This window comes from Gadus chalcogrammus, chromosome 10 (genome assembly GCF_026213295.1).
Source record: "Gadus chalcogrammus isolate NIFS_2021 chromosome 10, NIFS_Gcha_1.0, whole genome shotgun sequence".
NCBI classification, from domain to species: domain Eukaryota; kingdom Metazoa; phylum Chordata; class Actinopteri; order Gadiformes; family Gadidae; genus Gadus; species Gadus chalcogrammus.
This window is the reverse complement of record NC_079421.1, coordinates 14,362,369-14,506,547: the sequence shown is the minus strand read 5'-3', so window position 1 is coordinate 14,506,547 and position 144,179 is coordinate 14,362,369. Positions and strand designations below refer to the sequence as shown.

Below are 144,179 nucleotides of genomic sequence, written 5' to 3'. Positions count from 1 at the left end.
TGCGCAAATGCTTTACTGATAGACAAATATGGGCATTGTTGCTGGATTAACAGTGTGGCTTCAGGTTCTCCAACATGAGAGTCCTTCATTAAGTTTTATGTTGTTTTTCCTTACACTACAGGCCGTCTGGGGTTAGGCCTTTCTCACAAAATTGTTATGTCTTCAGACTTTCATACAAAACCTTTCACTATATCCACAAGATACACATTCCATACATGCAGACAAAATAAGACCACTTCTATGTACGCCTTTCAAATGTTTTGTGTGAATATCAAGGGAGATCACTTCACAGAGGTACATCATTCAGGGTAGGACATCTTACATAATACTATTAATCAAAAACAAAATGTTATGAGTCTAGACTGAAACAACGATCCCCAGGTGTGCTTTAGTGGATGGCAGCAATAAGCAGCATCTCCAGGGGATTTCAGATGTTTCTTTCCTTTGTCTGCATGTGCTTTCTGATATACACCCTCATTGTCGTCTATGTTGTTCTAACCTGTAGTGGTATATCACTGATCAGGTGGCAATGGTAGATTACCGATTAGATTACTGAGCATTTCCCCGAGATCATTATATATCTTTCTGAAATTGGCAATAAACACATATGCACGTTTTTCATTCTTGGACGTTTATCATATACATAGTTCATAAAAACGTTAAACCCTGCAAGGTAAGTGCTACTTTTAACAAGCTATGTGGCAGCGTATGGCTTCAATGCAGCAGATTGAGTGTAATGTTATAGGATAAAGATGGACAGCACGGGTCACATGCAAATGCAGGAAACAACCGGTGGAAATCAACACAAAACCTTTTTCTGTAAGAAGATTTACATTTCAGAGTAAAGCCTCTAAAGTTATAAGTGGATGTTTTGGTGAATCGTTGATACAGATCAATGGTACAGAAAATGTCTTCCGTGTTCGTCATAGAACAGCTCAGTCGTAGAACGCATAACGCACGTAGAACGCATGACATGCAATTAAAAAAGGAAACGAAAATCCCATTGGTTCAGACACACATTATGTACAACATAAACAAACACCAAATCAAGACGTGATCCCATTGAATACATTCCACTCCATTTAAATGTCATTCCTATCATCAAGTTTAATTAAAATGAATAGTAATATCAGTTTGACAACATGTTGATCCTCTAAGTGAAGCAACACTAAACAGCTTTTGGTTTTTTCCTGAGCTGGGAGTGTAGTTTCCGGGACCAAAACACCTATTGTAAATGGGTCAACGGTGGAGTCGTGAAACCTCACCCGATCTGACCCAGACAAAACAAGGCAAAAGAGCCGAACCGTATAAAAGATCAAGGGAGAGAAGGCGGGAGAGTGTGACAGAGAGGAAGAGAAGAGAGCCAGAGTGATCAATGGGGTTGGGAGAAATTGACAGGTCTCGCCGGAATACAGCTCTAACATCAATCCCCACCTCCCGATATCGAGTCCACAACACACCCCCACAGCCCTGGAGTAAAAGCGACGACCACATTGCATTTTGGCACAAAACCTTGTCTCGAATCAACTGAACACTCACTGCTACTCACTACAACAAAGCCCTTTTATTGAAGCACCCTCACACACAGCGGCAGCATCATCGTCCACGCAGGCCCCCCCCCCCCCCTGCGTCGCGCTCAGATGGGGGTGCAGCGGTAGCTGGGCTCGGTGGCCAGGCTGGACCCGTCGGGCCTCACCGACGTGGTCTTCGACGAGTGCTGGGAGCTGAGCAGCGCGTTGCGCCGGCACAGGCGCTCCCGGTAGTTCTGCGCGAAGATGAGCAGCATGAGCGGGTTGATGCAGCTGTGGGAGTAGCTCAGGCAGATGCTGATGTTGTAGGCGTAGATGAAGGCGGTGGTGGGCGTGTTGTTGCTCAGGTTCACCACCTGGATGACGTGGTAGGGCGACCAACACACCAGGAAGAGGGCGATGACCATCAGCACCGTCTTGGTGGCCCGCTTGGCCCACACGGACTGCTTGCGCTTCACCCTCCGGATGGAGCTGAACACGTGGTAGAGCGTCAGGGAGTAGAAGGTGCTGATGATGACCAGGGGGATGATGAAGCCCAGGATGGACTGGTAGAGGGTGTACCAGTACATGTCCTGGGGGCCGTCCAGGTACATCATGCACATCTCCAGGTCCCGCTTGCCCACCACCTTGGCGTACATCATGACGGGCACGGTGAGCAGGAAGCTGCCCAGCCACACCAGCAGGTTGATGATGATGGTCCACTGGATGGTGCGCTTGTCTGAGGTGGGGTGCACGATGGCGATGTACCTGGGGAGGAAGACAGGAGGGAAGGCGTCATGACGAGGGCGGCCTCGAGGGGCACTTTGAAGACACCTCAGCCGCGGGGGGAGGGGGAAACAATCGTGGTCTCAAGGGTGAAGAGTGGGGAAAAACTGTTTAGGGGCGGTTTTTATACATGAAGGTGTGAGAACGCAATGAAAACTTTGAGTGTGGTTTGAATGAACATCGGGCTAGCCAAGGTGAAGGGTAAAGGCGAATGCTTATGCAAAAAAACCTCTGCCAGTCATCTCTTGTTCTCTATCGCTCTCTCTCTTTCTCGCTCTAACACTCTGCCTCTGTCTGTTTCTCTCTATATCTATTAACAAATGAGCAAATAGTGCAACAGTAATGCAGAGTATTAGAAATACAAGATGACTCATTGAAGAGCCAGAGTTTTATATTTATTTGTTGACATTGAAGGGGGAACAAAACAACTCTTAATTGGTATGTAAGTTGTGGTCCAACCACTTAATTCATAACATTTATGACATGTTGGTCCTGACATGTTTGCTTTGTGCCAGCTCAAAGGGAACACTCATATTTTGCAGCCGTATATCATAGAAAGCAAAATGCCTAGAAACATACCAATAAAGCCGTGCAGTATAAAGTTATCTGGTTTAAATGGCTGCAAGTTATTACAAAGAAACAACTATCTAGCATTGCCAGGCTTCATGCCGTCTGGATTAAAAGGCTTTTTGTGGGTAATCAACCCCTATAACCTGCATTTAAGCCGCCTAATTTGATTGATGTGGAAAACAACTTGGCAAGCGGTCAAATTGTCTGTCCACATGTTTGTGTTTGTCAAAGTGTAAAGATCCAATTTGGTCTCCGTGGGCTGTTGCCTTTGCGTTATTCTCATCTGTAATTGGCAGGGAAAAGGAAAAAAAAGGTCCCAAGAGCATGAATCTCTTCTTCTTCCTCAACCTACCGCATCATACAGAAAACCCCCGGAGAGATAGACATCAGTGGATATAGTGTGACCGTTCTTTGCATTAGGATGTTCAGCCTTCCCGATATGCTAATCGGTTATTTAGCGTTCCCCCTTGGGGTTCACCTTAGGAGACAGAAACTGGGGCATTCGATTGGTTCAAGGCTTATCGTGGACCTGATCAGGATAACCTATGGTAGCCCACTGTGTGTGTGTGTGTGTGTGTGTGTGTGTGTGTGTGTGTGTGTGTGTGTGTGTGTGTGTGTGTGTGTGTGTGTGTGTGTGTGTGTGTGTGTGTGTGTGTGTGTGTGTGTGTGTGTGTGTGTGTGTGTCTTTGTCTTTGTCTTTGTCTTTGTGTCTGTGTCTGTGTCTGTGTCTGTGTGTCTGTGTGTGTGATAAACACACAAGTTCCTGCCTAGAGCTAGACACAAACCTAAACACTACTGTACACTTCCCTTTGTGATTTATACACTTGGCCAAATGATGTGATAAAACGAATAACACAATAAGCAGACATGGCTTTACAGTAGATGGCCCTGTCATTAAAATGGTTACACACCGCGACTTCCTGACATACAGCCACATATCTCCTTTAAATTCACTTGGATTCATTTTGACTACCAACAGAGCATCCACTTGTCCATCCCAGTTACACAAACACACTGAGAGGTTACCAGGGACATGGAGCATCTGTGTCTGATCTCTGGAATCTGCAGCACGAGATCCAGAGTCGAGGATAAATACCATCCCAAACATTGGCATTCGGTTTGGAGTGTATCATCAGAGTGGATTGTCATTCTTCCATGTATGACTAACACCTCTCTTGTTTTTGTATTATTGTGTATGCTTATATTGAGGATGACCACGGCTAGCAAAAACAAAAGAGGATATTTGTCGAACTCATATGTCATATGTGCATAGACCTTCTCTTTCTACTAATACTGTTGAATTAATCGATAGAATAGCTGAGGCAATGAAACAAAATAAAAAGCATACATAATGTTTGTCTTATCACTGCTATCACACATGACGTTCCTGTGTATTTAATCACATTTGTTTAAATGAGCATCACGGTCCGACATCCCATTTTCAAGGTAGCAGTGAAGGTTAACATTAACCAGATTTAAGTTGTATCAGCGTGTGCTCATCTTCCTTTAAAGACACATTTTCCTAATAAAAATAGTTTTCACAAGTAGTCTATTGTGTATGACATGGCGGTTTTACTCAATGGACGTGCCCCGTGATTTCTTGTGATTCCTTTTTTTTTTCACAGTTAATTGTTGTTTGTCTAGTCTACGATCCCTTGCGTTCTGGTTTGCCGAGATCTGAAAAGGGGTCACGCATCGGCCCAGCATCCTCTGCCAAGGTGTTATTATAATTTGTTAACATATATGCAATTATTAAAAAATACCAATAAGAGTGTTGTTGTCAAACATTCAACCAGGCTTACACTGAACTTCCAATGTTACAGATTAATTCGAAATAACTGTTATTGCGTTGAAGACATTGATTCTACTGAGAAGTCTGGGAAGGAACCTACCTGTCAATACACAGGACTGTCACCACTCCAACTGTGGTGAACTGATTGCTGACATCCACCACCACCACTGCTTTGCACATGAAGTTCCCAAAAACCCACTGTCTGTCCCGTACCAGCTGATGTATATTGAAGGGCATCACAAGCAAGAAAAGCAAATCAGCAATGGCTAAATTCAACACGTAGATGTCTGACACCATTTTCTTTTTACATGTAGCCACGGCAAAGATAACCAGTCCGTTTGCTATGACGCCAACTGTACAGAGGATCCCATAAATGGATGGAAATATGTGCATAAAAGTAGTGATGTCGATATAGCTGTCGGGGGGATTGGTGGCGTCCGTACTGGAATTGTTCGTAGACTTGCACGTTTCATTATTATTGCAAAAAATGTCCGTTGCATTCATCTTTGGCTTGTTGTTTTTTCCTCCAAAAGTTGTCTTGCGTAGTTAAAGTCTAATTAAAAGCGCAGAGGGTGGAAATGTTCACCAAACAAAGTATAGGCACCTCCAATGCCTAAAAAGAGACGCACGAACAGTGCGGGTGCAGGTTTCCACTCAAACAAAGGCCAGGTAAACTTGTCCTCAACTTCGTTACCACGTTGAAGAATTTCGACCCGGAAAATCTCCAACTGAAATAAGAGCAGGAGGTAACATGCGGCTTATATCAGACGCACGGACCCAGGGACGGCTCTGGGCTCAGAAAGATCCGCGCGTAATGATGCGCTCCTGCTGCTGCTCCGATAACAAGAGCCAGTCCCGGGCAGTGTCGACGGTACAATAGTTTCCTCCTTGGTAGGAATGGGCATGTAGGTCACTTGATTTCCCTTTTCCCACTGAACTTCCATGACATTCTTACTGCACTACGAGTGGGTCGTAAATGTATGAGAAGAAGCACGTGCGCTGTGGTAATTAATATGTCATTATGCATTTTCAAAGGTTGTGTTTATTTTTCTCTTTTTGCAGGTTGATTGTTTCCGTTTATATGGATTGCTCTTTTAATTGGTCAAATTTGATCAATGCTGCTGTGCTCAAACCTTTATTTCGCGGGGCATAATGGAAAATACCACTCATAATTAACAGATAATCAGGATTATCATATTTTATTGTACGACCAGAGGCCAACTTTAAGAGTGGTATTTCTTTATATTATATATTTTCTAACTTTAAATTTCAAATCGCATCATTTATTGTAGGACCACACGTGGTCTTCTCCTTCTTTCCTTCTTAATTCCCATTACAATAAGCAGCCATATTCTAAGACCGTACGTGTAGTGTGGTATTTGGTTTCGTTTTTGATTACTTTATTTCCAATGAGAACAACCTGGTCTCACAGGAATCCGTGAAATGACCATGGACGCTTAACTCAAAATCCTCAGGTTGCAATCCTTATCAGCCTACCATGGTTTTACCATAAGTGAATCCTGCCTCCGCTGGGCATTAATTAACTGCTTTAGTCACATGTTTCCAACCACCTCCGGGCGTTTCTTCTAAGAAAGTTACATAAGGAGCTGCAAGTCAATGGCTTTGGTTTTAATGAGCCTCGCGTCCAGCCGTGCAACAATGTCAACTGAAGAGGCTCCCTATGAAAGGCAGTATATCATACTGGCCTCCAGTGGAGTCCTGTATCAAAGGACTATAGTTTGAGAACATGATTGGTCTTATCCCGAAGATCAATGTGGGAGGGAACTGTGAAACCACAGATATATCTTACACACCCACATCACATAGGCTGCCTATATGTCCAATATTAGGCTATTAATCTGTTTACTACAATCTTTTCAATGGAAATGTCTTCCATGTTGACAGGATATGAACTGTCACATGGTTTCTCATAACGCGTGTTTTATGATGAGGCCACACACACACACACACACACACACACACACACACACACACACACACACACACACACACACACACACACACACACACACACACACACACTCACATACGCACACGCACGCAGGATGCAACGCTGTTGCACGCAGGATGGCTCACAATGGCGGCAAACAAAATGCTTACTTTGAGCCACACAACTAAATGATCCAATTCAGAGTGGGAGAGAACAAACAGATCAACAATGGCTCGCTCTATCTGCCTCAGAGTTAATAATATCACATGTCTCTGATCTCATATGAATGTTTCTGTTCATGAAAGATATAAATCGGTGCTGGGGGGCCATGCCAATGTCAATCGCTCTGGGTCCACTCAGTGTACAGTTCCTACCCATCAGGGAGTCCAGACACTCACTGAGATAGTTAATAATCATATTTTAAAAACAGAGCCTGTTATTTTATGGTCGATGGTGTACATGATGTACATGAATATTATTATAATTATTGGTAACGCTTTAGATTCAATGTACAGCATAGGCCAAAGCTACAGGGCAATTTTATAAATACAGTTGGCCTGTGTAGCAATGCTACTGGGGTACAAAATGTGAAGTTATGGAAAAAGGGGTAATTATTCAAAATCCCAATTAGAGAATCGTGTTTTTTTTTAACCAAACTTCTTTATTAACTTTTTCTCCAAACTACATACATTCAATTTAAAAAAAGCTAGGTGTTTATTTATTTCTCACAATTCAAAAAAATGGAAAAAAGAGTGTGTAACATGAATGTTACTAGGATGGGCTCCTGGAACGAAACTGTAACGAGACTATAACGAGACTGTGACGAAACTGTAACGAGAGTGTAACGGGACAGTTATTAGAGTGTAACAAGAGTGCAACGAGACAGTAATGAGACTGTAACGAGACAGGAATGAAAGTGTAACGGGGCGTGCCTCCGAGATATGCTGCAAGAAAGCATGGAGTTTTCCCGACTTCCGACTTGGAAGGCTAGCGTCCGAGGATTCAGGAACACACATTTAGCTACATTAGCCTCTTGAGAAAACCAGCTCGAAAACAAACAACACAACTTTACATTGTATTGCACGCATAGCAAGTCTGTGCAATGCATAAAATGGAATACTGGAATAAAGTAGCAATGTAATCAAGTGAGTAAGAGCATTTAAAATCGACATAAAAATGACCAACGTGGTACAAATACAAAGAAATTAAATCTCTTTACGGACGCAGCCATTTTTGTTGAGATTGTCGTCTCTGAACTCGGTTTACTGGTGTGTTCCTCAATCCTCGGACGCCAGACTTCCGAGTCGAAAGTTGAAGATTTCCCAGCTCTCTTGTAGCATTTCTCAGGGGCACGCCGCCTTTTTGTCTTCAACTTTTGGAAATCTGACAGTAAACCAAGAGCAGTGATGACGCTTTCAACAAAATGGGCCCCTGAGCCAATAAGAGTGCAGTTTTAAAGGACAGGGCATCCAAAGGGGCCTGAGACAGAGGCTCGAAGGGTCCCTGGACAACCCGCGCAACACGGTGGAGAGATCCCAGCGTGGTGTAAGCACCCGCGAAACAGGCGTAATCCGTCTAGGCCCACGCAAGAACCTCTTGACCAGTGGTTGGCTGAAGATCGGTCCACCATCACAGCCCGCATGGCCAGCCGAAACAGCTGCCGCATAGACCTTGATAGTGGAGAAAGCCAAACCCTTCTCCAATAAGTGCTGTAGAAACGCAAGCACGCTTCCCAACTCGCAATGGGATGGGACAGCGTGGTTCCTGACACACCAATCAGAGAAAGCGCACCACTTCGCCGCATAGAGGGAAGAAGTAGAAGGCGCACGAGCACCCTGAATAGTGTTGATAACCGCTTCAGGCACACCTTTGCCCTGCAGGATCAACCTCTCAGGAGCCAGACCAACAGCCGTCCCGCAACATCGGGCGGGTGGTGCACCGTCCCATGGGCCTGTGAAAGCGGTACCGGCCACGGCGCCGTCCGTGAGAGCGCCGCCAGCTCTGGAAACCACAGAGCAGAGCGGTTCTTCGGAGCCAATATAATCAGGGACTATCTCTCCCGTCTGACCCGTTCCAGAAGAGGAAGGATCAGCTGGAGCGGAGGAAACGCATACAAGAGAACCCGCGGCCAAGGTGTGTGCGCCAACGCATCCACCCCCAAAGGGGGAAGATCCCGAGGGTCGAAAGAGAACCACCACCTGCAGTGTGTGTTCTTCCTGCACGCGAACAGGTCCACCTGAGCCGTCCTGAACCTCTGCCAGATCAGTCTGACAATGTCGGGATGCAAACGCCACTCGTCGCGGCGGGGACCGCCGCGAGACATGAGGTCCGCCCCGAAGTTCTGCGCGCCCGCGATATGCAGGGCTCTCAGACTGAGGAAATACTGATGAGCCCAAAGCCAGAGCTCGACCGCCTTTTGGTGGAGAGCAGAGGAGCGCCCTCCCCCCTGTTTGTTTATGTACGCCGCCGCCGACACACTGTCTGTCCTGATCAACGTGGCAACCAAGCACCAGGTGAAAGAAATGCAACAGCACTTTCCTCACAGCGACGAGTTCCAGCACATTTATGTGGACTGTAGGGGGCGTGCGCCACTCGCCTCCCACCGAGTGAGAGAGGCACGTTCCTCCCCAACCCGTCAACGAGGCGTCCGTTAAGACCACTACGTAGGACTTTGCTCGCACAGGGTCCAACTGTTAGCGAGCAACCCACCGCTAGAGTCTGTGCATAAAGAGCAGACCCAGGGGAACCACAGGATAGGCGGCTGCCATAAGCCCTAACAGGCACATGGTGGACAGCGCGGTCACGTTTCTGAGAACACGAAAGCGGGGGAGCGCCAACAGGATGGCGTCTCGCCGAGGAGGCGAGAGCATCGCCATCATGGCGGCTGAGTCTAGGCAAAGCCCCAAGTAGACTATCTGCCGGCCGGGGAGCGGGAAGCTCTTCTCCCAGTTGATGGCAAAACCCAGGAAAGAGAGATGGTTTATCACCGTCATGGTGTCCCTTCTCGCAGCTTCCTCTGAGTTGCTCAGAATAAGTAGGTCGTCGAGGTAGAAGAGAACCCTCTTTCCCTGACGCCTGAGCGGTCCCAACGCCGTCTCCACACACTTCGAGAAGCTGCGCGGGGCCAGGGAGTAGCCGAATGGAAGGCACTGGTACTCGTACGCCACCCCCATAAAGGCAAAATGGAGAAACTTCCTGTGCGCCTGCCGAACAGGGACGTGGAAGTAAGCATCCTTGAGATCCAGGGATGTGAACCAGTCGCCCTCTCTCACACATCGGACCAGTGCTCTGATAGTGAGCATTCTGAATTTCCTCGCGGCAACAAATCTGTTGAACACGCGAAGATCCAGAATTGGTCTCATCTCCCCTGACTTCTTGGAAACCAGGAAGTAGCGGGAGTAAAACCCTCGACGTGACTCGTGGGGGGGAACGACAGTGATGGCCCCCTTCTCCAAGAGACGTGCCACCTCTGCTGCCAAAGCCGTGCTTGCCGCTGGGTCCCGTAGCCTGGTCTCCACCAACCCCATAAAGGGTGGGGGACGGCGCTTGAACTGTATGGGATGACCCCATCTCAACGTGTTGTCCAACCACGATGGTAGAACGCACCGCTCTAGCCAACACGCATAGCGGTCTGAGAGAGGGCGAGCTGACAGCTGAGGAACGCTGTCAAGGAATAACCCGTATTCCTCGGCCACTACCGCCGCCACACAGTGTGTGGACCAAGGGGGGCATCCCATGAAAGGGAGGAGGTCCACCGACGGGGAGAAAAAGAGGTGCCTGGAGAGGAGCCCCTCTTCAGGCGGCGTCCGGCAGGCGGTGCAGGAGGTGGGGGCAACCAAGGCAGCCGCGGCGTGATCAGCACCGAGGCACCTGAAACACGCCCGGTGTCCGTCACCCGGCGCCAGGGAAGCGGGACAGGAGGCGCACTGAGGCCCTGAAAAATGCCCGCCCGCTCTTACAGGAGTGCTCTCTAGTGGCCCTGAAAGGGCCGTTGGTCCGTGGCCTCGCCCACGCCGCTGCCACCGGTCATCTTAAGGTTGGAAGTCATATCTTCGTTTTCCGTTGATCAGGACAAATTACTGAAAGAAAAGGGAGGATGGGCGGCGGTTTGCGCCGCCTTATATACACGGTGTTGTGGGAAATGTGGGCGGTGCCCATGTTGATTGGTGCATAGTTGAAATGATTCAGTGCGCGCGAGCATGCGCACGGGAGAAGCCCATAAGGCGAAGCCTAGACGGCGTAACCTACATGAAATAGAACAACGGCTTGCAAATTTCATGACACTATCACAAAGACGAACAGGAACGCAATAAATGCTCCGAGACCGGAAATTACGTTGAAAGTGCAACTCGGAAGGCTGGCGTCTAAGGATTCAGGAACACACCACAAGGTGCGTTCATGGTCCTGGTGATAATGAGACGGCTCGCCAGTGATGACGCTCACACTTACGCGTGTTCCCGACCGTTCATGTGCACTGCGTTGGGAATCTAAAAGTTCTTCATAGCAGGTTTTTTTTATCCGATGAAAAAAATGTCTGAACTACATCGTTGAAGCAACATCGTTGCTTCCAGTCATCCCGATTCTCCAAACTTAGTATGGATCTTAGTAGGATCCGTTTCAAGTTCGAACACATTCATTTCCTTGTAGCCTATCTCCTACTATCCTTTTGCTTTTATCTATGAGAAGCATTGTCACTGTATGGAAGACTAAACGCGATGTGAACGCGCCAATAGTCTCAGAACTCAACCAAAAGGGGGCGTGCCTCCGTGAAATGCCGCAAGAAAGCTGGGAGATTTCCCCACTTCCAACTCGGAAGGCTGGCGTCCAAGGCATCTGGATAACATCATCATTATCATAATGATCATAATAATGATACAAAGTTTCTTATATAGCACCTTCCAAGATTCAGAGCAATAGACACACAATAACAAAAAGGAAGCAAAACAATTGAAATAAGAGCAAGTCCAAACATAAGGGACTTCAGCTGCTTTCTGAAAATCGGAGATGTCAGGATTGTCTTGCTCAGAGACAGGTGAAAAGGAGAATTAGAGTAATCAACATGGGAAGAAAAAGAAACATGAATATGAATATATGAAATATTAAATAAATCCCATGAGATAAACCAGTGATCTTTTAATGCATCTCAAAACATAGGCTACTTTCGCTGTTTATTGGACATTATTTTGGAATGAAAGTTGATCACAATCACAAAGGTTTTGCGTCATCACAGACAGTCAGACATTCCAGCCACGGATTATGAGAAGATAGGATTCTTGAGGATATCAATTACCATAAGTAATTGAATCTACAACCATAATATAGGTTCACACAATAAGATGGATATCAATGACGGTACAACACATGGATGAATAGCCCTGTTTCATGCAATGTCATGCAGCACTTCAACATGACTTTGTTATCTATTTCTTCAATCTTCAGTTATTTATTTAAATAATGTCCTTCTGTGGCATGAAAAGACACCGAGATCGGCAGATGTCCTCGATTTCTCAATAGGCCTCGTCAAACACATTTATTTTGGTTTACGGAATAATCTGAATCAAAACAGCTGTTCTATCGGCTTGGTGAAAAATGTACATCATCAATCTTGAATTTTTCCAGAAATAATCCAAGATCGAAACCGCCGTTGAGCCTCTTTGGGTTGTTGCGAGTAGTGTGATGATACAGATCTTGTGCCAGTCATTTGATTTCACAGTATCCTTAGTTCCAGGAAACCAAAGCAGACAGCAGAAGGAGCCCTTCATCAAACTTCATAGCACCAAGCCTCCAGCCCACCCAGTTTTCTAAATTAAACTAAAATTCATGAGCTGTCAAAAGAGGGGCTTCTCAATACATTCTAAGAAGCAGCATGACGTGAAATAATTTTTGAGGGACATTATTATTGTAAACCCTCCAGAAAAATATATGAACGTACAAAGAATATTATAGAGTATTGGATTTGTGTCACCCTCTATTCCATTGAAACATTACCTTGGCTCTCTCTGATCTCCTCTTTCCAAATCAAATAGCAGTTTTAATATTGTCGTTGTGATTTCTCCCTTTGTAAAGCACTATGAAGTGCTTTGTGTTTCAATGGTGCTATACGAATACACTGGCCTTGCCTTGCCTTGTGTTGTCTTTTTTGGTGGTTAATTGTGCAATATTTATCTGGACATGTATGTAACTCATAGATGACATTGTAAGAATGAACCAAAAACACAAAAGCAATGTTTTGCATTAGCCATGCAATGGCAAAACAAGTTCACTGAATAAAATATAACAATTCTTATTTCTGGGAATATGGAAGTCGACTACACTTGCCTTAAAGCATCAGTAGGCCTAATGAAATTGATTGTGTAGATAAGAAAGAAATTGTCTGGAGGCATAATATCTGCGTTAAAATTAGGCAGCTGACTTCTATGCAATTCATGAAATATTTAAATGATCAAATTCTTAACGTTACCATGATGACACTTGAATGCCAGGTTAATATGTTACTTTAGAAACTTTTTGTATATATAATAGCATATAATATAATATTTGTATATATAATATCACGGCCAAAAGCTCTGTGCGCCTCCGGGTGGCCGTAGCGCGGGGAGCTCTCAGGGATTGGGTCACGGTACCCGGGCCGAGACGGGAGACATCGCGGCCGGAAGTGGCGGGAGTGCCCACGCCGCGGTCACGGTGAATGAATGTTCAATCCAACCATTTCTTCCTCAACTCTTCTTTCTTGGCCAATCTCTCTCTCTCTCTCTCTCTCTCTCTCTCTCTCTCTCTCTCTCTCTCTCTCTCTCTCTCTCTCTCTCTCTCTCTCTCTCTCTTCCCCCCCCTGTGTCGCTCTGGAAGTTTAATGGGTTTATTACAGCGATGGACAGTGCTGTTAGCCAATCAGAGGTGAGACATTTGCATGTCATGAATATTCATGATTATTTTTTAGTTTTTTTTCAACAAAACCGACTCAGAGGGCATTCATTGCTATTAGTGACCACCGCAAAAAAAAAATATTGCCATGAGGATCAGGGTAAGGTACGTTTGCTCAAAAAAGGTTGAGAACCACTGGGCTAAATGTAAGCATGGAGCTACGCTCGGATTTTGACGTCACACACCGACATAGTGGTGCGTGTTCAAGGATTTATTTAAAAAAAACAAACTCATCGGAGGTCAGAGAGGCCGGCCGTGCAATCGCTCCACCACCCAGTAGGAGAATCCGTCTTCGGAGGCATGCGTCAACAAACCATAATCCCCCCAAAAAACGAACGTCGACAGCATCTTATTTCCTCCCGGCGGTTGCCACCGTGCCTCTCCGTGGGATTCCTCAGCGAGATATCACAGCTCTCAGTGGCCGATGACGGTTCACACCGAGTGTACAGCACTTGACTGCACCATCGCTATTTGACCGCCTGCTGGCATCCTATCTCCCCCCCCCCCCCAACCACTTATGAACACCCTTCACCCCCTGGGCTCCTTAATACTAACCTCATAAAAATGACTGAAAAAAAGGTTCTAGAATTCAGGAAAAGGCCACATAGTCATTGGCACTGTTTCATCTTTTAGAGCAGACGTGTCTTTCTTGTTTTCTGGTTTTGAATACGTGTCCTTGTTATATTACGTTGGTGCGTCATGATTATAGGGGAAGTAATCGACATGAGTGGCGAGCTACCGTGACCGAATGCAAGGCAATCATCTTTGGATTTGAAGAACAGCAACTGAGTCTCGCAATTTACCTCAACGTATGACTTAGATACTCTGTCTCTGTGTACACACACAAACACACACACACACACACACACACACACACACACACACACACACACACACACACACACACACACACACACACACACATAGAGATATAGTTGAGTAGTATTATGGTCTGGTGGGTCTGAGGGCATCAATAACACACCATCTCTGATCTATCTCCAATATGCAACATATGGGTGTCCTTTATTTCTCCATACACAAACGTCACTTAGCGTCAATGTTTGTGTTGTTGTTGATCCCCTCTTTTCCATGGTTATTATGGTCTCCCTGTTGAACCACAAGCTAAGCCACGGATGATTGGACCCCAGCCCCAGGTCCCTCCAAGACAATTCTTTTTCTGTTTTTTACAAGCTGAGCCAGAATTGGACAGAGCAATAAAGTCCTGTTCCTTTTGAAATACATTCCATGAATCTTTTTACAACAAAATGGAGGGCAGATTCATGTATGCTTTCACGAACACGCTTGTATGATATCAGAGACAACCTTTATGGCTGCAGACTTATAACGGGAGTGTTACACTGTTCAAGCCTTGATAATGAGTGCGGATGTCTTGTTGGCACTGACCCAACATCTGAAGATGCATTTGTTTCCCCCTACTGGTGAAATGTCATTACTACAGATCCTACTCACCTCGCGCATTTCATCCGGCTTTACTGCTCTGATGACTGCAGCAGAATGTACCTTAAGCCAGATAGAACTCAAGACTGTATACATTTTTGATGTTTTAAATCTCCTCCCATATTTGTGTAATAGATGGCGATGAAACGTTTCTTAGGCTGCCTCAGGCTTCACTGATTTATGCGTGTGTGTGTGTGTGTGTGTGTGTGTGTGTGTGTGTGTGTGTGTGTGTGTGTGTGTGTGTGTGTGTGTGTGTGTGTGTGTGTGTGTGTGTGTGTGTGTGTTTCAGATCCAAACCATTTTCAGTGTGTGATAAAAATTCGCATAATGCAAAAAAAGTGTTCCAGATATAACCAACTTCAGATTCAACCTCTCTGCCCAACCTTTGGTATTTCAGTAGCAGGGTCAAAAAAGGTTATGTTTCCCCCTCTTGTGGATTAATGGAATATTACATTGGAATGTTCATGCAGAGCAGTCGCCCTCGCACTTTAAGTTCACCTCCGTCCGTGCAATAATCTTTCCGTGTTTAAGGAGACAATACGAGAACTGAGAGATAAATCGATGCTTGCATTCACGTGGCTGCATATTACTCTGGGATTGCAGTGTATTGCTGATTGAGCGTTCAGGTCCATCCAGTCACAACCGAGATTGCCTCAGCCATTTATAGGCAGCCCGGGCCACTGATTGACTACCAGTCTCGTCTCGTGATGCGGGTAAAAATAACCGCGTTCTCAACAGAGTAGATCTAATTTAGCAGGCCAGAATCTCCCAAAAGATGCTTGATGAGTGAATGTGAGTCCCTGATTGAGGACTCAGCTGTCCTCTGGAATCATTAATCCAGATTTTTAAATATAGAAAAGTGGAACTGGTAGTTCATGCTGACTAGAGATACATTATTATTGGGTTAGTTAGTTGGTCTTTCCATCACTCAATAAATCAATCAAGCAAATGATCTATCTATCTATCTATCTATCTATCTATCTATCTATCTATCTATCTATCTATCTATCTATCTATCTATCTATCTATCTATCTATCTATCTATCTATCTATCTATCTATCTATCTATCTATCTATCTATCTATCTCTCTCTCTCTCTCTCTCTCTCTCTCTCTCTCTCTCTCTCTCTCTCTCTCTCTCTCTCTCTCTCTCTCTCTCTCTCTCTCTCTCTCTCTCTCTCTCTCTCTCTCTCTCTCTCTCTCTCTCTTTTTATCTGTCCGTCTGTAGTGGGATATACAGTGTGCATGTTTTTTAGTGTGTTGTATTGTGTGGTACTAGCTCGGTTCTGGAGTTGGCATGTGGCACAGTGCGTACCTTAGCCAGTAGTCCTAGCCACTAGTCCTCCTAGTCACTAGTCCTAGCCACTAGTTATCACCCCTAGCACCTAGCTGCTAGCGACCAGCCACTAGCCACCTGCCATTAGCTAATAGCCCCTAGCCAGAGCGCGACATGGCTGACTCTATGAGTAATGGTTCCCCGGTCCCTTGGAGAGGCATGAGAAGAAATAGAAAAATAGAAGATTTCATTTACAACTAGTGGCAGTGCTTCCAGAGAAACACTCCTCTCAGATACTGATCACACACTATAAAATGATAGCATAGAGTAGCAGTGAGTCAAGCACAGGGGAGTGCTGAGGCTTGGCCTGGCTGTAATGCGAACATGGCCCTGCCAGGCTGGGCGGGGGGGGGGGGGGGGGGGGGGGGTTAGAGGTGCTCAAGGATCTTTGCCAAACACTGAATGCAGCTGTATTTCATTGAGCTAATTGCTAAGCTGATATATTGCAAAAGAACGAGGAGGGGGGCCAACTGCAAAGGTTTTGTTACCTGGACCTAAGGTTAGAGTTGAATAGATTTGAATTATAGGGGGCCAGAGCAGGGTGTGTGTATGTGTGGTCCTCCTATGCTAGGTCACTTGACTGGTCTTGGGCAGACAGTGCGGTCCAAGTGCAAGCCTATCTGTGGAACCTTGGAATTTAATTTCCATTGCTATGAAGTGCTGGGCAGCGGTGTTGAATGCAATGATTTAATGCCTCTATCACTTTTTCCTTCCCACCCATACTCTATTTCAACATAGCAGTGTGTGTGTGTGTGTGTGTGTGTGTGTGTGTGTGTGTGTGTGTGTGTGTGTGTGTGTGTGTGTGTGTGTGTGTGTGTGTGTGTGTGTGTGTGTGTGTGTTTTTGTGTGTGTGCAAACACGTATTTAGTTGTCCTGTGCATGTTGATATCAGTGTGTGTGTGCGTGTGTGTGTGTGTGTGTGTGTGTGTTTGTGTGTGTGTGTGTGTGTGTGTGTGTGTGTGTGTGTGTGTGTGTGTGTGTGTGTGTGTGTGTGTGTGTGTGTGTGTGTGTGTGTGTGTGTGTGTGTGTGTGTGTGTGTGCGTGTGTGTGAGTGTAGCTGTGTGTAGCGGGGTTATCTTGTGTGGCATCGCATGGGTCCTTTCATACGACATAATATTTATCAAAGTCAGTGAAGCATTGTGGTGAAAAGCTTAGCTTAGCACCAGAACAGTGTCTATGCAAACCACATTTTAAAGAAGTAAGAAAGAGGAATATGTCTTTACAAATTTTTGTTACGGATTGTTTTATTGTCGGCTACTTGTTTCTCTGAAAAACCGAAACTAGCCGGTATTGTTTAGCATGCTGAGCGGTTGACCGGGCACACTCTCAGCAAACTGTCCTGTATTTCGTCCCACTTTGACGTTTTTGAAGCAACCATTTTCGTTTATTTTTCATTTATCCAATGAGGAAACTGATCGAGCCAGCGCTTTCCACAAACAAGCGCCAGATAATTCACCCCGTTGCCATCCACAGCTAATGAAGGAGAAAATGAGCCAAAGTTGCATCTACAGCACATCTTAATCGAACTCAACTGCTCTAGATGGAAAAATATAATACATAACTGAACAGGGAATATACAAAATAAAGGGAAAACAGGATTTTATTTCTGCATTTGGGAATATTGTTGAGTCCATCCTTGACTCAGCTGTTTTGAAATGTATTCATTCGATATATTTATTAGCCACAGAAAAATATGCTACCCCAGACAGCTTGTCTGACACTATAGCTATGTCCTGTGTTACCTCGCCCTGACCCGCAGAATGCATGCAGCTCATTGCCTATGCATTACCACCTGCAGGTATGAGCGCACACAGTAGAATTTGCAGCCACCCTGCAAATGGACCGCTGTGCACACATTCACTACTGCGGCAGCACAATAGTCAATGCTTCAGAATAGCATCAATGTTCCTTTTGATGTGTAAGAATTGCTTTCTTAGGCTCTGGAATCCTTTAGTGTTGTAATTGTTGAGAGGTTGGACTTATGTTAATTTCAAATTACCCATCTGCGGACAAAAAACGAAAAGCAAAGGCACACACGCACACAGACACCCGCACCCACACACACACACACACACACACACACACACACACACACACACACACACACACACACACACACACACACACACACACACACACACACACACACACACACACACACACACACACACACACACACACACACAGACTCTCGCTCTCCCTCTGTTTCTTTCAAACCATGCCAGGTTTTTCGGTACTTGTAATTGTCCTAAATATAAGCATGCAGAGAGGCAGAGAGAGAGAGGGTTGATTTTGTTGTTTATATTGAGTCAGTGAGCATTGCTTTTATATTTATTACTTCAATCTTCTCTGTTGTTCTACTAGTCCACGTCCAAAGAATGTCTCATAAAGGTAGCCTATAGCATCACAGCTCAGCTACTATTGTCATTACTCCCTTGAGCAAGACGACTAATTAAATCCCTTATACCATGCACCATAAGAACTGCTGCACAATAGCAACCGGCTAAAAGCCCTAAGTGTAAAATGTCAGACAACGTAAATGAATAATCAATTGGAGCTTACCTCATGGCTCCATCTGACTGCATTGCAGTGCGTCTAATGACAGCTCCTTTCGGTGCTCTGGCTTCCATCTATTACAGCCTAACACAAACGTTTTCGTGGTGCAACAGATCACAAAGTGCTCTAATCCCTAATTTGAATCCTCCCTAGCCTCTAATGTATCACATCATGCATGGCCACATGAGATGTATTCCATTTGAAGTGACTAAACACGCTGCATTAATAGTCATCAGCACCACCTTGTAACAAACCAAGTGATGGTTTGTTACAAAATAGTACCTTGTTTTTTGAATTTTAAATTCAATACATTACCCTAAGGATTTCCCCCCGATGGATGTTCTCTGTTATTTATGGTGTTATGAATAACATACACAAGACAAAAATACACAAAACATCTATTCATCCGGTCCCTGCCCTCCCTCGTGAGGGTACCTGATCAGATAAATACGCAACGCAATCATAGAGAGAGGAGGCGTCGCAATCAGAGCACCGGGTTCAAGACATCCACTGTCTGCGCAGCAGGTGTGAACATGAACATGCAGCCAAAGCGCTGGGTCAACGTGTGTGTACCATCCGGAAGTCCTGTGCTGAAATTCCCCGAGTTCACAGAAGAGAGATTGAACGGCGGATTGGGGTCAGAGGTTGGGTTTGCTTATGTCTAAGCATTTTCTCTCTGCAGTCAAAGCTCTCGCATTGTTTGGACTTTGGACTCAGGCGCCCTCGCCATCAACGCCTCCGTCCGTCCTTCTCTCTGACTCCCTTTCATTCTCTAGCCCTGCAATACTCCTGTTAATACTGCACACAGCAGACCCCTGTTGATTCGTGTTACAACAACAGCGAAAGTTACTCCCTTTTCAGCCAATGGATAAATTGAAGGTGTCTTATAGCATGAAACATGGAGTTATTACATCGATTGCCCGCAAAGATCATTTTAATCAGACATGAGTCATGACTTGGTATTTCTTTTTACATTTCTTTTAAGGGAAATTATGGTTTGTCAGAGGGAACACACAGGTCTTTCATGGATGGAATTGTGCTGTCTGACATCATTGTAGTGGCATTGTTCGCACTTTTGTCGGTTTCATAAGGAAATGTCAGCGGTTCAGCCAGCTCAGCCCTGTGATTAGTTTCCTGCCACCATGTAGTGTCGTCTACTCCGAACATAGGCACCTAGTGAATGCACCCGACAGGGTTGAATCCATTTCTCCTGGACAGGCAGCTCTGTCTTTCATTCGAGGCAATTTGAGCAATTTATAATGTTATTAAATCACTTTTAAATTGAAGAGGACTAAATGAAAGCATGTCATTTGCATCACACCTCATTATTGAACTGATTATGCCACCGTGCAGCTGTCAAAGTTATTGTTTGGCATTTCCGCTAAAATACTCACCTCAATTATATGTGAGCTTCGAATTTGCAAACTTTCCAAACTAATCTTGCCGCAATGCCATACCAATATCTATTGCACTTGTCTCGTGGAGGACTGTGGTTCGTTTTCTTCTTATTGCTTTAACTAGTAATCATATCAAACCAAGCCAATTTGATTAATATTGTTTTGCTCATCTTCCCCTGTGTTCCTTGGTAATATACATCTGCGTCAGAGCCACTTACTCATCACCCCACAACCAGGACAGGCCTACTACGCCTACTCATATCAGGGCTGTCAAGTTAATTATGAAACATGCTTAAACATTGTGACATTTCAACATTTCTTATGTAAAATGTCATCAAACTAAATGTCATGAGATGTGAAAAGAACTGAACAGATACTTGCGGTTGATTTGATCAGTATATAGGTTAAATCCTTTTTCATGGGATTCATTCAGACATTGGCCGAGGGAGTTTGCTGGTTTACGTAAACAAGTGTTGGTGCTATAAGCGGGAAACCATGACTGCAGCGCTGCGCTATATTTGTCCAATCACATTCACAGTCATCAGATTCCCCTGTCAGAGGAAAGCCAACAGTGTTCTGAGATGTCTAAGATTGGTTTACATCCAGCATTCTCCTTCATCCTGCTCTGCCTGGAATGTGGAAATTTAGATTTTCTTCCCCCACTAGGATACTTGGTTGGTTTCCAAGACTGAGCCAGGGGAGAAGAGAGAAGGTAAAAAACACATGGGATTCAAACTCTGAAACAGATGACCTAGGTAATTTTGATGATAGACATTAGTGAATCCCAGGTGGTTGTTACTTTGACAGTTTTATATCAGATCCATAAATCTCTATTGACAGCGCCTTTTAAGCGGATTCATCCCGGTGATTGAGGAGAGGTTCTTTTGGCAGATGCCGCACGGCTCTTTACACCCGTAGACTAAGCGATGGAGGGCACTTAATGCGGCCTAATCCCACAATATTCACCATTTCATGTCACTCCTGGAAGCTGTTATCAAACTGATCTTCCAACAGCCAGACCCACCACAGCTATTGAGGCTCAGTTGTTTTGCAGACAGCTATGTTTTAGCCTTGTTGATTATAACAACCCTTCAAATATTATGTTTGGTTGTTTACGCTAACAGACATTTATAAAAGACTTGACATTGTTTTTGCTGTATTTAATGGAAAATTGCACTTTGACTGTCAGGATTTCCGTCAATTACCCACAGTCTCTGTGGTATGGAAAGTTATGCAGTGCATTTTTTTGCCTGCATGAAACTGCAAGAAATACATAATCAACCCATAAACACATATGTGGATCGTCTATTTTGAGTGTCTGTCAACTGCTACATGTGACAGCTCAATGTTTTCATGCAATCCTCCAAGAGCAGAGATGCTGTTACCACTATCAGCTGATGCTGAACATGTACACGGTGCCTCAATCTCTTTTCCGATTATTTTCTGTCCTGGGGAAGAAAGCGGATCAGGTGAAAGAGCTGACAAGCTCTCAAGATGGAAACCAATAATAAACCATGAGCACGATACTGGTGACTTTCCTTTCTACCAGGAGTTTCTACTTCGGAAAGAATCAATGTCAGCCCAATGGAGCATTGCTTCTCCTCACTGCGCTCTCTGTGATGTGTTGGAGTTTTATGCCCTCAATGACCAGTGCGTTGCACTGTATCAAAGATACGGAAATGGTTGGCTTCACCGATGGAAAACTTTACCTCTTCCTTTACTGCTTCTTTTGGAGGGTGTTTTTTTTTTATTCCCCTCCTAACTCCTCATCCCAAAAACCCTTCTGGCGATGGGACTTCTATTTTTTTCATTCAGTACATGCAGAGAATTTAGTGTGTGGATTATTCAGGAAACTAGTAGACAGACAGACACATTTATAAAAGGAGGCAGGGATTTGGGTGTGTTACTTGGGCTCGGGAGGAGAATCAGTGAAAAGCCCTTGTCCTGCATAACAAGACATAATTTGCCTTACTGTTAGCAGTGTGTGTGGGAGGATGAATTGCCATACTTCTGCTGTTGTATGCAGTAGAAAGTGACTCAAGCTCACATTGCAGAAGTTGGTCTGACGAATTCTTCAACATTTTCATTATTTCATTTGTGGGGGTTGGCATGTGACTGTGGTATATTGTATGACCTTCATATCATTTGAAGAAGATGGCACTGGCAAAATTGGAAATTAAAGGAAAATAACATTGTCCTGTCTTGTTAAATGGTAAACTGTTTTTATTGGGTTTTACAATCAAATGAACAGGTACACTCAAAGGGGAAACATGTATGCATTAAACAAACAGTGTTTACAAATGGCATTGTGATTATTGAAAGCAAAACTAGTTGAGGGCAACTATTGTCCAGTCTTGATCAAATGGTAGAGCATGGCATTAACACGGCCGAGTTTAGGCTTAGACACCCTCTGGGCCCTCTCCTGCTAACAATGCACTCATGGTATTGTGGCTCAGCATGAATAAATGCCACGGCTTTTATTTAGATACAGTTTTTCTGTATCCGTATATGAAAGGTAGAAACAAAATGAGGTGCAAAATAGAATAGTGCAGAGAGGAATTGGTGGAACATCAATAAAGAATATCGGCCACCTTTTAGTAAAAACCTTTGTTGTTTCAAAGTTCACTTTAAGAAATGTCAAACAGCTCTGTGTCTCCGACCGTGTTTGCCGAAATTCCCAGAGATCAGAGACCATCTTCAGTTCCTTTCAGTTAATGAAACTAACAGAAGATTTCAACATTTGTGGAAAAGTTACGGGAGGGGCATTCCGTAATTGTACGCGTCTCTCCCATGGATTACACAGACCTAATCATTGCCTGATGACATCACAGGGTCATTAATTTTGAAAGGTCATTTCCGTGTCTTGTCTATCACATGCCGTTTTCAATTTCCTATTTCTCACAAGAATGGTGATCATTCTCACTATTTATCTAGAAACAGACTGCCTATCAGTGGGAGAAAATTGTTCTGAAAATTAGCCCATTCCTTTTCTTCACGTTCTCCTCTATTATCCTCGTTCCTAGAGAGGCAGTCCACACTGCACATGTTGGAAACTGTGGCTATTTTGGCTATCAAAACGGTCACAGTAAGCCACATCAAGAAAGCTTTTGACTGTGAGAAATTGTTAGAGCAGCACAGTTTGGACATTACTTATTTAGCAGTAATCGAGGTTCAGAGAGATTTCAATCTCAATGAAACAAAAAAAGAGAACATACTGAATAATAATATTTTGCCGCATTTCATTTTCTGGGCATTTGGGTGTCAGCTTTACTTACTCAAAATACTGATTTCCCTTTACTGTTTAGTAGCATGCTTTTGCTAAAAGGGTTAGCCACAACATGTTATTCTGACAGGTTTAATAATTTTAAAGGGCTTGGCATCCAACACGCAATCAACTGTATGAATAAAATCGCCCATCCCTTTATTTTCGTCAAGGCTTTCTTGGTGAATTGTAAATGCGAACCCTTGACTGTGGATGCTACCAATTGCCTTAATTAGTCAAAGTAACCTTCATCATGTTTTTCAGCATTTATTTCCATACTAATGGTCATGCAGTGACATTAATGCTCACTGAGCTATACTCAATTCTGGGCTTTCTTATGATAGCATTTCTGAAGACATTGCTTAGGTTAATCGATACCTTGTATATAATCAAAGTCCTTTGTTCCAAATCCCAATCATTAAGTGAAATGCAGTGAATGCATTTAAGAACTGGCAAGCTTAAAACACGTTAATTAATATTTTTTATTCTCACAAATTAATAACAAAAAAAGAGATCCACAAGGTCTGAAAAGTAGATAATGAAATGCCCAAAGATATATAGAAGGTACTAAAACCACGCATGACTAAATAATATTGAAGGGTTCCTTCGCAATCGTCAACATTTTCATAGCAAGGAAGAAATTGGGGCATCAGTTCCCTGGAGAAGATTGAGGAAAGAGGAATAGGGAGTGAGCGTGCACTTTGAATGTTTAGTTGCTTGGAAATGACAGCCAGTCAGTCAGTCCTTGCTCTTAACAATTACTATTATTGTGTGCAATGCATGCTTATGTATGTCCGCCCTAAAACATGTAAAGCAGATATAGTCTGAAACGATATAAATGTATTGCTGGAAATGTGCTAATACAAAAGTGTGAAAAAAAAAAGTCATCCAGTCATCCATCCTATTCAGCAGAGACTCAAGTGAAATTCTGCTGAAATACTGAGTTAAAGATGACTCACAGGGTCTGTGTAACTCTGTCTCCTCTGGCTGTACAGACTGTGTAAATGGAATAAGGTGAGCAAACCATCTCACAGGAAAGCCGCCACTTCCCATTCTCACAAAGCCCCCCTTCTTGTGTTCATTCCTGCATGTGTAACACAGATAAGGGCAGCACAACATGAGATCCTGTGAATGCACTCACATCCTGCCCTTCAAGCCAGTAGGTGGAGCTCAGCAGACTTGTTAACAAGTGGTGTCCAGCCGCAGTCCTGGAGTCTAGAGAGAAACTAGATGGACTAGTCGGGTGGTCCAACCATAAAGCATACCGAGGCTGTGACATGGTGGAGAAAAGTGACATCAGCCTGTGTCAACTCTCCTCCCTGCGTCTTACAATTTGTACATTCGATCTTAGAGTGGGAGTAGCCACCACAGTTGGAGCTTCTGTTCCTCCTGTTAAGAATGACAGGTCAAGAAACCACCACTCTTTTCTTCCCTTTCACATGTCATTCAACCGCTGTTTAAAAATGAATACATATTATGAATTTGAGTTCATATGTGTTGAGCCCTATACATGTGTGTTGTTTCTAAATCGCAGAGAACAAAGAATGTTTATGAGCACAAATGGAAAAACAGGAACTGTCACTGTTTCCTTGTTCCTTACTTTAACAAACCCCATTTAACTCTTACATTATGTTGTCATATTATAATATGTTACATTGTATTGGGTTGTATTCTGCTCTATTGTGCTCCATTATTCTCTACTCTATCCTATTCTATCCTTCTGCTCTATTATATTCTTTCCTATGTCATTGTTTTTCATGTTGAACCATAATGAGGAGAGAGCGGTTGCACTTGAGGTTAATAACCAGGGTCGGCATTCAGATTTCTGTTATGTACACCGCTGTGGAAGGGTGGCCTGGTGGGCTAACAGGTAAAAGAAAAATAGCCAATAGAATGTAGAGGAAGCCCTATTAAATGTGGTGTACACAGCACTGTAGACAAGGGTGGTTGTGTGTGTTTGTGAGCGTGGTTGTATGTGTGTGTGTGTGTGTGTGTGTGTGTGTGTGTGTGTGTGTGTGTGAGTGTGTGTGTGTGTGTGTGTGTGTGTGTGTGTGTGTGTGTGTGTGTGTGTGTGTGTGTGTGTGTGTGTGTGTGTGTTTGTTTTCATTGGGACTGCAGTGTTTCTTATTGCCCTGGAGAAAGAATGGTGAGACTGCAGCATCTTGTTTTTACTGTTACTTTACTATTGAGTCATTTCACCATAAAGTCCCTGATTGTATTCCTATAAATTCACTGTCACTCCATATTCAGCATCGCGTTGTATATAAGAGTGTCTAGTGAACATATGAACACCTCAGTTCTAAAAAACACTATGCATGTTATAAACCACAAATATGTATTACCCTTTGTTTCATTTTCTAATAATAGCTGTCAAAATTAAAAACAGAAAGATTTGTGTGCACTGAATAAACTGTTTATTGAATTTAAAGGTCAATGTTTTTTGTGTTTCTTTTTGTAAAAAGATGCTTTGATTAATTTAACCTTGTGATTACAAAGACGAAGCTGGAACACCGCCAATGGCTTTTCATTGACGTGATTCGCTGCGATTCCCCAACCACAGCCAATTTACATGTGCTCAATTATACATTCAGTGTGTGATAAACATGTGCATTTCCTCATTATGAAAAGGAATTATTTATGGCACGCTGTCCTCCTATCATTTGCAGGTCCAACAGGTACAAGTGATGGCGCTCAAGGACACCTGAACATGTCCTCTCCACAAGCTGTCTTCTGGAAGAGTTGCTCTACGACAAAGCATTGATAACACACAACCCATTTTGACTCTAAAATTAACATCACAAACAAGGTTGAGGACTAATATAGCCGATAGGCTATGCAAAATATATTTTTAAACTTGCATAATCCTTTTCTTATTTTCCTTTACTTATTTCCCTTCTGGGATTAAGCAGCACATCTTATCTTATCTTAAGTCGGCACTAAGCTGATTTGAGCAACTATTTGCCCAAAGGACTAAGGAACAAGAATAGTGGCCAGGCAGGAATCTCAGAGCCAAGTCCTCCGCAATTATTTCCTTTCAGAATTAAATTTGAGACTCAATAAGTTTATGTTTACTGTGATGTGTATTGTGTTCCATTTCCTCCAGAACTATGCCTTCACCCACACCAATTGGTGAACCATTTTATCACCAGCATCCAGAAATACCACCAGCGCATACATTCCTATCATTGTTGGCCCCGTTAGGAGTTCCTGAATCACAAACCCTGGCAGTGATAATGCCTTGCTATACCAGTTGCGCCAGACAGGGATTCAAACCCCTCACCTTGGCAGTGATAATGCTTTGCTATACCAGTTGCGTCCAGACAGGGATTCAAAACCTTAACCTTGGCAGTGTTATTGCCTTGCTCTACCAGTTGAGCTATACAGTATGAGTCATTGTGTTTACTGTTCTCCCGTAGAATGTATGGGATCACAACCCCGCTAGGCCGATGGCCAACATTAGCCTATTTGCGGGGACTATGCATCTTTAGAACCTGGCTGGTGATTAGAAAATGGTTTGTTCAAAAGGTTCAGGAGTTTCCGCCACACCCACTTGCACCCTGTGCGGTACATCCACCATTGCTGTAATAAAAGGAATCATCTCCCCTGTCCACACAGCTCCACTTTCTGATGTGTGCCTCCGCTCTCTCTGTGATTCCCATTGTGTATGCAATGTAATTGGTATTACAACTGCTCTGCCTGTACTGCTTTGTCACATTTCACTATTTATTAGAGCTGTGAATAGACTGATCATTTGCCAGCGGATGGGTTTATTGAGCAGACATAATGATGGGAATATGCAAAAGGTTCTGCCTCTGAAAAATCACCCAAACACCAGTAACTGTTCACATCACGTTGCATGGAGATGAAGGAAAAGTGTCTGAATGTCCATGCTGTAGAAAAAAATATGATGTATTTGCAACAAAACAAAAAGAGAATCAAAGCCATTTCTTTTTTGCCTCATGATTATAAGGCCTACGTGTATACGTAGATACATGTGAGTGTTTGTATGTCTGTCTGTGTGTTTATATCTGTGTTCAAACTTTTGCATGACTGCCCTCGTTTAAACGTTTATGACTCTTCCTTCGTTAGCCTCAGACAAAAACACTTTGCTCTAGGGCATGTTCATCACATTTCCATTTTTTATTCATTGCTCACACAGCTGCAACAAAAGATTGAAAAAAGTTATATTACAGCATATTGATAAGGTTGCAGTTTATATTGCTCAATCATAAAGTTCGCCCTGACCTTTTAAACAGGTGACCCATGTACTGATGACAGCAATTAATGTGGCTCCATTATTATTATAGCCAAAATTGACACACAGAACACACTCCTGACTATATATAGAATATCTGCAGAGGCTTGGATTGATAGCCGTCTAGCTGGGACACATAAAATCACACTTTTTTCTTTCATGAGGAACCTACACAGGAAAACCCATGGTTTTATGGCCTGTTTATTGTTGAACATGTTCCTTCATTTGGATCTATTTTATCAATTAAACCAAGAGATAAACCTAAACGGTGGTTTAAGTTAACATTGCCTTCAGTGGTAGAGAAGCATTTATCCATCTAAACTGAATTAATGAGATTCCCTTTTGGATTAATAGCTCACAATTACCTAATTTATATTTTGACCAAGGGACGAATGTTAATATCAGGGAAGGAACACTTTGGGTAAGTGTGCTTTAGCTTAGGTTTATGGCCTAATCTGGTAATGTAACCTTTTATCTCTTCCACAGATCATACAACCATTTATATCTTTCAACAGTAATTGAATCACACAGTCTACAAATCGGCTTAAACCCCCTACCAGTGAGAAATAAACAAATAGCCCTTATTTGGGCAGGACTTGTATCGCACTGTGGGAGTACCACGCCCAAAACACCTACAATTTCCCATGTTACAAACTGGCCTGGCTCTCAATCCAGGAAACCGCTCATCGCCCCCACCTCTTCTCGTCCATTGTTGAGTTGGGACATCGAAACTGAATTGACCGAAACTCTTCAGAGGATTTGTACTCGACCAAAAAGTGTGTGCTGTTGGTTTTTTGGCTACTTTTAAACTCGGTTACTTCTTGTAAAACGAGAAGCGAGGACGCGGAGCGAAGCAGGGGAATAAAGAAAGGGAGGAAAAGTTTGAGGCCAGGGAGGAATTCTCGCATTCCCACTCCACCATTTTGAACTTTTAAACTCGTCCTCCAGTGGGTTGTTTGGGGTGAGTTTTTACCAAGTTGTCTCTGTTGTGGTGAACTACGCAGTTTGTATTTCGTCTAATGTTCTAATCATCATTGTGTGTGGCGAATAGTGTCTGTTGTAACCTTAATCCCGTTATATTCAAGAGGAAACTGTCCCGCTGTCCGACGCTGTCGTTAGCCTTGTTAGCACCTGGATGCTACAACAGCTAGCCGTGAAGCCACTCCTAACCAATATGGATTAACCCCACGTTTCTCTGTTAACATGATTAATGTCCATGGTGTACATTCGCCCTAATGGAGTTGGTTATGTAACCGTGTGAACTGTTGGTTGTCTCCGGTTTGACTTGGGTCAAGTTGGTAAAAGTTGGGATGGTTTGGGCTTCAGACACCCACCGCTCGCCCAAACGTTACTCTAGCTCAGGTGTTGCGGAAGAGACCCCAGGCTGTCTGGATCTGGATTATATCTAGATTAAGACATGCAGATCATCTGATGATGATAATAATAGTAATCTGCACTATCATGTCAAAATTGGATTGACTGCGACATTTTATAATACATTTAATGTGGAAAATACGATGGGATTATGAACGTCTGTCCGTTAACGTTGCACATTCGGTTTTAATATACGCAGTTAAACGCTTCCAGTTAGTTTGAGCTGGACTATATTAAGACGTGGTTGGAAGTCCTAAATGTTAGGTTATGGCTGTGTAAGTATAAAGCTCGGGGCTGGTGGTTTATGCCCTACGCAACAGTTGGCACACCCTCTTTACCCATTTTTAAACTAGGCTGTATTTCGACTCATGTTTTCCTTTGAGCGTGACAATTGTAGTTTGTATCTCGATATCTTCCTATAAAACTGTAGATGGAGATATGCATTTCTTCAACATATCGAAAAATTGTATAATTGTGTGTGTGTGTGTGTATAGGCAATACTAGGCAGTGTACGGAAACTTAAGGGCAACATTCAGGTATATTCTTGCAATAAACATGTAGGTGTGTTGTTATGGTAGGTTATTCTCCAGCAACACCATTGTTAACAATTCAGCTGACAGTTAGCCAAATATGCCCGAACCTCAGGGACTGCTGATCATCCTGTCTTATCAATCTTTATCGATAATCGATTAAGCTGCAGTCATTGCGAGAAAGGGACAATCGAGCATGGACCGTGGTTAAGCAAGGTCCACTATCAGTCATTCAATCAATCAGATACTAAGAACGATTATAATCTCTGACCCTTCACAGAGTAGGTTAATGCTTAAAATAACCCGATTTGGAAGTGGTGAGTTTTTTTTCTTTCTTCTGACACCGCTAGTTTTGGAAGGAACATTTTCGACCCAAGTGCAGCTCCCCATCTTAGTGTAGATTCACAATCTTGATTTGTTGTGACAGGGATGCTTCTTTGTTGTGTCGTTCCAAGACATTTGTGTTGGCTTCTGTCCTTTCCGTGCTCTGGTTTCTGAACTTAAGGCTGGGCAACAATCAACTGTTGTATCTTGTCTTGACTGTTTGCATTTGTTTTTTATCAATTCCAGCATCTGTGAGAAAATGTCTACTATTGACACTGCCAACATCAAATTTAAATGGGACCCAAAGAGCCTAGAGATCCGTACTCTGGCCGTGGAGAGGCTGTTGGAGCCACTTGTGACCCAGGTAAACATGATTGTCCAACAGCATGATTCTGTGTTACATCACGTATAATGCATTTTTTTCTCAGGGTTGTCATTATTCATCATTACCCATATCAATACCATGAGATGAGTAAGCAAACTATTGAGATACATTTATTTTCTTTCTCATATAATATATTTGATATATATGTTGGCCCAAATATATAAATATTTGGGCCAACATCTTGCTCTCCATCTTGACAATTTCCACTTTTCTGCTTGGCATCAATAAACAAGACTACTCACCACATAAACCAAACGCCATGGACAACACTGTTATTATCACAACAATGTATAAATGGGACCGCTGGCCTGTGAACTCGCACTAAATCCCAAGTGGCAAACAAATTGTGGTGTTCACAGTGCATTTGAACTTGGTCACAATAAAACCCCCATAAAATAATGAAGTCATCAATGGGTAAACAAATCAAGACAATTGTCTTTGTGCAGCCCATTATCGCATTTATAATGGCTGTGCTCCTTTGTGTTTCACCCAATAAATCTGTATGAATGCGGAGTCAGGGTTCTATAAAAATAGGATGGCCTGTAAGTCACGGGACATGGACTTGATGTTTGCACAGAACTTGCTTCAGCTGCAGGCAATACTGCGCGAACCAGGTTTCCCACTAGTCAACATTCATTTGACATTAGCCTTTTTTTCCTCAAGTGTTTGTATCTGCTTTTCTCGCTGGCCACAGGTGACCACGCTGGTGAACTCCAGCAACAAAGGTCCCTCCAACAAGAAGAAGGGGCGCTCTAAGAAGGCCCATGTGCTGGCAGCCTCGGTGGAGACGGCTACCCTCAATTTCCTGGAGAAGGGAGAGAAAATCGCCAAGGAAAGCCAGTTCCTCAAGGAAGAGCTGACGGCGGCTGTAGAGGATGTCCGCAAGCAAGGCAAGTAGAAGAGAAGAGCGTTTGGTTGGTTGGTTTCTAGCCCGTGCAGAACGTCTGCTGTGATATGGAGGTGTTTAATAATGCACTATGTACATGCTGTTCGCCCCGGTAGGAACTGTCTTAAATAAGAACACTTCAAAGGTCTGTAGATTAACTCTAGATGTGACGCTGTGCTGTGAAGGGACAGGGGGACGTTTTTAATAGGAAGCTTTGCACTAACACTACCCTACAAGCCAGCACGAGCCCATCTTAACTCGGTTCCCCTCTAGGATGCGTGTGCCCCCTCTCTAAGCCCAATCGTGTTTGCCCACAGGCATCTTGCTCTTGTGCATCAGTAATCATATTATTTAAGTCCTGGCTAATCCTCTAACCCCTATACAGTCTTGGAATGTTATGTTTCTCCCTATACGTTTGAAGAAAGGAAAGCGGCAGGTTAATTGAAGGAGGTAACCCTTTTTAAGTGGTGGAGCACCTCATTTCGCTTTTTTGCTTTTTGTCTTGATGAATCTTTAAGAGCCTGTATATAGGTGCGCACTGAATGAGCCGTTCTTCCTGGGATACTTATTGTGTGTGTGGGCCTTTCAACATCTTGGTTTTTAGTTGCGCCAGAGTGATGGGTGGTTTAATTGTTTGTAGTACATTGCTGGATTAGCAAATCCCTTTTCAAATGCTAATTCGTTTTTTAAACGGTGAAATGCTTATTGCCATACACATTGAAGTGCATATTTATAGTGGTTGCATTTTTCCACGTCTATATTTGTGACCATTACTGCATTAAGGGAGGCGTAAAGACATTGTGCAGATTTCAGATTATTTCCGTGTAGTGTAGTTGAATGGATACACCCACCCGTCTAGTGCGACTGACTAGGCATGTATTCCATGCTACATTTAATTGTATACCTTCCACTAGTTGAGAGTCAGGAATCTGCCATTAAATCACCGTCCAGTGAATTCCCCATTGCCCTTCAGTGTTTCCCACAGCCAGAAAGTAATGTGTGGTGCTGGAGTGGGAGAGGAAGGGTGGGCAAGGGGGCAATAGTATAATGTAACAATATAATAATAATACAAATAGTAATAGTCCTTCAACCAATCAGACCAACGATCGCTTCGATCGCAACAATCGATTCCCTGTCGTCATTGTGTTAAGCCAGCTTGGTGATTGGCTCCAGTAAAAGCGGATTGGAAAATGGAAATAAATGTATTGCTCTCCAGCACATGCTGCAGAGCGAATTCAAATTGCCGGCAGAACGGGCTGGGGGTACCCAGTCTAACACCGAATCAACTAGAACCACATTTTATATTTATCGCATAGTTTGCTGTGTTACGTTATCTATGCTGACTTGGGGTGCACAGGATAGTCAATGTCAATAACGTTTAGTTCATAAGGGTTACATAACATTATCTTTTCTGAGTTAACAATCATTTTGGGCAGGTGTTTTTGAGCACAGTATATCATGCCAAACTTTGGTAAAATGGTTGCAGACCGTCTTCTCTGTGCCAAATATCCCGCTGCTTCGGGTTTTCCTTTTGATAGGCGCGTTAAGAGGAGGAGCGGGCGAATCAGCTGTTTATAAGTGTACCCGTGCACCACTGGCATGAATGCGCGCTTGTCTCTATGTGTACGTGTGTGCACGAGAATGTCAGGGAGAAGGAGTGCTATGAGGAGATGAATGAACGGAACGATATTTAGATTTAAAAATCGCAGAAAAAAGAAGTGGAACCAATTTTCGGCGCTCAGTGACGTTTCTGGGCGCTGCGCCACACATTGGTCTATGTATGGGAAACACTGCCCTTGCATCAGCAGCTCTTCTTGTCGATCTCCCCCAACTTTTGCCCCGGTTGTTCAATCTTAGGCCCGGGTTCTCATGTTGTCTTCTGACATGCGTGTCGTGCCCTGCGTATCTGGAACAGGGTTGTTGGCGGGCCACGATGCGAGCGTCTGAACCTGGTCTCCAGACCCAGACGCGACATCTGGGTCTAGGGTGATGTGTTGGGCCGAGGTGATGTCAGGAAGGACCAGACGTGCACTCAATGCCAGTTATCGAACTGTAGTTTCAGTATGTCGTCTGTGGGCACCTATTCTGCCCCCATTGCAAGCCAGTGGCTTGGACTGGCTGTCCGTTATGCCATGCTGCTCAGTGGACCGTGCTCAGACTGATAATGTGGCCATTGAGCTGGGCTAAAACCCTCTCCTGGAATCTGAAAAGCATTTTTCTATCCAGCTGTGGCATACCAGCTGTTTTAGATGGCAGATAAACTGCCTGAAACAATCATTTGTGGAAGCCTGTGTATGCCATGCATTCTAATATATAATTCAGTTGTGCAAGACAGTAATTCATGTTGTGATTGCTAAGAAGGTGTAGTTGGAATGGGAGAGACCCAATTGAAAACCGAATACTACTTTATGTTGAACAATGGAATGTTCTATATATATTTTCTTGCATAAATGTGTTTTGTTTGGGCCATAAAAGAAAATAGCCCGGCGGAAAGGCTTTTTGCAGGTCTAAAAATAATGTAGGCGTAGCCTTAATGATTTTGATGGGGAGATTAATTTGTTACATGCACTGGCTAACACGACTGTGTTTGGGGATTTTAGCACCGCTTAAATATTTTTGAAGACCAGACACTTCAGTGCTACTGGTTCGTGCCGTGCCATGCATTCTTTTGTCACTTGAGATGGTGGTGTAAGTGTTGCCGATCTGGCCGCTTAGGAAAATCCACCAAAGAGCAGCTGCTGCAAGAAAGCATAGGGCCCATTTAGGCAAGAAGATGATGCTCCCATGTGAAAAAGCATTTAGATATAGATATGGTTTGTTGTATGGATGGAATGATGGATATAGGTCCATTTGAGTCGGTCTCTTCCTTCCCTGGCGGGGACTTCCTCCTATGTGCTATACATTTTAATATTTTCATCCTTCACTCAATGGTATTCAGGTAAGCGCTAGATGGATGGGGGTTTATTAAAGGAGCACTGATCGCTATCTGCCCCCTGGAAATAGCCTTATTGATCTTGCTCACTGGGGGGAATAACACCCTGAAGAAGAGGACGGCGTCAGATCCATCTGTGATCATTTGCACCAGCTGTTTTTGTTCTCCGTCTGGGAGCCAAGTGGTGGTCAAACGCTCTTAAGATCTATAGTCGTCCGATTTTTAAATATATATTTCTTCACTCTTTTTATAGTGATTGCTTGCTTCCACAAGCGTTCAGTGTGAACTTTCTTTTCATTTTATTGGGACGTCGCTTGGTTCCCTGAGTGCTTTTCAAACATTCAGTACTGTGCACTTATTGCTATTCTTAGAAGGCTTGTATTCAGGAAGAACGGACAGGCAGAAGATCATCAGTACCAGTCAAAAGTTGCACCTTTTAAAATTGTGAATGTTTTTGTCACATTTGAACAGAACAAACCTAGGATACTATACTAAACATTGTAATGACCTAGTTTCAAAGTAAAGTTCTGTATTTCACTTCTTTAGTTGCAATGTAGAACTTTAGCATATGAAACCCGGTGAACTAAACGGTGACCTTGTAGGAGCACAATGGTGGTTTTCTCGGCTCAGATCTCTGTGTGTGCTCTTCAAATCTGTAGAGCTAGAATCGATGCACAGAAGTAGACAGTGTGCTTAGTCCTCCCCTATCCTCGATAATATGAAGAATGAATATACCCAAGCAACATGATTCAGATGTCACTTGTTGCTTATCGCTTGATTGCCATTGGTCACCGTTTTTATTTTTCCTCCTTTGGTTCTAGGCAGTAGTGAACGTCCATCGGGGACCGAGCTGTCGAAGGACACACATGGATTGATGCATGTAGAAGTTGGGGCAGTTTTCTCCAATGGTCATTGTTTGGGGGAGGGGGGTCAGTGTGGAGTTCATAATGGAAGGATATAAACTCAATTTGTGGGGCCAGTCAACTGTGAAAGCCCATCCAAAGTAGGACAAAGTGTAGACTGGACGAACCAGACAGCCTTTGTCATCGGGTCGACCCCCTCTCAACCTCACAACATGGCTGTGTGTCAATATTTGTGACCACACCGGGCATCTGTGCGCTTTGTGCTGGTGTCCTCTCTGCATGCGAGACCCACAGTGAACCCATCAGGGCAGCGTGAATGAGTCAGCCTACCTTTTCCTCCTCCTCATCCTTGACTCCATATACCGGAGACTTTCTAATGCAATTAACTTGGAAGCCTCTGTTGAGCTCTTGGGCATTTGGCTATTAGTTCCTGTGGCGCTTTCAGAGTTACAAGAGTCGAGAAGAGGAATCCGGAGATAAAGGGGGACATTGCATTTTCTCCCTCGCTCTCTCAATGTAGTTGAGATGCACTTCTGGGTCTGGCTTGTAAGACACAACGTGGCTAAATTCTTCGTGTTGCTTCTCGCCTTGGAGTGGAGTGTCATGGGAAATTATTTGTCATTTGCAGATGGCTGAATGAGTGGAAGGACACTTGTTGGGTGTTCAGACAACACTAGGGAAAAGTGATTGCCAGCCAAGTCGGGTTCACATCCATTTAAACTTGTGCATAGATGTAAATCTTGCACGGTGTTGGTAGCTCGGGTCATGAGTGGTGATGATGGGTAACGGTACTACGGTGACCACGTTTAGTATGCTGCTGTCGTTAAAATATTTTTTTTGACAAATCAATTTTTTTCCCCTTGAATGTATTCATTTAACTTGTAAAAGATGGCGGTTTCTACAATGCACATTCAGTTATAACCAGGTAAACGCCACCTGGCTTTGATGTATTGCCTCACGGCCATGACGGCTCTTGAGGTAAATGCCTCTTTACTTGGTACAACGTCAGCTTTGTTAGTTTAATTATGCTCTGTGGCAGATGGAGGAGCCTGGGGGATGTGGATGATGCAGCAAATTAACAATAACGGGGTGTCTATATATATATATATATATATGTATTGACTACCGCAAAAAAAAAAGTAATACAAACGCATTGATTGCGGTTTAACGCTGCTATTGAGCCACACATTGCACTGCTTTGAGCCAATGCATGCAAATCAGCATGTAATCTGCATGCATGAACGCTGTGCACCGCAAGCTTGCCATAATATTGTGGCACTATCACCCCACCCCCCATATAAGTGAATCACTTTTTGACCCATTGCAACAATATTTTGGTTTTGAGCACTAAATATCTCCAGGAAAAAATAAATTCATTAGTAATGCATATACTGTTATGGTCACCCAGAAGGCATTCATTATTCATTACTTCCAGCTTGAACTGTTTCACTTTATTACGATTTGGAGAATTGGATCACTTTAATGTAATGCAGTTTTATAAGATTGGAATTGTGATCACTTTAATGCTCCCTTTAAGTCTAACAAGACGCCAAATAAAATATTCTTTGACCAATATCAGTACTACTTAATAAAACAGTGTTATGTGAATATGTGAGATAGCTGACTGACCAATTATAAAAGGGAGGCAAATTTTACCCCTGCATATTTTAAAAAGTAGAAAGAAAATTAATTTCCCAGCTGGTAATTTACAATTGTGAATTAGGTTTAGCGAATAGGTTATGTACAGAAACTCTTATAGACAACTAACATAAATTGGCACTTAATCTCGGGTGTATTCTTACTTATTTAAGAAACTGGATATGGTTTGGGGCAGCATGTAAGCGGATGGTTATTCAATCCTTCTTCATTCCATGAGAATGTGTCAATGTGTGCGTAAAAGGCTTTTTATGAGGCAGAGTTAAAACGTGTTATAGGTTGAAACGTTGAACCTTCCACAGCTTACAAGTGGTGGAATCAACATTTCCTCATTTGGAGTGACGAAAACATCAAGGCATATTTTATTCTTCCGGCGTTTATTTGAAGTGTTCTGGGGTTAAAATAGATTGCTGTATTTTCGAGTAGAACAATGTCAGCTCAATGATATTGTGACTGCTTTTCAATGGATACGTTCTCTCCGCTAGATAGCCATTTCCTTCCCACACCGCACAGTGGGCTAAATAGAGACTCTCACTCTAGCACACACAGAATTGTTATGGCTGAGACTGCAGGGCACCTGCGGATATTTGACTGGATGCAGGCCTCTTTGATGGTATTGGGTAATTTTTCCTCGAGCGAGACAAACCTGGTGGAGGGCACTATGCAAGGAGAATGAGTAATTTGTAACGAGCTCCAGCATCCTTTTCTGAATGATTCCTTTTCTTTCTGTCTCCAATGTCGCCGTTCAACAGAGCTCTGCGTCTCCCACCCGAGACTCTCGCAGGGTTCCGGCCTCCGGGTCATCATAGTGATTCTAGTCTTGGCAACTCTCACATAATGTTCTGTGTGAAGAAGCGGGAAACACCCTTTTCCAATGCATTCAAATAGGAGTAAAGAAAGTATCACGTTTTGGTTCAATATGTAATTTATTTATTTTACCGGTGAAATGAATTTCGTATTTATTAATACAATCTGTGTGCTGAATCACGTAATTCTGTGCCAATATTCCAGCTCCGAACCGTTGACCTGGGAACAGCATTCCTCCTGAACAAACCGAATCTAAGATGTGTTTTCCTGTTTGTCCTCACCAGGGGAGTCGATGAAGTTGGCCTCTGGGGAGTTCGCTGAGGACCCCTGCTCTTCAATGAAGAGGGGCAACATGGTCCGTGCCGCACGGGCCCTCCTCTCAGCCGTCACTCACCTGCTGGTGCTGGCCGACATGTCTGACGTCTACAAACTGCTAATGCAACTCAAGCTGGTAAACCATCCATACTTCTGGTACTACAGGCCTCCACTTTGCTGCACGACTCGATCTGCCTCTCTCCATGGTCGTGGTCTGTCCTCGTCGAAATGGCACAATATACGATAATGATGTATTTTTATATGCAACAGTAGTTATTTTCTTGCCCGTGTGGGGGCTTGGGTAAAGAGGGGTGTAATGAATATTTGGCCTGTTAAGCCCTTTGAGACTTTAATGGTGATTAAGGGCTATACAAATAAAATTGAATTGAATAGTATATATGAGTATTACCCAGCTGTGGCAGTATTGACGTATTTAAAGTATGAGCTACATTGAAAAGCGGGTTTCGAGGGGGCACTAATACATCCAGTCCATGTCGATCCTCAGCACGAGTAGTAGACGTTTGAAAAGAATTGTATAGGTGTCTGAAAGAACCTTGAAGCATGATAAACTGCTGTACTCTAAAGGGAGGAATACGGGCTGACGCATTTTAATCTATACATTCTGTGTTTTTCGTCTGCTTCCTGAAATGTATTTTGATGGCCCCTACTCTAAATCATGCTAGGCGTTGGTTTAGAAGATGATGCATGACAAGAGATGAGATGTCTTTGGAATTCAAAAGGATATTTGTAAACTGACATCTTAATCCAATGTTCATTTTAGGGAACTTTTCTTTTGATTGAGGGTTGATTATTGTGGCGCATTGCTTAAAGCTTGCACACAAAGCTGTTATTAATTGTTCTAATCAGAAACGGGTGCTTTCAAAAACAAAGATTTTCTAAGAACAGAACAGCAGGATTTGGTTATTTTGTCATGCATTAAGAACGACATGGAAGACTATCATGTTAATTACCTTTTATCTTAAATGTTTTGCATATAACTTAATGTATCATTCAGTCATTACTTGCTTCAGATCAGTTGCTAGCAATGCAAATGAATGATTCACAGATGACTAATTTATTTTATTAATAAATACAAGGAAACAGTATCCCCAAAATATATACAGTTGATTGATTATGAATCAAGAAAAGCTATATAAATAAAGTTGCCTTGCCTACATCTCTGTATATTCGGTGAAAACAACATTACTGTGTTTGGTTGGTTCTCCAGTTGCTCACGTAGCTGAATTTAAGCACTTCCTTGTATGCCCAAGTTTTAGCACAGAGCACAGCCCTTTATCTTATCATAATTCTTTTTATAAAGCGGCCTACTTCATTATCTTCCATCTGTCAGCAAGTGGAACAAGAACACATGCCACCGGTCCTGATCTGGCTTATGTCCAGACGACTTTCACATCGTCAAAATGAAGTGGCAAGGAGACTGAGTCCATCACCCTGTGGAGTAGTGGAATATTTTATGAAAACGTATTTTAACTGCAAAAATGCTAACACTTTGACTCTTTGATTTTGTGTGAAAGATGATCATATTTTAGCGGACAAAGAAGACTTGTTCAATAAACTTGTGGTTCTGGTTCTAGGTTGAGGAGAACCTGATGAAGGTGCGTAATGCCGGAACCGAGCAGGACCTGGGAATCCAGTACAAGGCCCTGAAACCGGAGGTGGACAAGCTCAACATCATGGCTGCCAAGAGACAGCAGGTAACGTTGGGAAGGGTGGAATCAAAATGCTTGTATTATAATTCATAATTTATGCTCTGAGGCGCACACAGGGGCGCCTTTGGATGGCTGGGACTCATCAGGTAGCCCCCTCGCATAATCACCTGCCGTTTGTATTGCACGCAACCAGGCAGTGCCCTGGGGGAAACGGCAAGCTATGGATAGTGTGCCCATGCTTTGGTTAAAAGATTAGATGTTGTAAGCATGAACAATCTCTTTTATTACCCGTCTCAAGGTAGGGAGGAGGGGCGAGGGAAATGGCGCAGGGAGGGGGGACACAGGCTGAATGAGCATGGCTGACGGAACCCATTGTCGTAGAGATCAAAACCGATTGCACTTTTCTTTTTTCTGTGAGTGTTAGTCATGAGTGAAGTATATTTCATGATTATATTTCCAGGTGAAGCAACTGCATAATGGGATAAGCATCGCCTCCCTGTACAGATGCAGATTTTCAACTCTCTGTGTTTTAACTGTCTAATATAAAAGAGAGGGGGTAATTAGTGCTGAGACTTAATTAGATTTACTGTTTACCTTTCTCATTATTGGGAGGATTGAAACAGAATCATGGTGTTCAAGATGATACAATATTTTTAGTCTGGTTCCCTGGTTCAGTATAAGAGCTTTGTATAAGCTCAAGTCTCCTCGCTGGGGTACTGGCAACTAAGTGAAAAATATATACGGCTAATTAATGTTGACTTCTCGTTTGTTTATTTTTTTAAGGAATTGTTCAAAAGCTTTGTTTTCTGGCAGATTGTAATAGAGTTTCAGAGTTTACCAATATAATGCATTCAACCCTTACTCTTATGCATTGTTTTCCCCCTCCTAATTGCCATTTTTACTGCTCATCAGCAGTATGGTGTCATGAATAAAGACCTGCATGTTCTTTGTCCTCCTTTCCGCATAATTTAGAAGTGTTTTTAATTCAAACAATAAGTGGAATGATTTTAATGTGAGAATAGAACTACCATGTACAAGTTGGGACTGCACCCATTTGTAGAGAATGCATTAGAGCTATTGTATAGTTGGGCCTCTAAGGGCCTTGCATAAAATATTAAACGGTAGTTTAATATTAAATATTGGATAAAGGGAATGTATATCACAATTTGTCTGGGCTTTGGAAATGCCTGCACTTAGTAAATGATGTACATAAAGTAGTGCCAGAGACAGGAGGGTAGCATATAAACGGGCATTGTGCATAGTAAGGTTTATAAAATGAACACGGTCTAACATTTTAAAAGTTTTAATTGCTGTAGAAATACTATGGTCCTTTCAAAAGCAAGCCTTTATCAAAAGCCGCTCTGGAACATGGCCCACTCTGCTGTTTGTATAAAATGCATACACAAATGGCTAATTTGTGACTGCAATGTTTAAGACTGGTTGCTAATGGGATTGTTAATGGGTGGTGTTTGTTATAAACAAGACATTTATATTGGTTTACTCTTAATCTTATTTTCTCAGCACAAAGTGGATAATAGGAAATTGTAAACTCATCTGTTTTCTAAAGACATTTCACCGAGGCACTGTTGACACCGGAAAGAACAAGCTCTTGAAATTGAATAGCTAAACTGTGCCCTGTTTTCTTGTTCCACTGAACTGTAGCCTGCTATATCCATTCTTCTCCTTTTATATCATGTCCTACTTTCGATATTGTGTTCAAACAGAATGTGTTGGTTCACCCTCAAAATCAACATCGTTTTCATTTAATTTCTTGCCTGTGTATTTAGTCTACTTTGGGTGGCGTTTTGGTTGTAGCTTGTCTGATTACATAAGGATTTAATGGTTTTGAAGTTTATTCACAAAAAGGTGTTATTGTTAATACATTGTTGATAGTGGATAAAAACGTGCAGCGAATAACCATTGAACTGCAACTGTCAAAATGTACATTTGCATTTTAGGTCATAGATGTGATGGTGAGGATGTTTCAAGTAACATCTGTCCTCATTCAGTTTCTGATGGGTTCATCCCTATTAAGATATATTTGAATTTGATATCTAGAAAGGATGTCATGTTTTCCCAACACAAATGTATTCAGTATAGTTTCAATGTGTATTCTGCATGTTCATGTCAATATAACCGTACAAAATAATATTTGACTGTTTACAAATTGAATTTGCTTCAAAATTTTAATTTGTCATTATGACAAATGTTTCACACTAGCGTCATGCGAGTGTATGAAGTGAAGGATATAAAATATATTTTTCAGCAGATGCAGGATGAAGAATAGAAAGGGTGTTTGCAAAGTGGCAACTCTTTAATTTTGTCTGTGCAGTTTCCTGGTAATAACATTGCCTGTGCATGTGGATAAAAAAAAAAGTGTACAATACAAAAAATGTGTCCTGAATAGCAATCCATTAAATCGCAAAGGCACAATGTAATGACCTGATTATGACTGTTGCGTTACCGCAGGGGACAGAAACAAATCTGGGTCACCCAGAGCAAGCTTTGTCACACTTAAGTGTCTCCACGAGGGCGTAACAGGCCTATTTACAATCCAAAGAATTATATTCCTCCACTGTACACCCATTGGGGATCTCGACGCACCGGGCCTTACTTCCATCTGCCCTCTTCCCTTCAAAAGCTTCAAATCGTTTTAGTGTCTCCTCCTGACCCCGGTGACCCCGTCTGTCCCCGGCCTCCCCTCACACCTTCTATTTCTTCCCTCGCCGACAGGAGCTAAAGGACGTTCATCACAAGGACCAAATGGCGGCTGCCCGCGGCGTGCTGCAGAGGAACATCCCCATGCTGTACACGGCGTCCCGCGCCTGCCTGCAGCACCCTGACGTGGCGGCCTACAAGGCCAACCGTGACCTCATCTACAAGCAGCTGCAGTCGGCGGTGTCCGGCATCTCCAACGCGGCCCAGGCCACGGCCACTGAGGACTCTGCCCTCCACCCAGCGGGGGGAGGAGAGCTCGCCTACGCCCTCAACAACTTTGACGTAAGGCCACGGTTAATGTCTTGTTTGGCCATCTCTGAAAAAAATACCTTCCTTCGGACTGCATTTCCACCTTGATAATGAAATGATTCCCCTAAAACTTGCACAGCCAGAGCCCCTTTTGGGATAAGGTTCTTGTAATAAATGTTATATTTTTTTCACCAGGTTAACAAAAGCAAACAATATGTACTCGTATTGTTACTCCAGGGCACCTCTTGTGAATTTTAAATACAAGAGATTCACCATAACCTTTGGTCTCTTCTCAGGCTTTCTTATTAAAATTGTATGTTTCATAAAATATGTTCAGCGTACGAGTTAGCGTTTAAGTTTTGAGCCGGTAAGCAGCATCATATGGGTTAGCAGCATCATATGGGTTGCCCATTTCAGCTATGGTTGCCCATAGCTGAATTGCTATGGGCAAAGTATCATTGTAGGCAGCTGCCCTGACATGACCTGAACTAGGAAGGGTCGATCCTGAACTTCTCCTGCTTCTTGTGAGAACTCTAGTTGGATCATACTATATCAAGTTTGTATTATTATTATTTAAATTGTTATAATAATTCTCATAAGACAAAGACAAAGTTCTACGTTTGGCCGTATAGGACATTCTGTGGGATGAAGCTGGATTCAGATGACTAGGTAATTGTTCATGTAACCATCTAAAAAAGCTAACTTAATTTCACTTAATCCTCAAATATATAGTCTCACAATTCAGACTGTAGCTAATGTCGTGAATGTCTGATGACAGACATGCTCTATTCTGGGTGAATGCGTTGTTTCACTTTCTTTCGCTTCTCAACCAATCATTTTGCTGGAGGCAGGGATCTGTTGGCGCCTAATTGGTGAAAACATACTCGACCAGCGGTAGAAAACTGTAAGAAAGTTTCTCTAAAGGTTACAAATCAACACTGTGCAGACTGTCCTCTGTAGAAAAACCCTTAAATCCCCTTCTGAAAGCTTCATCCACTCACACAAATTAGTTTTCCTCTCCACCAGGAAGTTCTGCTACAGCGTAGATCTGAGATTTCTCTTGTACATTGATTTACTAACATTAATCTATGTACAAGTCAAAGATTCTGACATGGCTCAATGTTAGTATTTAGTAGTTAGTATTTACATCAAATGCCAAAATAAGTCCCAAACGGATTAATCAAAAATATTTGAAACTTATTTATGCATAATTCTTCTATTTTATCTTTATTCCAAATCATAGAACTAAGTATGCTTGGCAAACACTCTGGGGTATGCGAGTAGTTTAGTTTGAAACTGTTAAGTTTGAGCTGCTGGGCTTAAACTCATAAAAGGATGCAATGAAATGAAATTCCATTGACATTTGAGCAATGGAATCTCAGATCTAACCCTATCACTTTTAAAGTATAATACATACATGATATTTATAAGTTGAGGGAAATATCTTCAGCTGCCTTTTTTAATATCAGTCATTTGAACTTGGATCATCATTTCCAAAACAATGTGGGCATGCTCATAAAATAATATCTTGAAGGATGTTTGGAAGTTGATTTTGTAAAATGATGATTGCGCCAAACATCCCACCTTCTGTTCAAAGTCCACTTTATTCTTTGACAACTAGCTTTGGGAATGACCATACATTACCATGTAATGGAAAGGTCCTTTTCTCTGTAATAATGGTCCCCTTCCCTGTAATGGAACGGTCCTCTTCCCTGTAATGGAACGGTCCTCTTCCCTGTAATGGAACATTCCTTTTCCTGTGGTCCTTCCCAACCAAAAGAATGGCCATTCCCAACTAGCTTTAGGAATGACCATGGGAAGAGGACCGTTCCAAGTTCCTCTTCCGATGGTCATTCACAATGCTAGTTCCACCATTCCATGTAATGGAACCTTACCTGCGCAATAAATTAACCAAGGCTAACAAAAGGCCACTGATTCACTCCTTTTCCCCTACTACACATTGGTCTCTACCTCGCCCCCACATCTTCAGAAATGGTTTAGGAGGATGAGGCATTTCCAGGCGGTTTCCTCCTCCAATGATGAGATAGGGCTTGAGATTAAACAGCTCTCTATCTAATCCTCCATACTCCTCTTGACTATTGTCTTCTCTAATGCTATAAGAGCGTGTCTCTGATGTTGTGAAACGTAAGGGGACTCCTTCCTCACAGGGTAGTCCTGGTCCTAATTGTGAAAATAAATGTATCGAGTTATCGAGTTATCCCCTTCTAGTTTGCAATTGAGTAGGTTAAACACGATCACAATTACCCTATTAATTTGAGATCTCTAAAAGTAACTTTACATGTAGACTCAAATCCTCATTACATTTATATTTGCATGCTGAACTATGCAAGGGAGGGTTTGTAGAATGTCCTGTGAATCATTAAGGAAGGAACCATGTAGTGAATCAGCTTGTGCCTTAAAGATTTATAAATTCAACTGCTCTAAAAATATTTAATCAAGTACATTACCAATGTGCGCAACTCTTTTAGAAAGCTTTACAAAGACATGACCCATGAATCTGAAAACAAATGTACCCCCCGGCCTATGGTTCCCAAGGCTTGAGTAAGTGATGCTTGTCTATAATTTCCTGTTTTTTTATGAAAACAAGATATGTGTGATAGAACCCAGGTATTTGCTTTACCAGCCTTCATTATAATTTGCATAAATAGAGCTTACCTAAAAGTTCCCACTTTGCGCATTCGCTCTTTAGAAAGACAGCGGAAAGGTACTTGTGTGTTTAGGGATAAGGCTCAAGGAGTAAATGTCAGGTAAGCAAGGCATTCCTGAGTGTCCATTAAGCATCGAAATGTGTTGAAAAAGGTTTTTGAGGTCACGAGTTGCCGAAGATAATGTGTGCCGCGACAAAAGATTTCTTCAACATTGGCATTACATTTTTCAAAAGTGGAGGGGGGAATTGGAAGACTGATGGCTGTGCATCTCCCATGCCTGGGAGACACCATTCAATAACTATAGCGTCACTGTGACACAGGTCTGCCTAGGCACAAAATTAATGACAAGAATCTGCATTCGTTATGCAAGGTATGAAGTGAACGTAGCTCCATCTTTATTAGGGGCCGTAGTTTCTTGTCACGCGGCAAGTTTTTAATTCACTAGCAGGCATTTTAAATACAAGCACTTTTCAGATGCCCAAATTCAAGTGTAAGGCAAAAATTAACCAATGAGTCACACACACGCATGCATGCGCGCGCACGCATTCCTTTTTTCTCTCCCTCTCCTCTCCCTAGTGCCTGTTGCCATGGCAATATGACACGCAAGCAGAGGAGGTCAGATTAGATAAAATAGAGGGGGCTGGTAGTGGGTTGTGATGGAAGGTGGGCTGCCTAATAAAGCGGATTTCTAAAAACTGAATTGTTGAATATCTTGGCGGCAAAAAATGTTTTTTTTGTGTCCTAGTGGAAGATTGCTTTCCTCCTCTTCACGCCGCCAGCGTTGTTTTTGATACCGTACCCCATCGCAATTCTTCTGCAGCGCGTCATTCAGGGCCCACCCGTGGCACCCCTGCCCCCATGAAATTGGACATGAACAAGTGTTCTTTCTGCGTGTCATCTAGAAAAGTAGCCTTCTCTTTAAGTTTCAGCTCATCTCTGAGGCTCCGAGGTAGATGTATTATCTTGCCATGTATTCTTGGGCTCATCTGTCGAGGGATACTGCTCCCTCACCATACGACACTTCATTATTTATCAGCTCTGGCACTTGAATATATATTTCAGTGGTGTTCCCCATTAGGAAAGCTTCATATACATTTCAAATAATAACTTCTATATAAACTACTTGTGTAGAACAGTGCTTGCATCTTTTCAAGGCCAATTATTCTTCAAAAAAGTTCTTTATTCCTAACAAAGCTCATTATATTTTATTTTTAGCCCACGATTCTTTAAGAGACTGCTGGTGATTGTGCAGGATATAGTTCTCTTTAATGTTAGATATACATTTTATTAAAATGATTTTCTATTAATTTTAGACTACAGAATACAGCCAGTGACGGCATGTTTTCATCACATGCACTTTGTGGTAATATATTTTTAATCGCCATGCTTTACTTTAATTGTGCGAGTACAAATTAAGAGGGCGCTTTACTTAAAACAAGGAACCTTGTGAAACGTTCCCCTCATATTATTAGAAGTTTGCCAGCACGGTCCCTGGAAAGCAAGGACATGCCTCAACCCTGTGTTCACATGTTGAGAGTGTATTACATTGGCTGACGGTGCCCTCATTTGACAGATCCAAGAGCCCCCTGATCAAACTATAAACCAAGGTATCGTGTTTGGGGCTCGAGGCTCATAAAGTGAATGCAGTAAAGCTGTCAAAACTTCTCCCCTTAGGTTTTACAGCTGTCCTGTCATATTCGGTCAGATCAACTCGTGCTCCCTGTGCTTGGAGAGGGGAAAGATGTGTGGTGTCTCAAGCTTCCCCCCCTCAACCCCCATGAGTAAATTCACCTCCTCTTGTATCTTTATAGAAACAAATCATCGTGGACCCCCTGGCCTTCAGCGAGGAACGCTTCCGCCCCTCCCTGGAGGAACGTCTGGAGAGCATAATCAGTGGGGCCGCTCTCATGGCCGACTCCTCATGCACGCGCGATGACCGCAGGGAGCGCATCGTGGCAGAGTGCAACTCGGTCCGCCAAGCTCTCCAGGACCTTCTGTCCGAATATATGGGCAATGTAAGTACCCCTATTTTCTTTACCCTTCACACACACCAAGGCGGAGAGGAACTCTGTGCCTGGCTCCAGCACTCGCCCCGCTTAACAGGATTTTAAACCGATGCTGGTTTTAAAATTGGCAGGTTTGTTATTCCTCATAAAGTTGCGACGCATGGATCTATCGCCGAGGTATATATGTATGCATGTACATCCTATGAATTTACGGTTGTTTCTACTAGTCGTAAATCACACAGACATACCACCTTCATTTATACTATCAATCGTTGATAGTGGGCTATTTTTTTCAAAGGACGCCTTGGAAGTGGGTGTCTAGTATGGGATCAATTCCAATTGTATTTACTAACTTGTTTCAAGATAACTTGGCTTGCTGTCCTCGGGAAATCTGCCTTTTCTCAATCGATGGCATCGGAAAAGTGCCAACACCTCACTATGCTTGTAAGGGGGAACACTTTACCTCAAGAAATCATGATGTCTGGGTGTGCATGTCGCACATTAAGACGGCATTAATTCCATTTCATCCCATGTCAGCAACGCAAACTAAAAAGCCATTAAGGGTTTCATATAGGTTTCAGAATAAATATTTGGTACACAGCAAGTTTACTTTGCTGAGTTTGTTGTGCTTGATCTGTAATTGATTTGTGGCCCCACAAGCACAAGTGTACATGTAATCGCCGTGACAAAATGAAGATTAATGTTTTCAAATGAGCAGCTGGAATCATTGAGGCTGTCGGAGGACAATTAGTCCCACAAATCAGACATCAGATTCATATCTAAAGTCTGACGGCTGCAAGCTCAAATCTCGTGGAACGTGATGTTTCTCAAACTCAGTCAGCAGTAGTAATATGAAAAAAAAATTAAGTGGCTGGAAAGGTTTCAAGTTAACACCATGTAGAAGGGAAACTGTAGAAATACATTATTAGAATCCTGTCCTCAAAGTTTCATCCACTCGGGCGAATAAGTTGTCTTCAGGAGAATATCTCCATAACGAGGGCTTCTGGATCTGATATTAGGGGGCAGGAAATGTAATGAGTCCCACATTAGAAGGCATTTCTAAAATGAGACGTCAGAATGTACCATCTCAGAAACATGGTGACGGATGCCCTCATGAAATCGTTTTTTCACTGACGTTTGTGATGACGTTGGCTCCGGATCCTATCTAAGGCGGTATAATTCTTGATTACTGCTTGTTAGCAGCATGGAAGGGAATTACAGTTATAAAATAAAGTACGCTACACTAATCTTTAGCACCATTTTAGGGGACTAGTGTAAATAGTAAATAGTGAGATTAAGAGGGCAAAACAGTTTTGCCCTCTTAATCTCACTATTTATTTAATTCATATTTTTTACTTTTCATTTCGTGTTTTCCCAGACGTTTCTTTCTCTCCCTCTGACAAAATCTGTGTTTTTAACCACCATCTGAATCCCGTCCTGGTAATTTAACCCAGGAATTTATTTTCCCTTTTGATATTGACAATGAGAGGGCCTTTCAGGCAGAGAATTAGTTAGTCTTTCACAAATAAATGCATTTGTAATGTTTTATTTTGCTTTTGCAAGGTAGTAGCTTTGACATCTGACCCAGTAAATGCCATGGCGTGTTAGAAATGGTCAGGGGACCTTATAGTTTATCATGCCTTAGAATCGTGTGTGCTGAATGGCTATGTGTCTTAAAAGTAGATGCATGGATCCCAGTGCAACCATTTCCTTGTCATATGTTTTAGACATTACAAATGGAAAGGAATAAAAAATGACACTTCTGGTTACAATTAACCATTTTATAGCCTTAAATATAGGGAAGTGCAGTGCCATCTGTGACAACGGATTGTATTTTCATGTAGTCATTGATTGACTGGCCCGTTTAACATATTACCCCCTAGAAGAGCCTCTGGGGGAAATGGCTGTCAGGTAGAGAGTCGGTGGTTGGTCTGGCCTGCCACCGAAAGTGGCAAGTGCGCTTTAGATGCCTGTTCACTGCCATGACCTTCAATGTTTGCCGATGCACCTTCCCCTTTTAAGGCGCATTTAAATGGTAGATTGTAACAAGTCCTCTTAATCCAGAGATGATGGAGAGTAGAGAGTGCATGGTGTGCTTCCATAGGGCCACATAGCGTGCCCTTCATTATTCCATATTGCCGTGACAGCCTTGCACGGCACTTCCTGAGCCTCACCATTTCTGCCACGATTAATAATGCATATCCGGTTTCCAGCATCTGTCAAGATTTTGTACAGAATAGACCGATGCCATGGCGCTTTGACATTAATATGATGCCATTCAAAAAGCCCTCAGCAGGTGTCCTGCATTATCTGTTGGATCATAATTGAAAGTTCTTGCTAGATCAGTAAGACCTCTTTAATGAAATACTATTATAGGCGTCTGCATTTTCGCCGTGTATTTGCATGCTGCCCGCCCCCACACAACCACACTTCCCTACTCAAACTTTTCTTTCTCTTACCTTACAGTCTTCAGTCTTCTATTATGATTCTCTCTACACGGCTCACTCCTCCGCTCGGCCTTCTTGCCTCAGGCAACTGTACTGAGTGGAAGTGTTCTGTTTTATCCCCATTGCACTATGCTCCCACTGTTTGCGCTCATTGGAAGAATGTCTGAGTGACTCACCTAACTTGCCATCCTCATAGTAATCAGATTTAACTCTAAATGGAAGACAACAATTGAATAATGGCTTTTAAGTGTAGGTAACCATGGCTAGAAACGGGACATGGGTTTAAAGAATGGTTTGCATTTTTCCTTGAGCTTTGTCAAGCTACATTTCAGAAGGGAGGTTGCAGATAATAAGATGTCATGTCATTTCACCTTGAAACTAAAGTGCAAAGGCATCATTGGTTCAAATAACCATCAACAAAGTTTTGTCAAAGAAACATTCTCCATAAAGCCTTTTACCATATTCAAAATCATTATCGCACTGCTGTTCTAGTAGGGTTTCAGAAGTATTCTCTTTTGAGACTCGAGCAGTGATTCATTGCTTGTTGTCTGGTCTGCTCACTTTCTAGTAGCTACGGTCTTATTTTCTGTGCTGCAACACTTTGGTCTCTGCATGGAAAATTGAGCTCATACAAGATCACATTTGATCATATAGGGCTTCACACGAATATCAATAACATGAATCAATGTCTTGTAATTTGGTTCCCTCTTATTGTGTGCTCCTCAGGCACAATGTGTCACTGGGGGTCAGACACAATAATTATTAGCCACATATGAAATTTGCCTTTAAACCAAACAGCCCTTTGTTTTTGCCCTGGCTTTTCTTGTGATCACTATAGCGCACACAGGGCAGATGTGATGCTGTAGTAGTTCTCTCATTAGTCTGGCAATCCTTTCTAGGGGTTGTTAATTCTAAAGAGTTCAGATGAATTTTGCAATGATTTTACAAAGAAATACAATAATTTATTAAACAGATCATTAATATGCACTCTTGATAGGTGCATATTGAGTGACATTGCAAAGCCTTGTCGTATAATCTTAAAATTGGCTTGGCCTGAAAGGTACTGATTTTTTTATAGGTTTAGGTTTGTTTGCGGTCCAACAAAGACTATTTGTATTGTTTGTTTGAAATACCATCTGCTGATTCTGATTCTTAAGTGCTTTAAACTAGCAAACATTTTTGCGTACGAATCATGTCATAGCTTATCTTTCAATTGATTTCTTTACACCGTTTCCAGTCATCCACTTATAACACTAATCCTATCAAATTGTCTTGGCTGCTTGTCGGATGAATATAAAAGTAATCAATCTAGCTCTGGTAACTAAACCAAACCAAAATAATAATATAAACAATAATACATATAATCATTTGTTGCCACCTTAGTTTACAGAATTATAAGAATGTGTAAATCAATAAATGTCCAACTTGAATTCATGCCTGGACATTGGTACCTTTTCAAAATAACATGGTAAACATAAATTGTTTATAAATGAAATATATTATGGTTTGAATACGAGTTTTCAAAGTTGCCCCTTTCGTGATATCTCACCATGATTCACCTATAGACTACCTTGTCATGCACCTGAAATCACAGTTGATTTCAAGATTCCTAGCAACATCTAGGATCTTTTCCATTGCAGCCAACAGAAGCTATTTATAACTACAGGGTAATCTGTTCAAGTAATTAATTGTTCACTACTGCTGATCAATGCATGATTCAAATCATGTGATGAGAGTACAGTGGATAAGTGCAATCAATTAATTGTGATTGGAAAAATACATATTTAATGTATCTTCATCCCTGAAATTATTTTATTCCAAGTGGTAGGGCTATCAATAAATCAAAAGCAAAGCGTGTCGAAATGAGGTGGTGCTCTATTTGCTTTCCTTCTGTGGCCATTATGTTCTCCTGACGAGGACAATAGCATGATTTAACTGCTGCCATAAAGATGTTGCGTGGGATATTGTGTTCAACCTCTGAACCCTTTCCCAGTCCATTTCCTGTGTCTTGAAATAAAATACTGACATTTCACCAAGCTCAGTTTAGCAAAGAAATCAGACATTAATTTGAAATATTGAAGACCGGAAAATGACAAACAACAAATGAGACATGGCTGTCATGAAAGCACCAGTCACGAATAAATTCACTCATTCAAAGAGAGTGGGTTGATGAACTCCATAATGGTTCAAGACAATTGCCTTTTATTGTCTTGGAAAACGTATATATCGCTGTACAAATGGCCTAAAGAATAGCATTGCAAAAATATTCCTTGCACTCTCTAGAATATAAATGATTTGGTAGGAATACAGCTACTTAAGCCATATATGTTGACTTTGTCTCTACTGAATCTTCAACTGCATTAAAATAATAGTATAATATCTGTTTCAGTAAACTGGCATCGAGATGTCTAGTTACAATAACAACATTGTAACTTAACTTGCAACATTCTATCATTTGGATGTGTACAACTGAACAATCCTTCCCCAGTATCGTTCTGGTCTCGACAATGGGTGTCGGATATTGTGTTCCTAATCCCTTTAGCAGGGCTGGTCAGGGAGACTTGTAACAAATTTGAAGGTCAATGATCGCTGCACATTCGGGCCGTGCCCGGTTTATATATGAAGCACAGCAACAAAGGTTATATGAAAAAAAATGGCAGTGTTCACTATTGATCGAAGGGAAAAATGAAAGTAACTTTATATTCATTTATGTGGTAATTCTCTTCTTCCAGAGCTTGGCAGATCCCTTGTTGCTAGTGCTCAGTACAAATGTCACCTCAGGTCTCTTGATGTGAACTAATAGGATTTCAGCTTTGTTTTCTGTTTGGCTCATTGCTTCCAGAATTGATGTCTGCAATACTGGCTGGTTTGGCATCAAAACGCCTACACTCGGTAGCTGGTTCCATTGTAGTTTTGTTCTTCAGCACATGCTTATATTTAACCATATCTAACTTGGAAAGAAAGAAGTGACATAGCGATACCCCATTCTAGTTTGTGTGTGTACGTGTCTTGCAGGTGAGGTAGACATTTTATAAATAAAAACATGTCTGAGTTCATGGTTTTTAATTAATTTGCCACAGTGTCACTATTTGACTTCAAGACCAGCAGATGTTCCTAAATATGTGTTGGACCATCGTGTATTTCTTTTCAATACTGTTTTTTCCTTATTTAAAATTCATGTCTAAGATCTGACCTTTGTGTTCTTTGTTAGTGCACAATGACACAAGTATGCAATATATTTGGAAGTCTAGTAAACCGCAAATCAGTTTGCGTCTATTCCCATATACTGTGTATCAGAATGACGAGGTTAAATGGATTTTGTGACTTGGTTTGTGATGAAGAGTCGTTTACTGCTTAGGACATGATGTCTCAATCTGACATATTGGAAACCGACATGCTTGCGCACCTAAAGCATCATGTATGTGGGGGTCTAAACATGCTGACCTTGAGAAGCAGGGGTTAAACGATGGAAAGGACAACACGCATTAAGTGACCTTCATTATCATGCAAACCCAGCCGTCACACTGATAAATCATATTAATGTCTGCCCTCTTACAAATAATGCACAATTTCTCCTCTGAAGGACGGTGTCTTATTGTTTTTTTCCTTCCTTTTTTGTCTCAGCACTCTAAGGTTGTGTGATATTAACTGTGCAAATATGCATGAACACATTTACCTTATGTGCCTTCTCTTTTGCTCAAATTAACACTGTTCGAAACTAGACAAAAGGTGATAAAGCTATGACCCTGACAGTCAGCTTTTGGTGAGCTGTTGCTCATGCTCAGCACTTGGCTTACAAACAGTTAATATTTTGACGTAAATATTAGGCTACTATGCTTGCAGGGAAAGCAAATGAGAAATTAATAGCAATTTTACATTTTGCTTACTCACTGTTTAAATGACTAGAGGCACCACATTAGAGAATTCAATGCAGTGTTTCTTAAACCAGAGGGGGTCGTTATTGGGAATGTTCAAATGTGCAGATTTTTTATGATTGACTGAGTTTTTGTGTCAGGTTTGAAGGAAACTATGAAGGGAATAAAATGTATCCTCATCATTGGTGTTTTTGATGCAATTTTGTAACCTCCTGTGAAATGTCAATGAAAAAGCGTTTTTTCAACCCTGAGCTCAGACTCAGGGTTGCCAGAGACAAGATATCAGCAATGTATGCATTGGTTAAATATGAATATATTTGATGCTCAGTGCTGATGCTTCATCATGCTCACGATTTCTTTAACATCCAATATTTTGTCTCTGTAAACTAAACAGGACATTTAGTTTGAACAGATTGTCTTTTATTGTCCAAACACACATTATTTCAAATTGTATTTAGATCATTTCAGATTTTTACCTTTCAATACATTTTCTTGGCTATTAAAATACAAACGAATGAAAAGCATTGTCACATTTCAAGGTTTGATTTGGGAAAAAAATGATTTATTGTTTGTAACCGTACACTGGCATCTGCAAAAGGATCCTTTTTTCCCCCTGCAAATTCAGTGCTTTGAGTACCTAATTATGTCAATGCACACTAGGGAAGCAGCACGCATTATCAGATGGATGCTAGAAAATTCACACAAAAAGCCTGGAACGCACTGGTCAATTTAGAGAACCAGAGAGCACACACCTTACTATAGAAGTTATATTTGTTTGCTCCTTACACCGCACACTAACCAATTCCATTCCACATTAATCCAGTCCTTATTCTCTATCTGAAATCCTTTCAATCTTGTGATCAAAAACATGTCTTTAGCTTAAGCAAACATGGCGGACATCCTAATGAACTACTGAAGAACAAAAGATAAAGACATGGAGACGGAGCGCAAAAAATATTTTAGCCACTTCCCCGACTGTTTGGGGAAGTAAATCCAATGTTACCAATACCCCACATAACACTGGATAATAAGGATGGGCACGAGTAGTAAATTCCAAACTCGAGTGATCGAAGGAATTCCTCGAGGATCAATCGAGTAATCAAATCTATTTTTAGAATGCAACGCATCTGCAGCAGGAATAGGCCTAATGCTGAACGGCAATATTACCAACCAAACATGTAATATATTCTCCATCAAAACAGTCAGATTTATCTGAGTATTTATTTTTGCAAACGTTCAAAACACATTTTCCTTACAAAAATAAATATGCGTCTCACAATTTAAATCATGTCGAACCAAGGCCTGTAACGCTTTAAAAAAAAAAAAAACGAAACAAGTAGCCTAACCATTGCAAATAATTTAAAGCTGCAAATAAAACGGTAGCAAATGGACTATGGAAATACTGATCTTCTCTACACGGCCGGGATTACAGCTGCGTCTTGCGGGGGTGAAAATAGCCGACACACTTGGTTGCTGCGGGTCTGCTTTCCCGAACTCACCGTTGTGTTTCAGGAGCATATGTTGCCGCATAGTACTTGTAGTACTCTGGTAGCTCGATTTCGCTTGGCATATTTTACATTTCACCTTATGAAATAAAGTATTTCAATTCTTCGCTGCGCTTTGCTTTAACAGCCTCATCTCTTAACTTTTTGAATTCTGGCGTGCCTGCACAAGGCACGTGCCACACAGAAATTTGATACATTTAATTTGCTTTGTGCCCACGGCATGCGTTAGTGGCGCCGCACAGAAAGTTGACTAATTTGCTTCAGAAAACGTTGTTTGTGTGTGGATATGCAAACTCGAGTTTGCCTGTCCACCAACCAAGTTCATTTGTAACGAGGAGTACTCGGATAACCGATTCCTCACGCCCATCCCTACTGGATAATCTTGCAAAATAAATCCTCAGTAAATTCATTGCTGACCAGAGTCGGAAAGGGCAAATCGGGCTCAAAATCTGGCTTCTTATCCTGTAGTGCATACCCAGCATTAGGTTCAAATGAATTACTCTGCTCTGCCTTGGCCTTATTAGGCACTAATTGTTCAATTTAACTTTCCTAAAATGGATACAATTATGGGCTTTCTGAGACTACCCTCTCCAGAGTTTAATTTATATTTCCAGTTTGTAATTGGAAATTTCAATTGCAAATGATTATGACAATCATTCTTTTGGGGGGGTTTCTTCATGTGTAGATTATTCTTGGATTTGAAGCAAATGATGCCATATGGGTAGGTAGATGGATGGGTCTGTCTGTCCCTCACTCACCGTTTTATTTTTTCACTTAATGGCCACAGTATATTCATTGAAGGGTATATCCAGTCTACTTAATTTACCTTAACGGCATAATTTATATCCAAAATGTTTATGGTGAGATTGTCATGACAAATTACCATTTATATAGTAAATTATGCAGAATGAAGTTAGTCATTATAATTTATTGACATTAATTCAAAGTTTATCTCCTTTCCTTGTGTTTTATGGGCCTTTTATTGTGGAGAAACAAAACACGGTTGCCTGTTTATTTATTTTTAACAATTTATTGACATGTGTATGTCCCCCACTATATGGGCCAGGTACATGTTTATAGAAGAAAATTATCTAACCAAACAAAATAAGCAATGACCTTAATCTCGAGGCTAATTAGCTGTTGGGAAACCCCTTTTCCAGGTCAAAAACATTATTTTCTCTGTTCATAGTGAGTGACACAGTAACCCTTGTCATGATACCCTTTGTCACATTGCATTGAAAGGCAATGGATGCAACAGCTATGCTATCAATGTTTTTTTGTGGTCAGGAGGGGTGTTTTGGAATATAATGTTGTGGTTCTTGTGTCGGGGTTGTGTTATTACATGGCCTAAAAGTCCAAAGTTAAATCCATGGTTATATATGCCCATTTCTTGCCGTAAGGGGAAAATGACAAATGCACAAAATGCAATGCCAACCTGAAATGCCAAAATGACCTTTGCATGATTCTTTGATATTCATACTGTCAAATCAACCTTTTTCCATCTGCAATTGGTGGCCTTCCCCATGATGCTGTCTTTTGTTTAGATATTAATTCTAAATATATGGAAACTTCCTTGTCCAAATCAACTGGAGAAAATGGCAATCCACCCTGAAGTTTTACTACCCTATTCAACAGTTAATCATTTGGAATTCTTAAGCACAATCAGGCAAACCAAGCATTGATTGGTTCAACCAAAATGCTTAAGAGCAACATACATTTTTTTTTTCTATTGTAAATAAATTCTCCTGCATTGATATTGTGTATTGATTACATCGCCACCACAACCCTGTGTTGCAGACATGTTTTCCCTGCTTTAGATAATCTGAGAGGGCCTACATTTCAGAGTATGTTCACAAGCCTCAAAACTTTTTATAAAATAAAAAAGGTTTGCCTTAAAAAGGGAGTTTTAATGGGCTACAATTTCAAATCTATAACACTCCAGTGGCTTCTTACAGTAACAGTTGAGCCATCTGGAGCACTTGGGAGCAACCTCTGTATTTGAATTGGGCCAACCTTGTATGCACATTCTGAAAGGTCTTCAGTCCCAGCATCAAGAAAAATACACTTTAATAGGATGAGTTGGCCTCCAGCAAAATTCTGAGGTAATTCCTCTCATTGCTATTTTGTTTATATCATGAGTCAGTGGTTTAGATAATCATTTTCAACCACTGTCAATCATTTCTCATGGTTCCTGCAGCACCATTAAAGCCTTGGGGCTTGGGATGGCTCGCGCAAATGTCCCTCCATTTGATGAGAATAATTCAGGCAGCATGTTATTTTAGTTTGTCTGTGCAGGACTGGGCTTAAACTGTATTGGTATTTGATTTTTGCTTCTCAGTATTGAAGGGAAATAGAACATAGCCTGAATCTACTTCCCAATCGTTTCCTGCTTGGTCTATTGTTTCCATCTTTCAACGAAAGATTTGGACGTTTCTGCATGTAATGGTCATTTCTGCAGTTTTAGAAACTAAGAGTGATAAACATTTGGCTCAATGGGACATGTATTAAATAGAAATAATACTTCAAACTGCCCCAATTGAAAGTCCTTTCAATCGTTGCTCTGATTAGAACTAATTTGTTTAACCTTAGACCCCTACTTGTACGCATCCATCAGGAAGCAAACACTCAGTAAGTTGTAGTCATTTTATTTAAAAAATATATGTTTTGAAGGGATGGGGGAGGGGTAAGACTTTTTTTTTGTTTGCCACATCTTATCCACTTTACAGATATGAAATTTTACATATTACAATACAAAAGGAACAGGGAGGAGAAAAGCATTCATTTTGCACAAAGAGGTTGGGGGAGAGAAAGGGGGTGGTTTTTTCTTTTCTATTTAGGCAGGAAAGGGAACAGGGCAAGAGTATGACAAGAACCGAAAACAGTTGACAAAGAGCCAGAGTGCAAAGGGATGCATATTTCTACAAATTGTGTGGATTTTTTCTTTTGTCACTTGGTACAAGCTTCATCTTAAACAGTGAAATGTCAAGTGATTTGACAGAACATTAAAAATCCACGCATCCCCATTCCTCCCCACTATCAAAAACAAGGCTTCTCAACAGTGTTTGCTGAATTACATTAAGATAAAAATAACTCTGTGCTGACTTTGAACATGCAAGACTGATTTGAAGGGCAATTGTGAGCAACTGCGATTGAGAAGGAAGTAGAAAACAAATGGGATCATAGCATTTGGTGAATAATGTAGTCGGTGTCCCTTGGGTTTTAAGAAAGTAATACAATTGATTTTGGTATACACTGACAGTTGGCCTTTTACAGTATGGTGTTATTGTCAGGATCTAAATTGCTACAGTTATTAAAGATGGATGTGTATATTCTTTCAGTTCACCCTCTGATTCATTTGCTAGGTACTTACTAGCCTTCTAGATGACAAGATGAAATGAATTGATAATATTGTTTTGAAAAGGCAAGTCTAAATAATGCAATTCTGTAGAAAGTCATGCTTCCTACAGATGACATCTTGCAGAGCCATCAATGGAGCACCTGCCAATGTTTGCTTTATGATTGCTTACAGACAGAAATGTTGCACCAACTCCTCAAGTTGCTTTTATTTATTATGATATAAATCGGTTGTAGAAATGAATCCAAAAGCTAAACTTGGTGATGGAACGATTTCATACTCTTAAAATAGGACATCACAACAATGCTACCGGCACCTCTTTTTTCTTTTTTACATGAACTGGTAGCAAAACGAAAGACCCAATGTCGCATTCTCAATCCTATTTCTGAATCATCTTTGCTGTACTGTCAGGACAATGTTTCACATTTAATCCCCCCTTTTTCAAACTACAGTTGGCTTGTATGGAATACCATTACTTGTCAGGAAGGGCATTCATTGGCTCAGATAAACCTTAGTTACTAGCCTGTTAGTCGGCCCTCTTCGCCATCCCATCACCTCTGCCTGCTTCCTCTGGTCCACCCTGCCCCCACAGCCCAGTCGAACACAAAGAGCTGCGGAGCTGCTGCAGCGGCTTTAGTCTGATGCTAATGCACGTCCTCGCCCTGCTGCATACAAATGTCTCCTGACCCAGGCTCCCCTGTTTGCGTATCACGAGAGCTAATTTTGCTCCATCAACCCAAGTTTAGACTGCACTGTCGACTGGCTCTTTCTCTGCTGTGTTTTTTTATTTTAGAGCCAAAACCCTCTTTGATGAATTGGTTAGGTTTTTGAAGCGAATGTTTTTAAGCAATGTTCTTGACTGATGAACACTGTGTGTGTGTGTGTGTGTGTGTGTGTGTGTGTGTCTACAACAACTTTTGAGTGATCCAATAACATAACTCATCACTGGGGTGGGTGACATGTTGGGACGCATCTTTTTTTTTTTTTGCTTTTGCTTGGCCGTAATTGATTAAATCTTGAGCTTGTCAGGCCCGATTAATGAAGAGGATGTTCCACTGGGCCCTAGGGAAACTCAATCTTAAGTTTGAAACCGTTTAACCTCTTCTTCTTAGTAATTGAATAGTAAAAAATATAATATATATATATATATTGGATTGCAAGTAAACAATGGTTTGTGGGTTAATTTGTTGGAAATTATATTCACAGTGAGTGTCTGGAGCCAATAAAACATTTAACAGTAATTTTGATAAATTATCCATCAACCTTTGTACAAATGGTACATGGAAATGTTTTGTACTTAAACATATGAAAACAAATCAATTAAGGATAAAACTGAACATGTAAAATAAAATACAATTTGAAGGAATCCAAATTGAGAGGGAACCTGACGGTGACTTACCATTTATCATTTTTTATTCATAACGAGGGAAGGAAACGTATACTAATTTGATTTATCAATCAAATTCTTGTGTCTGGTGCATTATATAAACTTCATCAAAGAGTCTATTTGGTAACTTTGTATATGAAAACACGTTTGTTTGTATATTAATCTTTCCCCACTAAATCTTCGTTTAGCAGAGGGCCTTCTGGCTAATTATCCACTCTGTGCTGCAGAATATATTGACAATGAGGAGACAAATCTCACAGTTTAGTTTCCCATTCAAAGTGATTGCCCCTGCCTGATATGAACAACTCTGCATCCATAGAAAAATAAATTTGTGAACATTTCTACATCGTCCTATAACTGTCAAAGCCAACCCTCCTCATTTCCCCATTCAACAGCTCTCATAATCTCAAAACGTAGAAATTATGTTTGTATATATATATATATATATATATATTTATAGAAACTGGAAATAAAAACAAACAAACCCTGTATCATCTGAAATGGTCAAATGGCAAACCATATGCTCTAGGAATAAATAAGAGTTCATACTTCACACTCTTTATAAGGCAGTTGCTGACACTTGCACTGCCCATAACCGTTGATGATGACAAGGGCTCCTTCTTCATGGCTGGGCTCGTATTCATTATAGGGTACCTGTGTGGCAAGGTCTGCCATAGGCTGGCGCTGCTGCGTTCTCATCTGTCTGCGGTTCTGAATAGCCGAGCAGTGGCGTATCCGGCGCAAGGTGGGAGGGCAGCACTTACGTGAGATGAACACAATGAAAATAATGAAGAAGAATGAAAACAGGAGGGCCATAGTTCCAATGATAACCCGATCGGTCAGGACAGTATTGTCTGTTTCAAAGACATCTGTGACCGCTGCCTCCTCCATCGTGGTAGTGGTGGCCGGAGCAGTGCGTGGTGGTTTAGTAGTGGTCGTCGTGGTGGTGGTAAACGTGGTAAAGCTCCCAAAATCCTCTGCATAGTCCTGTGTGGCTGTCTGCTGCATTATTCCGAAAAGCGAGCTTGTGACCTCTGGGGTTGTAGTGGCCTCCGTGGTGGTGCTAATGGTTTGTACAACTGGTGCTGAAAAGTTATGGCAGAGCTGGAATCCATACACTGCATCTAGTATCTCCTCACCCTGGGCATATTCTGGACTATGGCAAAGGATTGAATGTTCCCACCTCCCCTTGAAGGTACTCAGCCATGTGGCCAGAGAGCAGATCCTTTTGGTACATTCCCAAAGGTTACTAGACAGGCCAATGGTGCCCAGTGACTTCCACATATCCATGACCAGTGGATCCAGACTGCTCAGTTTGTTGTTATCCAGAAGCAAAATCTTTAAGTTTGGCAATGTTTCAAACACGTCAGGTGTCAGGACCCGGATCTCATTCCCGGTTAAGTCAAGCTTTTCTAAGGTGGTCCAGGTCCACTCCATGCCACAGGTCAGATTGTTGATCTTATTCCATTGTATATGGAGAGATTGAAGGGCCACCAGGCGAGGGAAATGGGCTAGGTTGATCTTGGTTAGCTGATTGTGTTCCAAATGCAGCTCTCGGAGCTTAATGAGCCCAGCAAAGCCGTTCCTGGCCAAGCTCCGCAGACGGTTGTTGCTCAGGCCCAGATACTCCAGGCTGCGGCAGTCCCAGAAGGCCCGTACAGGTGTGGTACGGAGGGAGTTGGAGCGCAGATGGAGAATCTGGAGCTTCCTCAGTCCATGAAATAGTTCTGGTTCCAATGCAGTCATCTGATTAAAGGATAGGTCCAATATTTGTAGGTTGATGAGGTGAATGAAGGTTGTGTTGGGCAACTTGGTGATGCGATTGGAGCTCAGGTTGAGGTCCTTGAGTTTGTAGAGGCCCTGAAAGGCGTCCTCTTGAACGGTGGTGATCTGATTGTGGTCTAGGTGGAGCCAGGTGAGCTGGCTGAAGCCATAGAATTGGTCGGGGCTGAGCTCGCTGATGCTGTTGTGGCGTAGGGACAGCCCCAAGGCCCCCTTGTCCACGCCATCTGGGGGCGCTTGGAGCCCCTGCGTGTCGCAGTAGAACTGCAGGTCCTCACAGCGGCATTTCTGAGGGCAGGTTGTGCACGACGCAGGAGGCAGCAGACACAGTAGCAGCATGCTGATCAGACATAGACAGAGTGCCGTTGGTGCGGGTCCCACCAATGGCCACCTTGAATGGAAACCTGGGTGGGTTCAAAGATAAAAATGAACTGAGGTGGGAAAGCAAATCTCTGCAGAGCTCTTATTGCTGATGCATGGCAACATGCTCTTGTCTCCCTGCGTTGTTTTTTTCTCTTCAATGCGTTGTGAACTACAGACTTTCTTAATCAAATTGAATGAGGATTTTCAGTCGCTATGCATGTTTTTTTCTGTGAGGAAGGTTTTTGTATCTTAATGAGCTCAAAGAAAACCACTTAACATGACCCGTTTAGTTAGCTCACCCTTAATGACGTCTTAGTTGGTATTGTGACATATTGTGTGCTTTTTTTTCTTTTCTTGCTCAATAATTCCTTTTTGCTTCAATACAACTATTACATTTTTTACAAGTTCCACATTTTATTTGTTAAAAGTATGAATCCTCATCGTAGATATATCTGTTAGTAATGAAGCGCATATCGTTCATTAGAAATGTATATGTTTTAAAATGAAGGCTAATGAATAGGGAAGATGAAGGACAAATGCCGTACACGGGCAGGGCTCAATAGCCTTTTAGTCTTCAGCCTCGCTCTCTTTTACTCTTGCTCCCTATTCAGCTCTAGATTTGACGGATAAAAGGACTAACTTACCCATTCTTTTGTGCACATTGGAGGCTGCATTCAACTGTCTTTATCCGCAGACTCTTGGAGCAGCCAGATGGAACACAATTCCATAGGGAGAAAACCCTTTTGAGTAAACACAAAATAATTCAGCCTCTTCAATAAAGCAGTAGAGAGCCCGTCCAGTAAGAACAAAATCGGAAATTCCATTTCCTCAAAATGTTTTTATTCCAATGGATTTAGTTTTTCCTGTGTTTTAGTTACGATCCGATCTCTGCCTCATCTTTTCCATTTCTACAAGGAATCCTTTTTCTCCGTCTTCAAGTTGGTCGTTTGCGTCCAAAAATACCCCGGGTGAAAAGAACGACCTCTTCCTTTTCTTCTTTTTAAATCCTTCCACTCAATTCCACGGCAACAATGTCAAATCAGTTGCCTAATTGACGATCAAGTGTTCCCCTTTCATGGCTTCAGGTCCCCTAAACCCTAACTTGTTGATGCCAGAGACCCCCGATTCTCTCGCCAGCTCAGTCTCGGCACCGCCTCTGCAGCGCAATGTGCGGAGTGTTCGTCGGCAAGCAGAGACGCAGGAGAAGAGGGGGAAAAAAGCAGAGCACAGTCGTGGATGTTATTCTGTGCTTTTTGTTGCAGCCACTCAATGCTACAGAGTGGTGGCAGCCTGGCGTCGATCATCAGTGCCGTTTCTCTCTCTCTCCCTCTCTCTCTCTCTCCCCTCCTCTCTCATACACACAGACACACTCCCCTGCTCAGTAACTTGCTCTCTACCTCGTACGCGCTGCATGTGCGCACCTCGATCTGCCCCCTCCCCCTCGCGTCCATTCCTCCTCCCACTGGCTCGTCATAGTCAGAATATTGATATCTCAACGTGTTGCGGCAGCTCACTGTTGAAATTAACCATGGCTGTAAATCTGAGGCTCTCCTCGGTGTTAGTCGTATACATTTGAGAACTATAAGCAAAATGGATTTATCAAAGAAAACTGATTTCATAGTGAAACATTATAGATTGCAAAGGGTGACCCAAGATGGTTCTCAACCCCATATGTCTACAGAACAGAAAGTGTGTCTAGTTGTAATCTATAATTCAGACCTCCAGAGTGTGGTTCTTTAATTTTTGAGCATGGCCATATGAAGTGCTGCCAGCTTATCTGAAGTTTAATCAAAGCAGCAGTAACATAACAATGCTTGGACGAAATGCCTATTGGGGTAAAACACAAGGCCATCAGAGTGATCTTAAAGCTGACTCATTTTCATTATTGGCTGAAAGAATCACATTTTGTTTTTAGATTTGTTGGTCTTTTTATTTTTTGCACAGGGTTTTAATAAAGCATTTTCCAACCCAAATAATTCCCCCACAGGCCTAGCAAAATAAAATGATAATAATTTAAAGATTTATGTATAAATGTATGTATATTTATAGCATTTTGTCGTTTTAATCCCCAAACATTATTTCAACATGTACGCATTTCATATTTAATTTAATTTCCAGACTCGGAATATGCACTTTAATTGATGTAAGGCTTTTTAGAAAGTAAACCAGGCTCTGTAGGATAGTTCATGCTCAAGTTCATTGGTCATTAAATTTGGCATTTCGAGGAGTACATTTAAGTAACTCATATTCACAAAGGGCATTGGTTTTAAATAATTGACAAAGACAGATTCTGAATAGACGCATCAGGAATATGTAACTCCACTAGATGGATGCACTCAAGTTAAAATAGTGTATTGTAAATGATGCATTTCCAATACTATATCCAGCATCAAGATATTTGGATCATGGGTATTAATATAATACTATGTGGCAATTAGCATAGCATCTGAATGGTACAGTGCATAAAGAAATCCTCTGTCCCATTCCAACTCCAAAGTAGGTCAATGCTGTTGGGTTTATATGAAATAGGATTGGGATATCCTATTTTTCAGTAGGTACCTTAGGCTCAGTGATCAGCAGTGAGTGACCTTGGTGCTCCCTAATTGTTAAACCAATCAACCAAAAAAATGGCCATAAAGGCTAATGTTGATGTGATGCAGGAAATTCAATGAGGCTACATGCCACATATTTGGCTGAGGTTATGCATGGAAATGTAGCTGCAATCCAATGTGTCTGACTAAATATTTTTTAGGAATATATTACGACAATTATGGAAATCTTTTAATGGTTATAAAACATCATAGCCGCAGTTATGCCTATTCTGACTGGCAACCTTCACAAAATGCAACCATCCTTGCTCTGAGATTTTCTTATTATAATTTATAAATAGTTTTCTATAGCGCGTTTACTCTCCTTTCCCCTTATTATTCTGTACTACACTTGCGACTGGCAACTGCTAGCAAAATAATCACAAGATAACATTCTGAAACTGGACTGTGCACATCCCTGAAGTGACGTGAAGCCGTGTGTGGCTATGGCAGTGGTGAATACCGCGTGCTTACACCGTGGTTATGCCAGGAGTTGAACATGACGGTGTTGGGGCTCATCCACATACAAAACTCCAGGGACTTTTTTTTTCCCCTGCAGAGAGACTAAAATTAATGATAACACTGTGCGTCTTGGCTGTTGGTGGGAAACCAAATATTTACGCAGTGATTTTTACCACTAGTAACATTGTGCTCATTCCCCCTTTCGATGTACCTGTATTGTCCAAAACATAGGTTCACATTCTAAGCAGGAATGCCGGGACCTGACAAAAGCTTACAACATGTTTACACCTGAACATAAGCTGCAGTGGCAGTAGCAAACACGTTTCCCTATTTGTCTGTTTGTGTTAAGCCTAAGAATGCACACATAATCGCATTAAGAATTCAGGCTTTGTTGGGAAATTGATATCCAGCAAACGGTCCAGGCGTCCAAAGTACAAAAGCTCCCGCACCAAAGAAATGGTTGTGATCTGCGGTTCTGTGTTAACATCTGTTGGAGAATTATGATGAGCACTGGTACAGAGTGTTACTCTTTGTTTTTTGTCCATCTATTGTTCATGCATCACTTAAATATTAATCGAAGCAGCCAAATATAACCTTTTCTTTATTGTCTTTTTGACTCCAAACTCGGTGTATAGAGTCCTGAATCTGTCTGCTATTTTCTTTCCCCTTTTTTTTGTATTCTTTTTTGGGTCACTTGGCATACTCGCTGCCATCCTTGTCCACTAAAGTATGATCGCCTCGATCTCCTATTGGGACTCTGTTGAATGTGTGAGGGAGGGAGTGGGAAAAATGGAACCGTTTATGTCTCGCAGTTGAAATGATCTATACTCCGTGGATATGGCTGGCTCCAGCCTCAAATCTTGATCTCAGAATGCTGTTTAAATTGAGTGCAATGCAGTGTTCTTATTGGAGGCCCAATTAAGGCGACTTGCTGGTGTGGGATCAATATCGCAGACTCTGTGATCATTATGCCCACAAAGAACCCCTTTATTTTCATTTAAACGATTTCTGCACAGCCCCTGTGACTGCTGATGTGGCCGACAAAGAATGTCCCTAAATCTGTCCTATGGGAGAGAAAATGGAGGTAGCCTCGACTTTAGTATTGTGAATTATGCCGCAATCTCTAACTGCCCTTGCATCAGCTACTGGGGGAAGAACCGCGTAACCTCTAATGTCTGGGAATACAACGCATAGACTAGGTATGACTAAAGTGGGATTGATTTAGTGTAGGCAGAGCAGTGCAGACCTCTGCCACAGCACTGCGTTTTGTCTTCACAAAGCCACGGTGGATTAACACCGATGAGGCTCCCTGGCTGGTAACCATGTACATGACCCCCTGATGGGCAAAGGGCACTGCGTGTGTGGAGTGGGGGTGGATAGATCAGTGCTACAACCATTCATGCTGTTGTGGGTGAATGCTTTGGCAGCGTGTGTTTTATGCTGCGATGGCAAGGCTGTGAATCAAAACGTTTTTATGTTTTTAAGTGTTGAAGGTTTCAAATGTTTTATTCTAATCTGGAAAATTGAAAAAAAAGCATTGATAGCTTTTTGAGTTTATTGGACCCAATAAGTAAAAGCAGAATATATACCAATCAAATTATTTAATTTAATATATCATGTGTATTTATTGCGCTGTGGATGCCCAATAGGCTATTCTCGCAAAATTCAAAGGTTCCATACCCATTCCCTTGACTCTTTCGAGCGTTTGGGGGGGAAAAAAAGGTGTCAATCAGTAACTCACCCCTTGTGTCCCTCTCTAATGTATGTTTCAGGCGGGCAGGAAAGACAGGAGTGATGCCCTGAACACCGCCATCGACAGGATGACCAAGAAGACCAGGGACCTGCGTCGCCAGGTCTGTTATTTTCCCTTCCCCTCTTAGCCCTGCATTTATCCATTTAACTTCATTGATTTGTGCAAAGTGAGCATAAAATATATGCATTTCCCTCTTACTTAAAAGTTTTATTTTACAGATAGTGTATGTTGAATGGTTATCTACCCTGTTCTCGTATTATTATTGAATGTGCTATGCACAGTATCTCGATGGTGTGGGCCTTCATGTATATCTAAGGAACGGGAACCTCACGGTTTTATGCAGTAATGTAAAATGTAAGATTCTGATTTCAATTTTCGGTTTTTAATTTCCCTCAGCTGCGTAAAGCTGTCATGGACCATGTCTCTGACTCCTTCCTGGAGACCAACGTTCCTCTGCTGGTCCTGATCGAGGCAGCCAAGAATGGCAATGAGAAGGAGGTCAAGGAGTACGCACAGGTCTTCCGCGAACATGCCAACAAGCTGATTGAGGTACTTACTCTGAAATATAAATGCTACAGATTTTTGGTTTAATTAAGCTCTATTTTAGATTTCAATTTATCAAATGGAATTGTCTGTTTAGATGTCTGCGAACGCTGGTGACTTTGAAAATACTTTTAATTATATTTTTCTCATAGTTTCACCAAATCCTTAACTTGTAGCTCTTACACACACACTCGAAAAAAAGCACAAGCACGCACAATATTAGTCTATTTTCAAGGCTGTGTAGAGCTCACAGATGCAACAGTGGCCGAGATCATCCCAACCCTGGAATCAAGAATAAGATAGCCAGGGTCAACTTTATCCCTAAAGGAATGATAACTGTATTTCATAGTTGTTGGATATTTTACACATTGAAATACTTGCTAATGAGTCTGCTGCTCTCTTTTACATGTTGATGGGTTATGTAAAGTGCTAAGATTGTTTCTCTTCTCCCTGCCCAATGCAAATCACCCTTGTAGGCACTCGGTTTTACCACTGAGTGGGTGGAGAATTTAGATGGCAACGGTTTTAATGTTTTGTGTAATCAATGAATCTGCAGTTTCTATGGCTAGTTCAGAACTTTAACCAGCTCCTCTATAAAATCCCAGAAGTCTGGCAAGACAAAGGCTATTTGTCACATTAACGTGCACTTTGGCCATCCTCTTAATTCCTTGTACCAGGCAGAGTACAAGTCACAGAAATACAACTTATGCACAAAAATGGTGACGCTGAGGCTTTGCAATACTTTTGATAAGATTGTAAAATATGGTCCCTTTTTTATTTTAGCATCCCTAAGTCTCTAACCGTTCATTATAAATTCAGAAAAAAAAAGCTCTAAATATAGACCTGGCCATGGAATCTGCGTTGCCGTAGCCCCAGAGCCGAATGCAGGAAGTGGAAAGACGTCGAGGGCGAGGCACGAGTCAGAAGTGAAAGGAGCTGACGGAAACATTAACTGTCCTCATTAGTGGCCGTTCAATCCCCACCGCCGGTGTCGTGTCATAGGCTGGCATTTGGAAGTGACCTCTTCCCATGGGCCACTGCCCGGGCCTTGTTGTCGCCGGGTGGCCTTCCGGGTAGGAGGGGAGCTTGGTGTGGGAATTCCGGGAGAAGGCGCCGAGGCGTCCTTGATAGGTAGCCCCTAGAGTGGCTCCTTGGGGTGGCCCAAATGTCAGCCGTGGCAATATAGGCTGACATGATTCGACTCCCCTTACGCTCCGGTACTTAATATGATTGGCATTGACGCGACTTGACGAGGACTGAGAAACATGCAACAACTTGTGTGTGCGTGTGTCTGTGTGCGGATAAGCTATTCTCTCCTTTTAGTCTTCCCTGTTAATTTAAAAAACGACGGAATAAGAAAGCTTTCAACTCATTTCATACTTATTTATGATTGCTTTTTATTACATTTCTTTCCCCGTCAATACCTGTATTCAAGTAGCCTACTTTTACAATGAATTAAATATCAACATTTTGATTAAAACATAGTTTTAAGATACGTACATTTTAAAGCCATAAGGTTTTGCCATAATGACCAAACCGAGATGGAACAATACATTTTGAAACGTTCCATCCATTCATGAAAATCTCATAACTTTTCAAATGAGTCTTCTAAATATTCTTGCAATACATCCACAAACGAGGAACTTTATTTACTATGTGAAAATTCAACCAATGGGGTTGAATTCCAATATAGTTTTTAAATACAATTTTATGTTGTTTGATATAGTTTCTAAACAACAAAACAAGGACACAATAATTGATTACCCCCAGTACTCCTTACTGGGAGGTCCTGCAGCAGTAGACAAGCGCTTTTAATGTGTCAAACTGCTGTGTAATAGCATTTGTCACGAGTTTGCTTCTTGCCACTTGGTTCTTCAAATGACTAGTCTTTCCTGCAGAAAATTGCAGTTGAAATTGCAACACTTAATCTGGCAATGCTTTTAAAACATTAAATTGCTGCATAGCCCTCAAACACTAATCCAGTTTGACCAGGTCTTATAAATGTTTTTTTCCGCACCTTACACATCTTTGTTGTGTTGCAGTACAATGTACTTCATGTTTTAATTTGCTTTAACTGGGATATGTTTTACAAACAGACAAACCCTGACATTTATATTTGTTGCTTCTTTCAAACTTTGCTTGAAAATTTTTGATTGAAATATGCCATGCTTTTTAATTGTATTTGAAAGGTTATCCTTATTCAGTTAGTTATTTTATTCATTTATTATATATATTTATGTTTTTATACTTAGTAAAATGTCCTTTTTTTAAAGGCAGAGGGCAAAATAGTCCGAACATTAGCTTTGTTGCCTCAAGGCCATATTCTTGGTTGTTCATGGCTGTTATCAAAGAGATGGAGATTTCAGCGGTAGAATATCCCCTTGGCCTATGAAGGGAACCAAAAAATGTGGCCGGCTTGATTTACATCAATTCAGTTTCTTTGTGAATAAGAAACATGTGAATAAGAAAAACGTAGTTTGGTTTCAGCAAAGCCGTCATTTGCTACAGAGCTTCACTGAGATGGTCCTGCAGTGCTTTAGATGTCAATCAACAGAATGTTTATCATGGTAAATAATAGGAGATCTATCCGACTGGTGGAGCAGAGATCCAAGCCACGGCGACATTGTGACATGGCTTTAGACGATGGCCTGTATCTTGTAGAGCCTTGGTTGACAAGTAAAGATGAAGAAATCCCTCCACATGTCGCTACATCCAGAAGAGGCGTACAGTGGGTACACAGTGGACACAGTGGCCCGTTCCTACACTGCAGTGGATTGCACAGTCAGCTGGACGCTGCCGTAGAAAATGACTGAGTTGCAAAGGGCCGCTCTTTCCCTGTTTCCAGGCGGAATATGCTTAACGCTCAAGAGTAAATGGCCACAGACCACTCGCAGCATCGCCACAACAGGGTCCTCTCAACATGAGGAAGGGAACATCTTGGCCATACTTGCCATTTCACTCTGTCTGTAAACTGTAAACGGCAAATGATGGTCTATAAAAGTGTCCACGTGTCATGAAGTGATTAAAATGGCCTTTTTTTTTAGTTAGGTTGGATATCTATGTAATATTGATTATATGGCCTCCTAATTATAGGCTTTTGCTTTTATAGTCTTTCTTATTTTACACTACCGATCGACTTAGCAGTTGAAAACATTGATGAATGTTTGGGCATTGACCATTTCTTTAACACTTCCCATAAACCTATGCTTAATTACTGAAATTAGTTTCCCATCCCAACATTTTCAATGAACACAAATCAATTTATAGTTACAAAATACATTGCCAATTTACGTAATGGTGTGTAATCTATGAAATAGCTTTGATGTTACTTTAAATTAAAGTTATGCTTTTTGTAATTATAAGTGACGTGTTGGGAACAAATTTGTGGAACAAATTGATTTCCATGCCAATAAATCTGTTAATTTAAACAGATGCTTTGATAGATTTTGCACTGAACACTTGTTTAGCCCCTACACCCGTCTGACAGTTGACTGAACGGTCGGGTCTTTGGCGTGAGAAATGGGTGGCATGAACGCTTTTAATGATATAACTTCATCAGGTAGCAAAGAGCGGCGCATAATGTATGATCTGTGCCTTGAAGGCGAGCAAATTCGACCATCACTTTGGTGGTGTGAAGCACCAGTGTGTTATAGGCTAGAAATAGCCTATAACACTTCCGAGTGAATTATGGTAAGAAGACCAAAAGCTGTGTCCCCGGTGAAATCATGTCTTTTATAGCGCTGTGATGTTTTTTTTCTGCATGGTCATGTGTCTCCATCTATTCGAATGCTAGAATGCTAGCATAGATGTCATCAGAGGCAGAAAAATTGTTTTTAAAGTACTGGCAGGAATTCTCCAGAGTGAGAGAAGGAAAGGCTTGTTGAAGAATAGAGGCGAGGGAGAGAAAAAAAAAAGAGGATTCTACAGAGACTCTCATCCACTCTGGCACTCGTGTGACCAGTGGTGCGTTCAGTAACAGTGCTCCAATCAACGCTCTGTTTAGTTCAATTCTCTAGTCCTACTGGCTGCATTTTAGTCTTGGTTCAGCAATTCTTTCAAACTTTGCAGAGACAGAGTCCCTGGTGAAAAGTCCACAGGAGAATTTTTTTACCTTTGGCATAATGTGAAGATGCTTTGGCTGTTCTTTCTATTGTATAATCCCATTAGGTTTTGGCACTCCCGTTCCTAAATGTTCTGCTTCTGCATTGTTACCAATAGATTGTCTGATTGACCTGAATCTGGCGTTCAATTGGCATGCATTGTCACTCTGGGGCAGAACATACAAAAATGTTTATAAAATGCAGTGTTTGTGTGTGATTTGTTAGTCAATGGAACAATATGTACTCCCAAATTATACATGGGGGCAGCCTCAGTAGATCTTGCTGGCTCAGCTCTTTTGCTTGCATTGGGGTTTTGGGAGTCTGGAATATTTGCCTCTCTGATTGTAGGCCAGCAGAGGCACCTGGATGATTTAATATTTGAGAAGTTCTCCCCAGAACTGTCAGCCAAACTAGCAAGAACGAAGTCGGACAAATTAACTATTTGATTTTTGAGACTTTATTTTTCTTTTAGCTATAGGCCTATGTGATAAAAAAAGTCTTGATATGAGCTTAATTTTTCAATTGACTATATTAAGTCCCAAAGTGCTGCAGTCCTTTACCGCGCATGTATTCCTGATCACATTTGACAATCCCACAATCTTCCCCTTTCAAACCCACCCCTGCCAGCCTGTCAGTCTGTCAGCGTAGCGTGAGAAAGCTGTCGTGTGTCTCGGAGTTAGCCAATGTGATAGCCTCCCCAGGTAAGGTAGGAGTCGTGGCAGCTAGGGACTCCGATCCGGTGACTACTTCTGCGCCTGGGTGCAGGGTGTAACCTCTGGGGCTGTCACTCTGACACGAGGGCAGGTCGGCAGTCTGACTGGTCAACCTGTCAATGAAAGCGAGAGCGTAAACGACACAACTCCAGAATTGTCACCTGATGATGATAACAAGTCTTTTTTTTTCTTCTTTTTTTTTGTTTTACAAAATTGATCGCACCTAGCAAGGCAAAACGTATGTTACTTAAGAGTGTGTGTGTTTAGGTAATTCAATATCTCATGTTGTAGCATTTACCCATAAATACTATACAATCCATGTACCATTGGATTCATACTCAGGTTTCGGACATACCAAAAAAATGCTAAGCTAACGTCCACAAAAACAGTGAAAAAAGCCCAGTTATCTCCAACCACAAAAATCCAACTAGCTCATTCATTACCTGCCAATTTATGTTTCGATGCCTCAATTTCATGGTCCAAGGAGGGTTTAACCTCTTTGGCACTGGCTGTATTTGTGCTTACATTAGCTGCAGTTTTTTCAAACGTAGGGCTATTAAACCCGTTACACTTCCTGAGTTTTGGATGCATGTTGAATTTGAACAGGTGTTTCCTCAGGTAGCTTGTGTTTCCCTGGCCAGCTTTGCATTTCACATTACAGCTATTGCAGTGAGCATTGTCTGTCCAGTGTAAACAACGGCGCTACCGCTTTGGTTTCTTGATTGCCCTGAATGTGTTGGAACGCACCCCTTGAACTCGTTTCGATGTAGTCACGCGCTCTCTCGCTTCCTCTCCAACTCTAGCACCTGACAATTGCAGAGATAATGTATAAATTATTCTCTTTTTATGTAATCTAATGTAAGGAGTGTCAATTTCATGGTGTTTCTTGTTTATGCTTCATGAAACAATCTCCCGCCGATTTGTTTTCCACATGAAACTGATTTCATTATATTTCTGATAACAGGATGCAACCGGATTCAGCTTAGCACCTTCCCTGATTTTCCTGTTTTCATATTTGCATACGTGACTTTAACTCAATTATCGCCCTTCCTTAACCCCTCATTCTTAACTCCTCATTCAACGCATCTATTCTCTCAGTAAACGGATTCGGCCCCATGTCAGTGTTACTGTGTCCGAGCAGTGTGTCTTGTTTTCAGGTGGCCAACCTGGCGTGTTCCATCTCCAACAACGAGGAAGGAGTGAAGCTGGTCCGTATGGCCGCCTCCCAGCTGGAGGTGCTGTGCCCCCAGGTACCTGACTGTTCACTTCCAGACCACACTGTCATACCCTTCTGCTGCACCCTTGCACTCCCAATTCTCTATTTATCTTTTTACCACTTTACTTGTCCATTACTGGGAATACCTAGAATCAGAATCTTAAGGTGTTTCTAAGCCAGTCCACATCTTGTGTGTTGCGATTTCCAAAGAAAGGGTTAAAATTGAAAATTTGATGTGTTCCCAATTTTGACATTATCCGCTCAGAACCCCTTTACAACTGCCAAACTCTAGTGCCTTTTCGGCAAATCGGTCCGTTCAGAACTCACCAATACACTACATTTTCACTTTTTCAATTTCCTCTAACAAAAACAAGTACCGTACAACTACGAGCCGCTCTTATTTTAATCCTGTACTTTAAATGTCTCTAATCACTCAAAAGAATGACTACATGTTGTAGTCCAACCCAGTGCTTGTGTCCGTTTGTGTTTGATGGAGATCGTGCAGTCAACCTATTCTAATGTTGTAGCTGAAGGCTTTGCTCTAATGGAGCTTTAATGGTTGTAATTGGGTGATTGCAGGTGATTAATGCGGCCTTGGCTCTGGCTGCCAAGCCCAACAGTAAAGTTGCCCAGGACAACATGGACTTGTTCAAGGAGCAGTGGGAGAAGCAGGTCCGCATCCTCACTGACGCCGTGGATGACATCACGTCCATTGATGACTTCCTCTGTGTGTCTGGTGGGTGTCCGATCCATGCGTGTTAGAGACATCGTTTATTTTCTCCCAATAGGTAAACTTAAATCATTTTGTAGAGTAGAAAGGAGGTTGCCTGCACCGTATTGGAAGAATGCCTCAACTGACAGTCTTCAGAGAAAAATGTGCCATGCGTTTAAGAGCAAAGGAGCAGAGCATGCAGAGGACCAGTGGTATCCATCTTTCCAATGAGAGCCATATGTACAAAGGTTAAATGGGTTCTGTAAACCAGAGGTAAGAACAAAAGGCCCCGATGCATCAGCAGAACTAGCTCTTCTATTGACGTGCTGTCATGCGTGCTAAGACACCAAGTGTTTGTGTAAAACTGTCAGGCATGCTCTTATCAGTTCTCTTTAAGCATCAGAGTAGAGCAGAGTCGTTTCACCTCGAACCAAGAACAGATTGCAGTAACACAGACAATATTCCCATTTAATATGCTTGGTATTAATAAGCCTTCTGAGCATTTGGCTGCAGTCTTCTCCCTGCTGCCATTCCATCAACCCTCAGCCCTCTTGAGCCAGGGACATTTCAAACTGAGTGAGATGGCTGAGGGACATCAACTTAGCATTTCATTCATTGCCGGCACATACCCAACCCATTCTTTGTTTTTAAAGAGGCTAGATTACAAAACGGTCTCAGTATTCAGGCTATGGGACAGCCGTTATTGCATATAGACCGCAGTAGTTCATGTTTAATGTTGGTACTCTTTCTCCATGAAAGTATGGTCGCTGCTATATTTGCGTAATATAAGTGTAACACAGAAATTCTAAACGCGGGCTGCTTTGTTATCGTTTGTTCGACAGAGAACCACATCCTGGAGGATGTGAACAAGTGCGTCATCGCTCTGCAAGAGAAGGACGTGGACGGTTTGGACCGTACCGCCGGCGCCATCCGTGGCCGCGCCGCCAGGGTGGTCCACGTGGTCACCTCTGAGATGGACAACTATGAGCCCGGAGTCTACACCGAGAAGGTCCTGGAAGCCACCAAGCTGCTGACTAACACCGGTACGTACCTCATGGGAGAAGGACGCCTCTGCAATGCTTAGCTTGGGCATTTTGGTTTATTAGTCATTATTTATAAGGGTGTACCGAAATGGATTTGATTGGAATGATGCTTATCGTCTGTTTCTCATTATTTTCATAAGTGGTTTTTAAGTGGACCTGTTTTACTAATCATGCTAAATTGAGGTTCAAATAACGTTAGTGGTTGAATGACTTTTTAAATGCAAAAACAAAAATAAGGTAAAAAAACAGCAGGGTACACTATTTTTGAAGCATTTTTTAAATTTGCTTTGCATACAAAAAGCAATCTAGCAATCGAATGCCAACAGCAACAAAAATCTCGTATCAGTCGCAGACCTGTAGGAAGCCTGTCCAATAAATGAATTTGCCCAAATTACTTGGATGGCCTAACTTGTCCACCTAACTACCAGGCTACCTGCGTGCACTCTGGGCGTGCACTCTGGGCGTGCACTCTGGGCGTGCACTCTGGGCGTGCACTCTGGGCGTGCACTCTGGGCGTGCACTCTGGGCTCGCACTCTGGGCTCGCACTCTGGGCTCGCACTCTGGGCGTGCACTCTGGGCGTGCACTCTGAGCGCATTACCCGAGTAATACTATAATATGAAAAGTCTAACTGTACGTCCGCACCAGGAGCGACCAAAGCGCCAAAACGCTTTGGTCGCTCACAAAGTTTCGCTGCAAATTTTTCTGTTCGCTTCTGTCGCTCAAGTCGCTCATGACGTACAATTAAATTATGCAGACGCATTTAAAGGAGCCGTATGCTTTTAGTAGGCCCTACAGACAGCCATATCAAAGAGTGAACTCTCCCATACACCTTGGCCATATTGCCGAGACGGTTTTGATTGTTGGATAAAGTGCTTCGACAACAAGTAGGACAGTGATTCCCCCCAATATAAAAAAAATCCTAAAATGTAGGCTAATTGCAACCGAGAACAAAAAATCCTGCGTGCTGTAGGCTAGTTAAAATGTTTCACTGATCTGCATCTGCAAATCATGATCTGCACTCATTCGTCGCACTCAAAACCAATAGACATTGGCGCACATGGCTAATTTGCATACGTGCACAGGACTGGTTGGCTCCGCAAGGCAAATAATGGAACATATCTATCTATCTAGGCCTATCTGTCTATCTATCAACGCGTGTTTAGTTTTAATGTGATGTATTGTGTGTATGTCCAGTCAGACTTGTTCTGTGTGGTCTTGTAGGCTACTGTCCTGTGTGGGTCGAACCACCTAAATGGATACCCGACAATTTGTGTCGTTTGGTATTAATAAAGACTTGACTAGGCTATCTATCTATCTAGACTATTTAATTAACAATTATTCACCTCAGGCTCCGTGAATAGTGGGGAATTGAGGGATAAAAGACAAGAGATATATCCCTTGTCATTTATCCCTCATCTTGTCGATTAGTTTGTTTATGTGACGATTTCAAAAACTTTTGGGGTTTTATTTAAAGCATGCTACACGCGATTGGTTGGTTAGATTGGTGGCATGGAGAGCAAATTAAAATGATTCCCGCTTAAATACGTTCTAGATGTATAAATACTCCCGCTTGTCATCACTATCCAAACCACTATGGCGTTTCGATCTCTGAACTGAAAAAGGGTTGGTTCGTACAACACCGGGTGCCCAGTTACAGCCGCGATTAATACTTCAGCCGACATTTTGTTCAGTGAGTGAATAAAGGTAGGTAGGGACCAAAGTGCCTGCCGGTGTTCCCTGGGATCCACGCAAGCGAAGAGCGTTTACATTCTGATTGGCTGTCAGTGTTTGGCCGCTGAAGCGCGTCATAGTCATTTGCATAAAGTTAAAAAGTTTTCAACTTTTTTTTTGACGCTCTGGTCGCTCAACTTTGGCCGCTGGTAGCGTTGGTCGCTTTGGTCGTTCTTGCCCATAGAAAGTGAATGACTTCCGGCGATTTGGTCGCTCAATTCGCTTCTGGTGTGGACGTACAGTAAGGAGGATACTTATTAAAGTTGCTTAAGCGAGCACCTAGTCACCCGTTTTGGTGGAGTGGCTTTGAAGGGAGGGCTGGTATTTATTCCGTTGGATACTCTCCAAATCTAGCCTAATCTCTAAATGTATTCTTATAAATTGACAAATTTAATTGTTTTTATTTAATACCGTTTTTGTGACTTGGTGAACTCTTCTGTTAAGAGTCCCCCCCCCCCCCCCACACACCCCATTTGTAAGTCCACAAGCATATGAGTTCAGTGAATTTAATGGTCTGTCAATTGTGATGGTGAAGTCAAATGGATTACAACAGATGGAACCGGGAGACAATGGGCTCTCCAGGGACACCAAGTATCAGCCTGGAGTGATGAATGGTGAAGAGCATGAAAAGCAAATTTGGGTTCCCACAATCCTTCTCGGTTAGTTTTCCATGGGAGGGTCTCTGTCGGTGTGACCAGAACGTGGTACATTTAGTGGCAAAATAAATAAAGAACTAATAATGAATGACAAAATAAATAACGTCGTCATTGGCAAGAATATCATTGGCAAGGAGCAATAATTATGGTGCACAAAAGTTTTTAAGAGTAGATGCAAGCTCTGAACTTGTATATTATTTTTTTAACGTCCATTTTTTTTATTCAATCTATCGATGAAAATCTTCGATGGATTTCTACTTTTAAGGTCAGTTTAGAGCATTTTATATTTGTGTAAGGAGAGTTCTCTTGTCAGGACCACACAAATAAGGATGGCATAAGAACGATGAATACCACATTTGGTTTTATTTACTACAGCCCCTCCACATTTGAATGCACAAGATCCAATCCCCCAGGTTTTGTACTGCTGATCCTGCTCTCAAACACTGCAATCTCTCATATCCCTCTTCCTCTAACACAAAGGCCAAGCCGAATCCTAAATACTGAGGGGCATTAATGCAAATAGCACCGAGAACCCCCGTGCCTATTAAATCATTACCGGGGCAAAATACTTGCCGCTGGGACAGATTTGTGAGGCATTGCAATGAAAAGCTGCAATGTCACATGCTAAATCAAGTACCCGCCCCCCACCACCACATCCTACATGGCCACCCCACAGGTTAGATGTTGTGCTTGTTTTCGAAAGCCTAACCACACAACACTGATTGCCCTTGCTATTTCTCAAGTGACCATTTGGTTGAATATTCTTATCAATGTGGTCAAATCACTAAGTAGTCAAAACAGCACATAAACACATTAAATTTCAAGCTTTTTGCGATCATGGCACTTTTCCCAATTTATATGTTAAGGTCAATCGTTTTTATTAGTTTGTTGCAGTTGAGTGTTGCACAGTGAGTAAATCCTCAACAGGGCATAATCGGTGCCTTTGCTACTTCTCCAGGGCTGTATTGTTAATAATTGCAAATGTGCTTCCTCTTGAGAGATTCTGTTTGTGGTTGATGTCAAGAAGCCTTTGATAGCCTGTAACCTTGGGGGAATGCGGCGAATATGGATTAGAGAGGAACTAGAGCAAAGCCTTCCCTTCTTCAGTAAGCTCTCAACATCGCTTCGCAGTGTGTTGAGCACCATAGGATGTTTGTGAGACTATCAGTGCATCTATGGCTTTGTAATGGCTCACTTGGTAGTAACTGCTTTGTTTTCCGCATATTTGTTGACTAGTCCGATGGTAATGAAACCCGGCGCTTCTTGAAGCTGGCTTCAGTGAGAAATGGTAATTTTTCCATTACGTTTCAACGTGTCTTCAGGTGTTCTGTAACGGCGGCTGTGTTGTGTGCTGTAGTTTCTCTCACCGTTTTGGGCTCACTTCGACTTGACACCAGAGTGAAACATTACGTTTTGTATTTATTTGTCCTCCCCTCCTCTGTCCCCTACAGTTATGCCCCGGTTCACTGAGCAGGTGGAGGCTGCGGTGGAGGCCCTGAGTGCCAACCCCACCATGCCTGTGGACGAGAACGAGTTCATTGACGCCTCTCGCCTGGTGTACGATGGTGTCCGGGATATCCGCAAGGCTGTCCTCATGATCAGGGTAAGAAAGATTTAAGGAGTAGTGAATTTTCCCCCTTGAAGTCAGTTGTATGACCTTTTTCAAATCCCCTAGCAGTTGGCTGTTTTGTTAACGCGACCATGAGATTGTTGACCAGCCCAGTGTTTTCATGCATAAATCATCACACCAATACTTTTATCGGTTGCGCTGAAATGATAATACACCTTCATGACTCAACCTGGGCCAATAAGTGTCTGTAAATAAGGCTTGCTTGTTGTACTCACGATGCAATTATCTCTTGAATCATTGTTTACCGTTGACTCTTCTATGAAAGACAATCTACTTTGGGAATACCAAAGCCAATTATAGATGTTAAGATTAAGCAACTAGGGACTTTCCTTTTTACTCTGGGCTTGAACAATCCCCCACTGACAACATTCTCCTCTTCAATAAATTCCTTCTCCTTGTCTAGTGCCACTGGTGTAGTGTGTGTGTGGGGCTGGTTTGCCTGCACCAGATGTGTTTTTATGTAATGTTGTGTGTGACTATGCATGTGTGGCCAATGATAAACATGTCTCAGGCAAGTGTCGACCTAATTGGCCAGACCAGCAATGTAGTCCAACAGCCGCCCTATCTCCTTCATGGGTTAATTATCTTTCTAGGGTAAGAGTAGGACTAAAACAGATGGTAGTTTAGTACCGTTGAGGCGTTGCCTAATGGGCCGACATTAGACTGACAACCATACCTCTGTAACAGAGAAAAACGGAAGGCTCATAAACGCTAACCGTATAACCAGTGCTTAAAATAACCATTTTAATTTGATTTCCAATTTATGACCAGATTACCCGGTAATGTGGTTAAAAGCTGAAGCTCTTTTGCGAGCAAAGCCTAATTATATATTTACTTCATATTGGATTTTGCCATTGTCTTTTGTTATTTGTTCCTCTTTAAACTATTGAACCGAAACGATTAGTCCTGACAAGGCTTTGTGCATACTGCCCTAGTGCTTCTAAAAATCTTCTCGGGGTCCCATTAATAATGCCGTTCGGGCTTAAGACAAACACCCAATGCGAGAAACCATTATGCTGTATTTGCATTATAACAAGTACGGTAATTGATTTAAGACAGTGGGTTTTAATTAGCATTTTTCTACTAGGAGTGAGAGCGAAGGAACTACATTCAGTTTCTCCTCTCCCTCTGCTCCACTCTTGTTATCCAGATTGATTAAGTCGTTAACATGGGCCCCCTGGGGCTGGCTGAGGCCTACCTGGTGTGTGTGTGTGTGTGTGCGCAAGGGTGGATATGGGTGGGTGTCTTGAAGGGTGCATGTCGGTACCCTAGCGCAGTATATGTGAAAAAACCCTTATGAATCTATCAGCGTCTTGGCCTGCAATCAACAAAGAGCAAATCAATGCTGATCCCTGCTCACTACTGAATTGGCAAAAAAATTGCCTTCCCAGGTGTTTGCCAGGACTTAAGTAACAGGTGTTGGGAGGCAGGCATTGCAGGTTTCATAGTGATAAATCAGCAAGAAAGAGCTCCGCTATTTGTCGGGTCGACCATGGTGGTTCCAACAGTTGCTATGCAGGACCGTGCCACGGCTGGCGTTTGAGTGTAATGGCTTTTCATTGGGCTTTGCAAGACTCTGTAATAAGTTTCTTTGATCTTCCACGTGTTTAGAATGAGGCTGAGGTCAGTGCATCGTGTTATGTAAACTGCAGTGCCGTTTCACATTAATATGCTATAAGTCCAATGAAGTCTAATTTTAAAAAGTATTCTACAGGAACAGATTATTATCGCAAACGATTGCATTAAAATGTCAAACATGACAGACTATGAAAGCCTACAAGTCATTGAAGGGAAAAAAAGCCATTGGTAAATATATCCCGACGCCGTGTCCGCCAGCTCAAAAACACATGCTTTCAGCGATTGACGTTGGTCTGGAACACATGTGCCCTTGCCACGCGGTGGGTCAATCCTCTATTGAAACAGACAAGCGTGTGGCTTTGGCTACCTAAGACAGACAGTCTCTAACCTCTGTAAGTGGAGCGCTGGCAGGCCTTGTCGGAGGTCCCTTGGGTATGTGTCAGGCGGGCACAACTCTCTCCCACTTACACTGACATCACGGGATCTGCCTCCAAGACATCAAACAAACCGTCTCAAAGTCAGCTGAGCCGCCGACATTGAGATGCAGAGGTCGGACCGCTCTTTTTTTCCTTTTTTTTTTAATATATCCTCTCGTACTTTTGCAGTGAGTCAAAGCCCAAGGTGGCTCCGTTGGCTCCGTCCCGGTGGAGAAACAAAAAAGTCCACCGCTCCCCCCCTCTCACAGCAGGGGTGCTGCCCGAGCATTGCGGGGGGAACCGCACCCAACAAAAACAATGCATACCAACTCGTGACTGCCGTCTTCCCCGACGCGAGCAGACAGAAAAACACTGCATAACCCCAAAGCTCACATTTCCAATCTCATTTCCCACCCCGCGCCAGCCTTGTCACGTCTCTGGCTCCCCTGCTCGGCACACACCGCAGGGTATCATCTCGGAGTCTCCCACGTCTGCAGGCTATCAGCGCGCAGGCCACAGCAGGTGTTGTCTCTGCACCGCTGAACACCGTAGCCAGGGCTGAAAGGGTTTGCCCGTGATTCAGTGTTGCTCTGTAACTCAAACTATAGCCCCCTGGCAACCGGCACGTCTCTGTATTCCATAAAGGAGGCAGCGGGGTGGTGCGGAGAGAGCTGTGGCTATTTTTAGCTTCCAAAAGGTTCAGAATCCATTAAAGATAGGTTGGCGCGGCAGGGCTTTGAGACGACAGGATAAGCGTGTGTCATGGCACAGGCATGGTAGATGCGTCTTCATCTCTTCAAATATCAGCCTCCCCCGGCCCACGTGCCCCCCCCCCCAAAATGTATGTTCATGTCTGCACGGCGGTGACTACCTTGTTTGGTTTGGGTGTTCGGCTCCACGGAGCTCTGAGAGATTGAGTATTGTTTGCTTTCTGCCATTTACCGTAAAATAAGGTTGGTCACGGTTTGGGGCAGGGCACGGGAAACGGATCATGATCAGGTGGCTCAGCATGCAGAGTGCAATTGAATTTATGCTGCAGCATCCTCTGCCCACATAGTGGAGACAGATGGGATGCTGATTGAGGCGGTTTACCCCCAATATGCTCCAGACCAGTTTGTACCTTAATTCCTCCCCCTCAAAATGCAAAGGCAGCACATTACGCACTCATTCCAAATGGATCAAGGCGTTCGTCTCCCGGTAGGATATGGTCTGCTGGGCCCTTGTCTGGAGGACATTCATCTGACGCCATCGTAGCTGGCGGTACCAAAATATACGTATCATGCTTGTTTAACACATCATTCCTCCCTTTTCTTCACTACTTTCTTCTTCCATGCTCCCCGCCCTTCTCTTCTCTCGCTGTCTCCTGGCAGACCCCTGAGGAGTTGGACGACTCAGACTTTGAAACAGAGGACTTTGATGTGCGCAGCAGGACCAGCGTGCAGACTGAGGATGACCAGCTTATTGCTGGCCAAAGTGCCAGGGTGAGTGCTTGTATTTTTATAATATATATTTCTATATATACATCCATACCATGTTGGCTGCAGACAGGCCGTATACTGAAATTGTATCGCCCGGGCTCCCTGCATTTTTAGCGGAACATACAATGTTTCTCAGTGGCAGCTTCTGCCATAACATGCCATAGCTCTTCGAGTCTTTGAACATTTATTTACTTATTCTGTTGGCAAGGCTACTTGTTTATTCTGGAATCTTTGGTCTGTGGCACACTACCAGTTCAAGGTGTGTATCTTGAACTAAGAATCTCTTGATTTAAATTCTGAGGAACCAGTGGGTTGTTGGCCCATCTTAACTGTGTTGGGATAAAATTCCATCCTAAGATGGTATTCATTCATGACTAATACACAGGGATATTATGCGCCCAACTATAATCTTTGGTTATTCATTTAGAGAATGCAATCTCCTGGCTCATATCCAAGTTGGTTGATTTAAAAATAATTATACAATACATGGGTTGTATTGCCTTTTGTAACTTAAATACTACACCATTAACCATCCAACATCTTTCTGTACACTTCAAGCGTTCATGACTTCATTTAACTTAAAAACCGCATTAGATGAAACCAAGATAGGCTCACTCACCTGAAAAATACATTACTGCTGTGCTTTCCATGGATCCCCAAATACTGCCAGAAGTGTTTTATCTAGGTGTGCGTTTATTGACTTTTCATTCACTGTAGACACTATATAACCAAGGCCCTGGATTAGCTAATGGCCAGTCCCCACTGTATTGGGCCATGTTGACCATCATTGACTGCGTTTGACCGCAGGGCTTGTGTCACACGATCTATCTTTGTTCAACATGTAATGATTCAGGAGCCACTATAGCTCTGAAATCTATATGTTCTGCTTTGTTTAGTATAGGATAAAATCCCAATGTCTGTCCGGAAATATTCGTTCATATAGATGGCATGAAAGTCTTGAGCTTCCTTTCATTGAAACAATAAAAAATTCCAATCTGTCAGTTGTCTGTAGAGACCAAATTAAAACCCTCTCATCGAACAATAGGACTCCTGTTGCTCGCTCTTTCTTTTGAGAAGGTGTAGTCAAGTGTGACTTAAAGCCTTTACTGCTATTATCACCGGTTTTGTCTTGCAAAATGCTACATACTTAGCGACACTAGTGAGGAACTGGATAAACTATCTTTTCTTATTTATATTTAAATGTATTCTCTACACCATTTTCCCCATATAGCTCAGTTTTTCTGTTTTTCACATATTTCAAATTTTCTGAAATAATATGCATTTCCTCATTGGAAGAGCAATTTTGTTGAGTGTTATCTTGGTGCATTTGCATTTACTCTTCAATCATGGTTGATTGTACAAAAATCCAGAGGGAATCATTAATTAAATATAACGGCTTAGAAGTGTGTGATGCTATATTTGACCTTCTTCCATTAAGTAGGTGGCCACTCTGGCCTGAAATGCACATTCATTACAGGTCCACACACCTCTTGGGTTGCTGCCCTTTAACTACCCAGTCTAACAGGAAGAACAAGAGCCAAATGATAAACACCTTTGCACAGGATATTAAGTACTGCTTTATCAATGCCCTGCTATTGATCTCTTCTAATGACCAGAGTGAAATAAATGTATATTTTCCTTCAGCGAGCTGACCGGAGTCCTCAGTCTCGCTCTCGCTCCGTAGTGTAATGTGTGAGTCTCATGGCTTTGTAGAGAAGGGTTGTGAACCCGGTCCTCACAGCAGGAAATGAAACCTCTAATGATTTCACAGCCCCCACTTAGCCAGGGGCCAGGCAGTGAAATGCTAAGCCCGGTGAGGTGGCTGTTGATGACTGTTATCTATGGAGAGGACAGCTTTCATCTACTTTCTGTGCACTTTAGAAAGAGTTGAATGAGAAAATACTATCTTCTTTGGCAAGTAGTTAATTTTCCACCCCAAAAATAAATAAATGTATGTCCTCCTTTCAAAGGCACATTATTCACCTTCAGCCTATCTGAAGTTTAGTTTTTAAGAAAAATATAAAACAAAACATTTTTGTTTTTATCAAGGGATGCTTGAACATTTTTATTTTACCAGTTATTCAAACAAATCTCACTGAAGGAAACTGTTGTACTGGACGGGGTGCAAAAGTAATGCACTTCTCTAATCTCTGACACCATGTCCCATCCCGCTGGTAACAAACAACCCTTCATCCTTGGTAGCTGGAGGCTATTATTAAAATATAAGTAGGAGTTGCAAAGACCGCCCTGACATTGCTTTGTTCCATTGGGCTCCACTCAACTCACTGTGCCTGTCCGTCCATCAACCCCTCCAGGCTATCATGGCCCAGCTTCCCATGGAGCAGAAGGCAAAGATTGCAGAACAGGTGGCCAGCTTCCAGGAGGAGAAGAGCAAGCTGGACGCCGAGGTGTCCAAGTGGGACGACAGTGGCAATGACATCATCGTGTTGGCCAAGCAGATGTGCATGATCATGATGGAGATGACGGACTTCACCAGGTAAGCCTGATCCACTATGTGTGGGTGTGGGTCGGTGGGTGGTTAGGTGGGTGGCTCGGTGGGTGTCCACACGAGCCACTTGCACATGAATTGGTATCCATAGTGTGCCTTGCTATCCTGTTCCTATTTTAGTAGACGGAAGCGTTTTAGTCTGTCTTTGACATCACCATGGTGATTTGTTCACCCCACTGATCTGCATGTGTTGTGTTAGTCACCCCTCGCATTGATATTCACACGGTTGTGCAACAGCAGCAGAATGCCTCCAGACGGAACACATTCTCAAGTTCAGACTTTGTCAAACACAATCAGCCAGATACGGCCCTGGTTGTTTCCCATCAACAAAATAGTGCATACATAGGCCCTCGCTTGAACAGTATATATTTCCCAGGTCAACCTCTGAAATGAATTTGATCTCTTTTTATCTTCTCTTCTACTAGTGATACGTAGCAAGTTGTACCTCTCCATCACCAGTATCTGTAGTGTGTAGAAATGTTCAATGGAGAGCTTTTCTGATTAGATCTGACCAGTGACCGGTTCACTGCTTTCTATCTCCTGGACACAATCCAGTGTCCTGTCTATATTCATTTTTCCCCTCGGCAACCCTGCTTTTACTTTTTGACTGATGCAGTAAATGCCCTCCACTTACCCTGGGTTATGTTTCCCATTTGATTTGTAGAAATCTGATAAGTGGATGTCAGACATGAGTACAAACTTCCAATACATTATTTCACTTCAAGGCCATTTGTTGTGATGTCAGGTTGGTCGGGTGTGGAGCGATGTATCCTCCCTATTCATGTCTGATAGAAATGTTTACGTCATTTAGTTACAGTAGTATAGACAAAGAGACTCAAAGAAATGTTCCCCGACCCAGTGTTGCTCTCACTGTGCAACAGCAGCATTATTAGGTAAGAAATCGACATATTGAAAGTTATGTACATAATAATGAGAGAAAACACAAGTACAGGGAAGGAAAACAAAATGACCAAATACCAAACGGGTATCATAACAATTCCCCTGCAGTGTCTCTGGAGACTAGCATGCCCCTTTTCCTGTCATTCTTAGTGAGACGAGAAGGAAATCTGGCTTTTGGATGTAGCCATATTTTGCAGGATAAATTTTGGTTGAAATATAGGGGTAAAGGGCAGGCTATGACTGAGGGAAAGGTTAGATAATTTTTGTGGCCGCCAGAAGATTCTGCAATACTGCTTTGAATGCAAGAAGCTACTCCCGTTTCCATGGTACTGTGGGGGTCTAGCTCAAATTTACCTATTGCACGAATGCAGTATGCATGACCATATTTTTGCTTCTATCTTCTTGCAAAATGTCCTCCAAAAAGTTTTGTGAGGGGACATCTTGTGCACACAACTGAGTCACAGTAGTAATAACGGTGAAAGCCATTCAATGAACGCAGTGTTCTCCCAGCCACGTTACGCATCACAACAAACTTTGAACAAGAAAATGGTGGTAGAGAGTACGGAACCCGTAAAGGGACATGGGGTAAAAACAATGCTTTTAACGTTTCTCGTGAGGACGAGAAAAATATCTTGTGTGCACGAGAAAGTATCATACGCATATCACTGGCAGTGTGTGCGTGTGTGACGTCAGCGAGTGAGTGGACGAGCGAGGAGAGCGAGCGGTAGCGACACATTACTAGTATGCAAGTCATGTCTCATCTTTACCAAAGTTACAGATTTTTCTCCTCGCACAATGTAAAGGCTAGTTGTGGTGTTGACCACAAGTGGCCTCACTTGCAGAAACACTATCTTCATTTGCAAAACAAGAAACCTTTATCGATATTACAATGGAATTGATTCGTCATGCTTTGTTTATGCCCAATGCAAACTTAAATGCTCCATGTAATGTAGTCGGAACAAAACGATGCATTTCCCATTCATGACTATTGCCCTCTAATCGCGAATGCACGATTGCGTTTTCAGTGGGTGCTTGCAATTTTACTAGACCCTACTAGTATGAGGTATCTGTGCAAAGATTCAATGCAAAGATCTGATATCCACAACCCTAATGAAACATGCTCTATATTCAAGAAAGGTCCTTTTGTTCATCACATTCTCTCAAAAATAGAAGCTTGTTTGGCTGTTCCTAACTTAGAAAATGGATTATGAAGCAATAATGATGTTCTAATGACCCTGAGCTAATAGTCCACACCATCCAGTAACTGTAATCAATCAGATTTTTCCTCATTATCTGCTGATGCTTATTATCGGCAGTGGGAGAAACATTATTGCTGCATATTTATTGCCAGGACTCCAATTCCCTGTAGAAAAACACAAAATCAATAATGAGCCTTTTTGTCCCTTTATTACAAACACAAAGATGGATGTCTTTGCATGGAGGATGTTTTGTTTCTGATTTTTTCGTCTGTCTTAATAGCCAAAAGTGTCTGTTAATCTCTCAATGCCCGTGTGCCTCTGACCATATATCTTAACAGCATGTCTGTGCTCTCAGATTTAGCATTAGCATAGAATGTCACTAGATGGGTTTTTCGGCCTGCACCCAAATTATTGCCCCTTCAACCTTGAGCTGGCACATAGCTTTGCCAAGGTTAATGCTACGTGAGGAAATTGATCTAGGCCCTTGTCCTGACCTATCTGCCGACAGGAGGGATTCTAGCTCCTACTTAGCTTATGGCTACATCTTGGCTGTCATAAATAAGGAATGTGCTTTTGGAAGCATGCAGCGTATTTGGAAGCCACCTGTCTAAAGGCGCTGTGTGCTTATGGTCTAGTGTGGATGCAGCCCATCTGGACTCCCGAGGCTGTCAGTGGTGTGGACCCACCAGTACCTTTTCTAGGGCTGTAGCAAGAATGTGTTATAATTAAAAGGGTAAATCTGGAGCCCCCCCTTGCGCTCTGCCTTCCCGGTTACTGGCCAGTATTTGAAATCAATTTGCATAGGGAAAGCCAGATATGTAGAGGCGTTTTAGCTGGTACTGCATACTTTAATCTAGCCCTCGTGCATATCTATTGCATATTAAAGAGCCGGCGGGCCGTCCAACAACAACAAATCAATTTTTGGCTGTATTTACGAGATGATTCCACTGCAGAAGTTTAATCACTGTTAAAGCGACTGCTGTGTCAAGCCGTGATCCAAATCCTAGTTCTCTAAGTTGTTTTTGTCCTGTCCCGACCCCCCCCCCCCCCCCCCCCCCCTCTAAACTCATTACAATAGGCGTAGCTCTGTCTCCAGGGTCAGTCCCTCTCTCTTGGGAGTTCCCAGTCTGTGCTGTGACGCATGACCCCTCGCGGCTCCTGACGGGCTCTGTGGCAGAGGGGAGGGCAGAAGAGGGGATGGCTGGGAGATTGGATGGAAGGGGCAGCGAAGAGAACACAAAATTCCATCTGTTCTGGGGTTGGATGGCTCATTTTTTTAGCCTGGAGAGAGGAGCTTTGAATCCAATTTATGCCTCTTGCCAACTGTGTCCCAGAGTCCCTTGTGGGGACGCGACGCTGGCAAATAACACAGTGGGTTGGGTCAGGAGTGGGCGTGCTCACGGTAGGACTACCGCGAGGTCCTGAAGGAGAATGGATACGTTTATAATGGAAGTGGGAGAGTGGGTGCATTGATTTATTAGGTTTCAAGACATCATCATCATCTACCTACATCTATCATCTACTGCTCTTTCCTTTCCCTTTGCCACTTCATCAACGGCAAAGAAATGGGCAGACAAATGCAGAGTGGGTGGTGTTTTCTGTGTTCCCCATACCATCTGGATGCGCTCGGCTCAGACTACATGGAACAAGTCATCTCGTTTTTGTTACCCATCAGATAAAGCCTGGGAAGACACTTGTGGTGGGTGGGGCAGAGACCAAACAAGCCAACACAGCAGGATTTGACAGCCCCGTATCTGATAGGCGAACAAGCGCCCGGCAGTGTCCACATCCAGCGCTGATGTGATGGCCTTCAAACTGAAGGCTGTGCCCCTGAGTTTAAATGCGTTGTAAACCGTTCACAGTCCCGGCCGATGAAAATGGTGCCAGAGGTCTGCTGTGTGTGTGTGTGTGTGTGTGTGTGTGTGTGTGTGTGTGTGTGTGTGTGTGTGTGTGTGTGTGTGTGTGTGTGTGTGTGTGTGTGTGTGTGTGTGTGTGTGTGTGTGTGTGTGTGTGTGTGTGTGTGTGTGTGTGTGTGTGTGTGTGTGTGTGTGTGTGTGGCCGAGAGTCAATCACGTGGCTTTGTGATTTCACAGTGACCAATACCTATATATCAGACTGCTCTGTTAATCTCGGCTGGCTGTCCCAAATAATAAAAATACCCCTATCAAAATCACAGGAGCTCCTTCACCAATTACCTTTTTCATCTGTTGTTTTCTCTTTTATTTATCAACAGGGGGAAGGGGCCACTGAAGAACACATCTGATGTCATCAGTGCTGCGAAGAAAATTGCAGAGGCCGGATCAAGAATGGACAAGCTGGGTCGCACCATCGCCGATAATGTAAGGATAAAACGAAACCCAAACATAAGCATGGATTGTGCCATGCTGAATGACACTCTTCACCTTGAAACATACAAACCAGCTAAGCAGCCATGCCCTGGACATGCCAACATGGTTGGCAGTGTGCCAGGATGTCATGAGGGCATTCCAGGCCAAAACGACTGTAAATTTAGTTTTAGTCTTGGAAATTTGCTCCAACACACAAAGGTTAATTACTAGCTTCAGCTGCAGCCAGCAATTCACTTGGGCACCCAAGACTTCTGCTGGGATGGACTTGTTCCAAAGTTCAAACTCTTCAACCGTGTTAATATGACTAGTTAATTGGTCTATATTTTGGAGTTTGTCACAATGCATTTCACCCTTCCTATCTCTCTTCTTTAAATGCTTCCAAGGCCTGACTCGTACATGAAGTCAGTCTTCGTCTGTGGTGTAGTGCAGACTCACTCCGCAGTGGGTTACATTAACGACTCTCTGTGTACGGTACATTTCAACATGCAGCCCTCAGAACGGAGTGTAAATAATTGTCTATGAACATGCCGCTCGGGGGGCGAGCAATGCGTTCTAAAAGAGGGATAACCACCCAGATGTAATATGTGACGATAATGCCAGTGGATTTGTGATGCTAAGCTACTTTGTTGGCTGAAAATGAGACATCTGTCTATGTTGGCTATAGTAACGTTCTATCACGCTCTCAATTGCATAGCTGAATTCGCCAGAGCTAGGCTCAGTTATGTTTATAACCGTGAGAATAGACGCAGTTGACTTGGCAAGTGGAATTATTTTCTTGTGGATGATGCAGGAAATACTAGTGTGCCAGGTGCAATAACTTCATTGCATTCAGAGCCCTTTGTGAATATTCTCACAAAAAAGGTCATTCCAGTTGCATTTTACCTTGTCCCTGTCCTTTTGTCTAGGACGATAACCAAATGAATTCCCCCCCCCCCCCCCCCCCCCCCCATTCACCTTGATATTTAATTTACCATTAAGCCTCATACTGACCATGTACAACAGTACACCCATTATCGCTTTTCTCTCTCAATAATGACCTCGTTGGAACTCAACCAACGGTTCGGGAGCTCTTTGATGCAGAGTTGACTCGGTGGAGACCACAGACCGCTCTCCTTTTCATCTGCCATTCCCCAATTCCCTACTCCATCGTCTTTCCACCTTCAATCCCTTACCCTGAGGACTCTGCTCCCTGACACTGGAATACACACATTCAATTATCTATGGCTTCATATTTCACTTAAATACCAGGACCGTACCACTCCTGTGGGAGAGGCCGGACATGATTTATCCCCCCCCTGTCTGCTCGTGTGCCACCTCCCGCACAAAGTGGGTCTCTGTGGCAACGCTGCCGTTGCAATATGTATACTATGTGTTGTTAAATCATGGAGAGATTTAACGGTGATGCTGGCAGCAAGACGCGCTTGTCAGATTGAGGTTGACATGGTCCTCCCCTGTGAAGATGCCTCTCTTCACTACAACACAGAGGTCTACCAGATGAGTGTTTTTCCCCCCCTTTCTGTACATGCAAAGGCGTGTGTGTGTGTGTGTGTGTGTGTGTGTGTGTGTGACGTGTATGTGTGTGTGAATGTGTGTCAGGATAACAGTTTCACAAGCAGTTTGAAACGGTTGCTTTAAGAATTTTATTTAAACATACATTGAGTTGTCAGTTCTTCTCCCAGTTTAGCGAGGGTTCAGTCAAGCACAATAAACTAACCGCTACTCTATAACCGCATGTCATGCTTTTAGCTGCTTGCCCTGTTTAGCCATTCTCTTTGAATCACAAATCTTGTGCCATTATTTAATCTGATTTAACAGTGGGGATGTGCATACAACGGGAAGCTATTGCATAATTAATGTACGATTCCTTTGCTATTGCATTCATTGTGCCAATTGTTTTGGCATGTAACTGTGAGTGTTAGGAATAAAATGTATTGTGCCAGGGCATTTGTCAAATATTTACCACTCTGAAAGTTTCATGAGGAAAAGTGTAAAACAGTAAAACATAAGGTTTACCCACAGGCAATATTTATTGAAATGAATATGGAAGGTAAGGTAACGACAAAAGGTTAGTTTTAAATATCCAGAATCATCCATGTTGCTAAATAAGCACGCATTTTAATTACAGCCCGTCATTCTGGAATCGACAGTGAGTTTACAGTAGTGATTGCGCTTTCATAATCTGACATAATGAGCGGTTGGCCTTCGAAAGGTTGGGCCTTTCTGGTTTAATATTTTATATAAGATGAGCTCTGATTCTCGATTTTCGAGGCCCATGTCTATTGGCAAATCAAAAGTCTTACCTGCTCTGACCTAATTGTAACGGAATATAAAAGTGGAAAGGGCCTTTTTCCTTCATGCCTCAATGCTGCTCTTGCCGCGGTTTATTTCCCTCTAATGAATACAATATAATCCCCCATAGATAGCAGATGGGAAAGTGTGTACGTGTGTGTGTGTGTTTGTGTGTGCGACTATATGTTTGTTTGCATGCAGGTTTGTTCCCTTATCTGCTGCTGTGCTGCTTCTTAGTTTCCTTTGCCCCTCTTTCTGGGACTTCATGCAGTCAGTAGTTACTGTATAATGTTGTGTACATGTGTACACTATTGGGGTATTTGGGGGACGGTGGGGGGGGACGGGGGGACATGGAGCACTCTAGTTATGAATAAATGAAGAGCACTGGCTGTTGGAGGTAATGTCTTAGCCAAGAGTCAGAACCCCTCCAGCCCTTCTGAGCCCATGCAGCTGTCTCTGTCCCTGTGTGGACCAAAACACTTCGAGACCAGGCAACACGCAGCTTCTCCGCCTCCACATGTCAGCCAAGAGTCTCGGGACTGCATCAGGCAGCGTGGAGAAGGAGACCGCGGCAGGAGACGGAGGACAAAATAAAAATCATGGGTTTTATGTGCAGCCATCGGGGGGGGAAGATGTTCCTCCTGAGAGCAAAATCCATTAAAGGCGGTTTGCCTTTAATTAGCAGTGTAATTAGCAGGTGTGTTTTTTATTATTTTTTTATTTACATATGGGCAGTATATTTTTAGATTCCGTTCTCAACAAAACGGGAGACGCCGTGGGCTCTCCCACACTTGGGCGCACGTGGCGAGCCGGGGATGGTACGCACGCAGCGGTGTTAGCGCTGAGCGAATCACATTCCAGAAGCACCTTCCAGAAGCACATTGAGTCCGTCAGGGGAGGCGAGGCGGCGGTGGAGCTACTCATTAACCTAGGCATATTAATCGCCCTACCCTCTGCGCAGCCTGCCTGAAGGGCCCATGACGGTTCACTCTTCATAGGAGCACATCGGCAGATGGCCCCTGACTGATAGTACAGCATCTCCATTTTCAGATTAGTATTTTTTTACGTGGGGAAAAAAAGATTGTTGGCATGTTGTGTCTTTCAGAGACGCACACGGTGAAGTGCTTCACTGTTGGTTTCTTTGAAAATGTTAACCGTGAGTAATGGACACCTATCCATGTTTAAAGATATTAATGTAGTTACGAGATGAGCTGCAGGATTTAGGTCAGAGCTGTACAAAGGTCTGCAGTGCAGTTTATTAAGAATTTATGATTCTCCACTGCAGGATACCTTGGGAGATTTGCGTCGGGGCAAGCTGGTAAACAAATAATCCTATGTAATTGAGATTTATAATGTTAATGTGTGAGCCCTCGTGTGGCCCATAAATTCCCTTGTTAGCTCGCGTACCCGCAGCTGTGCATGTCTGAAACGTGTACACATGCACATGCAATATTTGCGCATTTAGTAAATGTGCGTGTTCTTGCTGTGTGTGCATTTAGTGCACAAGCTTTATTCTGGTGATCTATAAGGACGCATGTAGTATACATTTCCAATTTGCATTCAATCAGGGTGGATTTATGGTGATCCATGGGTGATCCGGTGCTGGTGGCAGTGTAATCCCAACCCTGGCCTCGACGCTTTATGGGGACCTGGGCTGTAAATTTCTTGCCGAGGTGGGGAAGTAAAATCACAGGGCGCCCACAAATTCTCAACTCAGCAGTTCAAGGGTCAGCCCCCAGCCGACTGCAGCTCAGCGTTCCGTGTTAAGGACTTGTTGTTTTCGGTGTTTGTTCTGGGTAATTTACACACAGCTACTGTTTTTGTTTGTTAAACACAGCGTTATGGTAATAGACCAGCATTTTAGTATTTTTTTGTAATTTATCTTCGAAGAGGGGTCATAGGAATTGATCTGATCTTGGCAGAAGCCTCAGAACAGCTCTGGCGTCAAGCCCAGAGGTCGAGCAACATAAGCAATACCCCTCACTTTTCTCTTTTATTATTGGGGGTTGGGGGGATGGTAAATATTGCTTGAAGGATCGCCATACAGGTCAAGCAAAAGTAAATGCATTCACAGGACAATTCCTGTCTGGGTTAACAAGCCATCATAGCACCTACTGGCGTCACTAAAACTTCCGTTGCTAATTTAATTTGGCAAGATTACCTTCTTGTAGCGATGCTGCAGAGCATTTTGCTCGCATATGGCCTCTTATAAGTGGCAATATAGCACCTTTTTGTCTTTTGGAATCTATGTGCATCGGCCAGTAAGTAAGTCGTTTGTGGACAACATAACGCTGAATCACTATACTTCAAAGTACTGTCTTGGCAGGAAGACGAAAGTGCGGCATTTCCGATTACATTCGTCAAATGCAGTCAAAGTCTCTTGGGCAGAATCGGTCCATGGAAATATTTCCTCCCCATTATATAGCCACCAGATGTTTGAGTGAAGCCAGGAGTGACGGAAACGATGGTTACATCGCCCAGACCGTTATTGTCATTCAAGTCAAATGAGTTTAGGAACAGCTTGTACGTGGAATACCGGTCTTTATAACTTTCTTGTAAAGTTGTCACTTTTGCTTACAAGAACCAAACGAGCAGTTTGACTGACAGCCACAGCATGAACATTAATCATGGAGGAAGGCCATTTAATTGGTCCCCTTGGTGACCTCCAAAGGCTAGTGCTCTTGGCTTGCCCCCAGCACGATTTTCCCCCGTCATAGCCAGCCTGTGTGTCTGTTTCACTGTCACATTAACATCCCCCAGTTGTCAGTGTGATTGAACAGGCCCCCACCAAACCCACAGCGTCATTTGGGCAGATGTGGTCGGACAAAGGGCCTCGTGCTATCTGCCTCAAACAGGACTTAATTGATATCTATAGACTATGATGGCTTTATACGCTCAGCCAACCACAGTCAGAGGCGTGGCAGTAAGCGATTGAATCCAAAGATAGGCCCATGAGCTATAAATCACATTAACCAGCATGTACACGGTACATGCCAACATTCATGCAAAGTTCATTAGCAATCGCTCCATTCAGGAGCGCAGTGATCCAGCTTTTAAACCGCATTAACCCTCTTTTGTTCATTGGGGCGGACCCCATCCCCTATGCACCTCTCGAGACCATACAACTGGTCACCTCTTGACCCAGTGTTCCTTATACACAACCTAGTTATCGCATCTGCATGCAGAACATAATGTGGTTCATTTTTTGCATTTCATTCAATTGTATTTGTATAGCCCTTAATCACCGGTACAGTCTCAAAGGGCTCAACAGGCCATATATTTATGACAACCCCCCTGACCCTAGCCCCCAAGGGGGCAAGGAAAACTCCCTTAATTAGCAAGGAATTAATCTTGAGGAGGAACGCTGATTGGGGGATCCCACCTTCCAGGGATGGTCAAGAGTGCAATGGGTGCCATAATTGACATACATACATAAATATATACAAGCAAAACATTAAAAATCGGTGATGGGGTGCTGACCGGTTAACCATAAGGAGAGTCCAGGCATCCAGTCACCGCAAGAGGCTTTCCACTTCTGTGGATTTAAGGCCATTTGGGCCACAGTTATGTAATAAAAATATGCAATATTGGCAACACAAAAAGTGTGGCGTCACCCTGGGCAACACCCACAGTGCATCTGAACGCTTCCCTGTCGGTAAATGGTGAAAATTTGTATTTTTTTTTTCTCTGGGTGACTCATCGTGAAAGGTCAGTCACTGGGTAAGAACAGCAGAGTTGGCTCTTCTACCTTCTCTGCAATATGTAATGGAATTCATCACAACTCGCCTTTCAGGCTGATGGGACCCGATCCTTATGATTTATGTCGTGTAGATTATGCTAACACATTCCATCAATGGAATATTTCTGTTAGACGGCTTATGTGTTGTTGTTCACCTTCTGTTTGTGTGCTCAAATTATTTTCGTCAAGGACAAACATACGTTCTCCATTAGGGAGCGGACCGGCACTTGAGTTAATGAGTATTCGTCAAGCAAATCATAAATGATTGCAAAAATATTGTAATCTGAATTCATTTTATTGTCGTTCTGTTAAATATATCATGCATTGTCTTATTTATTTTGCCCACGTTTTTGGAGCAGGATGTATATAGTAAATAGTCAAAAGCCTTCACCGTTTGCATTGTGATGCATTATAGTTGAGCCGCTGTGTAAAAAAGGTTTGTTTGCAAGCGTTCAGTCACTGGGCCGTGTAGGCGTTTGTTCCCAGAGCGTTTGAGAGGTTTTTACAATAATGACAGCCCGCCAGCAACGTCCTGACATCAAACACGAAAGTGAAATGTACACAGCAGAGCCTTGCTTTGGCATTTTGGAAAGAAAAGCATCTAATGCTGTTTGAACAGTGTTTTATTTTTTTTAAGTTGGAAAGATATTGGGTATTCCACAGATATGCACACTCTGAAATGGCGATGTGAACTAAGGATGCGATAACCGAAGTCCCACTGCCAAACGGTCGATTCCATTATACATTTTGGGGTCTTTATTGAATACCTAATCTCAATAGTAACAGCTGTAGCATACAGATGCAGGGGTAATAAGAAACCACATGTGCATACACTTACAAAAGTTGAACCTAAATAATGCAGGAAATTCTAAACAAATTCTAAAAAAAGGACCTAAATATCAGCGACGGTGGGGCCAGATCTAATTAGCAGATAGAAGGACCCACTAATAGGACTTTCACACGTGAACTCGGGCTGAACTCCGGAGAATCACATCTGAAGCTGATCACGGGTTGACCTTTCTCACATGTGACGCACAGCGGGAGATAAGCCGTATCTGAGTTTTTCACACCTATTGGAGGTTCTCTGAATACTTCAGGCGAGGTGCGGTGCCTGGGGCCTAGGAGGCCGGGCATAATTCTAGAAGGTTGAAGCGGAAGTTGCAGTTTTTTTGTTAACACACATGGCGGTAGGGGCTATTAATGCTAACTTTTTGCGGTGATGTCAATGCTGCATTTTTATAGATTTATCCGCAATATCAACAGAAATGTGGAAAGCAGAAATCAGTTGGATTGTAGAAAAGTATGAAGCAGCAAGCAACACTCCCTGATCCTGGTCTGGCACCAGTCGTATGATAGAAACGCCCTCACCACATCAGAAACACACCCACTCGCTCATTGGGGATTCACATATTCTCCAGACTTTAGAGTAGGGGCAGTGGGCAGTAGATGAACTCTAGAAGGGCGAATTCACACATTTTTGTTCACACAGACAGCCCCACCGGGGATTAAACGAGGGAAGTTCAGACTTTCGTTGCATGTGTGAAAGGCCTGTGAGATAATATCTTTCAAGTCCACACGTTGGGAGTATGAGACATCAATAATGACAGACACCGCCTCTCTAATGCCGACTGCCTTTTTCACCTTTGCCCCAATGGCTCTTAAATAAAGATCTTTCTGCGCTTTCATCTCCCGTTTGAATCCTATCAAGAGTCGTGCGATGACACATCTCATCTTGGCGTCTGGTGACTGCTCAGCTGACCAGGCCAAGTTGCCTAACTTCGACATGAGAAGCAGACTCTACAGACATGCAGGCTGTGTCTCCAGGTGTGAGGGCTGCTCCAATTTGACAGAAGGTGCCGGAGAAGGCAGCCGATGTGCTTTTGATGACAATGATTGACAGCGAGGCGAGTTTCCAGCCTGACCTGGAATGGAGGAAAAGTTTAAGCCGTTGTTTTATTTCATCATTGCTGCTTGGATTACGTTGGTGTGCTTGACCTACTTGCGACTAAAGAAAAAGCTCTCTGTGTCACGTATTGATTGTGCTTTCCTTCGAATCTCATCTATGTACTCGCGCTTAGGCGGTTTATCTTTTTGCTGTTCTCGTAACAGTATCAACGACAAAATCCCTTTGACTGGTACAAAAGGACAAATCGGTCCGCTGAACCACAGACGTGCCTAACCTACTGTCCAGGTGAGCCGTACCTGGTGGGCCTCCCTCCTCTCGCCGTCCAGGGCGAGCCGTGTCATGACAAGTGGTGTTCTTGTCTCTCCCCCCCCCCTGCAACCGATGTATTCACATGTCGGGCAGTGTGAAGAGCAGCCTTGCCGAATTTCCTGGGAGTACTGAGCGGAGCCAGCAGCTGAGCCTAGCATGAGCACAAGTGATGCTTTCACAGTGCATTGCTCCCAACCGTCTCACCACTTCCCCGAGCCCTCATTAGCATGCCTGCTGCATTTAGCCTTAACCCAGCTATGTGCTGCTTTGTTATCCTCTACTGTTCAGCCCCCCCTCCCTTGGATTTCTCGCCTTTTATTTACTCCTCCATGCTGTTCCCCCTCTGGCTCGCTCCTCACCCTCGTCTCTGCGCCAACTATTTATTCCTCTTCGCCTACTTTCATAAAAAAATGTAACTCCTTCTAGACTCCAAGTCTTATGTATTCTATAAGGCTCTGATGCTATTCCAGTTCCAGTTCTCCCCTCCAGACCCCCTACTATTTAGCCCATGCCTCTGCCTGCCCAGCTGTCATCTCTTCTCCCACCTCGGCCAGAGCATCACTCCGTTTTAATACGAGCGTCTGGATCATATGCAAAGCATTGCAACAATATAAACGGTGCCTTCCTTATCAAGCAGCCCACATCACTGCTCTGTTTGCCAGAACAGCACGTGGATGGCCGTTTCACATGTTTTGGCGTGTTCCTTTGATATTTGTTCACGCGTGGTCGTAAAAAACGGCTGTTGCTGCGAGTCTGATGATCTGCATGGTTTGACCGAATGTGCGTGAGCGTTTGTGTTGAGTGATTTCCTCCAGTGCCAGGGCCGGCCTCATAGTCGCTGGTGTATGATGGAGCACAGTCCACAGGCTGAGGGGAGGGAGCTCGTGTTGGACGCCCCTCGTGTCCGTGCATGTGTGCAGGCTTTGTGCTCAGTGGAGCGCTGTGCACATCCCACCGGGGACCCCCGTGCTCTAAGTAGGATCATCAGCACCATACCTTTTTCCGTCTGTTTCCCCTCGGAAGGAAGAAATGAGCTGGATCGACCCGGCTTTTCTGTAGCTGCACCAGCAGAGGGGTACATTAAAGAAGTGTGTGGGAGCAGTTCCTAATGGCAGCCAGGCTAATTACGGTAAACAAGATGAACGTATACGTGTGTGTTGCCCGTTTAATTTGCAATTACCAAGCAAAACATCCCCTCACTTCATCCGGGCGCACCAACCTACCCGGGGCCGGGGATGTGTTCAGAGTCAGCAGACAGCCCAGATATTTCATCAATTACAAGATTGGCTGCCATTAGCACAGTCTCACCTTTTGCCCACACTTAGAATTAATGGCTACCACAGGATACTGCTCCCATACAGCCAGGCAATTAAAAAGCCTGAGTGTGTTCAACTTGTTATAGTCTTATCTGTGCTTTTTCCAGGGAGAACAAAGTTGAGGCTTCAGGGGCCCACCTACCTGACTGGAATGATTAACCCAAGTGAGATCCAATGTCAGATATGGAGTTTTGTCCAAATATGCTGACTGTGCTTTTAGTTATAAGTTTTTTTTGTGTTGAGATCTGTGTGTCCAGCTGGTGCTAGCCTCACTTCTGTCTGTGTTACAGCAGTTACAGCCCATGATGTGGTTAATTAGATACATGCGTCTGCATGACTAAAACAGAATCGCCTAGTCTGTTGGCATCATGTTCCCCTAAACTTGACACAGACTGAAATGACGCCACTGCTTTAGTCACAACTGATTCCCAATAATGGCCAAACGTCTATACTCCTTGTCTATACTCCTTTGTACCAGCTGTCGTCTTTCTCCCTCTTCTTAATCCCTTCTGTTTTTGAAATGAAGTGGATTATGGTGATGAAGATGATTCATTCTATTTTCGGTTTGTCACCGTGGCCACTGCAGAACTACTGCTGAGATGGTGGGAGCGTTGTTGTTTATCTCACCCTGTTGGTGTGCACAGTCGGTACTGCTGTGATGGTTTACACTTGGACAAAAGAGCGTGCCAGTGTTTGTGTCTGTATTGTTTGGGGATGAGCATGCATCCAGGCTGACGTTGGTACACACACAGAGCCACCAGCAGCTTTACTGCCTCAACCATGAGCAGCCCCTACTCATACTGTCGATCTACAATGGCGAAATGATCCGTGAAGACGGGCAATAAAGCTCATATCATTCTAGTTTTAACTTGCCAAAAATAAGATTGACAAGACAAGTTTTAGACAGGTTGCGCAAGTTGACCCATTTACCAACATTGCACTATGGTTCACTGCGTCATCAGTGTTAATGAAAAAGAGCATGCCATGTTTGCTAGCTAGCCAGGAGCCAAAGCAGGTGTAGCTTAAAATGCACAGCTGCATCTCAGGAATGGCTCTGTTGCGGGGGGAGAAGGGAGCGATGGGGGGGGGTTGGGGGGGGAGAGATGTGAGTTCACCTATGCTCTGATAGGACTGCCCCTAATTATGTGTCATTGTAACTGCAAATTCCACCCAATTAAATCTTCAGTTGTTGCCTTTGTGAGTGAATACAAACGGCTGCCAATGCTCAGAGTGGCTTTATTATAAAGGACAAATGATAATCCTTTACATGAAAATGCATGTCACTGTTCTTTTATAAAGAAATCTATAAAAAGGCTGAGCTCCTTGCTGACTCGGCTTGCAGGATGCACAACGTTTCTTATTTTTATTACAATCTAAATGTCAAATTTCAGATTCCCCACGGACATGTTTACACATGCACTTATTCACTGGATGAGCAGGGAGGAAAGGCCTCTAAAGCCCATTATCAGGCTGGCAGGGGGCTCGTTTAGCAGGGCCAGGAAGACGTTGGGAAGTGGTCTTCCAGCACACAGCCAAGGCCTAATTATTAGATTGAGACGCTGCAGAAAGATACCGTTGATGTGAATGCACACTCCTGTGCTTATTAACATAACGCTTCTTTCAAGTGTGCTTTGATAATTGAGGTTTTTTGATTCCTTCAAGTTGATTTGTTTGTTGTTAAAAGCCCAATGTGTCTTATATTAGAGCTTGTTATTATTGTATTTATTTTCCCAACGTTCTTTTTATTATTTTATTATTTGTAACTAATTGTGGCTCCTCGAAGTGCTCTTAATTTGCTAATGAGGGGTATACACAGGGAAACAGACGGTGCACTTCAGTATGTTTTATACCGTACGTTTTATATCGGAAAGAACTGTTGCCAGCGCATCACTAGGTTGTTTGAATTTGTCATATTTTTCTTCTGACTTATGTAAATCAGATACTTCACACTGCTCTGCTAATGTCATCTTAAAATAATTGCAGACATCATTAGTTGGCTTTTTACCCTGTGCCATTGTCGACCTGGTGGCCACTGGCCATTGAATTAACAAAGTAATTAGAATAACACAGTCTGAGCTTGTGCCGCGCGGGACCATGTTTCGATGGCCCTACCTTCTCCGATGCGCCTCGCTCCTCTTGAAAAGGTCACGGATGACTACTGTAGATTCACATGAGCGCGAAGGACACCTAATGCATATTCATCAAGATGCATGACATATTCCAGCCGAGTTTGCCTGAAAGCTTTCCCTTTTTCGGAAAACAGAAATATGTATTTTTGTTTACGTCATTCACTCCCACTTACGCTTCCTTCTTTACGCTCTTCCTCTCAGTGCCCGGACTCCACTTGCAAGCAGGATCTGCTGGCCTACTTGCAGCGTATCGCCCTCTACTGCCACCAGCTCAACATCTGCAGCAAGGTCAAGGCGGAGGTGCAGAACCTGGGCGGAGAGATGGTCGTGTCCGGGGTGAGTTCAACAACCTAATCACACGCCCGCCAGACCGTCTCTGACATCTCTGGCCAGGCTCCCAGCCATCCAGCGGCCCACCCACAGCCCTGCGGTAGCGGCAAAGTGCTTGAAGGATGGGTGTTGAATTGCAAATGGCTTTTGGGCTCGAGTGTCAAAGAGAATGGGCACTGGGTTCATAGTGAAGTTTTTAACATAGAACTCATGTTAAGTAATAGCCATTTCCTCTTCCTTTTTACCCTACCACTGTATGACGGCCTCTCTATATATTTAATTGACCGATGCACTAGGAACTAATATGCAATTACTGTATGTTTTTTAAACGTTTGCCCGTGTCCAAAACCCAGCGGTTTGTTCTAAAAGCTTCGTTGCATTGCATGCCGTACTAATTAGCCCACTGATAGTTTAACAGCCCAGCGTTTCAAACCCCGAAGATAAGGGCATTGACGTTATGGGGGTTTACTCCCGTTGTTTAAATGCTAGCTAAGCTCCCAGAGCAGATGATAGATGATGACTAACCCATAGCAGCACCTCCCAAACCTTCAGGAGCAGGGCCAGCTAATTACTTGTGCCGGTGTAATTGTTCAAAGTCCATCCATTTCCTGGGCAGAAGATAAGTTCCTGTGTTCTCCGGGCCTGAAACGAGACGTCGTTTCTCAGCACTACCCATCAAGTGTCTTTACAGCCTCTGAGGCTATTACTTTGAGGAGATTAAATTAGGATGACCTTTTTTCATATTCTGAGAAATTTCACACCTGTTAGGATGTCGAATAAATGTCGGTAAAGGTCGTTATTTAGTTTCATTATTTTGTATTGTCTCCGGTGTTGGACCTTCCGTTCCCCGATCAAAGTGGACGAACCGGAACGGATTAACACGCAAACAGTCACTCTAACGCACTGTCGTCGCCGTGTGTTTTCTCCCCCCCGCAGGAGTTCCTGTACGTGCAGGTGGACAGCGCCATGTCCCTGATCCAGGCGGCCAAGAACCTGATGAACACGGTGGTGTCCACCGTCAAGGCCTCCTACGTGGCCTCCACCAAGTACCAGAAGAGCCAGGCCATGCAGTCCCTCAACATGCCCGCCATCTCCTGGAGGATGAAGGCCCCCGAGAAGAAGCCGCTGGTGAAGCGGGAGAAGCAGGAGGACCCCCACACCAACAAGGTCAAGCGCTCCTCCCAGAAGAAGCACATCAACCCGGTGCAGGCCCTCAGCGAGTTCAAGGCCATGGACAGCATCTAAGGGGGGGGGGGCGGGCGGTGTCCCGGAGCAGGGCGAGAGATTGGTATTTTATTAATTCCTTTGTTGTGTTTCTAGCCCGCAGAATCAAGAATCATTCTATACTGTAGGCTTCCTGCAGCGTATTCCTGTGTATTGCAAGCTTGAGGGTGAGCGGCCCGCCGTTTGTCTTCGCAGTAGCGACCCTAACGGAGCCACACGATGCTCCACGCTCGTTCTCACCGCGTCAAATTATTCCAATGTTTTTGTCCCCCCCCCTCCCCCCCGTGTATTTCATGTTAGTTTTTGTCGTTTGTTCATTTCTTTTGTTCATTTCTTTCTGGGGAAATACAATTAGCAAACTGGACGAAGGTGGCCCATCCCTCTTGTGTGACCCCAACACCTTGTTTATGTGGAATATAGGGAACCATAGATAGGAGCTTAATTCCAATACCTGTTTATTAAGAGCTTGTGTATTTTGTATTTTAACCTATTTTACAATTATATGGAGGGGCCACTGTGGTGTTTATTTTTTATTTTTTATTTCATAGGGGCAAAACATTGATTTTGATGTGTAGTGCGAAAATTAACTATGCAAATGATCCACTGCCTAACAGAAGCATTAAATGTGGCAACTGCGGTGTGCTAAAACTAGTCCGGTCGATGCTTTTGTCATTGCTCAGAGAAACCAAAGTGACCATTATTCTATTGTATCTTTTATACAATATTTGTCATATTTCTACATGATTTCTCAAACACTAAATGTTTCCTCCGATGCTTGACCTGTGACCTGCCTTCCTACGTGATAAATGTATTTCCTTTCCTTTAAGAACCCAACACTGGGTTTCACGAGCTCCGTAATATATTTTTTACATTGTGCTTCGGTTAACCAAAGGTGATGGAGAGCACTCTCTCCAGCCTTCTGTGTTGGTAGATAAGCCTGCCACACACACACACACACACACACACACACACACACACACACACACACACACACACACACACACACACACACACCCCTCCACAACAATTGAGCTCAAGTGCACACATGGAGACAAGGTCTCGTTTCCATCCCCAGCTACTTTGGGTCCACCAGTGCCCAGCGGGCATAACAAGTATGAACCATGCATCAACCCTCTCCACAGCAGCATGCTCTTTTTTCGACCTGTCAACGAGTGTAAATGCGTCCACATTTTAGGATCAATATTTTGTATTTTATTTTGGTCCAACAGGTGGGTGAGTGTTTCTTACGGCTCGTTCTCGCTCTGTCAGTTAAAGCACACCCTGAGCCTTAAAGACTTTAAACGCTTAAACACTAATAAAGATGTTTTCCAGACTAAAACGTTTTTGAAAACTCCCACTATTTTGGCTTGTTTTAATCAATCAAGTCTTTGAAGACACCTCCTGAGTCTCTGGGCTTTAAAAACGCAGAGGTAAACATGTTAAGTGTTTTTTCCTTCAGTAGAATCCCCGAACTCGGTGGTCCTTTTTTTTCACACCACTTATATCCGATCCTCTGAAAAACTTCACATCGGTGAACATCTCGGCCTAAAAAAAGTTACATTTCACACGTTTAACTTCTCTTATAGCTGGGGCCGACTGGACGCATATGTAGTGGACGGTGTGGGGGTATATTTCATAGCGTTGGCATCAGGCATTAGAAAAGCTGATGTTTAATTTCCTCCCAAGATGGACTTTTGCTGTGAGGTGAAGAGTGTTCATACTACTTTGCTGGGGAAATCGTCTGCGCCGCGGCCTTCCCTGCCGCAGACTGTTTTGCATATCTATGTACTGGCTTTATTTCTAAATAAACAAATGAGATGGATGCGCTGTCTTTCATGTCGTTCTGTCAGATCTGCACTGCGGATCAAAAATAATTAAGTCCTCTTGAATCAGTCCTTTCATGATGGAAGTTTGGAGGCAGTGGTGCAGTAGCTACTTCAGCCGGATTGGTAGTAAAGCGAGTTGTCTGCGTAGTGGGAGGGCCAGTGCTCCTCAGAGTAATTCACTTTCTCAAAGGTAATAAGAGGGACTGCTGAAGCCTCAACTCCGGGCTGTGCATAATGAAGTAGCTATCCGTGTACACTGCTTTATTGACTGGCTGTATATGCCCCGCCAACACATTGGTGATGCTGTGCTGTACACACAATGCTGCAATTAAATAACCCATATCACGCTCAATAGGATGCAACGTGTTGGTGAGTTATTGCCCAGTGCTTCAAAACCCTGTACTGTCCTCCATTTACAGGTGTATTTTTATGGAACCACACAGTCGGAGTGGTCTAACCCTAGATGGTTTTCCCCAGAATAGTGAAGCAATACAACCTGTCTGGTTAGAGCCCCACCTTGTATGATTACAATGTAAATCCCATGCAGTGGTAACACCACAGCACTTCATGCCAGACCACCCACTGAAGATCCTGCTCCCTATCCCCCTCTGTTTTTCTGTCACTCAAGCCAGCGACATGATTGAATGAGGAGTGATCAATCACACTAGTGCAGTATGACAGTTTAATCAATAGGGGGAAGGTTTTCTCAAAGATTCCCATTATTTCATAAAGAGAGGGAGAGGGACAGAGAGAGTGGCAGCCGGAGGGAGAGGATTGGGGGGGGGGGTGGACTTCTGGCTGTCCAGCTAAACAAAAAGCATTGACAGAATAAGGCCTATGAAGTATTAGTTCTCAACCAGGTGTGAAGGGATTGGCAATGTCCATAGGAAGCCAGACTGACAAGCTGCCGACTGTATTGGTGGACACTTCAGACATATTGGCTTGGCTCACTGCGGAGCATAAATATGTTAAATATGACCGGCTGGATGGAACTCTGAACGCAGCAGTTTATTCCCACTATAAAAGTGACTTAGTGGGGGGCACTGCGATGCCCAGGCACACAGCAGCCCTGCACACAGAATGATGAAAGCATCATTTCAGATCTATTGCACCAAAAAGTGCCAGGAAAATCTTTGCCAAGTTGGGCCAAATGTAGGGAAATTGTCATTATGTTTAGTTTGCTAATGACCTTTTTAATAGCCTGGAAATGGAGTTGCTAGGATTTGTGTTTGCTGTCTGCAAAGCTTGTTAGACAATTAATTATTTTTCAAAAGTAAATTATTTGATGGGTGCAATAACGTCTAAATATCAAACCACAATGCTTTCTCTGTTTGATTCTGAAGTCTTGTGTATTGCTCTCTTCTTCACATGTGTTATTCAACAGCAAGCACAAACAATGAAATGCCAACCCGCCTCTATCAATATTAATACAGCATAAACACTGGTACTCGACACATGAGAGACCTCAAAGTAGTAAAGGGAACACATTTTATGAGGCTTGAAGGTCTTCCAGCGGTTCGGGTGACCTCGCAAGCTTAACCTTGTCAGGATATCATTAATACTGACATTTTCTTATTAATACATTTTTCGCCAGCGTTTGTCTTGAGGTTTCGGGTTCAACAACACGCATCTAAAAGTCAAAGCTACTGCTGGATGGCAGGGGATACGGCCAAGCGTGCACTACGTGCCGTCTGTCAGAACAATAGAGTGCTACGTGAACGACAACGTACATTGTGCACATGGCGTCGCTCCTACAGACGTAAGGTAAATCTTTTTTTTTTAATGAAACATCACTTTGATCTTTTTTGAAGAAATGCAATTAGTAATGTGATATTGGGCTTCTAAGCCTTTATAAACCTAATCATTGTAGACATGGTGCTTTGTCCTATAGGGGTTCACCGCTAAAAGGCCTCTTGGAAAGAAAAACAAAATGCTTTCCATTGGGCTTCTCCGCTTGAACCGACTGACCACACTAACCAAAGACTCCATTAAGAGCCGTGGGCAGCCAAAGGTTGCAGGAGCTCAATGCGTCCATCAACATCCAATTGTACTCTTCTTGTTAGGCACTGTTCAAAATACACAGTGATACACCAGTGTGTCCATGCTAGGTTAAGAACGTAGATAGCAAGACAGTCTCATGAGAAAAGACAAAACAAAAACAGATGAAACCTTTATGCGGTCGTGGTTGAAACCAGGGTCTCTGGCTGATGTTAATTAAAAATGTGTTGAACCTCTATGTCATATGAGCTTTTGTGTTCGTATTTGACATACAATAATGCTGTTTAATTAATGATCTACCCTGGGTTGTGGGTAGAGGTTTGGGGAGGGTATCATTGACCTACTTATGCTTAGGCCTAATGAATAAATGAATGCATGAAAGTAATGATTCGGACCACAAAGAAAAATGTAGGATGTATCTTAATTCACGTTTGAATAGGAAGCTTCCAATAGCGGTTACATAACATCTTTCCAAGCCTCCTCTCCCTCTAATGCGAGTGAACTCAAGCAACACAATTTCCCCTCGGATTGTGTGGCTTTGGAGACATTTAAGAAGTGTGTGTGTGTGTGTGTGTGTGCGCGCGCGCGTGCGAGAGCGTGTGCGCGCACACAATCCATTGAAATGGTGCCAACGTTAAGGAGCCCCCTATCCCTCCATTTAAAGTCACTTTTATAATAAGCCTCCACGATTCGAGGGAGAAAGGGGGCAGTAAAAAGTAATAGAATCAGCAGAGTGGCACAGACACAGGTAATTATGCTAAAAACTCGGTTCACAATGGAAGCTTAGAAAAAAGTCCATAACGTCGGCCCGAGCTCTGCGGTGGTGGGCGTCTTTGTATTGCAAATCCATGGCCGGCGCGAACACGCGTGCGCGCTTGTCCGGGATGATTTGTGTGATGTAATTAGATGTAAAATGTTTTTTAGCGGCCTCTTTAATTGACTTTTTGGCCAGAGTGATTTGTGACCATCGAGCCCGACGTAGCTGCATGCCTTAGTTGTCTACACAATCAAGGCTGACGAGTTATATGTGAGCGGCTCGATCCGAGTTCGGTTCCCAGTCCAACATCCAGTGGGATCCATTTCTTTCTTTCTTTCTTTCTTTCTTTCTTTCTTTCTTTCTTTCTTTCTTTCTTTCTTTCTTTCTTTCTTTCTTTCTTTCTTTCTTTCTTTTTAGATCCATCATGGGTGTGTGTTTACGCGCGTGGGTGTGTGCGAGCGTGTGGTCCCTGTTGTCCTCAGCCTGCCCTAATGAGGAGCCCTACATTAACGCGTGCTTTACGCACTTCGGTGCAGACACCCTGGTCTCTCGGGGTGTTCCACTTGACGGACGCGCCGACGGTTCCGCCTGCCCCTCCTTCCATATATTAGACATTCTGTCGACCGCCTTAGCATAAGGTAATCCTCATGTGTCATGGGCGCGTCGACCGGCTACCAATCATCTCAGCCGTGTTTCGGGTGTATCGACACTAGCCGTTAGCTCGGTGCTGTTGTACCGGCTGACTTGTCAGAGGCCCTCAACTGCAGGGAAAGTGATTTATATCTCCTTTAGTCATCAGTTAAACATCCCGGTTCCAAGGATGTGGAGCTCGCCGCCCCCGGGGGACTGGCTCGTTGATCGCAGGTGGAGGACGCGGAGGAGATGCCTGCCACATTGCTAATTTTTGAGGCGAGCATTGGCATGAATGAGCGCTCGTGAGGTTGAGTGGGTGGGTGTGTGTGTGTGTGTGTGTGTGTGTGTGTGTGTGTGTGTGTGTGTGTGTGTGTGTGTGTGTGTGTGTGTGTGTGTGTGTGTGTGTGTGTGTGTGTGTGTGTGTGTGTGTGTGTGTGCGCGTGCGCAGGAAAGAAGGGCGAAACTGTCCAGCACACCTCACTTTGCGTGTGTCCCTCATCTTTAAACCCATTCCCCTCCGGTCTGGGTCGGATTCCTTTCCCACCATTCACGTTTTCTCAACGTATTTATCCTCCTCACACAATGAGGTTTCCAAGCTCCCCCGCTGAAGATGTAATTAAATGGCCCGGGAAGATTCCCCGCGTTTGGAGGTTGAAGGGATAGATCAGTTATAGATGTCTCACATCCACCGCCTTCTGTGCTGGCAGCCTGGGCCGCAGCACAATTATGAGGCCAACGGGAGATTTGACAAGTCAGTCATTTTACACAGCTTTGAAGTTACGTGTGTGAAATGTACGTGGGTGTTTGTCTGTGCGTGCTTGCGTGCGTGGGGGGGGGGGGGGGGTGTTTATGTGTGTGACCCAGAGAGCTTACTCATTCTATTAAAAAGCTTAGCATTACGTCCTTGGTGCTTTTCTAACAGTCTCTCAAAACTAGCATATCTTGCTATGTATGCTACCAATGCTAGAACAGGGCATCACTGACTGCAACAGAGACAAAACGACCCTCGTAGTTCACGGTTTCCACACTGTGTGGGTGTGTTCCAGTCTCTCTCTCTCTCTCTCTCTCTCTCTCTCTCTCTCTCTCTCTCTCTCTCTCTCTCTCTCTCTCTCTCTCTCTATGGAGCAGAAACAACTGCTCCACTACAATCACTTAATGTACTCCACTGGCTGCCACTTTACATATGGGCTTTAAACGCTTCAATCGAAAAGGCTTGCTTTTTTTATTGGTGTTCTTTATAGGTAAAGGCCGGTGATGATGTTCAAATGCACTCAGTGATTTGTGTCCCATTGGGGTGGGCTGAAGTTATCGAGACTATGGGTATGTGGGTGCGTGTGTGTGTGTGTGTGTGTGTGTGCGTACAAACGTCGCAAGTGTGTTTAGCGATGACTGTATGCTAGAGGGGAAGGCATAGCAATCACTATGGCATCTGCGAGAGAGTGAGAGTAATAGAGCAACGAGAGAGAGAACAGGAGGGAGAGCGAAAGAGAGGGTTAGAGAAACAAATATATTGAGAGAGGGATGGAGACAGACGGGGAGAAGGAGAGAAAGGCTGCAGCGGCTGCGACTCTGTTGAATGCTAATAAGGGTGTTCTCTCTCTCTCTCTCTCTCTCTCTCTCTCTCTCTCTCTCTCTCTCTCTCTCTCGCTCTCTCGCTCTCTCACTCTCTCACTTACTCTCTCACTCTCTCACCCATGAATACCTTCAAAGACGAAATGTATTGACGTAAAATAATGGAATGTGGAGTGGAGTGTTTTCCTGTGAAATGTATTATATATAAGCAACATGCCACACATGGGCATTTGCACTGCCTATCAAAATAAGAATTAAAATATCAATGGAGATGGATTAATAACACATATGTCCCGACGGGTACACAAGAGTAATTGGGGAATAAACAGATATTTTAACAGCCGGCCAACAGCTCCACCGCACACTAATTCTATCAAGCCATTTCCATCCCCTTGTTACTACTTACAAAATCACTACACAGCTTCCTAACCCCCCCCCCTCTCTACTTATCTCTCTGCATCTCTCCCTTCTCACCTGTTACCACACTAATAATCTCTCCCACCTCCCTATCTCCCTCCCGCCCTTCCCTTCCTAACTCTCTCCCCTTTCACCGGTTACATAAACATTTCTCTCTCTACCCCCCCCCCCCATTATCTCTGTCTAACCCCCCTTTCTCCCTCCCTCTCTCCTTATCTCTTCTCTCGCTGTCTCCCTCCTTACCTGTTACATTAAAAATATATTTTCTCACCTCACCTCCTTTCTCTCCCCCTCTCCGTCTGTGTCTCTCTCCCGTCTTCCTCCTCACCTGTTACCACGCTAAAAATCCATACCACCCATGAACCCCTCTCTCCCGCCGCCTCGCCCCCACCCCGTCCCTCCCCTAAAAAAAAAAGCATATAATGAAGGACAGGAAGGAGCGGGCGCCCATTAGTAGCTGTCTGTCCATCACGGGTGTCCTCCCAGTTGCATTACCATGACGGCGGTGGGCAGGCCATTGTTATTCTGATGTCAGCGTTCACATTACTTCCGCCACTTGGCTTTTAATGAACATAGGAATGAGATGGCACCAGGCGGAGACTGTGTGTGTGTGTGTGTGTGTGTGTATGTGTGCACGTGTACATGTATGTGTGTGTTCCAGTGCATGTGTGTGTGTGCCCGCGTACGTGTGTGTGTGCATGTGAGTGTGTGTGCAGGTGCCTGCGCGCGTGTGTGTGCATGTTAAGTGTGTGCGGGTGCGTGCGTGTCTACTTTTGCACATGTATGTGTGTGTGTTTGTGCGCGTGTGCTTCCGTATGTTTGCATGCGTATGTATGTATGTGTGTGTGTGTGTGTGTGTGTGTGTGTGCTTGCGTGCTTGGTGGCTGGTGGTGGCGGAGGACGTGACGGTGCTGGGCGGGTGACACGCGTCCACAGAGCTAAATGTGGCTGTACTTTGCAGAGCCGGGAGCACTGCTGTTGGGTTAATCAGCCCCTCCTCGTGTAATGACTTGTTGTGGGGGAGCCGACTTAATGAGATTTGATGTTCAATCATTTCCCAGCCGTGATGAGGTTGTCCGCCTTGACTCCGCCCCTCCTGCCCCCCCGCCAAGACGCCCCCGGTGGTGTCTCTCTCGCTCTCTCTGCAACCACGACGTTTCCTCCCTTGACCACTGTGGAGGCTTCTCCTCTCAAGAGTTACTGTGTCGCGTATTGATCCGGGCTGATTGGTTATTTAATATTTATCTGCCTTGTGGGATCCTGTGGATAAGGGTGAGCGTATTTTACAAGCAAGGGGCCACAAAGTCACGTTTTAAAATGAGGCTCTACGCTTTGGAACAGTGCCCTAGGAGTGTCTCACTTTCTCTCCCTCTCTATCGCTCCCTCTCCACTTCCCTCTCTCTAGCTCTCTCTCCCCCCCCTTCGTTTTATCTCCCTCCTCCTCTCTCTCTCCCTCCACCCCCCTCTCTCCCTCCCCCTCTATATCTCTTTCTCCACCCCCTCTCTCACTCTCTCTATCTCTCTCTCTCTCTCTCTCCTCCCCTTCTCTCCTCCCCCCCCCCTCTCTCTCTCTCTCTCTCTCTCTCTCTCTCTCTCTCTCTCTCTCTCTCTCTCTCTCTCTCTCCTCCCCTCTCTCTCTCCCTCCACCCCCTCTCTCTCTCTATCTCCTCCCCTCTCTCTCTCTCCCTCCACCCCCTCTCTCTCTCTCTTTTGCCCTCCCCAGCCTCTCCCTCCCCCAGTCTCTTCCACTCTCCTCCCCTCTCTCTCGCTGTGATTGTTGCACAGCCGTTTTAAGGGCAGGTAATAAGATAGGCAGTTTAATATGGAGGCAGCTATTACATTTTTCAGAAGGCTGAATGAACATGTCCTGGAAACACACAGAACAAAGCGGACGCATACACTGTGCAGAACACACACACACACATATGCATTGCCCACTCACGTGCACACACACACACACACACACACACACACACACACACACACACACACACACACACACACACACACACACACACACACACACACACACACACACACACACACACACACACACACACACACACATACGTAGACTCATACATAGACACTCAAGTCAGCTAATCTTAACATGGAGATTGATTCTGCAGCACAGAAATAGGCTTTGATCAGACAACGGTATATATTTTCAAGTAACTCAACCTTATTATAGTTGGATTGCTCTTTCTTTAGATAGATGCACATGTATAGAAAACATCATTTCCCAAGCATTATGTTCCAAGCCATTCCTATGCCATTGCACACACACAGCCACTAATGATATATGTATATGCATTATTGTTTGGCAGAGGGTACCCTTTTTAGAGGTTTTGACCGTACTTATTATTTATACAAAACCACGGATTCACTCTTGAAATTGGGGATAAAAACACTCCATAATGTCAAGTATGATATAGTTCCGGGCAAATACACACAGAAAGCATGCAGCATCTCCAGAGGAAGTGGAGATGTTCCATTTCAAAGGTAATTATGGATGCACTTGAACCGTTTGTTTTATTTATCTTATAATATCCCCTGTCAGCGAGTTCCCGAAGCCGCCCACCCTCCCCCTACCCGCCCCCTATTGGCCAACTCGACCACTGGATTGCTGACCGTGCACTTGGCACCTGGCCCTGTGTATAACCGCATACATCAAGCCCTAAACACTATGGAGAAACACTCAAATATTTGCCCATGCAGGCTCGGGTATGGCTGTTCTTTGTTGGCCAATATATCCCGCTATGGATACATAGACGGCAGGCATGGGGAACTATATGCGTGTTTTGTAGCGAGTGGCAGCCGTGATTTCTCTTTTGTAGGACTTCTCCGGCCCTTGCTTGGGGCCAGTGTGCCAGTCCTCTTTTCTTTGCCTCTCGCCGAGGGCAGTGCAACTACCTCTAAGTGCCCCAGTATGTCGTTTGCTTCAAAAAGGAGTTTGTGTTAATACTTCATGCTGAGTGGGGGTCATGAATATGAAATAAAGACACTGCACCAAAAAAGAAGGAAAAAAGGCATGATTGAAGCAGCTCACATGTCACATTGCTGTGTTTGATTACAACGCGGGGATGTAAATGTGGTCTCTATTATCAGGGATCTACGTAAAACGGCAATCTAGCGCAGCGACAGCAGATGGTTGACTGGGTTTTCATGTCCCAGTTTCATATTGACACTTCTTTTTTTCTTTTTTTCAGGTCTGTTCAGTGGGTCAAGATTAGTGGTGTTGTTCAGACACATCGTGGACAGCCCTCCGCACACAGACACACACAGACACACACACACACACACACACACACACACACACACACACACACACACACACACACACACACACACACACACACACACACACACACACACACACACACACACACACACACACACACGTCATGGTGGATGTGGGGCTGAACTCCACGCCTGAGGCCACAAGGAACTATTGGATTATTGACCTGTAGAAAATCTTTGCCAGTGGCCTCCTATTCCCTCTCCCTGCATGATCGAATAATTATGACTGAGTCCTGAGACGCTGGCGTCTTATCAGGCCTCTTAATAGGCACACACACGCTAGACACCCCTTTGCTTTAGCCATTGTTGTTCTCTCTCTTGTACTGCATTTTTATCCCTGTGAAAAAAGACAGATGTAGTAGACCATGAACACAGGTCCAGGCAAGAGGAGATTGGATGTAGTACAGCCCGGAACCCAGTTGCCACTTTTCACCTGAAAGAGTTGAATGGATGATTGAGTTCTTGTTGGTCGACATGACAGCCGTAGCCCTTATATAAGAACACAACATCTGTTCTGGTCAATAATTGGATCTTCAGCGCCGTGTTTGAATGTCTCCCCATAGGTCGGGCCTGTTCCATCATCACAGAAACAAGTGGGACATTATAGGCATCAGCAAATTCCCCCGGCTCGGTAAGTCGCCAGCCGCCCTAATGCTTATGGTTTCCGTGTTCTTCTGTAATCGAGTCTGCCCTGTTTCAAAAAGAACCGACACCCCAAGACCCCACCGCAGTGAGAATTCCAAAATAAGCTACCTGTGGATGAGCACCACAGAGTCCCCCACCCCTCCGGTTTGTGTTTATTCTCGCCATGTGCCCGCTGAGAAACGTAGGCAGATCCCATGAGTTAAGGAGGGCATTCAAACCAGGGGGAAATATTTGAGGTGGCATCGCGCCGAAGCGCCGAAACCGGAGCAATTAGCTAGTCCTGCGGTATGTCGCCCTCAGGCTTCCACCACAATGCCGCTGGCAGCTTCCGTCTCCGCGATTGCTCAGGGAGAGCCGAGAGGTCCGGAGCTACAACCCAGGAGTCCTGGCACTGGCACCGGGTTTAGATTCCCCTTTCACAGGCTCGCGCTCTCAGGGCCGGCCGGGCGCATTCCCGCTGGCATAATTAGATAAACTGACACAAAGACATCAGTCTCGCTAATTTGTGTTTGGGGCGAGGTGTTCACCCGCGCCCAACCTATTACCCAAGTGCTGTTTGAATAGAAACACAGGGAATTCATCTTGGGCGTCAAGGTGGTCTTCCGAAGGCTGCGATCTCATCCCCCCCTGACGACAACGGAGTGATTCTGCAATGGAAAGAGAATAACAAACAATAACAAAGGGAAAGAAAAAAAAACCTGGGAAACTATTAAGGAATTCTGTCTTTGGTGGATGATTTATGGAGGAGCACTTTGATTGATATACTGTATCCACGTTCCCGGAGCCAAATTCCTATTTATTCCTCTCATCCACTTGGGTTGAAGGAGGCTGTTTGAGACCCAGGCATGGTGTTTGACAGCCACAATGTCAAGTTGCTTTTATTGCAGCTTTGGAGCCTAAGCCCAGTGGTGTTTCCTTGGGATCACAGCCACGCTAGGAATGATGAATGTTTGGATCCGCTTCAATGCCTAATGTGAGTCATTGAAGTAGAGGAGGAAAAAAAAGAGACTATTCCTTGGGGGACATAAATTCTCACATGATATTAAGTGAAATGTAAGGTTTGAGAGGATCTCATCGCATGATGACAAGAGGAACTAATGTAAAATATAGGTTGGTATAATTAAAGGGCTGGGCCGCCCGTGAAGCAGAGAAATATCTAGGAGAAGGTTGTAAGATACTTACATTGCAAGGTTCCTCTTGCATTTTTTAACAGCCGAAACGGCTTCGAACCAGGGGCTACAAACCAGGCCATGGGTTAATGATGTGCAGATTTGGAGCGTGAACCTAACATTATTTAACACCCCAGCCAGACACCCTTAAGAAATACCCAAAACAAAATGGGTCTTTCAGCGTTTGTGTGGCTGTTGCATCACATGGGCCCTTTAATCTCTGCTAAATATATCAACGGTGCAAACGGATCTGTGCACATTCAAATCTCCTCGCACCAACCTTCTGCCTCTTATCTGCAGTATTGGTGCACTCTTTTCTCCCCCATTTTTTTTTTTAAAGGACTCTGAGAACTCTCATCTGCATTTATATAAGCAGCCATGAAAGCTGGATTCTCGCCTTTTTCTCGCTTTGCCCACCCCCCCCCCCCCACACACACACACACACACTCCCCTGTTGGACAGTCTTGAAGAATCGGAATAGGATTGAGTTGCTGGCATAAGCCACCTAGTCCTCTGAGACTGCAGCTGCATAAACAATGCTTTATTTCACATGCGCGTGTAACTTTTACTCGCGGGCTTCACGGTTGGACACAGAGAGAGTTGCTGAGTCAAACCCTCACACTTTCTGTGTCATGGTAACTGTAACTTAGCAATTGTAAAACCTCCTGTTTCGCGCAAAGACCTACAGCGAAATGTCACTCATTTTCATCGATTTACCCTTCAAACGCAGCGTGCGCTGGAACAAAAGAACTGCACCGCGTACCACCCGATGAATATTGATAACGCTGTATAAAAGTGAAGTAATATTTTCCAAGACATCATTTCTGGCATATGCTTTTTTGTTTTCTCTTAGAAAATTCAGTTTTCCTAACATGTCAAGATAAGTGTGGGACATGAACACCAGTATAAAACCAGTATGAACGCCTCACCTATCTGAAGGACCCGTGGAAAAGTGGAAAATAGAGACCCTCCCTGTTTCCCACCCATGGGCAGTATCTCTTTGTTTCTCTAGTTATTTCAGAAGCAGCAAATCCTGTGTCAAGGCCAAAAAGTAATAGAAACGTGCGGACGCACACATGTTCAAGCGCACACACATGCATCAACGGCTGTGCAGACATAGACTTTGCTTTGATTTGGACAGACAGACACACACACAGACACACACACAGACACACAGACACACACACACACACACACACACACACACACACACACACACACACACACACACACACACACACACACACACACACACACACACACACACACACACACACACACACAAACGCACGCACATGCACACAAGCACACACCGGTGTGCGGACATCATTTGCTTTGATACGGATGGACACACGCAACTCACACACACGTGCACAAACGCACCCGCGTACACAAGCCCACACGCACGCACATGGCTGTGCAGACACATACTCTGCTTTGATTCGGACAGACACCCACAACACACACAGACGCATGCATACACATTCCTTCGACTTGCCTCAGCCCTGAGGCAGAGTGTGGTTCATATACTTTGTCAGAGTTTGAGTGGGTCTCAAAAAATAATGGCATGGCATCCCAGGGTGTGTGTGTGCTGTCCTTAATTGGAGTCTTTTCTCTCATGTCTCTCATCACACTCCCGCGTTCTCACTTGAAATCACCACATCAAAAGGCTATGAAATCTCCTTTCCTGCGCTGTAAACCCCCCGACAAAAGAGCAATCTGCTGTATGCTGCCCATCGCCGTGGACTAAGATGAGAGTCGACGACAGAGGTGATAAAAGTTGTTCTTAAAAAGAACGGTTCCCGTTTAAAAGCCAAGCATACATTATGTGGCTCCTCACAGAACAATATTATGTTGTTTTTTGTACCGAAAAAATAATTACTGGGATACCGTCGTCTGCTTGTGCATAAAAAACATAGCCCCTTGTATCGGTGGTCCATGCGTGCACACACACGTCCACATGCACTGTCATTCGTTATAACGCAGTGTATTTTCAGAGCCTCACTTCGGCACCGAGGGAGCAGAACAGAGCTTGACTGTAAACAGACCTTGTGTGACAAACCATCGGTTCACTCGCTACTGCGCCAATGTGATTTGACATGTGCCCTTTAATCTTCAAACATTTGTTCATTATGTAACCCCCGGCTAGCATATTATCTCACTCTCTCCATTGACCTAGTAATAGCTCTGAGTACCACTAGTTAGATTAATGCTATGACTGAGAGGGGCCACTGAAACCAAATCGGTATGAAAACGATCATGACTCTGCTCTCCATACAGATAGGAAGTCCCTAAATATTATGCATGCAGGGCTGTTTCTGACCTTCTGGGGGCTCCAGGCCACGTCCAAACAGCCCTCGCTCCAACCCACATCTGACTCCCACATGTAACAAACCCCTTTCTCAATTTTCATAAATTCTGAATTATATATATATATTTATATGGCCAAAAAAACTATTCCCTCCCAATTCCCCCACCCATACCATTGGGACTTGCTTTCACTTATTGAAATTGATCTAAGGAGCCAAGTCACCTCCAAAGAATTTACAGAAATTATTTAAAGAGATCCCCTTGCTCAGGGACCCTAACCCCTCACTTTAACTGCATATAGATAGCAACAGCCCTGTATGTTATGGCTAGCGTTAGAGCAGTTGTTGTTTTTGCTGCAATTAAGTCCTGAATAAAAATAAAACCTTTATAAACCAACATATCAGTGAATAATAATGACCCCACTGTGATGATAATTAATCCTGTTTCCCAAGGTCGGGGTCACCTCCTCTACTCAGATCTGAATAATGTCATGACTTGCTGTCGGAAGCAACCAGTATAGATCATTTTATTTGTGGTTCCTTTTTACATTAAATAACTTAGGTGTAAATAACGGCCCGACGGAGCCATTAGAGCCATATGGCTCACGCACCACACCTCGTTGAGCCATCCCAAACACATATTTGTTCTTTCCGTCACCTGCGAAGAAAAATGAATGGTCATGATTCTGTCCGCTCGAGTGTGAAATTGCTCCAGTGTTTGGCAGATTGGCGTGGGTTAATGCACCCTCGCAGGCTCTTATAATTAATTTCCCACGCAAAAGCACCTGCCTGCTGGCTGGCTAGCCTGGCCAGCCATTCACACGTAGCGTAGTAGCCGCCGCCACCGTCTCGCAACCGCCACTTAACAATAACAAAAGACTTGCGAGGGTGCTTCTGCGACCGAATCTGTTTAAAGAGAGGTGGGAGAGCGGGAAAAACCCAGAGAGCCAAGGAACCAAATGAGTCCGCCTACCCACGGCGGGACCCAGCACGCCGTCACCCGTGGCCGAGATTACTTTATTTAGTGTTTAGCCGTTGTTTAGCCTGAGGGGGTGGTGGGGGAGCAGGTGGAGTGGGGGGGTGGGGGGGGGGGGTTCACTGGCTATGACCGCTCACCCATTGAACCCCGGCCGTGTGGGAGACCGCTGTCGCCTGGTGTGATGCCAGCAGCGCCACACACACCACGCGACCACGCGGTGTTGTCACGTGGGGGGGGATGTCATCTATGCTCTGTTCCTGCTGCTGTAAGCACTGCTTGCTTTATCACCTTTCTCTTTAATCTGTAATTCATTGGCAGTGTGCTAAACCCAGAAACCCTTCTCTCTCTCTCTCTCTCTCTCTCTCTCTCTCTCTCTCTCTCTCTCTCTCTCTCGCTCTCTGTCCTCCCTCCCTCCTCCCTCTATCTCTCGCCAGTGGGATGGTTGTGGTGTGGGGCTATCAGACATTGCGCTATACTGGGCCCTGGTAATTGTCCATCAAAAGCCCTGTGTTCCATGCGGCCCTCCTCGCCTGTCTCTCTCCTCTCTTTATGTTTTCATCCTTGGCCCCCCAGTCTCTTTCAGCGCCACTGAACTCCTCAGGTGCATCGTGGTCTAAACTGCCTGCCAGCCCTTTCCCAAGGTTCTACCCTAGCACTGGACCACCAACGCAACAGTGCTGCACTCACAGAAACACAGTTTCAGCCACTCTTACACTCGATCAGGCGATTGAAATATTTTGCCGGCTAACGCCATGGGTGAAAATCAATCAATTACTAGGGTGAGTCTCATGGTTAATTCGGAATGTGTTGGCCTGCACATGCCTCCGAATGTTGCCAATATAGTTATTATCGTAAGACTCTCCATTCACACCCCGCCTTCCCTCGTACTCTCTCTCTCTCTTTGTTTCTCTCTCTCTCTCTTGCTCGCTCGCTCTTGCTCTCTGTCACACTTTCCGACTTCAACTTCAACTCTCTCTCTCTCTCTCTCTCTCTCTCTCTCTCTCTCTCTCTCTCTCTCTCTCTCTCTCTCTCTCTCTCTCGTTATGAATGCTTCGTTGCGTGTCTTACCCAGTGTACTGTAAATTACTTCAATAGCAATCTGTGGAAGGGCTTGGAAGTGTTGAGCCCTCCCTTCTGCTGCTCATCCTTCCCTGGCCGTCCCCTGAGGGATGGGGGGCGGCTTGTCTCGGCCTCCCCAGAGGCTATGCACCCAGCCCCAGGCCACGCCGACAGAATAGGTCCACGGTGGAAATGCACTTTTGTTGATTTTTTTTCTCTGTTCCTTTCTTGAACTATTTCTTTCTGTAAACAAGTCTGTACCTTCGCTGAGGTGTCATGATGTCCCCTGCGGGCTTTATTTTCTTTTTTGGCCTGTCACTAAACATCAACAAACGGTTGAAAACTGTAAATACAAGTTATTTTCGGGTTTTATTCGTATTCTATTTTCACACTTTGTTAATCACCCGTTGTCTACTGCGAAAGGTGAGGTTCTTTGGGGGATTGTGGGGGGGGGGGGGGTTGGAGATGGAGACTGTTATTTGACACTGTTCACTTCAAATGGATAACACCTCACCGGTAAACGGTCCCAGATTAGTATGTTTAGCCTTGATTAAACACCCCTCTCTGGTAGAGCCAGCCTTTGTTTGGTCCGGGAGCCTGCAGCAGGGGCCAGGAGTCCACTCGGAGAGGGAAGGAACACACTGTGTTTATGTGTTGTGCTATTCATAGAAGACGGTAGCACGGGCAAGGCAATGTTAGGAAATGACAATACCCTCGGAATGCTTCTCATTATTTCCTGACATTTGCACTTTCTGCCGCTACAATGTAATGCTGGAGTGCGGGGGCCGGGCAACCGCGCAGCACGAGACATAAATAATGGGAAGACAGGAGAAAATGGAAATTAGATAACTATAGGATTAGAGAAATGCTTTGGCGGTGTATGGCAACAGGCTATGTATGGATGGTTTAATTCTCTAAATGGCTGCCCATTAAGACTTTCGCAAGAACAGAGAAAGGGTGTGGCAGGTTAGGTTAAGTGCAGAAAGTGCCGAAGGTGCAGAAGCTAAACTCACAGCGTAATAGATGGCTGGCGGATCAGCTAGCAAGGCCAGACTGCAACAGATCCATATGGTGGCTCTATACCTGAAGGAGTGGGTGATTCAAATTCAAATCGACACACACACAAGTGCTTTCTTCAAGTGCTAAGTGGTTTTTGGTGGGAGCTCTAAACACATCGTATGTGTCAGATCTATGGGGCCCGAAAAAAAAACACAGAAAAACAAAACCCTTATACCGTTATCAGCGTTTATGAGTCATCTTGCTCGATCTTGAGTGGCGACATTGGAGTGTTTTTATTGCCCCGGCGTTATGTGTTTGCATTTCATCGTAGCCCTAGTTAAGTTTCCGCCTCTCTCTCCCGGGTGCGACCGTTCTGCCCCCATCTGTCCGCCGCTCGGTGGAGCCTCTGTAGTGGCTCCTCTTGGACTCTACTTGACATTCGCTGCGCGTGCTTCAACCACTGCAGCTCTCCGTGCTTCCTGCAAGAAGCGTTCCTTTTTTTAAAAAAATGTGGTAGCATAAATACGTTTTTTTGTAATAATTACATTGTGAAAATCCATTTCAGTTATGGTTGGATTTTTAAACACTGGCCCCGTTAAACGTGGGTTTTGCAGAGAATAGTTAGTAGTTGCATGTTGGAGTACTCAAATATTCTGTTGTGTTGCTGGTAGAGATGTGTTGCATATTGCATATTGCATTTGGCACAAAAAGAAATACATTGCTGCATGTTTCCCATAATAATGTGAGCGAAGTGAATTAAACAGCACGGCAGAGGAGATTTGCGCATTGGCAAGGATATTGCTACTATGAATACTTAAAAACCTACAATTAGCTTACATATGTGCCTACAGATATGAATGTGTTTATGCAGATGGGGGACTCTTCGATCTCATGGAGAATTGTATATCTACTGTTCATTAAAGTTAATGTTTTTTGTATTGGGGGCATGATTTTAATAATTGTGTCGGCGGGGTGATGAAACTGTGAATAAATGACGTACTGTCTGCTACTGTGATCTTGTTAAACACAAGCAACCAGTGATAACAGAGCAATCAGAAGCAATTAATTGGACATGGATTTGCATAAAGAGCAGTCAATTTACATAATACAGGCATGGCACCAGTCATATGAAGACGGTTTTGCCCTCTTGACACGGTAAAAGGCTCTAGCAATGGCAAGTTGTGTCGGGAAATGATTTTAGAGTTTATATCTACCAGTCCGACTTTGGCATTGGTCTTTGTTATTTAGAAGAAAATTTATAAAACAAGAACATTAATAAAATGCAGTCGGTATTTTCTAGGATTAAAGATGAATAACCTTGGTGAGAATCTTTTTTACCATTATTTTACATTGAGTCTGTGTCTCTTTTATATTTATAGTTTCCTCTCTCCCGCCCCAAAAAAAGTAGCTTTGCTACTGATGGAGCAACAGACCAATTCCTCTTAGCAACAGTCTCTTCCTGTTGCCGTGAGAAAGTAGGGCAGAGAGGGGGAAGGCAGCCCACGAGGCCCCCCCTGACATCACAGCACTGAAAGCTGCGAGTCCATGATCGGAAATTCCCAGGGAATTGTCATTGAAAATATATATTAATCTCCGCCTACGCTGCATCGACGTGCTATTGTGCAAACTGCTTGTCATGTCTGCACGGCTGTGGCATTAGTGTAAACTGCGTCGTGGCGTGCCATACGACAGCTAAGCGGGCACAAGAATAATACCTCAGAGACTGGCGGCGAACCTTTAAAATCTCTGAGACGTGTGTGCCGACCGGCTTCCAGCGCGGGCGAGCCGGCGTGTGCGATACAAACACCCCCCCCCCCCCCCCCCCCCCCCCCACCCCCTCTCCACGTAAATTGGAAAATAATGTCTCACCTGAGAGACATAAACAGCTGCAGAAATGACACTGATGGCAGCCTGGGCGGCAGGTGAACGCGTTCTACAGTCGATCCCGCAAAACGGCGAACGACGAACACAAACTGTATTCATCACCGGGGGCGGACGACGGCGATTGTGATTGGTATGCATTGGCTGCGACAACGGCGGCGGCGGCGGCAAATCTTGGCGCCGTAATCGACGTGCGCCCGCCGAAGAGAAGAGGGTGGGGTGGGTAGAGGGGAAAGAGAGGGTGGTGGTAGGAGGGGGTGGGTAGAGGGGAAAGGTAGGAGGGGGTGGGTAGAGGGGAAAGAGAGGGTGGTGGTAGGAGGGGGTGGGTTCTGAGAGCAGCGCCCGGCCTGGGCTCCGTTCCTCATCTGTCTTCACCCAACAAGCGTGTCATTTGGATCCAGCCTTAAATAAATCATATCTGTTTATATCGAGCAGTGATCTGATTGTGGGGAGCTGGAGGAGAAGTGGTTGGGGGGGGGGGGGGGGATTGGCGGGTGGGGGTATGGGTGGGGGAGAGAAGGAGAGGGAGGGGGAGGGGGCTGGCGGCACAGGAGGAGGTGGAGGAGGGCAATACTGATCCAACAAAATGTAATTCTATGACTCCTCCTGTCACATCGAGTTGCTTTGTCCATTTAGCCTAAAGCTAGCGCTTCTTCGAGGAAGAGGAGGAGGAGGCAGAGGAGGAGGAGGGATCGGGAGGGGGGGTAATAGTCGTACCAGCCCTGGCTGCCACTATCCACCCGAGCAAGCCCCCCCCCGCCCCCCCCCCCCCCCCCCCGCCCCCCCCCCCGCCACACGTCGCCCAGTTCACAGTTAGCGCTGAGGGAAGTCGTGTCGGCCGGCTGATGAGCCCGGACCCCGCAGCCGTCTCCGCCAAAATAAGAGCCCCATGACTGATTTATAAGACGCCTCAATAGGATTGAATGGTCAGGGGGGCATCAGCGCGTCGGCTGTGTCATTGAAGCCATTGTTGGCCAGTTCTACAGATAACTGATTTGTCGCAGTGGCTGTGCTCACGTGTGTGTGTTGCGTGTGTGTAGATGGCTTTATGTATTCATGTGGGGGTGCTAGAGCCCTGTGCTGCTCAGCAGGATGTGTTGTGCCACACAGGGGACTACGTGCAGGTGGAGTTCGCTAAGCTGCCGAGGATGACAACGTTGTCTAGGTGTGGCCTTGACTCGCTGGCCCCGACCACATTGTGTGTTCAGCGGTTACGCAAGCTCCAAAACGCCTACGCACAAACACACACTCGCACACATGGCCTCGCACTCGCACGGAGATGGAGACACCATTCCCATGCGCACACTCGCATAGAAACACAAACCCGCGCACAAACACTGTGTCACAGACACGCAAGTGCACAGTTCCTTTTTCTGCTTCTCACACACATTTCTTTTTGTCACTTCCGTTTTTTCGAGCACACACCCCTCCTACACACATTCACACACAAACACACACACACACACACACACACACACACACACACACACACACACACACACACACACACACACACACACACACACACACACACACACACACACACACACACACACACAGAGACACATACATACACACCCACACACACACATACACACAGGCCCCAGCATGCAAACACACATAAATGCTTACCCACACACACTTTCTTTCACCCCCGTACTCAGTTTCTCTCACTTGATCACTCTCATACACTGTCACATCCATGCGAATACGCAGCTCATTTCTCCCTCTCTCGACATTCACACACACACACACACACACACACACACACGCATACACATACACATACACATACACATACACATACACATACACACATGCATACAAACATGCACGGAATCTTATACTCAAGGCCGTTCATGAAAACAGTGAGGGAAACCTGGGGTGGGTTCAAACATGTTGAGATCTCAAACAGAACTATACACAACGTGAATAATAAGAGTGAGAACACACACATGCCTGCATCAGGTTGTCGCCCGTATGTCTCAATGCTGCAAAACAAAACGAAAGGCAGCAATCTTCTCCTTTGTTTTGTTTTGTGTTGAGAAGATATCTAGATTTAGAAAATTGAAAACGCAATGGAGATAATAACAAGTTTTGAGTAAATATATATAAAACCGAATTAGCACCTAGTTTTCTTTGAGCACTATCTTATTCCACAGCACAACATTAATTAAGTGTTAACTCGATTGACGATAATCCAGAGCATTGCCACACTTAAAACGCACAATGCACCTCGACTTCTTTATTTCTCTTCTTCTACTTCTTCTTCTACTTCTTCTTCTTCTTGAGATAATGACGGTAGTAATCACTGCGCTGCGGCGCTGATGAGCAAGCCTGAGTGGGCGGGAGCCGGAGCGCGGCGGCCAGGCCGGGGAACAGCTTTAGGTTCTGAGGGCGTCCGCGGCTCGGTCCAGCGGAGGATGATTACTACAGCGGTGGGATCACCAGCTCCCCGGGGGGGGGGGGGGGGGGGAGGGGGATGCGGCCCGTGCTTCAGGCCCTCCAGTCCTCTGGGGGTGGGGTTGGGGAGGATGAGAGAGAGAGGGAGAGAACCTCTCGGGGAAAGGATCTAGGACATCGGCGAAAAAATAAAAGAGATGAAGGGGGCTGGGGGGGGGGTGGGTGGTGGGCGGGGACACCTCGTCCCACAATGGGAAGGGACTCTGCCCATGATTATTAATTTAGCCGTTAATTTAGCCATTAATTTAGCCGGTAGTCGCTAGGTACACAGTGAACCGTATTACATATTACAACCCCCCCCCTTCCCAGATACATACACAGAGCCCCTCTGTGCTCCCACACTGCGGTGTATGGACACCATGTCTGCAGGTTTAAATTGGCTGCCAGGCCGCACCTTGCCAACGCTGACATTTCGGGCTGCTATTTATTTCTGTTCTCTGGCTGGCTTCCCCTCCTCCGCCGCCTCCAAATCCTCCCAGTTACATCTCGGGTCACAATATAGGAGTGCTTTTTCGAAACGTTTAGGCATAATTGGAGCCTTTCATAATTCAAAACACAGCCTCGTAGTCCTGAACTTCTTATTAGCTGTCCTTTGTCGTCCCCCCCCCCCCCCCCCCCCCCCAGAAAATTAATCCAGACGCTCGCCCTAATATTTCCGTATGGATCTGCTAAGGCTCTTTCTCTTTATTAGGATAAAGGTATTACCTGTTATTTGGACGTGGACATCTGAACGGAAATTACGTTTTTCCCTTATCTGATCTTAACCCCGGTGTCGCCTCTTAGAGCAGACGAGATCCCCAGGGTTATCTGAGAGACTCACAGAGGTAGCAAAAGCTCTCATTAACACTCAATAGACAACCATGAACTACCACCTCTTTCCTCTCTTCATTAACTCAACCCCTTTACCATCCCTGGCTATTGATCAAACAGAGTGCGGCCACGAGACCAACGTACTCTCCACCGGAGAGCCTTCCCAGTCCCTTCGCCGCGTCGGCCTCCCAAGAGGACGGTCCATGGCGTGGCGTCGGTCTAGGGGGAGGGAGAGCAGAAGCCAGTGGGGCTGCAGCAGTTAAATGATGATGCAATCATGGGTTTCATTATCTGGTTGGTCAATAAATGAAAGTGAAGTTAATCTGAGAAGTCTTTCTCATTCCCAATCTCAGACGGTAATTGGCTCTTCCCGTGTGATTTCGCGTGGGGGGAGGGGTGGGAGGGGGGGGGGGGGGGGGGGAAGGGGAGTCGAATCTCCAGTGGTCAACATCAGTTTTCCGTGGTGACTCACTGTTTCCTCGGCAGCATTGAGGCCGCTTCAGAGGCCGGCCCTTCAGAGTACCTGTCCGAGCCGATGTTTCTGCCTGACCTGAGGGAGACTGCTGCTGTTCCCCCAATCAGAGCACGCAGCCTCGCACCAGACGATTTCAAGCTGTTTGAAATGGACCAGGGGTATTTGGCGCCGAAAGATTTCGCATTTGAATTTCAAATATTCCTTGGCATGTTTTTCCATCTCACTGAAAAAGATCCCCGGATATTCTGTGCCGAGTAAGGGCGCTGACTACAGAAATGTGTTATTTATTGATTTGATTTGAATTAAAGCAGAGTTGCGAGAGAAATTGTGTGCAAAGGCAAATGTCGCCAAATTCCATGTAAGAGCTCTGACATTTTCCCACAATCAATCATTTAGCCACCAACCGTCAATTACGATCAATAACCTACTATGTAATTACAATAACAGGTTTGCTATTTTTTTGATGTTTTTTGATCCAAAGCAATCTTTTCTGAATAAAGAGAAGGAGCAAATTTGGGTTAGGCATCCAGCTCAGATACAAAGAAAGTAAAACACCTTTACAAACTCAGAACATCTTGCATCTGACACGGTATAAATAATGAAGTATTACACAGTTTTATACAGATTATCATTAGGATACGGTAAATGCGGTTTTATGGCATAAAATGCATTCCTATATTCTGCATTGTCAGCCCGTCATTGTGAGAGACATTCAAAGAGTTTCAACACATTCAAAAAACTCCTGTTTTAATAATAAAATCAATGTTTATCAAATGTTATTTTTTCTCTGCTTTTGAAAAGTCCCTGAACTCAAACTGTGTTAGCATATCAAAGTGCCACAGTGCCAATGTTTTAGAAATGAGTGGCAAAGAGTGGAAAATAATCATAGACATATGCTCAGGGGCATGCCATTTAATCAGTAGCCTTCTATCTAAACTATAGTCTGCTGTTTTGATATTTACAGAAAAATGACAAGTGCAACCAACTTTTAGCCTAAGTACCTCTGTAACCAAAATTGTTCCGCGACACAGCATCACCCAGTGTCACACTTTCACCCCAGAAATAAAGCTATTCATTGATCAAATAAAGTACATAAATCTACCTCCCTCTCTCTGTACCTCACTCATGGTGATTGCCTGACTCACGCTGGAGGATGTTCGTTTCTCAAGGATATTACGCGGGAAGCCGGGATCCAGGTGAGCGTGATCTAGTGAACCGCAGAAGGTATTGTCACTAAGAATTACTTATCAAACGGCAATGTGCCCCTCGCTGCATCGAACGATGTCTCGGGTGATCTCTAAGTAGCAGAGGGACGGCACAGCCACTAAAGGGCACCTATGTCTCCTTGTTGCACCCTTTGCTTTATGAAAGGCAATCACTTATACGGGCCACAGGGTTTCAAGCCCTAGTCACTTGTTAGGCTAGTCCTACGACTGGCCCACTTGTGCACGCTGGCCACTAGATCACTGCTGTTGTCCTACCCCTTTTACATGTATTTTTAATGTACATCATGGGTTTTTGCATGCATTGATTTGACCACTGCATTATTAATATGATCTCATAAATATGATATGCATGGACCGGTATTCATATAATGGAATGGCTTTAAACAAGGCCAACAGCTAGCTTATTAGCGTGCGTGTCTGTAAGCATACACTCTGTATTAATTAAGTTGTAAAACCTTCAAATCAGAAATAAACAGTGACAAATTCACAGCGTATTGGGAATTATATTATTTATATTGTTGGGCTCTGTATGTGAACATTTATTATATACCCCCATTGAAGAATTGAGTGAAAATGGATCAGTCAAATAAGATGTTTGTTCCTTTAAAGGCTGCATTTACAGCTCTGATATTTTGTTCACCTGACTGACAAAATGTAGGTCCTTAAATGATTCCCTATTTTGTCCTCCGGTGGCTTGGCTAGTTAGTCATCCTCTGAAAGGAGTGACCTCATGGAAAGGTCTCGAGTCACGAGTCGAGGAGTCATCTTCGCCCGCGTTGACATCACCCACACCTTGCTTTTGACATCATCAACTCTGGAAAAAAACTAATGTGTCACCATACATCTACCATTGGGTAATGTATGGTGATATGATTTTCGACTCTAGATATGGATGTTTAAGACGTTTTATTTCCATATTAAGACATTTTATTCTGAAATGAAAACGATGGACCATCTTTAATCCATTTTAATTACTAATGATTCGGTTTTATTAATTTTTTATGGAACATAGCGTGACCCTAATACATTTTATATTACAATTTCTCATTATGTAAAACAGAAAAAAAGCATTTATAATCTATTACTGCCCTATCTAATTTTCTTATAGACCATTGTCTTTCCCTCTATGAAGATATGAAGTCATAAATACGGCATTCGGGTATATTTCTGCCTCGCCAATACATTTCATCTTCCATTTGAACTGAGGTTACATCAGAAAGGAGATGTATATTTCTGTCTTGCTCTGATGCGCTTGAACCAGCGCCAGTAGTCCCAGCGTGAATTATAGACCGGTCCACATAGCCTAAAATCTCAAATTTGATTACCTTGGTGCAGGGACAGACCAGAGTCAAATGGATCATCCTTTGGCTGAGAGCCCTCTCCAATAGGAGCATATATCAAGCAGGTGGGCTGCAGGATATGAGCTAGGAGACACGCCCCCTTTTAAAGCCTTCAACTTCCTGCGGCTGGAATCCCCAGGAAAATGAATATCATGAAGTATTACTTTTCCTTATCAGATGTGTGCACACATTTAGACAAGGGCAGTTTGTATTTCTTTTCTTTTAATTTTTTGGCCTGGTCAGACATAACAAAGAAAAGAAAACGATCCTATAAAATGTAATCAATTATAATTCTTACATAACCATTCATCTGTAATTCTTGGCCCACAAGTGTGTTCCAGTTTGCCTCTTCCTAGAACCGTATCTGCCACACATTTCCAAAAAGCTGGCTTTTGTGCCGATGCTCAATCAATTAGGAGCTCTGAATGCTCGTGATCATCTGACTCATTAAAACGTGTTTATAAAGCAATCAATTTCTCCACGGCTCAGTAAAGGCTTCTGCAGCATCTGTGTGGCACGCAGCTCACGCAACATCCGGCGCTAAACTTTACCCTGTTATTAAGGAACCCCCCCTTCCCTTGCCGAGTACTTGATAGTACAATTCCTCCACAGCGACTTTTATACAGACGGCTTGCCAGTGGAGTTGAATGGTTTCCCCTTATGCAACGGCTCTGGCCAAGACACGACTCTCAAGACGCAAGATATATGATCTCAGAGGATACTATAAATCTGGAAAGCAAAAAATTAAACTAATTGAATTTGGATTGCATTAAGTTCCTCTGAGATTCAATTGAGAAAATGTATCCCATTCATTTTTAACAAGATATTTTCTTGGGTGTCACTAAAAAGCAGGGTCTTGCAGTGTCTCGCTAACCTATGATAGTTAATAGTAGTACTTTTTAAGACGAATGATCAACACACTTACTTTGCATAAAGTGTTCAACTGTATGCACCATAGAAAATGTGCTCTTACAATGTCGTGTGGCCAAAATAATCCTAGAATAATAGTTTATTTATGTTTGGTTCTTATGAGGATCTTCACTGTAAACCTCTCTGACAAACCATCTCTAAAACATCTCCCAGAACAATGATTTGCATTACACTGAGTCAAATCTGCCTTAAGTGAGTCATACCCTGTGCCTAGGTGTAATACATACCCAGTCCTCATTGACATTGGTTTCCTTTATCTTGTGAATAATAGATGGGCTACTGCATAACATATTATCTTTAAGTGATATAGGTGCCTCACGTGTTTTTTTTATTAATAACGACTAAGAGAGAGACGACAGAGGGAGAGCGATAGAGAAGGACAGAGAGAGTTAGAGGATGTACATAGAAACAATTGCTTGCAGGCAATAGGTATTCATAGTTTGCAATTCATTACAAATGCATTCAGTTAAATTAAATGTTACGGTCCTTTGGACACAGTGTGTCCTTCTTTCAGGTCCGACGACCCTCTCCAAGCAGCTAATGCAGGTCAGTGTTACGCTCTAGTGTTTATTAACTATATTTCTATTGCGTGTGAGGAAGATGTTTTTTTGTAGTTCAGCTGAATATGTCATGCTTTACAAACCCCCCTCCTCCTCTCCCCGCCTCCCGGTCTTTGAAGGCCCCTTCTGAGAGTTTGGGTTGGGAAAATGGAAATCGCTATGATTTCGGTGCGATGAGCAGGCCGCTTTCTGCGGGCCAAGCTCGGGGAACATTCGTAATATCGACTCACACAGTCGAGCGGCTTTTCCGCATTCAGGTGTGCAAAGAGGAGAGCGTGAAGGGACGAGGCCGCGGCTGCTGGTGCGTCATCGTACGTTGCATGCTTGAGCTGCGAGGAGCCGATCTCAGGCTACCAAACCCCTTCAAGGCCGGCGTGCTTTTCGCATTAACCCAGTGGTTTGGGAGAGGCACGATGTGTTGCGGTTGTTTTCTGAATCCACATGAAAGCTCTGTTTCTGAATCATTTTATTCTGGTGAAGAAAATGATGGTGTTGGGTTGTGCAGACACAAAGATGACAGTTTACGTTTCTTAATAACGAATGTGCATCTTGAAACAGAGTGTCAAGGTGCAACATCAGGAATATTTCTTAAAACGGAAAAACAATTATGTCGTTGGATAGGATTATTTTATTCTCAACCAATTATCTTATATTTGGTCAGCTCATTTGTTGATCGTGATCGTGATAATCATTTCAATAGTATCATTTCAATATTCCTGTTAATATCTTCATAATTATTGTAATTATACAATTCTGGTGATTTTTCATGGGTTCTCGTTTCACAAAGCCACAAATAGCCGTGAATATAAGCTCCAATAATGAATCGGTAGGTTTCAGTGGATACCATTTCAGTTGACAGCATACTTAATTACTTCCCAGACCCGCCGCCTAACACCTCACTGAACAGCTTTGTTCCAGTTCTGTTGTTATGTGAGACGTCAGTCGTAAGTCCAAGTCCATGTCGGAGGAGAAGCACACAACGTTCTGGTTTAAAAGTTTTCAGAATGAAACTTGACCAAATGTTCCGGATCTTCCACATGTTGGGAAATGGGGGGACGTTCAGAAGGAGCAGAAGGACAACATTTCAAGTTTGATTATGGAAGTTATTTGAGGTTATTATGGAAGTTATTTTAGGAAGTTGGTTGGTGTCATGCATTTAACTATGAGTTTCCTATTTTGGCTTAATGTATTTCCACTTGCCTAGGTATATTCATTCTTGAAATCCGAAAGTCAACACTTTGTTAATGTTCAGAGCAAACATAACTTGTGATCCGAGCACATCTTTAAGGGGCTAATCCAAGCTAAAGGGAGCCCATACATTATTACTACTATTCGATCAGTTGCTATCACTAAAATGCAGACTTTCTTGACAACACAAACGAGTATCAACACACACACACACACACACACACACACACACACACACACACACACACACACACACACACACACACACACACACACACACACACACACACACACACACACACACACACACATAAACAGTCCCATAAACCACCCCCATCTCACACACACAATCCCACTTGCATTGACTTCACCGGTTTTCACAAAAACGCAACTCATCGACCCTCAGGCACACATACACACGCACAAGCCCACAACCCCCTCCTCCTCCACACACAAGTACACACTCACAGACATACACAAACACCCACACCACACACACACACCCACACACACACATACACAGACACACTCACACAAAAACAAACACACACACACACACACACACACACGTACACACACACAGACACAGACAAACACCCACCCCCCCTCCCCACACACACACACACATACACACACACACACACACACACACACACACACACACACACACACACACACACACACACACACACACACACACACACACACACACACACACACACACACACACACACACACACACACACACACACACACACACACACACACACACACACAGATTTAACTCTTAATTATAAAAGAGGCTGTAAGAGTTAATAATTCACAGCACTCGGGGCCCGACTAAGGGTATTTCTGGAGCACCAGCTTCATCTAATGTAACAAGGTATATGTCTACTTTGGGACTCTTTTCTCCAAATAATTTATGATTACCCCATAGGCAATTTAGATGCAGTCAGTGTTTAAAACAAATGTCTGACGGTCTTGTTTGACCCTATCTCTGGTGCTCTGCGAGACTGCAGATAGAGCTCATTTGTAGCTGTTTCCCCGCCTTATCACACTCGCCCGGCTAAATATTCCCATTGCCATCGTATTAAAATAATTGTGAATAGTCTTACACGTGATTTCGTCATTTTATCAGCAATTCTGCTGACTTTTATTTCTATTTATGATTCTACTGGGGGGTCTGAACCAGCCCGGCGGTGGGGCTGGGTCGGAACATGCCTCAGCGAGGTATATTGTGTGGCTAGTTGGTATAGCGTTTGCTTGATTGACGTGAAATCACAACAAAACAGAAGGCTCTGGGATGCGTAGTCCCTGAGTAGATATGGAGTCAATATCCATATCTATTAAATAAGATAAAATAATAAAGAGCAGTGGGTGCACTTAATATCGGGTCGGGCCACTGGGGGCCAGGCGTGGTAGACCCCCCCCCCCCCCCTTCCCCACACACACACACACACACACACACACACACACACACACACACACACACACACACACACACACACACACACACACACACACACACACACACACACACACATTAACACACACACACACACACACACACACACACACACACACACACACACACACACACACACACACACACACACACACACACACACACACACACTTTGAAACAAATGCTTTCAATTCGGGACAATTGAAGCATCACCAAAGTCAGACATTTCACTGTAAGTAGCAATACTGTAATTCCGTGTGGGAATGAGCGAGAGAGAGCGAGAGCGTTTGAAGAGAAGATGGGCAGAGTTGCATGTCAGCCCCGCGCCGCCATAATGGAAAATGTATTTAAAATGGGCTCTACTGGATCTCATTTTACGAACCATTAATAATAAATTGCCGCCATCAATCCTAATAATGACGTGTCCCCTATTATCAGCACAGCATTTGGGGAAACATCTTTTTGCCCTGGAACAATTAATTCACCTCTCTCTATTCATAAAACATCTGTTTGGTTTCAGGAAAAATGTAACATATGGTAGAAGAAGCCTAAAGCCTAACTCTCTCCGGTTCGGTGCCCAGGCTTTTGTCTCCCGTTGGCATTCAACGCATGGTATGTCAGCCCTAAGGCTACGGCCACAAGGGAATATATATATACATATATAGGGGATATATATAGCTATGTATACATAGCTATATATATACATATATATAGCAGGGTTTTAAAGTGCTGTTAGGTGTGTCGGCTTTTACTAGGCTAGCACGATACTAGCCTAGGATGATATTATCCTGGTGCATGGCTACTCTAGCATGATCCTAGCCTCGCATGATATTAGCCGAGTGCATTGCTACTCAAGCACGATCCTAGCCTAGCATGATATCAACCTAGCGCATTTCTACTCTAGCACGATACCAGCCTAATGCAAGTCTACGAAGCTGCTGTGGCTCACTTGCATTGTTCCTACAGCCCTCGTTGTAAGCATAGATCGCACCATACAGTACATTATATATAGGCTATACAACTCCATAGTTCCACAACCATGAGTGTACATGATTATATAATGTGTGGGCATATCTATACACACAAGAGCACACTAATCAAGCACTATTTGCGGGCATTATCATTTAATGACCACATCCTTGAACAATAGCCATCCGTCAACATCCCTCCCCTGCTTCCTGTCACGTTTTACGAGCATGCGTCGAAACACGCAAAGATTTGCTACGACACGCACGTTGTGTAGGTAGGTCACACAACCGAAGCGAGTGTTCGCGTAGAGACATAACAAGGTACCCTGTCATGCTTTGATGGAATGCGATATTCACATAGGGTTCGTTTAATATCTTGGGGGGCCCTGAGGTTTTTCTTGGATCATTTTTATGGAGTCATTCACAGGGATGTTGCAACGCCGCTCCTGGGTTAATGGCGCATTACCGAGTGTGTGAAAGCAACATTAACGCAACTTCCAACCTAATATTTGCAATCCATTCTTTGGTTACCTTAATTTGAAGTTAAACGACTTGACTGCCTCACTATAGTGGAATTACCTATTGAACTTCATTCAATGCACAACAGAGGTATGCGTGTTTATTTTTGTGGATTCGTTATCTGAAAGTATCTTGCCTGTAGGCTTCTCTAGAAAATATTACAGCATTTACACACAAACAAACACAAACACGCACACACACACTCACACGATCTCGCCCTCCCCCCAAATGTATGACGTGACAGGTCACTAAAGATTCATACTTGTACAATCTCAGCAGTTAGCGTAATAAAAGATTTAGACCTGCAGGTTACCATCCAGTTGGGTCACCCAATGGAGAGGCGCTAAAAGGCCGAGACTGGATGTGTCACATAGAAGTGCGGTAGAGATGGGCTGAGGGACCCCTGAATTATTCATATTGTCACCATTTAGAAATGAAGAGAACCCACTGCGTGGACACTCATCCCTCAGTCTTGACATTTCACCGCACGGATTACAGTGGTACCCGGGAAACAAGGGAACAACACAGCAACTGGAGTACAGTGAGAGTGGATCATGGGAATCACATATGGATGCTTTTTTTTAATTTGCATGCAATAATAATGGGACTGCTTACTGTTCCTGTGAGTGAGCGGTGTGCAAACCAGCATTATGACTTGTATTCTAATCCGATTTTCCGTCACCGTATCTCAGCGTTTTGTCAGGAATCACTCATGTCATCGACGTAACCATTTATTGCATGAAATGGTGATACAATTTAGCTTAGGTTCCTCTCTTTTCCGGTGCTCCCTGCTGTAGGATTCAAAGCATGAAATACAGATGTCAGATACAGAGTAACCAACAGCATACCAGAGTTTGACAACAGGGAGCACTATTCAATTCCCCATGGGGTATATCAGATAAGTTGTACATGCGATGTAGAGCAGAACCAAGCAGGTGGAGGCTGGGATGGTGGGGGGTGGCATAATTCAGCTCAGCACACTTAACTTCGCAAGGGGCTTGAGATGGAAGGTCTTAAATCAAGGTTTTAAATTAACCGGCTATTAGTGTACATGCATTTGATTGGACTGTGTTAGCGTCAGCTGATAGGGGCGCTTCACTAGAGTGGCCCTCCCCAACTATCTGCGCCAATATGTCTCTGAAGTCTTACAAAGTGAGCTTCTCCCTTTTTTGGTTTTGAATTTGAATGCCTTGACCTCATCCATCTTAAGATTGACAAGGTTGAGCACAGCAGCAGGGTAACTGCAGAACTCTCCTGTCAGAGTTCACCCCAACCTCTCTTTGTGAAGTCCACAAATCCACGGAAAGCTTCCTTCGGCAAAAAAGCAGCATGACAGTCAGATCAAGAACTATAGGGATGAGTGTTGATTGAAGAGATTGATCAAATGTAAAAATATTATTATATAGTGTTTGAAGGTTATTGGGGGTTCAGCGTACCACCTAGTTATAGATGGGATACATTTTGAGCAGGGCTGCTTTATTATATTAAATTGCATCTTCGCTATATTACTTAACAGAAGTGGGCCATGTCTGTCTAGACACAGGATAAAGGAAACTAGGGTGAAATTTAAATAAAGAAGTGAGTTCTAAGCACAAAACTCATTTTACATTTAATGATATTAGAAGCTGCACCTAAACTAGAATCAATTTGCTTTGCTAGTTAAGAAGTGCTTAGAATGCCTGCTTCAATGCGAGAGTTAAAATAACCTTTTGATTCTCGCATGATTTAATAAAAAATAATAAAAAATAATCATATCCACATTCAGCACTTAGTCTGGGTTCTCGCGCTTTTGAAATGCGTCACTGGTAAAAAAAAAAAAAGGGGAGAAAAGAGAGCGTAATTAGCTCTTTTCATCTGCGACCCATTGTAAACGAATGTTTTCCATCATGCAACGGGTTCCTCAGGGCTAGAACCGCGGTGATTGTCTTCTCAACAGCCAGAGGGACGCGCTGTTGACACCGTACGCCGATGTGATGCATAGCAATTCGTCACATTGTGACAGGAACAGGGCGGAACACGCCAACGTTTCAGTCAGAAACGTTCCTTTAACAGGAACACACGCACGCCAACACGCCTGCATGCACACACACACACACACACGGTCTGACAGTCTGGATGATTAGCGTGAAAACAGAGGTGTGCGACGCCGGCCTTAAGTTAGTTGTTCATATTGCCGATCTGCCCCCTGCAACAACACATGCGTCAGTGTGCTTGCGTGCAGCCATGTCTCACTCAGACTAGCCATCGAGCCTGCAGGCGATACGGTGACCATTTCCCTAAAACGCATCCATCAGCAGTGACAGAAGCCCCGCTCTGCCCATTTTGATCAACGATGCTAAAAGTATTCGCCTCGGGTTGGTCTCAGGTGTGATTTCATTACATCTGTTCAACATGTCCGTTATACTGTACACATCAACGCCTATGGCGCTGGGCATGGGCATGAATGAAATATAAATCACCTTTGACCCTTCAGATACCTTAGCGTAATTTTTCAAATATAAAAAAAAGCGAGTACCTCTATAGTACTCTTTGAATCAACCCTCCATAATACCATCTCTTACTGTCTTAACGAATGCTTTCCTATTGTTAGGACGTGTGCATTTACAAACATTAGCATCCGTTGCACTGCGTTTCCCTCAACTGTGGAGCAATCTCTCCCCCTCTTTCCGGGGAAGCATGTGAAAATAGGGGTCTTTATGGTCTTATGTGGCTGTTGGCGCACGTTTTCTGCTGACAAACAAACCAACGGGTGCAGGGAGAGCACTTAGCAGGCTCTACTCGCGAGCTACGCTCACGCTCAAATGAAGGGCATCTTGGGTGGAAGACAGCGTCCAAAGCATTCTCCCGACGAGGCTGTCTCTAGCTTCTGAGCAAACAACATGGTTTCTTCTCCCCCCACTACAAGCTGAGCTGTGATATTTGCATCCAATTAGTTGATTGTAAGTGACAGCTAGCATGTCTTGGCTGTTACTCTGGAGTGTGTTCCTAAGCCTTAATTATGGAGAACTTTGTTGGACATCGTATTGTTGTAGGCATACTTCTCTCCCTCGGTTCACTAACAGCGTGTAATATGTTGTCACCCCATAACAGCGAATATATCTATCTAGTCTTTTTCTTGAACTTTCAAAAATATTGTTAAGTATTATTCAATTTAAGTATGATCATTACTTAGTTGGGAATAGCTCTTTCCAACTAATTGAAAGCTAGTGGAGTCAAAAGGCAATAAAATCATTAAAACATTTGAATAACAGATCTATAGATCGTCTATTGCGTGTGATAAATAATGAGCAAAAATGAGCTTGTATGGAAGTAAAGTGTGCTTAATCAATCCAGTAGACCGATTCCGTAACATAAATACAAATAAGTGACAAGATATGATATATATATATAAAAAAATTGTAATGTTCGTAAAAAGGAGAAAAGTAAAGCAAAGCAGGGTCAAGTAACAGCAGGTGGTGTTCATAAGACTCAAATGTAATAATATTCAACGTTTCTCCCTCACATGCTGAGCACAAATGTGTGCCTCAGACAGGGAAAGAAAGATTTACAACAAATCGCTAATATCCTTACGGATTCCGGAAGATTCCTTTGTGGTAGAGAGGGTGAGGCTTTTGCTTATTAAAAGGGCGAGTTTTCAATTTACCAAGATATGATCTTATTTTGCAAAAGAGCAATATTAATAGGGCCGGGTTATACACTCTTATCCAAACACAAATAAATAGTCATGGCTCCCCAGAGGAGGCAGTACCCCGTGCAGCCAACATCTGTAGCATAAATAATGGGTTTCCATCGCATCGCGTCATCACTTCACAGAAAACACAGATTTGACTCATTTTTTCTTGGAGGGTGAATACTAAACCTAACATGTCGTCCTCATCCCAGGGTCGAGGAAAAACTAATTAAATCCACTGCCGGGACTTATGTGACAATTTAATTAAAGCGCAAGGACATCTACAAAATCGGATTGTTATTCCATAACTGTAGTGGACTTTTGATGATTTATTTGGGTAAATACAGGGATTAGGAACAGTCACAACAAAGAGACATGTTATCGTAAGGGAGGAATGGGATTAGTATGTATTTGGAAAAAGTCCTCAAGTGGTTTGAAATGTTTGATTACATAAGTGCATGAGATTATTATGGCCAAATTAGATACAAACAGCAGAGCAATTACACATCCCGAGTTGATAAAATATTTAATATTTATTCATATTATACTTCTCAGCCACAATCCTCATGCAAAACAATAAGAGAGCAAACATTTTGGACTCGAAAACACTGAATAATTCATTGTGTTTCATGATTTTTAAGTAACAGGAATTCATGGTTTTAGGAGGTTTCAATTACCATCTTTAGCAGCTTCAACATAAAAAATAAAGGTGAAACAAGCCTGCATGGGTTCCTTCACCCTTACTCTGTTTATTGGGGTGTGCTTGGGGGTTTCTCCACTGTGCTTGGGGTGTTTAAAGGGTACAGCTCCAACAGGGATTCCTGTAAAGTTGTGAAATCGGACCGAAACCGTCTATTAACATATTAATGCGATCCCGGCGCCGTTCCGCACGCCACGGCATATCTGTAGACGTCAAACAATAGGGCTGACCTTCATGGACGGCGAATAATCCTGTGAGTGTGCAGCACTGGAACAGAAGGTTTCACGGTGGGGTCATTAGGTGCCGTATAGCTCACACTTTATCACAGGGAGAAATGACTCTGCGAGTGATAAATATTCTATCAGGCTTCCATCTTTCTCAAGGAGAGATGTGTTAGAATACCGTCCCCACACTGGCGCCGGGCTATTCACTAAAGGGTTGGATGATCAAAACTAGCTCATGTGTTTCTTAATAATGCAATGTGGGATTGTAGTTTTATGAAGCCACCTATAGTTTCCAAGGAAGTTGAGTTTCCTATATCATCTATTGGCCATCTGGCCAATAGATGATATCATAATAAAGTAGTTGTGTTTATACAAGTCACAGGTTGTTGATGTGCTGTAGGTCATGTTCTGCCTTTGTCTTTATGTTGCTTAGTGTTCGCTCTTCCCCTTTCCACCAGATGTTCTTCGACTGCTCCCCTCCCTTCACATATCCTGCCTGTCATCTCAATCACGCCGTTCCCCTCACCCGTGTGTCCTTGTCAATCTCCCCTCCTGCACCTCATTCCCCGACCAGTCTCTCCCCATATATACACGTTTTCTTCCTTTGTCCCCTGGGCGGTTCGTTGTTTCCGTCATGTCCTTTTGTCCTTTTGGTTCCCCGATCTTAGTTTTTCTCTGCCTGTTCATGGAACGGGGATTTTGAGTGTCTTTATTAAAAGCCCCTTTGTTTTGTTTTGAGTACAAGTCTGCATTTGGATCTTATCCCTGTTTGTTCCTGCTGCCCCACCAGCATCGCCCGGGACTCTGTATGAGTTAGGACAGAGTTGGGTAAAGTGTGACAGGCGGAAAGGTTGGAAGCAGCCACGCCGGGGCATGGCTGTATGTGTTGAGCTACGGTCGATAAAGTTGACGGTTAAACACCAGATTCAGAGTGGACACTTCTTGCTTTTAATAAGCCAAAGGGTTTAATACTATATATATATATTTTTTTTTTTTTTTAATTATGCAATAGTTAAGTAAAGTAGAAGTATTGCAGCCATCTTGTACCAATAGTCGTGGTCATTACTTAAGACAAGTAGGTTTATTCTCTGAGTATTGTTGGTCAAGGAACAACTGAGCCTTGGTGAAACTGATCTGTGTATGATGTCAAAAACTGCTCTTGATTTATTCCGTTTGTTCGGGTGGATTTGTTTTATCATTCTTCACGTTGAGTAAAAATGTGAGGAATGATTTTTTAAGACGTGGGTGGGTAGAGATTCATTTTCTTTCTTGTTTATTCTCATCAAATATATCATAGTGGAGTGTTACTGAAAAAAGTTGGCATAAAATCTCTAAGAAAGAAATTATTGCTCGGCTACTAGTTTCTAATATATTATTAGGGAAACAAAAGTTATTCCTCATTCGTAAAAGTGTATGATAATTATTTGAAAACAAGCCATTTCTCGTTATTCAAATCGCATCATCATTATTCAAATTACAAATTGGCTCTCGCCAATCATTTTGCTCTCACTACAAAAAACACATTATGATTCCTACAGTTTGTTTGGGGATTTAATTTAAAGTCATCTCAAGCATATCCTTTTGAAAGCCTGCCACTTGCATGGCCCAAGTCAAACAAACAAATAAAAAACAAACCAGAACACAAATGTATTTGTACTGTCTGGCTGTCTGGCATCATGTCTACGGAATGGTACTTTCAACACTACCAGCGTCACTTACGATGGCTCTGACAACATAACACAAGAGGATATGATACATGTCACATGGTTGATAGACTAGGGATTAAAATAGGTTTGTATGCGTTTCATTCGACTCCTTCCTGTCACTCCAGGCTCTATGTAATATTTACCCACACAAACAAAAACACACCAAAAACCACAAACACTGCTATTGCTTCGACTGGTACAGCACTGTCATGAAACAGTTATGAACAAGATAATGGCGTTTCCCCAGAAGTCCAAAAGTGAAAGCAGCCTGACCAGATATTACTGTTGGGCTCAGCAAACGATGCAGTCCATTTAAGCCTTGTAGGAAATGGAAAAGGAGGTATTTTTTGTGCCTCTTTTTTTCGATTAAAAGCACATACTCAATAGGCATCGTGAGTCCATACTTGCTATTCTACTTTCGCCTGCCAATGCAAGATAAGGCAAACCATGCAATTATGAACGCAAAGCGGGCATTTGCATTGCATCGATGGATTCACCTCCCGTGGACCGGGCCGTTTATGATGATGGCGAATGCACGGCAGGGGGGCAGTGGGGGGGGGGGCAGTGATGACTGGTCAAACAGTTTCCCATCAACCCCTGTGATGGCTGATCGCTGGAGCGTGCCCCCTCCGACGGCTCAATATTTAAACAGCTGTGTTGGATGCGGGCCCTTGTCAGAAGCCATCGCGGGGGGGTCACTGGGGTCGGCGTTCCCCCCCCCAGTCACAGCGAGGGTCATCGCAAAAACTCTTGGCACGGAGCAAGTGGACAAGGATACACTGCTCCTCCGTCACCCCGACCGGCCTTGGGAAACATGAGTTATAGATCAGCTGCTTTGAATATAGCTCAGGGCGATCGGGAGCGCTGGATGTCAGTCCATCCAAGACAGGACAGACTCGGTGACCCTCATTGCCATAACGATGAATCACAGTCGCTCCCTGCTCTTCCTGAGTCTGGCGCTGGTAGTGGGGCATATTTTATGTATGGGGGGAATTGTTAATACAGGTTTTGCTGAATATTTATGAAATGCAAACATGTACCGCACAGTAAGTGCCCGTGAACCGTTGGCAAATGTTTGCATACCCGCCGAGCACACGTAGACACAGATCGAGACAAAGGCGTCCCACACACACACACACACGCACGCATACACTCACACAAAACCACAAACACACAAATAACCACAATATTGTTTGTTTGACAAGTTAAAAGTCAAGTATTTCCAACAGGCTATTTTTCAACAGTGTACAGAGTACAACAGATCGCTATGACAACAACCTGCTGTTCCAGGAGACAAACTTTGCGCTGTCACTGAAATTATACAGGGTAAGGTAAGGGTAAGGATCTACTTGTTGTGTTTAAATTGAAGGTACGGTAAAGAAAAGCAACTCGGACCTGGAGAAGTTTGCTCATGTATATAAAATGACTGTGCCTTGGTTTGCCTCCATGCTGGGAGGGCTGTGTTGCCTCTGTCTGGCATTTATATGTAAATATAAAACTGTTATGTTATGTTGTGTGTGTATTTTGGCAGTTCAAGCAAACTGGCCTACCCAAGAGCCACTACAAAGGGCTAAAGTGCAAGAAAAACAAGACAATAACGATAATAACCAGCAATGGGGAAATTGCAGAATAAAGTCGGCAATACCTAACGACTATAACAACCGAACCAATTATACGCTCCACATCTGGCTATCTTTAATACAAAAAAGTCCAAGTTATGTTATAATTGATTGAAAAGCCATGAACAGATAAAAAAAAAGCAATATAGATAATGAAGCCAAAAGGGAGAGAGGAAAGAGGGCGCACACTCCAAAACTTCTCTCAAACCCCGCTCTGCCGCTTAACGTTCGGTGAGAAATGTTTTATTTAATGTCAGAGGAAATATCCACTCATAGTATCAAACTGTGCCTGTGAACGAGAAGCAGGCCCCTTAATATTTAAAGAGGCTAAAGTAATTATATCATCCTTTTCTGATGGATCCGGGGCCTCATCTGAGTAAACAGTAAAGTATCAGGGGCTCCTGGGGGCCCACGCGTGTTTGCTGGTCGGATCATTTACTCTTCACGGCAGCTGTCACGCGAGCCTCCTCGCCAACACACATCAGGCCCTTACAACACCCTGTGTGTTGGGAAAGATGTCAAAGGAACACACAAAAACACACAAACAACGGTTACGAATCCCTTTGTGCTGTTTGCATTTGCTTTGATTTGACGATAACGACTGTTTGTTGACAGAAAAGACCCCTGGACAACAACAGCTCAGAGTCCTCGGTTACGCCTTTGGCTCTTTGGTAATGCATTCGGCTCCCGGGTCACGCGTGTGTCTCCTGGCGTACGTAGCCAGCTCCATTAATGTGGCGCTATGGAGGGGTGTGCACTGCTGTATGCAGATTGTGGAGCTGCGTTTGCACGGTGCTCTTCCACAGGGGCTTGAGGAGGACCGCGGGACTCCCCTGGCGCTGGGGATGATCCTATTGTGTTGCAGGGAGTTGGAGAGAAGGACACTCTGTTGCCGAACACCACAGTTAATAGAGGGGATTTTCCTTTCTCAGGGAACAAGGCCTTACGATATACACGCACAATATACACAAAAAGTACAAATTCAATCCCTTTTTTCCGTGGGTTATTTACAATCTACACAAAACCAGCAAGATGCTATTTATATGTTGAATCTAATTCATAATAAGGCATTGCATCTGTGTTAGTCCATAATTTCTTACTTACCGGGTCCCCCCTCAAAAAAAGTAATTGGTTTTTTGGGTGGGTGGGAAAAAATGCTGTTTACAGTAGAAAGAAAAACATGGCACCTGCAGTAATCACTGTCTGTGATAGAGAAGTGACTACAGTAAGCCTTTTGAGAAGGGCTGCTCTGTTCCTCCAGTCAGCATCATTACATTTCCCTGGCCTCGACCGCATAAAAACCCTGCTGAAAACCCCTAAAGTCATACAAAGGGACTTTTAACACCTGAGGGCTTAAATAGCGTACATCAAGGTCGCCAGTCATGGCATACAAACAGCGCTGTTTGCCAGCTAGTACGTTAGGCGCGTTTTCAACACACGCATTATGCTAGCAATGACATTTCTGTTGTATACTGCGTTTGTGTGTGTGCTGCGGTCGTGTTAGGCATGCCTCACACTGAGGCTAATAGCTGTTAAAGCACAGTTTACCGGTTTATAACTCATACTGCCCATAATGCCAACTTCCCAGTCAGGTCCAATCATCCCACAACAAACAGTAATCGAATAGGGGCCCCAGACATCAGCAGAGTTATGGCACTACCGTGTTTACATTCATAGAACATGAATGATCTGCTAGTGCACATTGTCATTATGAATTAAATACATTTCCATGTACCCCCTGTGATTAAAGCCCCCAATAATAAATGTAATGCAGGAGAAAAGGGAAAGAATGAAAAACGCTCAAAGAAAAAGACGAAGGGGTATACATTGAAGAAGTATATTGCTTACCGCATGCTTTTGCAACCTATTTATTTATTTATGGTTGGTTGTTTCTGCTGTAAAAACAGACTTACTGTCTTCCAGGGGATAAGAGTTATCCGTTGTCTCTGTTAGACATCCAGAATTGGGAGTTAGGTTTGGTTTTAGATTGCCTCCAGGATGGTCGTGCCTGAGCTGACCTTGGCCAAGGTCCGAGCCTCCACACAGACGGTATAAGGAGGCTAT

The 144,179-nt window shown here is 43.6% G+C and overlaps 3 protein-coding genes across 3 annotated transcripts; 1 reads left to right on the top strand and 2 right to left on the bottom strand.

The window, feature by feature from the left end:
• Window positions 1-1,554: 1,554 nt before the first annotated feature.
• Window positions 1,555-5,359, bottom strand: LOC130390824 (melanin-concentrating hormone receptor 2). The gene is made up of 2 exons (XM_056600977.1): window positions 4,757-5,359; window positions 1,555-2,276 (listed from the first exon to the last, which is right to left on the bottom strand). The coding sequence occupies exons 1-2, from the start codon at window positions 5,158-5,160 to the stop codon at window positions 1,637-1,639; spliced, it is 1,044 nt and encodes a 347-aa protein (XP_056456952.1). The 5' UTR covers window positions 5,161-5,359; the 3' UTR covers window positions 1,555-1,636.
• A 23,085-nt stretch (window positions 5,360-28,444) lies between these two features.
• On the top strand, window positions 28,445-104,550 carry ctnna1 (catenin (cadherin-associated protein), alpha 1). Its single transcript, XM_056600412.1, has 18 exons — window positions 28,445-28,752; window positions 30,266-30,383; window positions 31,099-31,294; window positions 37,833-37,999; window positions 39,459-39,578; window positions 42,267-42,533; window positions 46,981-47,184; window positions 66,712-66,792; window positions 67,089-67,241; window positions 73,206-73,298; window positions 73,844-74,000; window positions 74,819-75,019; window positions 78,860-79,011; window positions 82,403-82,513; window positions 84,826-85,007; window positions 89,352-89,457; window positions 101,356-101,490; window positions 102,421-104,550. Exons 2-18 carry the CDS (start codon window positions 30,279-30,281, stop codon window positions 102,727-102,729), a joined length of 2,739 nt encoding a protein of 912 aa, XP_056456387.1. The 5' UTR covers window positions 28,445-28,752; window positions 30,266-30,278; the 3' UTR covers window positions 102,730-104,550.
• Window positions 59,676-63,323, bottom strand: lrrtm2 (leucine rich repeat transmembrane neuronal 2). The gene is made up of 2 exons (XM_056600413.1): window positions 62,534-63,323; window positions 59,676-61,930 (listed from the first exon to the last, which is right to left on the bottom strand). The coding sequence occupies exons 1-2, from the start codon at window positions 62,535-62,537 to the stop codon at window positions 60,288-60,290; spliced, it is 1,647 nt and encodes a 548-aa protein (XP_056456388.1). The 5' UTR covers window positions 62,538-63,323; the 3' UTR covers window positions 59,676-60,287.
• Window positions 104,551-144,179: the final 39,629 nt, after the last annotated feature.

What these genes read in the sequence shown, in the direction of transcription:
- ctnna1 (XM_056600412.1), top strand. Translation starts at nt 30,279, where the DNA reads ATGTCTACTATTGACACTGCCAACATCAAATTTAAATGGGACCCAAAG. An exon ending in TGCTAATGCAACTCAAGCTG is followed by an intron (nt 38,000 to 39,458) that starts GTAAACCATCCA and finishes TTCTGGTTCTAG; the next exon opens with GTTGAGGAGAACCTGATGAA. An exon ending in ACGCCCTCAACAACTTTGAC is followed by an intron (nt 42,534 to 46,980) that starts GTAAGGCCACGG and finishes GTATCTTTATAG; the next exon opens with AAACAAATCATCGTGGACCC.
- LOC130390824 (XM_056600977.1), bottom strand. Translation starts at nt 5,160, where the DNA reads ATGAATGCAACGGACATTTTTTGCAATAATAATGAAACGTGCAAGTCT. An exon ending in ACAGTCCTGTGTATTGACAG is followed by an intron (nt 2,277 to 4,756) that starts GTAGGTTCCTTC and finishes CTTCCTCCCCAG; the next exon opens with GTACATCGCCATCGTGCACC.